Consider the following 115164-nt stretch of genomic DNA (forward strand, 5'->3'; position numbering starts at 1 on the left):
GGCACGCTCGGTCGACACCATCGTGCGTCATTTCACACTTGGTCAGGTCGCGCCCACCCACCAAGCTAAAAATTCTAGCCATGGGGAACAAATAGGGAAGTGTTGCTAATTGTATAGCCAGCACAATCCTCCTGTGCTGTAAGATTCTGTGATCTGGGCCATACATAATAAGGTGCTTGCCTTATTCAGTTCTTAAGTACCCCACCCGGTTTGCTACCGAGCCAGACAGAGTAGGTGGGACCCAGGTTTGCTGGTTTGTCTGTATTGAAGTATCTCAGTTGAGGAATGCTGTAATTCATCCCAGTGGTGTTGTGTGTTACACATCACCGGAGTTACCCTTTTATATGCATGTTGCAGCCTGGAGCTATGGATAGTGACGGTAGAGGCTCCAATGTTCTTTCCATCACAAGGCTGACCAAGAATCTCTCCCACTCTTAGCAGCTGCCGTTGGCGTGTGTTGGAAGGATTTGCAGGCTGACACTCAACCTGTTTGGCCGCGTTATGAAAACATCATCCCTGACCATCAAGTCCTGGAGTGGCCCTCGAACCCAGAGTTTCTGGCGCAGACACATGGGAACACCACCATCTGGAAGGTCCCCTCCAAGCCACTCAATACCCTGACTTGGGAATATATCAGCCGTTCCTTCACTGTCACTGGGCCAAAATCCTGGAACTCCCTCCCTAACAGCACTGTGGGTGTACCTACACCACAGAGACTGCAGCTGTTCAAGAAGGCAGCTCATCACCACCTTCTCAAGGGCAACTAGGGACAGGCAATAAATGCTGACCCAGCCAGCGAAGCCTACATCCCATGAACAAATTTTTTAAAAACTACCCACTGCACCATAAGACGTCCATATTGGTTTCAGTACCCCTCAACTTTTGGGGTGGGAGGGGTGTGGGTACTGGCTTGAGTTCTTTCCACCCAGTGAACTTTATCAGAAAGTCAAGGTGCCAAATAAATGTAAGTTCAGTCCCCCATGGTTGCATAGCTGACTGGCTTATTGACTAGACTTGTACATTAAGCATATTGTTGCTTGGTAGAAGAGAACTTGAGCTTTGCTGCAAAAATAGACATGTCTAAGCATCAGGACACTTGCAAGAATACCAATATAAAGGGAAAATAACAATTTATACTGTATGTGAAGAGAGTGCTGATTAGTTGGCAAGTGCCATTGCTGTGGAGAGTGCACCACTGATGGTGACTGACCATTAACTGCCAAGCATTGTTTGAAATTTAAACCAGGCAGCTTGACCCTGATTGGTCAAAGCATTGCCCTGGGGAATGAGTCAGCAAACGGCTGCCACTTATTTTGGTATTCTTGCAAGTGTCCTGGTGAGTGCAAGATGAAAAGCTTAGGCAGGTCTCTTTTTGCTGCAATACGTTAAGCATAATAAATTATGAATGGAACCATCATCCCAAGGAGAAAAGGGAAAGCCCCTAATGCCATTCAGGAGAGTTAGTTGTGGCTCAGGTGATAGTCATTACAGCACAGAAAGAGGCCATTCAGTCCATCAAGTCTATGCCACCTCTCAGTAGAACAATTCAATCAGTTGCCATTCCCCCATTCTAGCCTTGTAGCTGTGAAAGTTTATTTCCCTTAAGCGCCCATCCAATTTCATTTCAAAATCATTCATCATCTCCTCTTCCACCACCCTGGTGGACAGCGAGTTCCAGATCATTAACACTCACTGCATAAAAAAATTCTTCCTCGCATTCCCCCAACATCTCTTGCCCAAACTTTAAAATCTGTGTCCCAAAGTCCCTGCACCATCAGCTAATGGGGAGTGATTGTTCTCTATCTTTTTATATCTGTCATAATCTTATACACCTCCATCAAATTTCCTCTACACTTCTTTCATTCCAACAAGATCAACCATCGTAAATAGTATTCATGCTTCAGGAGGTTGTGGGTTCAGATTCTGTCCTGGGTACCTGAGTGCATACTCCAGACTGACACACCAGTGCAGTAACTGGAGGTGCCATTTTTCAGATGAGACGGTAAACCAACAGTTGGAATGCTGTCTTTCAAATGAAATGTCAAACCACTGACCTGTCAAGTGACAGCAAAAATCCCATGGTCACTATTTCAAAGAGCAGGGGAATTCTCCCTGGTGTCCTGGCCGATATTTGTCTATCAATTTACGTCACAGAGATTATTTGATCAGTATGACATTGCTGTTAGTGGGAGCTTGCTGTGCACTTGTAACAAGGACAAAACCCATGCTACATTCTATGCACCTTCCTGTCTGCATCAGAAACCTGGACAATCAATAAAGATTCGTGGTTGAAAATCGAGGCCTTTGAGATGTGGATGCTAAGATGTTTGCTAAAAATTCCATATCAGACCATAAGACAAATGAAGAGGTGCCTGAAATTGCAAGAGCAAAAAGAAAAACTCTTAAAAAGCGACATCCAGAAAGGAAAATGTTGGATCTTGTCCATTTAATCAGAGCTGAAAAGTTACGGAGATCTCTCCTGGAGGGAGAGTGGAGGGCAGCAGGAAGAGGGGTCGACCTAGGTGTAATCGAATGATGGACGGCACACAGCGGTTTCAGGCAAGTTATAGTGGATGCGTGAGGAAGGTGCGAGACAGACGAGTGTGGTGAACCATGACAACAGATCTCCTGGTAGGAGTAGCTACAAGCAGAAAGGGAGGGGGTGGGGGGGAGCTGTGTGCAAACTGGCTGCTGAGTTTCCTGACATTACAGTAGCGACTACTCTTCAAAAGAACTTCTTTGGTTGTGAAGTCGTGAAAAACGAGTCTTCTAATTGTTTTAGGATGTTGCATGATCTTTCCCTGTTCCTCCTGATCAGTGCCACTGCCGCCTGACAGGCTCTTTCGTACCCAGTTGAAGCCAGGCCCTTTCTTTTCCACAGGGGTGCGGTGCAATGTAGAATGGGAGTCATTTGGATCAGAAACTTTTAAAGGCTGAATCAAAAATCAATATCGACCTTGTGTCACTTGACTGCTTTGAACTGCGGAGTGACACATCAACACTTAGGAGAAGCGAAGGTGGGAAACAAACCCTTTAAGCTGCAGGGATGAAGGAATTGAGATCATACTCTGTCGCAAACTTTATAGGCACCAATTCTCATGGTTTAAGTCCAGACCTCTCCATTGTGTAAATACATGGGACTGTATTTGCTCCCTTTTTGTTTTTGGCTGTTGGAATAAAATATCACTAAAACTGTTTTGCATACAAATGTTTTTATGAAAGAACAGAAGCTCAGGTTACCTATACATATGACCAATCTGAAAAGTGAGGACAGTCAAAAACTTTATTATGATTGGTTTAGAAGGTGGCTCACTTACACCTGCTAGAAGCTCCATGTCTTTATACACAGGAACCTGCCCTCTGCAGGCAAAAGGAACATGTCCAGGCATTACGCCTTTTTTGAATTAAACAAAAGCGTGGGGGACAATAGCTTTCTAGTGTATTTTCCATGGCAGCGCCTCGACCAATCAGGGTCGACTTGCCAACCAATCAGCATCCTTTTCTCATGCAGTGTAAATTGTTGCTCCCTTTGAAACTTGGCATTCTTGCGTCTGTCCTGATGAGTACAAGACCAAAAGATTCAACAGCATGTCTCTTTTTCCAGCAGCGCTCAAGTGGTACAGATTTCTTTATTCATTTAATCGTGTCACAAAATTATGATGTTTTTCATAATGTTATTGTAGGCTTATGGGTGTGAGTGTGGATGGTTGTGTCAGTATGACTGATTTAATTGAATTAGAGTCAGATAGACTGCAAGGTAAGGTTAAAATTAACAAAAGCAGTTAGGTGTAAAAAAGCATTTGAAATGGTAATAAGTAAATGTTATTTTTCCCAGAAGGAAGGAGGTCACATTGACAACAAGAAAGGTTTTTATATTATGGGCAAAATTTTCCCCCCATTGGGGGTAAATGCGGGAGTGGGCGTGGGCGGGCGGCCCTCCAATCGGTGCTCCCCGTCGGGGGCGCGCCACCATTTTTTGTAGGCGGGCCAATTAAGGCCCGATCAAAGTGACATCCACCAGGGAGCGCTATGCACTCCCTGTGTGGGCTGGGCGGGGGGTGGGGGGGGGGCGGTGGGGGTTAGGTGGTGTGGAATGGAATGGCAAATGCAGAAGTGCATGCGGGTGGGAGCGCTCCGATCTCCCTGAGACTAAGTGCCGCTTCAGGAAGATCGGTTCCCAAAGTGAAAAAGTTATTCTTTCGAAAATTTCACTTCCATCCATGTCCCCTTAGACAACGTCACATGAGTTGGGGCACGGACATAACTTTGGGTAAAAGCGGATCTTAATTTTTTAATTCAGTCATGAAACCTCATCCCGCCCGTGGACGAGGGTTCATGCTTTTTCAGGTGGCCGCCAGTGCCCCCGACCTGCCCGCCAACCTTAAGGCTGGATGGGTAGGCCCACTAATTGCTTTAATTGCTTTTTGAATGGCCTCAGTAGGCCGTTGACAGGTTGGCGGGGGCACAGCTGACTCGACTGCGCCCCCGCCGACCTGAAAATGCAAATGACGCGGGGTGATGTCGGGAGTTCCGTCCAACGCTCAGCGAGAGGAAAATTCTTGCCTATGGGAAAAGTAAATTTCCAAAGACCTGTAGAACAATGGAATTTACAGATTAAAGAGAAAGAAACATATATAAAGAGGGGTGAAAGACTATCTAGGGAGTGTGTCCGTGTGAGATCGAAAGCTACACTGTGTGAAGCAATCCTTGGGGGAAAAGCCTCCAGCCACTTTAGCAGAAGTCTGTTGTGTCCTGTAACTAAAGTTGTGTTACAAGCCTTTGGAATTTCACTGTCGAGTGGGTGCTGTGGTAACATTGCTGGGCTGATTTTATCATTCCAAATCTATTTTTGGCTGTTGCCTTAAAGGGGGTGTATATTTGGGAGCCTTTTTAATTAAGTATTTTGGGAATTGTTAAGACTAAATAACCGTATAACTATAATCTTGTGTATGGTTATTTTTCCTTTTGTTAATAAATGTTTTAACTTAATTTTAAAATCTCTAAAGGTGTTAGTGGACTCAATTCTTCTGAATTCAGTGCATAAGCTTTCTTGTAATAAATACAAATTGCAAAACTATTGTGATACCATGGCCAAGTTTCCCTTGTGGACTTGGTCCACCTGGCACATATCACCTACCACATCTTAACAATGGGAATAGGAACTAGCTACCATGAGAAGTAGTTGAAGAAAATTAGATGCATTGGAACTAGATGAGTACATGAGAGAAAAGGGGATAGAAAAATATGTTGAACAGCTGATGAGGTAGATGGATTGACAGGAGACTTGTGTAGCATATAAACACCAGCACAGACTAGTTGGGCTGAGTGGCCTGTCTCTGCACTGTATAGTCTATATTTATGATACAAATTTCAAAGGCTCATGGAATACAGCAAAACAGTAGGAGGCCATTTGGCCCATTGAGTCTCCTGGCTCTTTCAAAGAGTTATCCAGTGCCACTATCCCAACCCTTCTTCCCCCACCCTGAGCAAATAATCCCCTCTCCCACTGGTGGGATTTAGTGAAGGCATTTCCTAATCATTTTAAATCTTATTTCCTGATGGCACAGATGCTAACTGGAATATTGTACAACTGGGTGCCCTCTGGCCTTGCCCAAGGTGCCATCCTCATGGCGCAAGTATCTGTTGTTCACACCTCCCAATTCACTTTATTATTATCTATATGAGAAATTTGTTTCGGGTACATTGCTTATTTGCAAAATAATAGATATAAATGAATGATAACAATAAAAGAAAAATAATTAGGAACAGAGTGGGCCATTCGGCCCATCGAGCCTGTACTACCATTCATTTGGATCATGGCTGATCATCTACCTCAACGCCACTTTCCCGTGTTATCCCCATATCCCTTGACGTCATTAGTTTCCAGAAATCTGTCGCTTTCTCTCTTGGACATGCTAAGTGACTGAGTCTCCACAGCCCTCCGGGGTAGAGGATTCCAAAGACTCACCACACTCTTAGAGAAGAAATTCCTCCTCGTCTCAGTCCTAAGTGGCCCGTCCCTTATTCTGAGACTGTAACCCCTGGTTCCGTACCTCCAGCCAGGGGAAACTCCCATCCACATCTACCCTGTCACACCCGGCAAGAATTTTGTAACTTTCAATGAGATCACCTCTTATTCTTTGAAACTCTAGAGAATAGAGGCCCAGTTTCCTCTATCCTATCCTTTCACAAAGATTTAACTGTAATTAAATATATATTAAAAACCATTCCAATGCATTAAAATAATCAGGCAGTGAGTCCTGCCCTGAGTACGTATTGACATCCGTTCTGAAGAAACTTTATCACACAGTGGGTAGTTCGGGTTTGGAATGCACTGCCTGGAAGTGTGGTGGAGGCAGGTTCGATTGAGGCATACCAGACGGCATCGGATGGTTATTTAAATTGAGACAATGTGCAGGGGTTACGGGGAAAAGGCAGGAGATTGGCACTAAATTATAATGCTCAATGAGCCGGTGCAGACACGAAGGGCCGAATGGCCTCCTTCTACACCATAACGATTCTGTGATCCGTGATTCTGTGATACATCACACTCCCTGTTAAAAGTTCTTATAGAGAAGGGCACAAACTAGTTTAGGAACCGATTTGTCCTGCATCTTATTGTATACTTTTCCCTGAACACATCCAGCGCTAATACTGAGACAGGGGGTGATTCTCATTGTTCACAACATCCTTTACTTGCCTCAAAATTCTTCGAGAGCAGATTTCATCCGGAGAGATCTGCTCATCAAAGGCCCTTCCTGCCAGGTTACAATAATCACTGTACCCTTAAAGAGTCTGCTTTCCTAAGACAACAGTACCAGGCGAGACATCCAAAAAGGATGAGCTATTCGACTGTGCCAGGATTCATATCAGCACCTGATCTTGTCCTAATCCAACAAACTGCACAAATTTCCTCCACATGTCCCTAAATGGTGATCAGAAGTGACGAGCCCTGACTGAACTGCAGTCCATGGGGGCTGCAGCGGTTCAAGAAGGCAGCTCGCCACCACCTTCTCAAGGGTAGTTAGGGATGGGCAATAAATGCTGGCCCAACCAGAGTCTCCCACATCCCATAAATGAATAAAAGACAAGAACTCTCCCCACATTTCATCGCCAGGTGCTCAGTTGCAACATTAATCTGTCTCTGCGCTCAGCGGCTTACTTGCTGTTATTTATTGCCAGCAGAGATTCCCCCCCCCCCCACTGATTTCAGTTCAGATTTTCAGCATGAAGTGGCTTGTTTTTGGTATGCATTCTAGAACCGGAGTTGTGCTCCAGCCTTGAGCTGTCAGGATCTGGGAGGTCAAATGCTGACTGGACCTTGCCCTCCTCTGCCTGACAACTGGGGTTTTGTCAAGACAAGAATGTGGAATGTGCCCAATTGATCTGCATGAATCTGCAACTCTTAACTCCCTCTACACGCTTCACTCTATCCCGCCCCTCCCTGCCCCCCTAGGCATTCAAGCTGCAGAACGCAATCTACCTCAATCTTCCTGCAACTAATAAACATATAAAACGCAAACCTGGTGTTGCCCAGCTCTGCACACAGGAGGCCCGATTGCTCTGGGCTCACTGTGTGCAGTGAGCCTTAAAGATTGGTTTAAAAGTAACGTCTGCTTACATAGCTTTGTTGACATGCAGCTCTTGCTCAAGAGTTACAGAGGGTTCAACTGTGGTGCAGCAGTCACCAGAGTGAGTCAGAAGGTCCCACTCAAGAGACTTGAGTATATAAATCAGTCTGATACTCCGTGCAGCACCGAGGGGTTGCTGCCTCGTTGGGTGAGTTGTTAAATTGAGAACCTGCTTGCCCTCTCAGGTGGATTTAAAAAAAAAAACCCCATGGCACTACCTGGCGCAGACCAAAAGAGTCCTCTTCGGTGTCCTGACCAATATTTATCCCTCAAACAATATCGCTAAAAAATGGCACTAGAGGAATTGCTCATTTGGAGAGCCAGTACAGAGCTCCCGATGGGCTGAATGGTTTCCTTCTATGCTGTAACAGTTCTGTGGTTCTGTGATTCAGGTCTGTAGCCCCGTGGCATATGGCATTTCAAGTGTGTATCCAAGTATTTTTTCAATGTAGTGAGGGTTGTTGTGAGGGGGAGGTGATGGTGTAGTGCTATTGTCGCTGGACTAGTAACCCACAGATGCTGTCAGACTGCTGGGTTTTTCCAGCATTTTCTGTTTTCATTAGCATCGCTTCCCTGCTTTTCCATAGCTTGTGAAGATGGGATTAATTTAGAAAATTGAAATCAGGTGATCTTACAACAGGGGGGAGACGGAGAGAGGTGGGGAACTCCAGAAGGGGTGGTGCAGCAGGTCTTAAAACTTCAGCCGGTTAAACCTGTTATCATCGTTGTGGGCCTGAGCTTTCTGTTGTCCTAGGATAGGATCGAGAGAGACTGTTGGAGGGGAGGATGTGGGTAAACTTTAATTTTTATTGAACATCCTTCTATGTACAGGATAAGGCTTAGCACAAGGCTTTTAAATTCATTTTGAGGGAGAAATTAGTGCGTCCAAGACTAGTATTTTAAACTTAAATAAGGGCAACTATGAGGGCATGAAAGCAGAGCTAGATAGAGTGGACTGGCAAATGAGGTTAAGGGATAGGTCAATAGAGGTTCAGTGGCAGACATTTAAAGGGATATTTCAGAATATAAAGAAGTGGTACAGTCCAATGAGAAAGAAAAATTCCAAGGGAAGGGCCTACCATCCATGTTAACTAAAAATGTTAAAGACAGTATCAAACTTAAATAAAAAGCATCTAATTACTCAAAGACTGGTGGCAGGTCAGAAGATTGGAAAGAATATGAAGAATAGCAAAGGATGACAAAAAGATTTATAAGGAGGGAAAAGTTAGAGTATGAGAGAAAATTAGCTATTAATATAAAAATAGATAGTAATTTGAATATTTAAATAAGAAAAGAGTAAACAAAGTGAGTGTTAGTTCCACAGAGAGTGCATCTGGGGAATTGATAATGGAAAGTAGGGAGATGGTGGATGAATTAAACAGGTATCTTGCTTTGGTCTTCACTATAGAGGACACAAGTAACATCCCAGAAATAGCTGTAAATCAGGAAATGGAAGGAAGGGAGGAACTTGGGAGAATTACAATCACCAGGAGAGTGGTATTGAGCAAATCGTTGGGGCTGTGGGACAAATCCCCAGGTCCGGATGGACTTCACCCTAAGGTCTTGAAAGGAGTGGTTAGTGAGATAGTTGATGCAGTGGTTTTAACTTTCCAAAATTCCCTAGATTTGGGGAAGGTTCCATTAGGTTGGAAAATAGCAAACGTTACTCCTTTGTTCAAAAAGGGAGGGAGACAGAAAGCAGGAAACTATAGTCCAGTTAGTCTAACACCTGTCTTAGGGAAAGTGTTAGAAGCTGTTATTAAAAAGCACTTAGAAAAATTCAAGACAATCAGGCAGGTGGTTTTGTAAAAGGGAAATCATGTTTAACCAATTTATTGGAGTTCTTTGAAGGAGTCACATGTGCTGTGGATAAAGGGGAACCAGAGGATGTACTGTACTTAGATTTCCAGAAGGCATTTGATAAGGTGCCACATCAAAGGTTATTGCAGAAAATAAAAACTCATGGTTTAGGGGGTAATATTTTGACATGGATAGAAGATTGGCGGGCTAACAGGAAGCAGAGAGTTGGCATAAATGGTTCTTTTTGTGTTTGGCAGGATGTGTCACAGAGATCAGTGCTGGGGCCTCAACTTTTTACAATTTATATAAATGACTTGGATGAAGGAACCAAAGGGTTGGTGGCTAAATTTGCTGATGACACAAAGATAGGTAGGAAAGTAAATTGTGAAGAGGATATAAGGAGGCTACAAGGTGACATAGATAGGTTAAATGAAAGCGGGCAATCATCTGGCAAATGGAGTATAATGTGGGCAGGTGTGAAATTGTTCATTTTGGCAGGAAGAATAAAAAAGCAGCTTATTATCTAAATGGCGAGAGATTGCAGAACTCTGAGATTCAGAGGGATCTGGTCCTAGTGCATGATTCACAAAAGGTTAGAACACAGATACAGCAAGTAATGAGGAAAGCTAATAGAATGTATTTGTGGGGGGAATTGATTACAAATGTAGGGAGGTTATGCTTCAGTTGTACAGGGCATGGGTGGGACCACATCTGGAGTATTGTGTACAGTACTGGTCTCCTTATTTAAAGAAAGATGTAAATGCATTAGAAACAGTTCAGAGAAGGTTTACTAGACTAATACCAGGAATGGGCAGGTTGTTTTATGAGGAAAGGCTTGGACAGGTTAGGCTTGTATCCACTGGAATTTAGAAGAGTGAGAGGCGACTTAATTGAAGCCTTTACGATCCTGAGGGGTCTTGACAGGGTGGACGTGAAGAGGATGTTTCCTCTTGTGGGAGAATCTAGAACTAGGGGTCACTGTTTAAAAATAAGGGGTTGCTCATTTAAGACAGAGATGAGAATTTTTTCTCTGAGGGCTGTGTGTCTTTGGAACTCACTTCCTCAAAAGGCGATGGAACAGAGTCTCTGAATATTTTTAAGGCAGAGCAAGATAGATTCTTGATTAACAAGCGGGTGAAAGGTTATCGGGGGTAGGCAGGAGGTTGAGGTTGAGGTAGGATTGAGGTTACATTCAGATCAGCCATGAATGGCAGAGCAGGCTCGAGGGGCCGAGTGGCCTACTCCTGCTCCTAATTCATATGTTCATATGTGTTGTGAGTGGTGACCGAGTTGGTACTATTGATAGAGTTGATCAACAGACACTCCTTAGATGGAAACTTAAAGTTTATTTACAAGGTACTCAGCAGCAACTACATGTATGCTTTCAACTCAAACTCTATCTCTACACAACTAACTACTAACTACTGGCTATTGAGGTAGCCCGCGCTACTCTCCTATTGGGTACTAAAGATCATGTGATCTTCCTTAACAAGCATTATTCTGAAAGGAATGTTACACACTAAATAAAACCATAATTATCAGAGAATGTATGTCTGTATGTTCACGTAAACCATATCTCAGCAGATTCAGTTGTCATGTGATCTTACATCACTGATGATGTAGATTGTTTATTTCCATTAACCCTTTACACTAGAGTAAAATGTGGGACGACTTTAGGAAGGTGCTTTTCAAGCTTGGGAGTACATGGCACCTCCACTTAGTGTCTCACCTGAAAGACAGCACTTCCGACAGTGCGGGTCTCCCTCAGTACTGCACTGGATACAGGCAACGCACAATACACAAGTGAAAAATAAAATCACATACACCTGAGATTAGGAGTGGCATTTGCGTACCCACTCTCCTGGTTACCCAACACCTACGGACCCTCAATCGGGGACTAATTGGCACTAAGAGTCACTGTGACAAACATCAAGAATGGACAATGTTGGCGCCGCATTCAATCCACCCAATTCCCAATCACAATTCCACAAAGCACTGTCCAGAATTCTACATGGGCCCACGCGCGCGCCAGTCCCAACACAGCACAAAATGGCGCGTGATGACGACGGGAAGGTGCCACCTCGTGATGGTTTGGTTGGCGGGCGAGTGTAAATATAGGAAGCACACCCACTGGCAATTAAAGGGCCAATTAAGGCCATTAAAATGTCCAATTGATTCGAATTCTGAGTGGCCCGTGCGCTTTTACCCTTGAAGCAAGGGGGGCAACCGGGCAGGTAGGATTCACGTCTTTTCAACTTTCTGGATCCAGGGCAGGATATACGGCGCGGAAAGAATAGAGAGGTGAGGAGGTAGGAGGCGCGTTCATTTCGCGGAGCAGTTTGTTCACCGGCAGTATGTTAGGCGGTTTAAATCTCTGCAGAGGCTTCCTGCAGACGCAACCCTTCATAATTTAGGTCAAATCTCTGCAAGCATAAGATTGAAGATGGGCATCGTGTACTCTGCTGGGGGAATGGATTGAGATGAGGAGGAGACGACAAGAAGGGAGAGGAGACCAGTTGGCCACAGGCAGGGTAATAGAGTCTGCCCTCAAGACCGAGAGGTACAACCTGAAGGGGTCGAAGGCCAGCAGGCATTGCAAAGGAGAAGGGGCAGGAGAAGGCACCAATACCTCGTGGAAGAGTCTACAAGCTGAGATCTAGCTCCCTTGACATGACAGAGGTCCAGTGCTGAAGAAGCCTCTGCCCAACCACCCCCCCCCCCCCCTCCCCCCCGCCCACCACCACCACCAACAGAGGAACAGTCACCTCTATCTGTGGAATGATCGGCCCCAAGGTAGCCTCAAACTGCTTAGGTGGCCGCCCCAATGCCAGTGGCCCTGAATTTTTACACCTCAGGTTCGTTCCAGGGGCCTGTGGGAGATCCCTGCGGGGTGTCACAATCCGCCCTGCCACAGCGGCATCAAGCTGGTGACAGATGCATCGCTCTGAAGGGTAAACAAATTTCTTCACTACAAGACAGGCAAGGACAGCCAGGCGGAGTGAGCCAGAGGTTTTGCAGCTAGAGCAGGGTTTCCCATCCACTCCCTGTCCCACTGATCACCTTCGTCTGGCGAGCTGGAAGTTCAGGCCAGTGAGTCAGACACTGACCACGTACGCACCAGCTACTCCAGCCAGCAGACTAACACCATTAAGTAAGGTAATGAAGAGCGACTGTGGGATAATGATGCAGCCAGTCTCCATCAAGCATTCAATATTGGGCAACACCATAATGGACCATGTTGACCGTATTGTTATAGATTAGAAAATAAAGACCTAAAGATTGTGGGAGGGAGGGGGAAACCATTCTGTATCAAACTCAGCCACAGCCAAATTCAGGCATAAACCACTTTTAGGAATGCACAGTTTTCCAGGAAGGCTGCTATCAGCATTTATGTAGCTGTCAAGGCCCAGGCTGATAGTAACCTTTTTGGAATGCCCTCAGTAATCCTATCCTGATAACTCTTATTTGAAAATGAGCATTCCAAACTGTGGGTAACATAAATTTAAAGGTGGAGTGCATTTCATTGCGGTGTTGCCCAATACTAAATGCTCGATAGAGACTAAGTGTATCGTTATCTGAAAGTTGCTCTTTATACCCTTGTTTAATGGTGTTTTTCTTCTGGCTGGAGTTAGCTGCCATGCAGGCAGTCAGTGTCTGACTCACTGTGTTGTCTCGAAGTGACTGGGGCCAGCACTGTCCGTAACGTTTGTCACAGTGACTCACTGGGGTGTCAGTTTGTCCTTGCTGAGAGTCCATGGATGTTGGATAGCTAGAAGCATGCAACTGTCACCCTAGTTTTAGGTGTTATAAGAAAATTTTTCCTTAGGTGTGATTTTTTTTTTCAGCCTGCGTAATGTGTGTTTTTTTGTATGCGGCACAAGCACTGAGGGTGTGCTGCACTGTCTTTCAGATGTGACATTAAACTCCGTCTCAGGTGGATGTAAAAGATCCCATGGCACTATTTCGAAGGAGAGCAGGGGAGTTCTCCCCAGTGTCCTGGCCAATACTTATCCCTCAATCAACAAAACTAAAACCAGATTATCTGATCATTGTCGCATTGCCAGCTGGCTGCGGCATTTCCTGCATTACAACAGTTGCTACACTCCGAGAAGTATTTTATTGGTTGCAAAGCACTTTGGGAAGGACATCTCGTGTTGCAGTGAGTGGTGTCCATACCTGTGAGCCGGAAGCCACAGGTTCGATTCACACTCCAGAACTTGATGGCCAAGGAAGATGAGTTCATAATGTGGCCAAACTTGACAGTTAACCTGCAAATCCTCCCAATGTGCCTATGGCAGGCAATAAGAGCGGGAGAGACAAAAGCAAAGAACTATGGATGCTGGAAATCCAAAACAAAAACAGAAACAGAAATACCTGGAAAAACTCTGCAGGTCTGGCAGCATTGGCTGAGAAGAGCACAGTTGACGTTTCGAGTCCTCATGACCCTTCAACAGAACTTCTGTTGAAGGGTCATGAGGACTCGAAACGTCAACTGTGTTCTTCTCCAACGATGCTGCCAGACCTGCAGAGTTTTTCCAAGAGCGGGAGAGCCATGTTTGACATGGAGTTGTGCCCCGTCAAGCTATAGCCTCTGTGTCAGACTAGCACCTGTTACAAGAACAATGCGGAAAACAGATGTAAGCATGTGCTTTGTCTACCTCATGTGTCTCTCCCACCACTGGTCATCCGACAAGTCTATCCTCACCTTCCCACTCCAATTGGAATGTGAACATTCTTTGTTACTTGATGGTCAATAAAACATAAAACAGTGCTTTTTCCCTCATCTTCGATACGAGTATTTAAGAATATGTAACCAAGGCAGGTAAATGGAGTTAAAGTAGAGATCAGTTATGATCTAACTGAATGGCGAAACAGATTCAAACAGCTGTGGTGCCTACTTCCAATTTTTTTAAACTACCAATAGAAAACTAGTGAAATACTGCATCATGTTCTGGTGACCCCCTTACAGAAAAGATGCGCTTGTACTTGAGAGGGTATATAGAGGAGATTTACCAGGACATTGGCAGGAATGGACAATTTGAGTGATGGGGGAACTTTGCAAAGGATGGGAATCGAAAGGCTGGATGCTGAAAATCCGAAGTAAAAACAGAACATTCTGGAAATACTCAGGTTGTTTTCTTGGGGACAAAGGGAGATGAAGGACCCCAGAGGGAGGTCAATAGCCAGGAGGCATAGATTCAAAGTGTTCAGCAGAAGGACTAGAAGGAAGCTGTAGATAAACAATTTAATCCAGAGGGTGGCGGGAATCTGGATTCTGGAAGTCACTGCCTGAAAGAAGGAAAGACCAGTACAACTTGGGAAATGACTGGCACTGGTCCGAACCGGTCTTATACACCTTAAAACGCAACTGCAGTTCAACCAGTCATTTCCAAGTTTTGAAGAGGAGTCATATGGGCTTGAAACGTTGACTCTGTTTCCTCTCACCACAGATGCTGCCAGACGTGTCGAGTTTTTTTGCAGCATTTTCTGTCTCTATTTCCAAGTTTTACTGGATTTACCTTCTGAGAGGGCAATAGAGGCAGAAACCCTCGTCCCGTTTAAAAAATAAACTGTTGGGTATGCTCTTGAAGTGTTGTAGTTTGCAGGGCTATGGACCTAGAATTGGGAAATTCGCTTCAGCGAGATGGCCTATTTGGCTGATGGCCAAGTGGCCTCCTTCAGTCCCAAAACTTTCTGTTTCTAGGTAAAAGCGTTCCAAGAGAGTGAAATTTTAAAGACACTTCTTGTTTTAAAGACCTCATGATTTTCCTCCCAGGTGATTTTTCAATCTTTAAATCCCTGGAAGGCTCCAGGGTAATCCTGGAGGGTTGGCAACTGCTTGATTCGCCCAGAAGCTGGGCCTTGGGCTGCATGCAGTCTGCCTCCTGGAGGAGGAGAGGTTGTGGGTAAAGACTACACCTCCCAGCGGGCGTGGCGGCGCCGCGCCTGCGCACGGCCGTGCCCTGGTGCGCCCACCTGGCAGCCGCACCTGGAGGCGAAGCCCAGATGTGCCTGCGCCCGGCGAAAAGTTTGGTGCGCGGAGGAAAAGTTTGCGCGGGCACCAGAAAAGTTTTCTCGCTGGGACAAGAAGGTCTGTAGCGTAACTTTTGTTTTTTTTTCACCCTCTTCCTCCCTTCTTAATCAGAACTTTTCTTTGTTTGAGCCTGAGGTGGAGCTGCAGCTAAAGGCGAGGGAGAATCTGTAAGTGGTCCTGAGGCTAAACCACCCCCTATGTCTATGCTGTTCTTCCCTGAAACTCTGTTATCCCCCTCCCCCTCCTCCTCACCGTATGGTTTATTTTCTCTATTTGTTTCTGTCATGCCCCCTTATCAGAGGGTATGGGCAGTGAGATTTCCAGCCCAGCCCAACTCTGCCTCAGCTCTTTGGCTGCTGAAACCCGCTCACCCGTGCCCTGCAGACTTGACGATGCCAAAGCCCTTGTGCCTGGCATCCTGTTTCCCACCTTCTGTAAACTTGGATTCATCCAAAACCTCTGGTGCTCCTGTCCGAGTGTGCGCTGGGTCCCGTTCACCCATCACCACTCCCCCCCCCCCCCGCCATTGCTCGCTGACCTGTGTTGGGTCCTGGTTAAGCAATGTCTTGATTCTAAAATTCTCATTGTTGTTTTCAAAGCCCTCCATGACCTTGCCCCCTTCCTATCTCTGTAACCTCCTCCAGCCCAACAACCCTCTCAGATATCTGTGCTGCGCTAGTTCCAGCTTCTTGAGCATCCCCAATTTTAATTGTACAGCTGCCTGCCTGGTCCCTGAGCTCTGGATGTTCTCCTTGAGCCTCCCTGCTTCTCTCTTTTTAAGTCGCTCTGTAAAACCTACCTCTTTGACTGAGCTTTTGGTCACTTGAGCCACTATCTCCTTTTATAGCATGGTGTCACATTCTGTTTTATGATGCTGTTGTGACGTTGTTTAATTATGTTAAAGGTGCTATTCAAATGCAAGTTGTTATTTGGCAGTAGAAAGCATCAGGTGTTATTTGACTTGGGCGGGGGGGGGGGATGGGCATCGTAGCTATAATGCCCTCCAAAGAAAGGTCACTTGTAGGGGAAGCCAGTGCATAGTGATCAGCTGCAGGTTACCCTGGCTGATTTGCCAAACCCCAGCCCTTGGGAATTGGAACCAATTGGAACCACTAAGCCCCTGAATCCCTTAAAAAAAAGTCCAAAGTACAATCGGTGAACTCTGTATTCTTGGGCTTTCGTACCATTCGATTTAGTTTAATTTCTTTAATTTGGAAGTTGCTTCTGATATCCTGTATCTGATGTACAGTGCGGTGAAATATTATTTGGTTTTGTGACTAAATATATGTCCTGCTTGATCCTCAGGATCACACCATTATTAATTGGTTTATTAATAATTAACATTAACAATTAATGAAACTGTTGCTTTACAAAGAAGAGCATAACTGCATAGTAGCAGTGCTAACGTTTCCAGTCTGTAAGAAGAGTCATATGGACTCGAAACGTTAACTCTGTATTTCTCTCCACAGATGTTGTCAGACCTACTGAGGATTTTTTTGTTTTGTTTCAGATTCCCTGCATCTTCAGTATTTTGCCTTTATCTTTGTATAGTAGCAGTACTAGGGTGTTAACATTCAGGTATCTCAATTAATGGCGATGACACATAATGATTTTATTGCAGCTTCCCCTTGTGCAACAGTGAGAGTTTTCTTGGGAAATCCTTCAGCATTTTAATGGTTTTCCAACCGTTGGGTACTGTGATGTAGGAATAGTTAGCTCTGGGGATTTATGATTGCGCTCTTGTCTGAAATCACAACTGTGTTAGATCAAATGTGGTGAGACTTGTTCTGGTTTCCTGCCTTGAGTCCAGAATTCCGCTTCAGAGTTTGAGCCGCGTTATTAAAGGAAGCAAAGCGACCATTTGGATTTAAATACGAGGGGGGGGTTCCTGCTTAAAAAAAAAATTTAGGAGCGGACCCCTGCTCTAGGCTTTTTACTGAGTCAATTAATCCTCTGCCCACCATAAACCCGCTTAATTGAGGTGACTGGGTTTTGGTTTTGTTTTGGACTGAGTTCCTCTCATCAATCCTATCCTTCCCACCCCGTGTTCACTCCACATCCCTCAGCACAAGAATTTTAAATTCCTCGCTTTGATCACTCGATGGTCTCCACCCCCTTCCTATCTCTGAAAGCTCGTCCCAGCTGCGCATCACGACTCCATACCCTTCAGTTCCTTGTCATTTTTCTGCCCTCCTCCCCTGACTCTCCGTAATCAGCGGACCAAGCCTGAAAAACTAAACAGGCCGGGTCTCTGTTTTTCTGTGCACGGTTTTGGTCTCCTCTTTTTTTAAGGGGGGGATATACTTGTATTGGAGGCAGTTCAAAGAAGTTTCACTTGGTTGATTCTTGGGATGAACGGGTTTTCTTATGAGGAAAGGTTAGGCCTATGCTCATTGGAGTTTAGAAGAATGAGAGGTGATCTTTATTGAAACATTCTGAGGGGGCTTGACAAGGTAGATGCTGAGAGGATGTTTCCCCTCGTAGGGGAATCAAGAGCCATGGGGTACAGCTTCAGAATAAGGGGCCTCACATTTAAAATGGAGATAAGGAGAAAATTTTTCTGGGCGTTGTGAATCTATGGAATTCTCTGCCCCAGAGAGAGCTATGGAGGCAGAGTCATATTCAAAGCTGAGTTAGACAGATTTTTGATTGACGAGGGAGTCGAGGGTTATGTGGAACGGGCAGGAAGGTGGAGTTCAGACCACGAGCAGATCAGCCATGAACCTATTGAATGGTGGAGCAGGCTCGAGGGGCTGAGTGGCCTACTCCTGCCATTTCTTAAGTTGGTCAAAGGGAGAGCCCAGTGGGGGTAACCTGAGGGTTTGACTGAGTAAATGTTCCTACTTGTGGGGGAAACCAGAAACTGGGGGCAATAAATATAGGATGATCACTCATAAATCCTGTTTTTAAAAAAAACAGAGAAAAAAGTGTAGTGAGAATGCAGAGTGATCAGGAACCAGAGGGGACAGGTTTAAAGGAAAAGAACCCAAGGTGATATGAGGGAAACCATTGAGCAGGAACTTCTGGGGTGGCCCAAATGTGCGCTGGGGAACCCTTCCCAGATGTTCCCAGGTAAGGTTTGCATGGCAATTGCCTAAGAAGTGCAAACTTCCAAATGGCAATTACCCTGCACTGGGAATCATCCAAAAATGCGAATTTCGGATGGATCCAACCAGGTTACACCAATAGTTACACCAGAAAAAGTTAGAAGAATTAAAACCACTACAACTTCTGGTGACTATTGCACAAAACCACACCGACTACCCCTCTGAACCTCCAGGCGGCTTCTCCACCCACCCCCCACACCCCTGACTACCATCCACCCCCCAAAGGGACTCCCACGCCCCCACACCTCTAGGGACTACACCCGCCACACACCCCCCACCCCACCCCTCTCCCTTGGTGGGAATTCCCCAACTCACAGATTCCCCTCACCCACATGGGGACTTTTTCTCGCAGCCACCCACTGCCAGACCTGGCTCTCATCCACCCCCCCCCCCCCACAATTACTCTCACTCCCACCAACCCCCCACCTAAGTGGGACCTGACCCACCCACCCCAACCTTAGCCAACAACAACCCCCACCCACCCCCCCCCCCCCCCCTGCTGACCAAGGGCCAACCTGATCCAAACTGACAACACCCCCCCCCCCCCCCCTCCCCCACCAAGGCCGGATCTGATGACCCGACCCCCACCCAAAGGTCTGACCCACCAACCCATCAGCCACCCCACCCCCCCAAAGGCCCAAGATTCAATCTTGGCTTTCAGAAGAGAATTGGATAATTATCCGAAGAGAGGGAATTTGCAAAGCTGTGAGGAAACGTTGGAAAAGTGGGGCTGGTTAAATTGCTCTTGCAGAAGGAGCCAGCACAGGCTCAATAGTCATCTCCTGTGCTGTCTCCATTCGGCAGTTCTGCAGAGTGATTGAGGTGAATAGCACAGATGCATTTAAGGGGAAGTTGGATAAATACATGAGGGAGAAAAGAATAGAAGGATACGCTGATAGGGTGAGATGATGAGAGTGTGTGAGGAGGCTCGTGTGGAGCATAAACACCAGCATAAACCTGTTGGGCTGAATGGCCTGCTTGTGGGCTGTAAATACGATGTAATACTCTTGTGATGTTCAATCCCGCACACTTCCAACTTTCTCCGCTTTTTAAAAACTTTCTCAAGGCCCAACTTTTCAACCAAGGTTTTGGTAAACTCTCCATTCCCATATCTAATTCGATCTGTAAAGCTACTTGGGGTAATTTTTTTTTAAACATCAAGGGTGCTAGAATGAACCAGCTTGTGTAAGATGTGCTCCGCTATTTAATAAAATTGTGGCTGATCTTTGACCTCCGTCTACTTTACTGTCCTAACCCCATATCCCACATTTCCTTGGTGTCCAAAAACCTTATCAATCTCAACTTTGAATAAACTCAATGACTGAGAAACCACAGCACCCTGGGGTAGAGACTTCCTAAGATTCACAACCCTCTGAGTGAAGAAATGTCTCTTCATCTCAGTCCAGAATGGCCGACCCCTTTTCCTGAGACTATTCCTGCGTTCTAGACTCTCCAGGTGGGGGAGGAGGAAACACCCTCTCAGCATCCACCATGTCGAGCCCTCTGAAGATTTTAAATGTTTCCATGAAATTATCTGTCATACTTCCAAGTTCCACAGTTTATCACAGACCGACTTGAATATGTTTATCCATAGCTTCCCTCTTGCAATGAAGTGTCCAGGTGGTCAGACAAAGTATGGGTTACTTCGGACACTTGTTGGAGGTTGGCAGGTACCTTACTGGAGGAGACCATTCAGCCCCTTGAGGGCTGTTCCACCATTTAGGTAGACCTTGGCTGATCTGTAGCTCAACCTGTTTACCAGCCTTCGATCCTTATGTCTTGACGGCCTTACCTCATTTGAAAAAAAAATCTGCCATTTTAGTCCTGAAAATTTAAATTGGCACTCTGGGCATCCAAAGCCTTTGTGTGGGAATGGGAGGAGGGGTGGGGTGGGATGCTGGGGTAGCATCACTGGAAGAACAAAGGGACAGAAATTTGCCTAATGTGTGAATCATCCCAATTATTGCAGTTCTGCAGAAAACTCTGATTGGTTGAGTCAGCCAGTTGCAGAGTGGTGAGTTGGGCTCACATGAACTGGATGTTGAGTTCAGCCAAATATTTTTGCATGCACATCATCCAATGACCAAAGAAAACAGAATTTTCAGATGCACAGGCCTGAAAGAATATTTATTTATTCATGTCCTGTTGTGCCCTCTGAGCACCACACACACCCCCCTACTCTCTTTCTCCATGTCTACACTGTCAGGCGTGGTACTGAAGAATACAGCATAAACAGGTCCTGGTTTCATCCCTCCTCCCTCCCCCATCCACCCCTCAACAAGGCAAAAGAGAGATACGGAAATCTTGTCGCAGAGAGGAACAAAACTTCTTCAAGGTAGGCATTTCTTGAAGAAGAGTGGCAGTCAATTAAACCAAGAGATAAAAACAAAAAACTGTGGATGCTGGAAATCCAAAACAAAAACAGAATTACCTGGAAAAACTCAGCAGGTCTGGCAGCATCGGCGGAGAAGAGAAGAGTTAACGTTTCGAGTCCTCATGACCCTTCAACAGAACTGAGTGAATCTAAGGAGAGGGGTGAAATATAAGCTGGTTTAAGGTGGGTGGGGGTGGGGGGAGAGAAGTTGGGGGGGTGGTGTGGTTGTAGGGACAAGCAAGCAGTGATAGGAACAGATAATCAAAAGATGTCACAGACAAAAGAACAAAAGAACACAGAGGCATTGAAGGTGGTGATATCTAAAGGAATGTGCTAATTAAGAATGGATGATAGGGCACTCAAGGTACAGCTCTAGTGGGGGTGGGGTGGAAAGGCTAGCAGGGCATAAAAAATTTAAAAATAATGGAAATAGGTGGGAAAAGAAAAATCTATATAAATTATTGGAAAAAACAAAAGGAAGGGGAAGAAACAGAAAGGGGGTGGGGCTGGAGGAGGGAGTTCAAGATCTAAAGTTGTTGAATTCAATATTCAGTCCGGAAGGCTGTAAAGTGCCTAGTCGGAAGATGAGGTGCTATTCCTCCAGTTTGCGTTGGGCTTCACTGGAACAATGCAGCAAGCCAAGGACAGAGATGTGGGCAAGAGAGCAGGGTGGAGTGTTAAAATGGCAAGCGACAGGGAGGTTTGGGTCATTCTTGCGGACAGACCACAGGTGTTCTGCAAAGCGGTCGCCCAGTTTACGTTTGGTCTCTCCAATGTAGAGGAGACCGCATTGGGAGCAATGAATGCAGTAGACTAAGTTTGGGGAAATGCAAGTGAAATGCTGCTTCACTTGAAAGGAGTGTTTGGGCCCTTGGACAGTGAGGAGAGAGGAAGTGAAGGGGCAGGTGTTGCATCTTTTGCGTGGGCATGGGGAGGTGCCATAGGTGGGGGTTGAGGAGTAGGAGGTGATGGAGGAGTGGACCAGGGTGTCCCGGAGGGAACGATCCCTATGGAATGCCGCCGGGGGGGTGAAGGGAAGATGTGTTTGGGGTGGCATCATGCTGAAGTTGGCGGAAATGGCGGAGGATGATCCTTTGAATGCGGAGGCTGGTGGGGTGATAGGTGAGGACAAGGGGGACCCTATCATGTTTCTGGGAGGGAGGAGAAGGCGTGAGGGCAGATGCGCGGGAGATGGGCCGGACATGGATGCGGGCCCTGTCAACGACCGTGGGTGGAAAACCTCGGTTAAGGAAGAAGGAGGACATGTCAGAGGAACTGTTTTTGAAGGTAGCATCATCAGAACAGATGCAACAGAGGCAAAGGAACTGAGAGGATGGGATGGAGTCCTTACAGGAAGCGGGGTGTGAGGAGCTGTAGTCGAGGTAGCTGTGGGAGTCGGTAGGCTTGTAATGGATATTGGTGGACAGTCTATCACCAGAGATTGAGACAGCGAGGTCAAGGAAGGGAAGGGAAGTGTCAGAGGTGGACCATGTGAAAATGATGGAGGGGTGGAGATTGGAAGCAAAATTAAAAAATTTTTCTAAGTCCCGACGAGAGCATGAAGCAGCACCGAAGTAATTATCGATGTACCGGAGAAAGAGTTGTGGAAGGGGGCCGGAGTAGGACTGGAACAAGGAATGTTCCACATACCCCATAAAGAGACAGGCATAGCTGGGGCCCACGTGGGTACCCATAGCCACACCTTTTATTTGGAGGAAGTGAGAGGAGTTGAAGGAGAAATTGTTCAGTGTGAGAACAAGTTCAGCCAGACAGAGGAGAGTAGTGGTGGATGGGGATTGTTTGGGCCTCTGTTTGAGGAAGAAGCTAAGGGCCCTCAGACCATCCTGGTGAGGGATGGAGCTGTAGAGGGATTGGACGTCCATGGTGAAGAGGAAGCGGTTGGGGCCAGGGAACTGGAAATTGTTGATGTGACGTAAGGTGTCAGAGGAATCACGGATTTAGTTGGGAAGGGACTGGACAAGGGGAGAGAGAAGGGAGTCAAGATAACGAGAAATGAGTTCCGTGGGGCAGGAGCAAGCTGACATGATCGGTCTACCGGGACAGTTCTGTTTGTGGATTTTGGGTAGGAGGTAGAAACGGGCCGTCCGAGGTTGGGCGACTATCAGGTTGGAAGCAGTGGAAGGAAGATCTCCAGAGGAGATGAGGTCAGTGACAGTCCTGGAAACAATGGCTTGATGTTCAGTGGTGGGGTCATGGTCCAGGGAGAGGTAGGAGGAAGTGTCTGTGAGTTGACGCTCAGCCTCCGCGAGGTAGAGGTCAGTGCGCCAGACAACAACAGCACCACCCTTGTCAGCGGGTTTGATGACAATGTTGGGGTTGGACCTGAGAGAATGGAGTGCAGTAAGTTCAGAGAGAGACACATTAGAATGGGTGAGAGGAGCAGAGAAATTGAAACGATTAATGTTGCGCCAACAGTTCTCAATGAAAAGATCAAGAGAAGGTAAGAATCCAGAGGGAGGGGTCCAGGTGGAGGGAGAATATAGGAGGTGGGTAAAAGGATCCGTTGAACGGGGAGAGGACTCCTGCCCAAAGATGTGAGCACGGAGACGAAGACGGCGGAAGAAGAGTTCAGCATCGTGCCGAGCCCGAAATTCATTGAGGTGAGGGTGTAAGGGTATGAAACTAAGTCCTTTGCTGAGCACTGAACGTTCAGCGTTGGAGAGGGGAAGGTCAGAGGGTATAGTGAGTACATGGCCGGGGCTGGGATTAGAAGATTGGGTGGGGACGGAGGGACAGGCAGGGGTGGAGGGTCCTAGATGGGTGTTGGTGTCGATGAGTTGTTGGAGCTTGCGTTCCTTAGCACTTGAGAGAAAGAGAAAAAGTTTCTTGTTGAGGCATCGGATGAGATGAAGAATAAAATGAAACTGGGGGCACACGCAGCTTTAAAAAAGGGTGCGGCGGTGCTGCTGGAGGGAGTGGTCCAGTGTGTTCATATGGCGGCGCATGGCACTGAGTGTGGATCTCAGAATGTGGACAGGAACAGCAGTCCGAGAAACGTTTTATGTCCCGGAGATACCTGTAATCCTGGGTGGGTTCGAAACAAGAGGGATGGAATTTCAGTTGAAATCCACATGGGGTAAGTCGGAGACGGGCACAGTCACTGAGAAATTGTTAATATAGCACAGTTCTTTATCTTTGCCATTGTCTTACTGTAAAGCTTAGTAGACAACAATGCTTCTCCAAAGCTTCCAGTCAGCCAAAGGTCAGAATACTTCCTGACCTAAACTTTTACAACAGCTTGACGTTTCTTTCCACCGTCACCCGTACTTCGGAATCTTACATTGACTAAATTATTAAAGGAGTGCCTCACTTCCCAGCATTTTCTGAATTCATACTTCTATGCTAAGCGACAGAGGGAGGTACAGCAAAGCCCCACTAGATTGGTCCCTGGGATGAGGGATGTTGCCCTATGATGAGAGGCTGAGTAAATTGGGTCTATATTCTCTGCAGTTTAGAAGAATGAGAGGTGATCTCAAAGAAACATACAAGATTTATGAAGGGGCTTGACAGGGTAGATACTGAGCAGTTGTTTCCCTGGCTGGGGAATCTAGAACATGGGGGCACAGTCTCCAGATAAGAGGCCTTTCATTTTGGACTGAGATGAGGAGGAATTTCTTCACTCAGAGGGTTGTGAATTTTTTAAATTCCCTACCCCCCCCAGGGTTGTGGACACTCCATCATTGAATATATTTAAGCCTGGGATCAATAGATTTTTGGCTTCTCAGGGAGTTGAGGGATATGGGGAGCAGGCAGGGAAGTGGAGTTGAGGCACAAGATCAGCCATGATTGCACTGAGTGGCGGAGCAGTCTTGAGGTCCATCCCTGCTCCTATTTCTGATGTCTGCCTTAGATGGTGCTGGCAATAAGAATCAGGGCCAGGACAGCACAGGAGCTCCCTTGTTCTTAGAACACTGCATAAACATAGAAAGATGGAAAATAGGAGCTGGAGTAGGTCATGTGGCCCTTTGAGTCTACTTCGCCATTCAATATGATCATGGCTGATCCTCTATCCCAGCGCCATACTCCCACTCTCTCCCCATACCTCTCGATGTCTTTAGAGTCTAGATATATATCTATTTCTTCCTTAAATATATTCAATGATTTGCCTTCCACAGCCTTCTGTAGTAAAGAATTCCACAGGTTCACCACCTTCTGAGTGAAGAAGTTTCTCCTCATCTCAGTCCTGAATGGTCTACCCTGTATCCTGAGACTGTGACCCATGTTCTAGACCACCCCACCCCCCGGCCACCTGCCAGAGGAAACATCATCCCTGCATCCAGTCTCTCCATCCCTGTCAGAATTTTATACGTTTCAATGAGATCCCCTCTCATTCTTCTAAACTCCAATTAATACAGATATAGTCAGCTCAATCTCTCCTCATAGGAGAATCCTGCCATCCCAGGGCTCAGCCTGGTGAATCTTCGCTGCAATCCCTCTATGGCTGGAGTACAAAGCAAGGAGGTTATGGTGAACCTTTACAAAACACTGGTTCAGTCTGAACTGGAGGATTGTGTCCAATTCTGGGCACCGCACCTTAGGAAGGATGTGAAGGTTTTAGAGAGGGTGCAGAAAAGATTCATGAGAATGGTTTCATGGATGGGGCACTTCAGTTACCTGGATAGATTGGAGAAGCTGGGATTATTCTCCTTAGAGAAGAGAAGGATGAGAGGGGAGTTGATAGATTTTCAAAATCGTGAGGTGTTTGGACATGGTAGATGGGGAGAAACCCTTCCCATTGTCGTCAGGGTTAAGCACCAACAAAGGATATTGATTTAAGGTGGCTGGCAAAAGAACCAAAGGTAACATGAGAAGTTTTTTTTAATGCAGCGAGTGGTTAGGATCTGGAATGCGCTGCCTGAGCGTGTGGTGGAGGCAGGTACAATCATGCTTTCCGAAAGGTATTTGGAAGGCTTCTGGCACCACAAGTAGCCTGTCTGTACAGGAGGGGAGGAAGAGCAATAGTAATAGGGGATTCTATAGTCAGGGGAACTGATAGGTGCTACTGTGGCTGTCAACATGGCTCCAGGATGGTGTGTTGTCTCCCTGGTACCAGGGTCCGGGATGTTACTGAATGGCTGCAGAGCATCCTGAAGGGGGAGGGCGCTAAGGCAGAGGTCATGGTACATGTTGGCACCAATGACATAGGAAGAAAGAGGGATGAGGTCTTTCATCAAGGATTCAGGGAGTTAGGCAATAGACCAAAAAGCAGGACCACTCGGGTTGTAAATCCTGGATTACTCCGAGTGCCACGTGCTAGCGAGCTCAGAAATAGGAGAATGGCACAGATGAATACGTGGCTTAAGAGTTGGTGCAGGAAGGTGGGTTTTAGATTCCTGGATCACTGGGACCGTTTCTGGGGCAGGTGGGATCTATACAAGCAGGACGGTCTACATCTGAACCAGAGCGGGACTAACATCCTTGCGGGCGGGTTTGCTAGTGCTGTTGGGAGGAGTTTAAACTAATTCGGTGGGGGAGGGGTCACAGAATGTTAGCAGAATAGGGACACATCATAATACAGTAAAACAATTAAGTCGGAGGGAATACAGCTGCATTAAGTTTCAGGGGAGTAAGGCAAGGCTGGTTGGCCTCTACTTTAATGCCAGGAGTATTACAGGTATAACGAATGAGTTAAAGGTGAGGATTGACACGTGGAATTGTGATATAGTAGCAATCACTGAGACGTGGTTGAGGGAAGGGCAGGATTGGCAGCTCAACATTCCGGGATATAGAATCTTCAGGGGAGGGAGGGGGTAAAAGAGGAGGAGGCATTGCATTATTAGTTAAGGAGTCAGTTACTGCAGTAAGGAGAGATGATATCTTGGAGGGGGCATTGAATGAAGCTTTGTGGGTAGAGCTTAGGAATAAAAAAGGGGCAGCCACATTGTTAGTTCTGTTGAAGGGTCATGAGGACTCGAAACGTCAACTCTTTTCTTCTCCGCCGATGCTGCCAGACCTGCTGAGTTTTTCCAGATAATTCTGTTTTTGTTTTGGATTTCCAGCATCCACAGTTTTTTGTTTTTATCACATTGTTAGATGTTTATTATAGACCCCCAGATAGTCAGCAGGAAATTGAGGAGCAAATATGTGCCCAATTTGGGGAGGTGTGTAAAAACAGTAACAATAGGGTAATTGTATTTGGTGATTTCAACTTTCCCAACATTAATTGGGATAAACATAGTGTTAAGGGCTTGGATGGAGTGGATTTCTTGAAATGTGTAGAGGAGAACGTTTTAGGTCAATATGTAGAGGGTCCAACAAGGGACGGCGCATTGCTGGACCTAATTCTGGGGAATGAAGCCGGACAGGTGGTGGTGGGCCAGCATTTTAGTGATAGCGACCACAACGTGGTACTGTTTAAGTTTGTTATGGACAAAGAAATCAACAAGTTACAAAAAAATGTTTTGGATTGGGGGAGAGTGGATTTTAGTAAAATAAGGCAGGATCTGGCCAAGGTAGACTGGGAACAGTTACTTGTGGGGAAATCTACAGAGGAACAGTAGGGGGTGTTCAAAAAGGAAATGGGGAGGATACAGGCTCAACATGTTCCCTCTAGGGTGATAGGAAGGAGTAACAAGCCCAGAGAACCAAGGATGACCAGAGATATTCAGGTTACAATGAGAAGGAAAAGAGAGGCTTTTAGCAGGTACAAGGGAAGCAAATCAGCAGAGGCATTAGTGGAGTACAGAAAGTGCACGTTGGAGCTTAAGAAAGCAATTGGGAGAGCAAAGAGGGGATATGAGAAAGCTCTGGCAGGTAAAAGTAGGGAAAATCCCAAGATATAAGTATATCAGTGGGAAGAGGATAACCAGGGAAAGAGTAGGGCCCATAAGGGACCAAGGGGGAAATCTATGGGTGGAGCCAGAGGACATTGCTAGAGTGTTGAATGAATACTTCACATCCATCTTCACCCAAGAGAATGAGGATGAAGATATTGAACTCTGGGAGAGAGGCTGTGAGGTTCTTAAGCAAATTGATATAGGGAGTGACAAGGTATTGGAGGTGTTGGCAGGCTTAAAAGTGGACAAATCTCCAGGTCCAGATGAATTGTGTTCCAGACTGCTGAGAGAGGCAAGGATCGCAGGGGCTCTGACCCAAATTTTGAATTCCTCTCTGGCTATGGGGGAGGTGCCAGAGGACTGGAGAACAGCTAATGTGGTTCCGCTATTTAAGAAGGGTTGTAGAGATAAGCCAGGGAACTACAGGCCAGTGAGTCTCACGTCAGTGGGAGGGAAACTATTGGAGAAAGTTCTGAAGGAGAGTATCTATCTCCACTTGGAGAGGCAAGGTTTGATCAGGGATAGTCAGCATGGTTTTGTCAGAGGGGGGTCATGCCTAACAAATTTGATTGAATTTTTTGAGGGGGTGACCGGGTGAGTAGATGAGGGTAGTGCAGTTGATGTAGTTTATATGGATTTCAGCAAAGCCTTTGACAAGGTCCCACATGGGACACTTATAAAGAAGGCAAATGCACATGGGATACAGGGTAATTTGATAAGGTGGATTCAAAATTGGCTTAGTTGTAGGAGACAGAGGGTAATGACAGAAGGATGCTTTAGTGACTGGAAGCCAGTATCCAGTGGCGTACCACAGGGATCTGTGCTCGGTCCCCTATTATTTGTCATTTATGTAAACGACATGGATGACTATGTGGGGGGTAGGATTAGTAAGTTTGCGGATGACACAAAGATTGGCCGAGTGGCTAACAGTGAGGTTGAGTGTCTTGGGCTACAGGAATATATAGACAGGATGGTCAAATGGGCAGATAAGTGGCAGATGGAATCTAATCCTGAAAAGTGTGAGGTGATACACTTTGGAAGGAGTAATTTGACAAGGAAGTATTCAATGAACGGCATGACACTAGGGAGTTCTGAGGAACAAAGGGACCTTGGCGTGTGTGTCCCCAGATCTCTGAAGGCGGAGGGGCACGTTAGTGGGGTGGCGAAAAAGGCATATGGGACACTTGCCTTTATCAATCGAGGCACAGATTACAAAAGAAGGGGGGGGGTCATGTTGGAGATATATAGAACCTTAGTGAGGCCACAGCTGGAGTACTGTGTGCAGTTCTGGTCACCACATTATAGGAAGGATGTGATTGCACTGGAGGGTGTGCAGAGGAGATTCACCAGGATGTTGCCTGGGATGAAACATTTAATTTATGAAGAGAGGTTGGATAGACTTGGGTTGTTTTCGTTGGAGCAGAGAAGATTGAGGGGTGACGTGATCGAGGTGTACAAGATTATGAGGGGCATGGACATGGTGGATAGGGAGCAGCTGTTCCCCTTAGTTGAAGGGTCAGTCACAAGGGGGCATAAATTCAAGGTGAGGGGCAGGAGGTTTAGTGGGGGGATGTGAGGAAAAACTTTTTTACCCAGAGGGTGGTGACAGTCTGGAATGCGCTGCCTGGGAGGGTGGTGGAGGCGGGTTGCCTCATATCCTTTAAAAAGTACCTGGATGAGCACTTGGCACGTCATAACATTCAAGGCTATGGGCCAAGTGCTGGTAAATGGGATTAGGTAGGTAGGTCAGGTGTTTCTCACGTGTCGGTCCAGACTCGATGGGCCGAAGGGCCTCTTCTGCACTGTGTGATTCTGTGATCGTTTTCTGAAGAGGGGGGTAAAAAAAACTTTCAGGGCCACAGGTAAAAGGCAGGGGAGTGGGACTAGCTGAGTTAGTCTTGGAGAGTGCTAGCCCAGACACGATGGGCCAAGTAGCTGCCTCCTGTCGCAACCCGTTCTGTGATTCTGTGAAACAGTGACCCGCTCTGACAGAGCAGCACTCCCACTACTGAGAACGTCAGCCTAATCTGTGGTGACGTTCGAGGCCCCTGGCTCCCTGTGTTTGCCCAGCTGATGGCACTCCTGTACCAGGAGCTCTGCATGCTTGAGCAGAATGAATAGGTTCAGTTTCCTCATCCCGGTGCTCATTATCGACAAGAACTTGCCTTTTAACAGAGGGAGAGAGGCTACACCAAAGAGATGGGTTTTGAGGAGCCTCTTTGGTGGCAGAGGCCAGTAGACGTGCGGAGAGTTAAGTGCAGGGTTGCAAAATCTAGGCTGTCATAGGCTGAAGGCCCTAACAATGATTTAGGGGGCGAAGAGGATGTGGAAGGCACAGGTCAAGAAGGCTGTTTTTTTTTTTTTTAAAAAAGCATATTGGATTCTTGGCATCCTGTAGAAAAACGAGGTCGCTGTGATAAACCTTTTATAAACCTCTGGTTATGTCTCAGCTGTGTTCAATTCTGGGCACCGCTCTTCACTGAAGATGTCAAGAGCATGCAGAGGAGATTTACTGGAATAATGCCAAGGGCGAGACACTTCAGTTATCTCGATAGACCAGCAAAGCTCGGATTGTTCTCCTTGGAGCAGAGAAAGTTAAGGGAAGGTTGAATAGTGGTGTTCAAAACAATGAATCATAAGATAGATAGGGGGAACTTGTTCCCATGAGCAGGGGGGGTCGGTAACCAGATCTCACCCCTTCAGGTGTAAACCTTGATGGGGGTGGGCCGGTTTTTTTGGGCAGCAGCACAGCCTGGATGTTGGGGCAGGACCTCACCCTGGGCTACGGCGACCCCTCCCAGCAGCTCGTTGAGCTCCTCTTCACTGAGGACGGCGAGCTGCGGGTAGTGGGGTGAGGGTCTTCTGATTATTCCGGGTCGCGTTGCCGACCAGCTTGAGGATCTCGGCATTCAAATACTCGAGGCCGGTGGCCAGGTAGACCGGTGGGGGGGGGGGGGGGGGGGGGTTTTGTGTGTGTGTGTGTGTGTGTGTGTGTGTGTGTGTGTGTGTGTGTGTGTGTGTGTGTGTGTGTGTGTGTGTCTGTGTGTGTCTGTGTGTGTGTGTCTGTGTGTCCCTGGCCCTAACACACTCGGCAGTGATCCTCGCGATGCAGCTGGTGGATACGGCTGACAGGGAACTGAAGACCGCACCTGGAGGAGCGAGACTTGGCCTTGGCATGCCCTTCCCCTCCAGGTTTATCATGACCAGAGATCTCTCCCTCGGCATAATCTTCTCCGACTGACAGCTGGAGAATCCAGGACACAGGTTTCAAAGAATAGACAAAACAAAAAGAGGAATGATGAAAATTAGATTTTTTTTTTACGCAGGAAGCAGTTTGTTATGAATGTGCTGCCTGAATGGGCGGTGGAAGCAGGTCCAATAGTAACTTTCAAAAAGGAATTGGATAAATACTTGGAAAGGAAAAACATGCAGGGCTGTGGGGAAAGAGCAGGGGGCGCTAGTGGGGCCAATTGGATAGCTCTGTCAGGGAGCTGGTACAGGCATGATGGGCTGATTGGCCTCCTTCATTTACTGTAATGTCCTATGAAGGCTCAGAACTGGAGAGGGAGGCCACAAAAAGATCTATAAAGGAGAGCGGAGGCTCTAGATTCGATGGTTTGGGGACAGGGTAGGTGAGCAAGGGAAGAGGTGGAGAAGGGTGGGGAGTGGGACTAATGTGGTTAGTGTGGACAGAAATATTTTGGACTAGTTGGAGTTTGGAAGGCTGGTAAGCAGGGCCAAATCTTGACCAGAAATGATGAGAGCTAGGTTAAGCCTTTAAGTGTAACTAAATGTGATGTACAGATGTGGTCCTGTATGCACTAGGGATACTTTCCCTTGGCTTTTTCTGTCAGCATAGATCTTCTTAACCTTAAACATGAAACACCATGGCATCATCTTGTGACAAATGCCAGTGAACGGCAAACAAGTATTTGCTGACCCAAACCCCTCCCCCCTCCCCACCCCCACCCCAAAACTCACCTTGTCTTGCGAACTTACTGGGCATTCCCAAGTGGCATGTGACTCCACCAGCTCTGATAGCCCGATTGAACAGTCCAAAGTGCGACGTGCGGTCCCCTGCCTCATCAGCCATTGGTCATCATGACCCTAACTGCGCTTCTTCAGAAGAAGTAATCTGCCAGCCGGAAAGTAAAGGGCAGCTGACGGTTGGAGACACCACCACCACCTGCAAGCTCCCCATCAACTCACTCACCCTGACTTGGAACTATCATTCGCCTTACCCCCTTCACTGTCGCTGGGCCAAAACCCCGGAATTCCCTCCTTACCAGCATTGTGGATGTACCTGCACCACAGGGACTGCAGTGGCTCAAGAAGGCCAAGCATATGATTTCATCCCAGCTAGGATTAGAGCAGAGGAACTGAAGGAGGCGATTCAGTCCCTCGAGCTTGTCCTGCCATCCAATTAAATCATGCCTGATTTGTATCTTAAACCTATTCATTCGCCTTGGTTACGTATCCATGGCCAACGAAAGTCTATCAATTGCAGTTTTGAAATTTTCAAGTGATGCCCCAACCTCAGCAGTATTTTGGGGAAAGAGCATTCCATATTTCTGCATCCCTGTGTGTCAACAAGTGCTTCCTGGCATCACCCCACATAGCCTGGCTCTAATTTTAAGATTATGCCCCCTTGTACTGGACTCCCCCTTTCCAGAGGAAATATTTCTCTCTCTTTACCCTTTTGAATCCTTTAATCATCGTACCCAGTGCATTTAAATCACGCAATCTTCTAAACTCAATGGAGTTGTCTACGTAACCCGTCTTCACAATTTAACCCTTTTAACACGGGTTGGTCCCTAAGTCTTGCTGATTTCCCAATAACACTTTTTATTTAAAAAAAAATGCACGCATTATCTCATTTCCTGTGCTACAGCTACTTGTGACTGATAGTTGGTGGCCCTGTTTTCACAGTATCATAGTATCTTTACAGTACAGAAGGAGGCCATTCGGCCCATTGAGTCTAGACTGGCTCTCTCATTCCTGCCTCCTTCCCCTTGCCTTGCCCAGAGGGTCTCAACATTAGAGAGTGTCAGTCACACAATCTGGGCTCCAGTTTGAGGAACTCTAGACTGAGTAACGGGGCGGGGATTAGAGAGCTGATTGGGAGAGTTTTGGAGAGATTTGACATTGGTTCAGATTTTCAGGCGTAACATCTGGTCTAGGGAAATTTCTTGAACATAAACTGGACCTGAGATATGAGTGTTCAGACTGTTGGTACAAGGGGCTTACTTGACCCTCTTTTAACTGTGTGCCCCCCTCTCTCTCGCTCTCTCTCATCCTTATAAACTGCTCAGTCTTCATTCATCCTGTCCACTCACCAACTGTTGCCAACCCTGGCAAGGGAAAACATTGTCAGAGAGCGGTGAGAATGTCAAGTTGCGAACATAAGTTGAAGCAAATGGCATAGGTACATTTACGGAGAAGAAGTATAATCACATGAGAGGGAGAAACATATATGATCGTGAGGGGACTTGATAGGGTGGATGTTATGAGGATGTTTCCCCTTGTGGGAGAGGCTAGAACTAGGGGACACAGTTTAAAAATAAGGGATCTCCCATTTAAGATGGAGATGTGGAGAAATGTTTTCTCTCAATGTTGTGAACCTTTGGAAGTCTCTTCCCCAGAGACCAGTGGAGGCAGGGTCATTGAGTACTTTTAAGGCAGAGGTAGATAGATTCTTGACTGGCAAGGGAGTGAAAGGATATTGGAGGGTAGGCGGGAATGTGGAGTTGAGGCTACGATCAGAGCAGCCATGCATATGGTGGAGCAGACTTGGAGGGGGGGGGGTCAAATGGCTTACTGCTCCAAATTTGTATGTAAAGAGAGAGAAGGTTATGCTGATGCATGAGATGAAATGAGGATGGTAGTGGAGGGGGTTTGGTAGTGGTGGTGGTTAAGGTTGGGGAGGGGCGTTGGCAGTGGTGGTTGAGTGGGGGGGGGGGTGGGCGGTGGTTGAAGGGGGGTGGCACGGGCGGTGGTTGGGGGGAATGCGGGCGGATGGTGGTTGGGGGGGGTGCAGGCAGTGGTTGAGGGGGGGGTGCGGGTGGATGGTGGTTGAGGGGGGGGTGCGGGCAGATGGTGGTTGAGGGGGGGTGCAGGTGGTCGTTGAGGTGGGGGTGCGGGCGGTGGTTGAGGGGGGGTGCGGGCGGATGGTGGTTGAGGTGGGGGTGCGGGCGGATGGTGGTTGAGGTGGGGGTGCGGGCAGATGGTGGTTGGGGGGGTGCGGGCAGATGGTGGTTGGGGGGGTGCGGGCGGATGGTGGTTGAGGGGGGGTGCGGGCGGATGGTGGTTGGAGGGGTGCGGGCGGATGGTGGTTGGGGGGGTGCGGGCGGATGGTGGTTGGGGGGGTGCGGGCGGATGGTGGTTGGGGGGGTGCGGGCGGATGGTGGTTGGGGGGGTGCGGGCGGATGGTGGTTGGGGGGGTGCGGGCGGATGGTGGTTGGGGGGGTGCGGGCGGATGGTGGTTGGGGGGGTGCGGGCGGATGGTGGTTGGGGGGGTGCGGGCGGTGGTTGGGGGGGGTCCGGGCGGATGGTGGTTGGTGGGGTGCGGGCGGATGGTGGTTGGTGGGGTGCGGGCGGATGGTGGTTGGTGGGGTGCGGGCGGATGGTGGTTGGTGGGGTGCGGGCGGATGGTGGTTGGGGGGGTGTGGGCGGTGGTTGAGGGGGGGTGCGGGCAGATGCTGGTTGGGGGGGTGCGGGCGGATGGTGGTTGGGGGGGTGCGGGCGGATGGTGGTTGGTGGGGTGCGGGCGGATGGTGGTTGGGGGGGTGCGGGCGGTGGTTGAGGGGGGGTGCGGGCAGATGCTGGTTGGGGGGGTGCGGGCGGATGGTGGTTGGGGGGGTGCGGGCGGATGGTGGTTGGGGGGGTGCGGGCGGTGGTTGAGGGGGGGTGCGGGCGGTGGTTGAGGGGGTTGCGGGCGGATGGTGGTTGGTGGGGTGCGGGCGGTGGTTGGGGGGGTGGTGCAGGCGGTGGTTGAGGGGGGGTGCGGGCGGATGGTGGTTGGTGGGGTGCGGGCGGATGGTGGTTGGGGGGGTGCGGGCGGTGGTTGAGGGGGGGTGCGGGCGGATGGTGGTTGAGGGGGGGTGCGGGCAGATGGTGGTTGAGGTGGGGTTGCGGGCAGATGGTGGTTGGGGGGGGTGCGGGCGGATGGTGGTTGGGGGGGGGTGCGGGCGGATGGTGGTTGGGGGGGGGTGCGGGCGGATGGTGGTTGGGGGGGTGCGGGCGGATGGTGGTTGGGGGGGGTGCGGGCGGATGGTGGTTGGGGGGGGTGCGGGCGGATGGTGGTTGAGGTGGGGGTGCGGGCGGTGGTTGAGGGGGGGTGTGGGCGGATGGTGGTTGAGGTGGGGGTGCGGGCGGTGGTTGAGGTGGGGGTGCGGGCGGTGGTTGGGGGGGGGTGCGGGCGGTGGTTGAGGGGGGTGCGGGCGGTGGTTGGGGGCGGTGCGGGCGGATGGTGGTTGGTGGGGTGCGGGCGGATGGTGGTTGAGGTGGGGGTGCGGGCGGATGGTGGTTGAGGGGGGGTGCGGGCGGATGGTGGTTGAGGGGGGGTGCGGGCGGATGGTGGTTGAGGTGGGGGTGCGGGCGGATGGTGGTTGGGGGGGGTGCGGGCGGATGGTGGTTGGTGGGGTGCGGGCGGATGGTGGTTGAGGTGGGGGTGCGGGCGGATGGTGGTTGAGGGGGGTGCGGGCGGATGGTGGTTGAGGGGGGTGCGGGCGGATGGTGGTTGAGGTGGGGGTGCGGGCGGATGGTGGTTGAGGTGGGGGTGCGGGCGGATGGTGGTTGGGGGGGTGTGGGCGGATGGTGGTTGGGGGGGTCGCGGGCGGATGGTGGTTGAGGGGGGTGCGGGCGGATGGTGGTTGGGGGGGTCACGGGCGGATGGTGGTTGGAGGGGGGTGCGGGCGGATGGTGGTTGGGGGGGTCGCGGGCGGATGGTGGTTGAGGGGGGTTCGGGCGGATGGTGGTTGGGGGGGTCGCGGGCGGATGGTGGTTGAGGGGGGTTCGGGCGGATGGTGGTTGAGGGGGGTGCGGGCGGATGGTGGTTGGGGGGGTCGCGGGCGGATGGTGGTTGGAGGGGGGTGCAGGCAGTGGTTGGGGGGGGGTGCGGGCGGATGGTGATTGGGGGGGTCGCGGGCGGATGGTGGTGGGGGGGCAAGTGGGAGTGTGTTGGAGGAAGTTCGTGTGGAGCATTTCGGCCAGTTGACCAGTTTCTCTGCTGTTGACCTGATATAATTTCTGCTCCTGCTGGTTTGAAACGTGACCAAGGCTGTAAAAGTTCATATTTCTGTGACAGTTCATACTCTGGTGGTGGAAGGGTCAACCTGCTCGAAGCTTTATAAGGGTGTGCTGAGTCAGCCTGTGCACTTATTAGCTAACTTCACATTCCTGAGAGTGATCAGCGCTATCATTCAGACCAAGTCCTCTTTCCGACAGCTGTGCGGTTTGCTTTGAACTTCAACTATTGTATCGCCTGCAATGTTGCCGTGAGCTTTATTTAAATCAGTAAGGAGGGTGTGTGAAATTTCCACTGTCAGCTGTGGCTATGTGGGTAACATTCTTGCTTCTTGAGTCAGAGGTCATAGATTCAACTCCAACACAAAAATCTAGGCCGGCGCTCCAGTGTGTGGGATTGAGGGCGTGCAGCACTGCAGGAGATGCTGTCTTTCGGATTGGATATTAAAATGAGGCCCCCTCGGCGTGGATGTGAAAGGTTTGGAAGGAGACCTGTGGAGCTTCTCCCCACCCCCCACCCTGGCCTAATGGAGTTGTCCCTCCACCGACGTTACAGAGCATGATTTTAAAAATGTATACAGTTTATTGGCTGTAGCTGTTTGTGGGATCTTGCTGTGCGCAAACGACCTTGGGTTTCCCACTTGACAAAAAGTATGACATCCGCTGCGAAAGGCTTTGGGGCATCCCGAGATTGTGAAAAGCGTTAAATTGGGAACGGTAGCAGAGTGACCGTTACTGGGCTAGTAATCCAAAGGCCTGGGCTGATGACCTGGAGACTTGAGTTCAAATCCCACCACTGCAGCTGAGAGAATTTCAATTCACTTTATTAAATCTGGAATAAAAGACTCGCCTCAGTAATGGCGGATCATGAAGCTACCGAGATTGTTGTAAAAACCCATAATTCCCCTTTAGGAAATCTATCGTCCTTACCTTTGTCTCGTCTACATGTGACTCTGGGCCAGCCATATAAATACTGTGACTACAAAGACAAGCGAGTCGCTGGTAATTCTGCGGCGAGGACCTCGTGGCCTCCCACCCACACCCCCAACCGCCCCCCACCAGGGATAGGCAATAAATGCTGGCCTTGCCAGTGACACCCACATCCCATGAGAGAAAAGAAAGTTCGTTCACCACCACTGATGCACAGTAGCAGCATCACGATTGTACCATCTACAAGATGCACTGCAGGAACTCACCAAGGCTTCCTCGACAGCACCTTCCAAACCTGCAACCTCTACCACCTAAAAGGACAAGGGCACCAGATACATGGGAACACCACCACCTAGAAGTTCCCCTCCAAGCCAAACACCATCCTGACTTGGAAATATATCGGCCGTTCCTTCACTGTCACTGGGTCAAAATCTGGGAACTCCCTCCCTAACAGCACTGTAGGTGTACCTACACCACATGGACTGCAGCGGCTCAAGAAGGCGGCTCACCACCACCTTCTCAAGGGCAATTAGGAATGGGCAATAAATACCAGCCTTGCCAGCGACACCTAAATGGGTGCCTTTCACGACCCCGGAATGCTCCAAAGTTCTTTAGTCAGTTGGGGAAGCAATTTGTTCAGACGGCAATGAAAATCTGGAAATCTCTCCTTTGCAAAAAGTTGTCAGGGCTGGAGATCAATTGGAAATATCCAAACTGCGATTGGTAGGCAAGCGCATTAAGTACTCTGGGATCAAGGTGGGTAAATGGGATTGATAAACAGATTAGCTGTGGTCCAGTCGAATGGAGGAACAGCCTCAAGGGGCTGAATGGCCTCCATCTGCTCTGATGTTGAAACCTAGGGCTCGTGAGAACGGAACTTGCCAGCGTTTGGTGCTCGATGTTTAGTTATTCAAATACCCCTAGTTGTGAGCATGAACGGTGCCTGAGCAGGTGAAAGTTGGGGACAGGAGTTCCCTGGGGTGAGGGAGGGGAGGTGAGGCGGGTGTCTCGGGCATTTTGATTACAGAGGCCTGACAATTTAAAAATACACTTTTTGTAGTCATGGATTGCTCAAGCTGAAGCTGTGAGCTGTGTCTGCAGAATTGACAAGGGAAAGGCTCTAGTTAACAGCTATTGCGTGAGCTAGTTGCGTGCCTGTGTTTCTGTGGAATGATTCAGCGCAGAATTTGAGTGTAGGTTCTGAGCTGACGTCACAGTGTAGTGTGGGTGGGTGGTCTTGCTGCGTTGTCAATTAGATCTGTTATTGCACCAATGCCACACCTCCCCACCCCCACATTGAATGAGGTGTTTGGCACAAGAGTAAACTAGCTACATGGAGATTTGAACAATAGTGAGGCCAACTTCTCTCGGGGTTGGAGGGATGTTGATAAATGTGAAGCGGTCAATGTGGCTCCTGGGGTAGCACTCTCACCTCTGAGTTAGAAGGTTGTGGGTTTGATCCCTCTGTGAGGTTTCAGCATAAAATCTTGGCTGATACTCTGATCTTCCACCTCTTTCACAGCCATAAACGTTTTTTGTCTTCCTTTTCTTTACTCGTTCTTGTGATGTGGGTGATGCTGCCAAGGCCAGCATTTATTGGCCATCCCTAGTTGCCCCTTGAGAAGGTGGTGGTGAGCTGCTTTCTTGAACCGCTGCAGTCCGTGTGGTGCAGGTACACCCACAGTGCTGTTGGGGAGGGAGTTCCAGGATTTTGACCCAGTGACAGCAAAGGAACGGCCGATATATTTCCAAGTCAGGATGGTGAGTGGCTTTGAGGGAACTTCCAGGTGGTGGTGTTCCCAAGTGTCTGCTGCCTTTGTCCTTGCTGGAGGTTGCAGCTTTGGAAGGTGCTATTGAAGGAGCCTTGGCGAGTTGCTGCAGTCCATCTTGTAGTTGGTACGCAGTGTGCATCTTGTAGATGGTACACACTACTGTCACTGTGTGTCAGTGGTGGAGGGAGTGAATGTTTAAAGTGGTGGATGGGGTGTCAATCCTGCATTTAGATGCTACAATGGTCAGTTCTCTTCTGAATATTCCTCCCTTACTCTATCTCAACTCTAATACTACTATTCTCATCTCTGTTGAAATTATGGCCAGGGCCCTCTGTCACACATTCCTACCCTTATGATGTAGTATTCCCTGCCCCTTTCAGTTCTCCTGCTTTCTGCAGTGTTTGAAGGTCTGGACTTGTCTTATCCCATCACCATCTTGTCATTTTGCTCATATTGTCTTCAATGTATTGGGTTTCTGGAAAGGTTAAAAGGAGACCTTCCCACTTTCCTGCTTTTAAGGGGCTGAAGTCACAACATACAAAGACTTTTTATGGAAGGATAATTGGCTCACCGCCTAAGTGGAGGTGTGGGGGGAAGAGAGCTGTGTCTACAACAGCACTGCACTCTGACATTGAGGTGGCTCCGGTAGAGAAGAGACCATCGAACACTCCCTTCTAAAAAGTGCCTTTGCAAAGAAGGTCAGGAAAGATGCAGTGGTTTTTGTTGAGGTTCTTCCCGAGCAGCTCCATGACAGAGGACTCTGTGCTCTACAGGCTCTTCCCATGGATGCAGTAATTGCTGGCGTACCATCAACTCAGTAAAAGATGCTCTTTGCTCTGCCCAAAACTTGTTGATCTTCCAGCCAAGAGCTGTAGATGTTCGAATGGTGCAGACTGGCACATTTCCAAGGACTTGGTGCTGAGGGGCGGACTAAAGCTTGGGGCAGCCGCCACAAAGGCTCATTGGGGATAGGCCACAGCCCATCCCGCTGCAGTACACCCAGGGGTTCAAACTACAGCAATAACTTTGTATTTATGTCGTGCCTTTAACAGAATAAAACGTCCCAAGGTGCTTCACAGGAGTATCATAAAACAAAATATGACACCAAGCCACATGAGATATTAGGACGTATGACCGAAAGTTTGGTCAAAGGGGTGGACTTTAAGGAGTGTCTTGTAGAAGGGGAGAGAAGTCGAGTGGTTTAGGGAGGGAATTCCACAAGTTGAGGTCCAGGCAGCTGAAGGAACAGTCACCAATGATGGAGTGATTAAAACTAGAAATGTTTGATATCAGAATTAGAGGAGCGCAGATATCTCAGAGGGTTGTGGGGCTGCAGAAGATTACACAGGGAGAGGGGCAAGGCCATGGAAGGATTTGAAAACAAGAATGAGAATTTTAAAATCAAGACCTTTCTTGAACGGGAACCAATCTAGGTCAGCGAGCACAGATGGTGATAGGGGAATGGGTCTTGCTGTGAGTTAAGACTGCTGTTTGTATTGGAAAAATAATATAACGTAAATCCAATGTTCAGGAGGCCTTGTGGTGCAGTGGGTAGTGTCCCTCCCTCTGAACCAGAAGCTTCAGGTTCAAGTCCCATTCCAGGATTTCATGGCTACGGCACAATCAATGTGGTCAAACAAGTTGAGTATCAACCTGCAGATCTTTCCAACACATGCCGTTAGCAGGTGGTAAAAGTGGGAGAGATTCCTGGTCAACCATGTGATGGAAAAAACATTGGAGCCTCCACCATCACTATCCAAAGCTTCAGACTATGACATGCATGTAAAAGTGTGCGTAACCACAGTGACACCTTGGCGCAGGGTGCAGGGAGGACTCATTGGCTCAGTTGGCTAGATGGCTGATGTGGAACAGATTGGCACCAACAGCATGGGGTTCAATCCCTGTTTCAGCTGGGGTGGATTTGAGACCTGGTTTCATGCCCTACTCATGGTTGAGATCATCATCGTTGTGGGGTGGACCTGCCTTTGAGCAGAGAACTCAAGAAGAAGAAATCCAATCTGTACTGTGAGTGGATTGAGGGACCCCAGAGTGCCATGTATTTAACTAATCTTTATTGCACTATGTGGACTGCAATATTTGGATTGCACTGTAACATGTATATATATTTTGAGTGAGGTATATTTTTGAAATGAAATGAAAAGAGCTATGCTGACACATTGCTTTGAGACAATTGTGGCTGTTGTGAGCTAGCTCCTTCAGCTTTGGGTATGTAATCTCTCTAACAATGTGTGATTATGGTTAGACCTTTCACTAACCCCAACACTGAGAGTATTGACGTAATTTTTTTTCCATTCGCATGCACTTTTCTTCAACGATTGAGCTTTTTAATTCCTTGTATCAAGAAGTAGAACGGTTATTTTAATGTTTAATGACCTGTCTCTCCTACACATGATGTTCCCATTTGGTGGATGATCCAGCAACAGTAAAAGAACAGCAATATATTTCCAAGTCAGGACGGTGAGTGACTTGGAGGGGAACTTGCAGGTGGTGGTGTTCCCATGTGTCTGCTGCCTTTGTCCTTCCAGATGGTAGAGGTCATGAGTTTGGAAGGTGCTGCCCAAAGAGGTGGTGAGTTCCTGTGGTGCATCTTATAGATGGTACACACTGTTGCCACTGTGCATTAGTGGTGGAGGGAGTGAATGTTTGTGGATAGGGTGCCGATCAAACGGGCTACTTTGACCTGGATGGTCTTGAGTTTCTTGAGTATTGCTGGAGCTGCACTCATCCAGGCAAGCGGAGAGTGTTAAATTGACAGTATAGTGGCTGAAATTAAATAATCTGTGCATGCACAGACTCGAGACTCTTGTCTGATAACCTGGTTTGTTGACATCTCTTTGTCAAATTATTATGAATGAGGGACCTCCATTACGTTTAGGATTTGGTTCCACTTTACAATGGGCCTCACCTGATTCCCAGGTAACGACGGGTAGGAATGAGGGAAAGACACTGAGGGACACAAATTAGCATTGAAAGGGAGGAGGTATTAGCGGTTTTAGTGGGCTTAAAAGTGAATAAATCCCCAGGCCCAGATGGGATGTATCCCAGTCTGTTATCTGAGGCAAAGTAGGAGGAGGTGGCAGGGGCTCTGACACTAATTTTCAAATCCCCTCTGGCCATAGGAGAGGTGCCAGAGGACTGGAGGACAGCGAATGTAGTACCATTATTCAAGAAGGGTAGCAGGGATAAACCAGGTAATTACAGGCCAGTGAGGCTAACATCAGTGGTAGGAAAACTATTGGAAAAAATTCTGAGGGACAGGATTAATCTCCTTTTGGAGAGGCAGGGGTTAATCCGGGATGGTCAGTATGGCTTTGTCAGTGGGAGATCATGTCTAACAAATTTGATTGAATTTTTCGAGGAGGTGACTAGTTGTGTAGATGAGGGTAGTGAAGTTGATGTAGTCCTACATGGACTTCAGTAAGGCTTTTGACAAGTTACCGCATGGGAGAATGGTCAAGAAGGTAAGAGCCCATGGGATCTAGGGCACTTTGGCAAATTGGATCCAAAATTGGCTTAGTGGCAGGAGGCAGAGGGTGATGGTCGAAGGTTGCTTTTGTGATTGGAAGCCTGTGACGGGTGGTGTACTGCAGGGATCGGTGCTGGGACCCTTGCTGTTTGTAGTGTACATTAATGATCTGGACGTGAATGTAGGAGGTATGATCAGTAGGTTCACAACTGATACGAAAATTGGTGGTGTTGTAAATGGTGAGGAGGAAAGCCTTAGATTACAGGACGATATAGATGGGCTGGTAAGATGGGCAGGGCAGTGGCAAACTAAATTTAATCCTGAGAAGTGTGAGGTGATGCATTTTGGGAGGACTAACATGGCAAGGGAATACACAATGAACGATAGGACCCTAGGAAGTACAGAGAATCAGAGGGACCTTGGTGTACATGCCCATAGATACCTGAAGGCAGCAGCACAAGTAGATAAAGTGGTTAAGAAGGCATATGGGATACTTGCCTTTATTAGCCGAGGTTTAGAATAGAAGAGCAGGGAGGTTATGTTGGAGCTGTATAAAATGCTAGTTAGGCCACAGCTGGAGTACTGTGTTCAGTTCTGGTCGCCACACTATAGGGAGGATGTGATTACAATGGAGAGGGTGCAGAGGAGATTCACCAGGATGTGGTCTGGACTGGAGAATTTCAGCTATGAAGAAGGACTGGATAGGCTTGGGTTGTTTTCCAGGAATTTGCTATGTGTTCATATGTCTCTGGAATGAATGCAGAAATGTGCCACTGGTCATGATGGAACTTGTTACAAATTCCGTGCAATGGAAGTGCAATAAACTAAATTAAATTATTAATTTAGATATTGTATATTATGATTTTTAATTCCATGAATCAATTTGAGTATGAAGGTTGTGATTGAATTACTGTCTGCTGTACCATAAGAAGTAGAGTTACATCTAGTATCATATTTATACAGTGCAAAAGGCTCTTTCAGCAGCACCTTCCAAACCACCTAGAGGGACAAGGACGGAGGATCCATGGGAGCACCTACCACCTGAATATTCCTATCCAATCCACACACCATCCTGACGTGGAACTATATTGTCTTTCCTTCACTGTCATTGGGTTAAAATCCTGGAACTCCCTCCTTGACAGCATTGTGGGTGTACCTACACCCCATGGACTGCAGTGATTCAAGAAGGTGGCTCACCACCACCCTCTTGAGAGCAGTTAGAGATGGACAATAAATGTTGGCCTAGCCAACGATGCTCACATTCCATGAAAGATTTTTTAAAATGTGTTTTTAGGAGTGTTTACTTTATTCATTCATGGTCTGTGGGCATTACTGGCTGGGCCAGCATTTATTGCCCTTCCCTAGTTGCCCTTGAGAAGGTGGTGGTGAGCTGCCTTCTTGAACCGCTGCAGTCCATGTGGTGTAGGTACACCCACAGTGCTGCTAGGGAAGGAGTTTCAGGATTTTGATCCAGCGACAGTGAAGGAACGGTACTATAATTCCAAGTCAGGATGGTGAATGGCTTGGAGGGGAACATGTAGGTGGTGGTGTTCCCAAGACTCTACTGTCCTTGTCCTTCTAGGTGGTAGAGGTTGTTGGTTTGGAAGGAGCCTTGGTGAGTTCCTGTGGTACATCTTGTCGATGATGCACACTGTTGCCACTGTGCCAGGGTGGAGGGAGTAAATGTTTAAGCTATTGGATGTGATGCTGATTTAGCAGACTGCTTTGTCCTTGATGGTGTTGAGCTTCTTGAGTGTTATTGGAGCTGCACTTATCCAGGCAAGAGGAGAGTATTCCATCACACCCCTGACCTGTGCCCTGTAGATGGTGGACAGCCTTTGGGAGTCAGGAGGTGAGTTACTCGTCACAGAATTCCCAGCCTCTGACCTGCTCTTGAAGCCACAGTATTTATATGGCTAGTCCAGTTCAGTTTCTGGTCACTGGCAAGCCCCAGGGTTTTGATGGTGGGAATTGAGCAATGGTAATGCTGTTGAATGTCAAGAGGAGGTGGTGAGATTCTCTGTCTTTGGAAATGGTCATTGCCTAGCACTTGTGTGACATAGATGTTACTTCCACTTGCCTGTCCAGATCTTGCTGCATGTGAGCATGAACTCAGTGTACAAAGATCTTGCAAATGGTTCGGATAATTGTGTGAAATGTCTCTGATCAGTCAGTGTGTGGAGAAAAGAGAGCATCTCAGCCCAAGTTGAGGAAAGACTGGAGAGTAGCAATCTAGTTGTAAGTCAAACAAAAATAATAGGTATCTGTTTAATTGTAGGGCTCATTTTTGTATAGAAAAAGTACTTGTGTTACAGTACTTGTGTTTAATATTTAAAACAGGATGGGCGCCTCAGAAGCAAAAAGATTGAGAACCCTTATCCTAGGGTAAAAATCTTTGAAATGTCTGCCTTAAGAGTGTGTTTACAGCGACTCTTGACATAAACATGTCTTGAGCATTGAACATGATAATCATGCTGAGAGTGCCTGTGGGGGCAGGCCGCACCTAACGTTGTTGTGGAAACTGTGTTTGCTGCACTGATGGTATCAATTCATTGATAAGTCCTTAAAGTTATGAACATTGAGAGCTGGGTCAGGGTGGAGAAGTTGAAAGGCAGGAATTTAACTCCCAATTTCTGCCTCTGGTACCTCTGTCAACCCATAAATCTCTTAATCACAAGTTTATTTAACCACTCCCTTACATCCCGTACATCTCTACCTCTGATGTACAAGCCAAGGTGTTTGCTCCACTGGGGGCCTATTCAATAGGAAGGGAATTTGGTCTATTGCGATTCGAAACAGTAGGAGCTGTAGATGTCTCGTGGCGCAGTGGGTAGCATCCCTGCCTCTGGGCCAGAAGCTCTGGGTTCAAGTCCCACCCCAAGACTTGATGGCCAAGGAAGGTGCATTCATAACGCAGCCAAACAGGTTGAGTATCACCCTGCAAATCCTTCCAACACATGCCAATGGCGGGTGGTAAGAGTGGGAGAGATTGCTGGTCAGCCGTGCGATGGAATGAATGTTGGGGCCTCTCCCATCACTATCCATTGCTCCAGACTTATAACAAGCACATAAAAAGCAAGTTGCCACAGCAACTCGGGCACCAAGCAAACTAACACCACCACCATAGTGGGAGCTTCTGGAAAGGGATTTGGACCTTTGGAATTCTATACAATGGGAAGGAGTTTTGCCCTATAATGGGAGCGAATGAGAAGTCATTTGATTCATTAGGATTCTCTATAATGGGGCAACGTTTGGTCCGTTGGGACCATGTACAGTGAAGTGATTGAGAATGGGTTTGAAGTTCTAAGACAGGGGTGCATATGACAGAGTTTGATCCATTGGATTCAGCACAATGGGAGCAAATCAGGAGGGCTTTGGCCTTTATGGATTCGATATGGAAACAGTAAATGGGAAGGAATTCGATTTGTTTTGCTTACGTTGTGCAAGGTGTCGATTAGAACATAAAAACTTACGAAATAAGAGCGGGGTAGACCATACGGCCCCTCAAGCCTGCTCCGCCATTCAATACGAACATGGCTGATTTTTGGCTTCAACTCCATTTTCCCACCTGCTCCCCGTTTTCCTTGATTCTCTGAGAGACCAAGAATCTGTCTATCCCAGCCTTAAATATATTGAACAATGGAGTATCCACAACCCTCTCGGGTACAGAATTCCAAAGATTCACAACCCTTTGAGTTAAGAAAATTCTCTTCATCCTAGTCATAATGATCGGCCCCTTATGCTGAGACTGTATGCCCGACCAGCAGAAACAGTCTCACAACGTCCACCCTATCGAGCCCCTTCAGAATTTTGTAAGGTCTAATGAGATCGCCTCTCATTCTTTTAAACTCCAGAGAATATAGACCCACTTTACTGAGCCTCTAATCATACGACAGCCTCATCATCCCAGGGACCAATCTAGTGAACCTTTGCTGTACCACCTCCAATGCAAGCATATCCTTCCTTAAATATGGAGACCAAAATTGCACACACTATTCCAGATGTGGTCTTACCAAACCCCTGTACAACTGTAGCAAGACTCAACAAATCTCATTGCATTTTGGAGACTTTCTAGACAAGGGGCATCTGATAATTCAGGAGATGTTATGTATCTCCTCTTCTACACTTCCCAGGAGCACCAGCGCCTAGTCTTGGAGCTTCTCCAAGTGGCCATTCTGACTGGGAAGGAAAACACAATAAGCGTGCTCCTGACCCTTGTCCTGTGTTAACACGTGCACTTCCCTATCATTAGGGTAGCTAAGTAATGATAAGGCCCTGGGATCCCTTCATTTTCCCAACCTATCCCTTCCACTTTCTCCCATAGTCTACCATCAATAAGGCCAACAGTGGTAACAGACTAGACTCAGCTGATTTCACTGGCTTGGCTCATTATGAAACAGCAGCGAAAATGGCTTCACCCTTTCTGTGCACAACAGCAACCAGAGGGAACAATGGGAGTGGTGTCCCCACCCAGAAATAGTAGCTGACTCAACTACTACTGTGGAACATTGGGTGGGTCCAGCCAGCAGGATATACAGGTCTTTGAATGAGCTGTTGTCTCTCCAGTGCAGTTCACGTTTCAACGTTGCAGCTACAGAGAGCCCTCTGTCTCCTGACATATATACTATCATCCAATTGAAGCTTTCATCGAGCGGGCTTAGTAACCAATTCCACACCACCTCCACTGTCAGTTAACAAGACTCTTCATGTTGTAAGTAGATGCAGATTCCTTGTGTGCTTTTAGCTGCCAGCACAGGGCTCAAGTTTCCAATTACTGATCCAAAGGCAGTTGCCAATGGGTATGGGGCCAGTTGTTTTATTTTCTCCTACGGGGTGCACTGCTCGTTGTCCCGATACCTTCCGAAGCCATAAATTGTAAGTTGTTGCTGCCTTGTTGATTATTTTCTGGCGTGATCTCTGCACCAGTTCTGGATTTAGACGACGAACAGTTGTATTGCTGCCGATGTTTGAAGGAAAGAATTCCTTTCGTGACCTCAGGACGTCCCAAAGCACTTTGTGCACTTGGGGTGTAGTCACTGTTGTATGCTAAGAAATGCAGCAGACACTTGGTGCACAGCAAGATGCCACCAACAGCTAATGACCAGGTAATTTGCTTTAGTGATGTTGACGGAAGGTGTAAATATTGGCCCAGGACACCAGGGAGAACAGCTCCTGCTCTTCCTGGAAATGCCGACATGGGATCTTTCTCCTTATGTGAGAGGGAAGATGGGGTTTAATATCTCGTCCAAAAAATGAAAGGCACCTCCAATAATGTAGCACTCTCTCAATACTGCCCTGGACTGTTAGCCTAGATTGTGTGATCAGGTGTCTGGGAGTAGGATTTGAACCTTCACACTGAGGTGAAAACATGATCCACCAAACCACGGTTGGCACCTTGGCTGCTGGGAACCTCTGTCCTGCTCGTAGCAGTTCTGTTAAATGGGGTTAAGTGGGTCTTGGCTCATGCAGTCATGTTGTGGTGGTAGTGGTGTGTGTTACAGTTCAATCAGAGTCCGACATGCTGTCGCAGCATTCACTTTTACATGCATGTTGTAGTCTGGAGCTATGGATAGTGATGGTAGAGGCTCCAACTTTTCTTTCCATCACACGGCTGATCAGGAATCTCTCCCACTCTTACTGCCTGCCATTGGCGTGTGTTGGAAGGATTTGCAAATTTGCCAAATCAACCTGTTTGGCCGCGTTATAAACGCACCTTCCTTGGCCGTCAAGTCCTGAAGTGGGACTTCAACCCGGAGCATCTAGTTCAGAGGCAGGGACGTTATTCACTGAGCCACAAGACCACCTAACCATGTTGTTGTAGCATTTGTGAATTCACATGTATCCTGCTTTCACCTTAGGGCCTCCGTGTTACTAGATCAGCTGTGCCCCAACAGCACACCGTACGCTCGCAGAAGAATGACGGACGAACAGCTTGGAGTCAGTCCATCATCCTTGGGCAATGTCTTTCCAGCTATGTTGGGTAAGTCTATCTCCATATCAATGTGGCCCTAGGGCAGATAAAGCAGAGAGGTGCCTCAGTCCAAGATGGTGATTAAAACTGTTTTTTCCCATGGCTACGTTGAAAGTTTTTAAGCGCCCGCTTCTTTGTGGAGTCCTTTATCTCCCTCATTCTCCTCCCCTGACTCTTGTTGGCGTGTTTGTCACAAGCAGCGGCCGCCCCTGCTCTGCTTTGCGAGCGTACCTGGGCAGTCGACTGTGGGAGCGTTGCAATGAACGCCCAGTCCTGTTTCCATCTCAACACGTATAACTGGCCAGGCAGCCTCTGGTTAGCGAGCGGTCGCTGTGGACCCCAAGGGCACTAACGTGTGTTATGGAGCTGTACGCAATCTGTTCCTTCAACAAATGCTTCGTAACATTGCGCAGATATCTTTTCCTTGAGGTCTTGTTGAGTGGACCGTCAGCTCCCCTAATACCTCTTTTCTGAGTTGCCTTTCACTGACGATAACCTCATCGAGTGTCGAAGTCAGTGACTCTACCAGGAGGTTGTGAAGATAGGCTGACATGCATTTACATAGCACCTGCCACAATCCCGGAAAGCGCTTTGCAACCAATGGAGTACTTTTCTGAAGTGTAGTTACTCTTGTAATGTAATACACAGCAGCCAAATTTGTGCACAGCAAGCTCCCACAAACGCCAAATGTGAAAATGAGCGGGTACTCTGTTTTTGTGGATGTTGATTGAGGGATAAATATTGGCTCCAGGACACCAGGGAGAACTGCCCTGCTCTTCTTCGAAAGCCAACTGTGCTATCGAGAGCTTTACGTTGTGAGACTTCACTCCCCTGCTCCCCACAGGTGTTGCCCTGTATTCAAACTCTCCGCAGCACGGCCGCTGCAAAGCTCATGTTAAACACAAACTCTTGTGTTGTGCTTGATGCAGCAAACCTGTGACCTTTTTAGCTGCTTTAAAGATTTGTTTTCTTTTTGCATCTCTGCCCCTGTGAAGCTCCGCTTGTGTACTTAAGCCCTTCTAATCCCCTTTAATTGGTGCACATGTACTAGATTTTATGGCTTAATTACATAAGAACACAAGAAATAGGAATAGACCATTTGGCCCCTCAAGCCTGCTCTGCCATTCAATAAGATCATGGCTGGTCATCTTGTGTTTTGAATTCCACATTCCCATCTACTCACCCCTCCCCATTACCTTTGATTCCCAATGCCTAACAAGAATCTAGATGCATTCTTCGACAGTGAGCTGTGGAATGTAACAGAGAACTCTTGACACTGCCCCGTTGTACAGGCCGTTGCATATAATGGGGGATTCTGTGCATATGAAAAGCCCACTGTCAATGGCGATATCATTTCCAGGGTTGCCTCTATCTGCCTCCTCATTCACACCCCAATTGGAGTGCTGTGTTCTTGGCACCACACCTCAGGGAGGATATATTGATCTTCAGCTGTGGCTCAATTGATGGCACGCTTGCCCCTGAGTCACCAGGTCCCAGGTTCAAGTCCTGCTCCAGGGCTTGAGCACAAAAATCAAGGCTGACACTCCAACACAATACTGAGGGAGTGTCATCTTTTGGATAAGGCCTTAAACCAAGACCCTGCCTGCCCCCTCGGGGTGGGTGTAAAAAATCCCGAGGTACCATTTCAAAGAAGACCAGGGGCGTTTTCCTCAGCGTCCTGGCCTCAATCAACATAGAAAAAAAGGTTATCTGGTCATTATCACATTGGCGTTTGAGTGAGCTTGCTGTGCACAAATTGGCTGATGTGTTTCCTACATTACAACAGTGACTACGCTTCCAAAAGGTATCCATCGGCCGCAAAACGCTTGGAGCCGTCCAGCAGCCGTGTTAAGTGCTATAAATGCAAGAAGACGTTTGGTAATACAGAAATTGAGTATTGCTGAGAAAAAAAGCATGTTGAAGCTTTTCGTCTCGCACTCATCAGGACACTTGCAAGAATACTAATACAAGGGGAAAATAACAATTTATACTGTGAGAGAAGAGAGTGCTGATGGTTGGCAAGTGGACTCTGGTAGAAGCGTTGCCATGGGGAGTGCACCAATTGATGGTAACTGACAGTTAACTGCCTAGCACTTCTTGCAAAATGTCCTGTTGAGGGCAAGACAGAAAAGATTTGACATGCCTCTATTTTTTCAGCAATAAATGCAAATCTCTTTTTGAAGGGGCACAGCACAGATTCACTCAAATGATAGTGGGTTTAAAAGGGTTAAATTATGAGAGTGGCTTGCATAGGCTCAGCTTGTATTCCCTTGAGTATAGAATATTAAGGGGTAATAGACAAGAAGCAGGAGTAGGCCATTCAGCCCCTCGAGCCTGCTCTGCCATTCAATACGATCATGGCTGATCTTGAACTTCAACTCCCACTTTTCTCATCCACGCCCCATATCCCTTGATTCCCCGAGAGGCCAAAGATCTGTCTATCCCAGCCTTAAATGTATCCAACGATGGAGCACCCACAACCCTCTGGTGTACAGAATTCCAAAGATTCACAGTCCTTTGAGTGAAGTAACTTCTCATCTCCTCAATCCTAAATGATCGACCCCTTACCCTCAGACTGTGGCCCTGTGTTTCAGGTTCCCCGACCAATGGAAACAATCCTTGTTGAGCCCCGCCAGAATTTTGTAGGCTTCAATGAGATCACCTCTCGTTCTTCTAAACTGCAGAGAATATAGACCCAGTTTACTCGACCTCTCCTCACAGGGACAACATCCCCCATTCCGGGGACCAATTTAGTCACTATACAATTCACTGTATAGCCTCCACTGCAAGTATATCCTTCCTTAAATATGGAGACCAAAACTGCGCACAGTGTTCCAGATGTGGTCTCACCAGAGCCCTGTACAATTGTTGCAAGACTTCCTTATTCCCATACTCCAATACCCCTTTAATGAGGTGTTTAAGATGATTAAAGGGTGTGATAGGGGAGATAGTTCTCTCAATCTTCTCGGTGGTTGGGGGGGTGGTTGGTGGAGTGGGAGGGGGGGGGTGGGGGGGGGGGGGGGGGGGGGGTGGTGGTGATGATGATGATGATGATGGTTCGTGGGTCATGGGTGGAGATGGGGAATTGTCACAACAAGGGGACATCACCCCTGAATTGCCTAGCTCTAATTTTAAGGTTATGACAGGAAGCGCTTGTTCAAAGAACAGTTGAACTCTGGAACACTTTCTCCAAAACAACATGTTGAGTCCGGGGGACATTTTTAAAATGTAAAATGGAACCAGGGCAGGTAAATGAAGTTACAACACAGGTCAGAATGGCAGAACAGGCTCGAGGGGCTGAATGGCTCCCTCCTGTTCTGATGTTCATTGTTGAGTGGGGCATTTCTGGCAGCACTAGACTCTTTAATCATGAAACTGCTCCCAGGCTCTCCATCTTCTCTCAGGTCTCCCTCCTTGACGTCTCTCCTTCTTGTTCCCTTTTTTCTTCCCCCCCCTCAATAAAGAATGCCAGGCAGACCTCTTGTTTCAATCTGAGCAGAAGAAACTCAGCGATGCAACGTTTAAACTGGACAAATTATCACAGGAGCTCGATTCAATGTGGTCCACACAGGGCAGCTGTGCGGCTACTGACAACACACAACAGGAAGCTAAGGTATGCATGGGGGTTACTTGGACATCCGGGGGGGAGGGAAATGTAACATTGTGAAACGAGAAAGCACAAAGATCCCACAAACAGCAATGTGATAATGACCAGATCATCTGGTTTTTTTTTGTGATGTTGATTGAGGGATAAACATTGGCCAGGACACGGGAGAGAACTCCCCTGCTCCTATTGGAAATGGTGCAGTGGGATCTTTTACACCCACCCGAGGGGTCAGGCGGAGCTTCAGTTTAACATCCCATCGAAAGACAGCACTCCCTCAGTACTGCACTGGAGTGTCAACCTTGATTTTTTTTTTTTATATGCTCGGCCCCCTGGGGGTGCTGGGACTTGATTCGAGAGCTCCTGACTCAAAAGTGAGTGCGCTACCAACTGAGGCACTGCTGACACAGGATGGGGTGGGGGAAGGAGAGGAAATTAAAATTCTGTATGTCACCTGTTGCTGGGCTGCACAGATCAGAAGGAAAATCCTTGCAGATTCTGGAAATCTGCAAAGCAATCAGAAAGCGCTGGCAAACGCTTGGCAGGTCAGGAGGCACCTGTGGGGGAAAGAGTTAATGTTTCAGGTCGATGATCACGTTTGAAGTTTTGCATTTTCTTTTTAAGTTTCAGACCTATCAAAAAGATTACCCAGTGACCACTGTGGCAGCATCCAACACATATGGTTCAAGCAAGTTGGAATCGCAGAGTAAATGCAGTGAGCTGTTGCCCATTGTTAGTATGACTCAAAGCCAGTCACCACATCCCTCACAAGCCTACCCACAATTGTTGACACCCCATTGGTCTCCCTCTTCCTACGATTCAGTCACTCCTCCAATGATTTACTCACAGCAGGAGTCACGCAGCCAGTTAGATCGAGCTCCCTCTCCTCGTCCAATGTTCCCTGGTTCTACAGGGCTTTACTCACAGCAGGAGCCACGCGCCCAGTTAGATCGAGCTCCCTCTCCTCGTCCAACGTTTCCTGGTTCCGAGCCACGCACTCAACCAGATCGCGCCCCCTCTCCTCATGATCGAGCCCCCTCTCCTCGTCCAATGTTTCCTGGTTCTCCAATGCTTTACTCACAGCAGGAGCCGCGCACCCAGTTAGATCGAGCCCCCTCTCCTCGTAAAACGTTCCCTGGTTCCCCAGTGCTTTACTCACAGGAGCCACACACTCAGCCAGATCGAGCCCCCTCTCCCCGACTAGGGTTTAGCCCCATGACTCCACTCGAGAAACCTGACCCCACCGTCTACTCCCTCATGTGTCCTGTCTACGAGTCCCAGTCTTCACCCAGTGGCACCTTGGAGCGCCTGTCCCCTCACCAGCCAGCCTTGTTCAGTCAGAGCCCGTTGGCATATCCCGGAACCTGCTACTCATTAGATCCGTTTACCAGAGTTGGCCCACGTGAGAATGTTCAGCCGCTGCTCTCGGCTACCTTGAGGGCTCCTGAGCCTCATATACTGCCTTCTGAAGCAGAGGATGGTTCGCTGGGAGGAAGAGTGAAGACTAGTTTTGCACTCGATCCTGGAGCATTCAGCGTCAATACAGGTGAAGATTTTTGATGTGTTCCCTTGACTGTAATGAGGAGCTCGAATTATATGAAATACGATATCAGTTTCTCTTTCTTCGCATTACCCTTCTACCAATGGCTCAAGAGTTACGTCAGCCAGAAATGTTACAAGTCCCGTCCACAGTAAGAGCTGAGTTGGTTGGTCTCAACTCAAGCAAAGTCACTAATTACTCAGACTGTGTGACTCTGCAATTGTGGAGGGTTACTGTGTAACTCTACAGAGTCCTGGATTATTCAGAGTAAGGGTCATTGTGTAACTGACTGTGCAGGCTGTAATACTGCATGGAATCACTAATTATTCAGGGTAACGGTTACTGCGTGATCTTGTACGGCTACTGTTACTGTGTGACTGTAGGGTTTACTGAGTAACTGTACAGAGTCCCAAATTATTCAGAGTAAGGGTTACTCACTATAGCTGTACAGAGCCACTGTTTGCTCAGCAAGGTGAGGATTATTCACTATGTAACTGTAGCTTTGGTCTAGTATCTGTTTAACCAGAGCCCCAATCACACTAGTTTGTACCAGGATATATTACAGGACCAGCTTCTAATTGCCCAAGTTATTTATTTGGGGTAAGGGGCACTCACTGTATAACTGTACACTCACTGTTTATTCCAGGTGAGGATTGCTTGCAGTATAGCAGGACTCTGTTCATTCCTGTTGATACCAGTGATACTTGGCAGTTGATGGCACTGAAGTTCAGGTAAATGATTGTGGAGTTGATAAACTTATTCATTTCTCACAGGTGACACGTTGAAGAAAAAGAAAATGCCTAGTGTTTGGGCCGAGGCAGATCTGGACATCGCATACGAGAAGAAACCTTCACAGACCCACAACTATGAGAACAGTAAGTCTCGACTCTGGGAAGCAATATGTTAATTATCCTCAGCATGGGTATGAAAGCTTTAAATCATAGAATGATACAGCACCGGAGGAGGTCATTCGGTCCATCATCCCTCTGCTGGCTCATTGGAAGAGGTATCCTATTAGTCCCACTCCCTGCTAATCTTTCCCCAGAACTCTGTAAATTTCCCCTTTTCAACTATTTAGTCAATTCCCTTTTGAAAGTTCCTATTGAATCTGCTTCCACCGCCCTTTCAGGCAGCACATTCCAGATCGCAACAGCTCGCTGTGTTTAAAAATAACAATAATTCTCCTCATCTCCTACCTGGCCTTATTGCCAATTACTTTAAATCTATGTCCTCTGGTTACTGACCCTCCTGCTAGTGGAAACAGTTTCTCCCTATATCCTATCCCTCATGATTTTGAATGCCTCTATAAATCATAAGAAATAGGAGCAGGTAAAGGCCATTCAGCCCATCAAGTCTGCTGCACCATTCAATAAGATCATGGCTGATCTGATTGTGACCTTAACTGCACTTTCCTGTCGGTTCCCCATAACCTTGACTCCCTTGTCAATCAAACGTCTGTCCAGCCCGGCCTTGAATATATTCAAAGACCCAGCCTCTGCTGTTCTCTCTGGAATAGAATTTCGAAGACTAGCGACTCTGATAGAAGAAATTTCCCTCTCTTCTCCACCTACATGGGAGAGCCATTATCTTTAAACTGTGTCCCCTGGTTCTAGATTCTTCCCACAAGGGGAAACATCTTCTCAGCATCTATCCTGTCAAGCCCCTCAGAATCTTGTCTCCCCTTATCTTCCTGTGTTCGAAGTCGGACAATCCCAGCTTCTCTAGTCATCCCTGGTACTTCAGTCAAGAAATAGACTTGTAAGCAAATTGCAGAGACATACCCTGTTGGGGAAAATACAGGTGTGGTACTGGGGTACTCAAACCAGGAAATTAGAGCCTGAGGTGCCATATTAAATTCATTTCCTGTTAACCCTGATTGGAAAATAAGACTGTGAATGTGTTTGTGTGTCCAAGGGTGGTGCGAGGAAGCACTTCTTCACACAAAACATGGAAATCTGGAAGCATCTATCTCTCTCTCTCTCTCTCTCTCTCTCTCTCTCTCCCCCCCCCCCCCCCCCCCCCCCCCCCCCCCCCCCCCCCCAAAATAAAAGCTGTTGAGGCTGGGGGTTAATTAAAATTGTCAAACTTGAGACTGATAACTTTTTGTTGGGCAGATGGATGGTGAAAGGATGTTTCTCCTCGTGAGAGAGACTAGAACTAGAGGACGCAGTTCAAAAATGAGGGATTTCCCATTTAAGACTGAGATGAGATATTTTTTTCTCCCTGAGGGTTGTGGATCTGTGGAATTCTTTTCCCCAGAGAGCGCTGGAAGCAAGGTCGTTGAACACGTTTAGGGCAGAGCTAGATAGGTTCTTGACTAATGAGGGAGTCAGTGGTTATCAGGAGTAGATGGGATCGGGAGTTGAGGCCACAGTCAGAACAGCTATGATCTTATTAGATGGTAGAGCAGGCTTGAGGGGCTGAATGGCCTACTTCATATGCTAGTATATATGAGTTGTGAGACCAAGATGGGTCAGATCTGCCAATTGAATGGCAGCACATTCTTCAGGGACTGAATGGCCTCTTCATTTTTCCATGTCCATTGTCTTTAACTACATCCTACCTGTCTAATGCACAGAAAAGGCATAGTGTTCACTGAGCAAAGTTCCTTAGCCAAGGGTTGGCAAGCAAACCGACAGACAAGGCCATGAGGGTCTCTGTCACACTCTTTCCACGCCCCCCCCCACCCCCCACACACACACACACACACACAACCCGAGCTGCTGATAACCGGGGCCCCTTGCCATTTTGGACCCCCGTAATGCCAAGGGAGCCTGAGGAGAGTTAAATCTAATTGTATTTGTGTCTGTGTCATTACAGAGCACGAACAGAACTGGAACGCAGCCAAGCAAGGAGGCTCCTGGAGACAAACGGATCTTGATTTAGCAGTTTTACCAAACAAGGTAAGCCATGATCAGAATCTAAAGTGGCCACAGAAAGACACTGGCTGCTGTAGTGTTGAGCAGTTGGGTTATTCAATCCCTCAAGTCTATCCCACAATTCAGTTATATCAAGGCTGATCTGTGTCTCAACTCTATTTACCCGTCTTTGTCCCATGTCCTTAACCCAAAGCAATTCTATCTATCTCAAGTCTGAAAATTTTAATTGATGATGTTAGAATGTTCCAGGTTTCCACCACCCTCTAGATATGGGAAAGTGCTTCCTGATTTTACTCATGGGGCCCAGGTTAAATTTGAAGGTTATTCCCCTGGCCTCCACTTCCCTGTTCTGGATTCCCCTGCCAGAGGAAACAGTTGCTCTGTATTTGCCCATCGAATCCTGTAATCATTTTAAATGCCTCGATTACATCACCCTTCAACTCGAAATACGTTCACCTTGATTAGATCACCCTTGCAAATCTTGAAATACAAGCCAAGTTTATAAAACCTTGTCTCTCAATTTTAAGCTAATTCCCATTATAGGATCCTGACGAATGTGCACTCTATCCTCTCTAAGGCTGATACATCCTCCCTGAGATGTGGTGCCCAGAACTGAACATGCTAATTCACTCAAGGGATGTGGGCATTGCTGGCTAGGCCAACATTTGTTGCCAATCCCTAATTGCCCTTGAGAAGGTGGTGGTGAGGTGCCCTGAACTGCTACAGTCCATGTGGTGCAGCAACTGTGAAGGAACGGTGATTTAGTTCCAAGTCAGGATGGTGCATGGTTTGGAGGGAAATTGCAGGTGGTGGTGTTCCCATGCGCCTGCTGCCCTTGTCCTACTAGGTGGTAGAGATCACGGGTTTGTAAGGTGCTGTCAAAGTAGCCTTGGCAAGTTGTTGCAGTGCATCTTGTATACGGTATGCATTGCTGACCATTGTATGCCGGTGGTGGAGGGAATGTATGGCTGAGGTGAATGGGATACCGATTTAGTGGGCTGCTCTGTCCTGGGTTCTGTCAAACTACTTGAGTGTTGTGGGAGCTGCACTCATCCAGGCAAGTGGGGAGTATTCCATCACACTCCTGACTTGTACCTTGTGGATGGTGGATAGGCTTTGGGCTGTCAGCAAATGAATTACTCCTTGCAGATTTCCCAGCCTCTGACCTGCTTTTGTAGCCACAGTATTTATATGGCTGGTCCCGTTAGGTTTCTGGTCAATGGGGACTCCTAGGATGTTGATGGTGGGGGATTCAGTAATGCTAATACTGTTGAGCGTCAAGCAAAGATGATTAGATTCTCTCTTGTTGGAGATGGTCATTGCCTGACCCTTGTGTGGCGCGAATGTTGCTTGCCACTAATTAGCCCAAGCCTGAATATAGTCCAGGTCTTGCTGCATGTGGGCACAGACTGCTTCAGTTTGTGAGATGTTATGAATGGAACTGCGCAGTGTGCAATCATTAGCTAACATCTCCAAATGGGAACTGACCCAAAGCTATGTACAGCTACGGTGGGATAAACTATCTCAGTGATTCCACCTTATACCAAAATGCTGACTTCTACAATTTAGATCCACACCTCTTCAGTAACGCCTTATCTCTGACACTTGGGTGTTGGGAATGCTGTGTTATTTGAATGCCAGATATTGTCTTCTGGGATTAAAGAACACCCTTGTCAAATTTTTACTGTAGCGCCATCAAGGAAATCAGAGATTTATGGGGTGAAGCACTGAATCGGTCTGGCAACTGTTGTCTAAATGAAGCCATCCAGTTCAGTAGGACTGGAGTACGCAAGGAATAGTAGAGTTGTACTTCAGTGCAGGAGGCCATTCAACCCATCCTGCCTACGCTGGGTCTTTGAAGGAGTTATCCAAATATTCCCACTTCTCCTCCTAGCCCTACAATTTCTTTTCCCCAGTTCCTTTTTGAATGCTACTATTTGGTTCCACTGCCCTTTTCAAGCAATGGATTTTAGATCATAAAAAGCACAGCATTTTCACCCTCCTCCTCTCCCCGCCCCACCCCGAGCTGACATTTTTTGCCAATGATCTTCACGCGGTATCGGGAAGCTCAGGCGTTCCCACTGTTAGGAAATAGCCACAGCCTCGATCGGCACAGGCAGTAGGATTTCAATTGACGTGCGTGTGATCCGTTCTTTACTGAGCCTTCGACAAGAAAACGAGAGATTTTTAATTTTAGGAAGGGACTTGCATTTATATAGCACCCTTCCTACCTCGGGTTGCGGGGTGTTGTGGGTGGGGGGTCCCAAAACGCTTTACAGACAATGACCGAAGTACTTTTGAAGTGTAGTCACTGTTGTAAGGTAGGAAATTCAGCAGCTAATTTGTGAACAGCAAGCTCCCACAAACAGCAATGTGATAATGACCAGGTAATTCCTCATTGAAAACACAATGTAATTCTGACGTAGCAGCAAAGTCATGTTGAAGGAAGGGGTAAGTTTGGAGAAGAGGCGGCCGTTAGAGTACACAGACGAGAGAGGCTGTGATGGGTGAGGGGAAAGTGAATTAATTTTGTTTGGTATCTCTCCTTCCAGGCCACAGGCATGCGAAGCAAAGCCAACAATTCAATTCAAATATACGGGACGCTCCCCAAGGGCACCAGCCCCTCGTACCGGAGATACGATGTTGCCCACCTCGGCTCCCCACATTCCCCCTGGCCCAGTCTGCCCTCTCCGATACTGGCCCGGACCAGCATTCCCCCAGACAGTCCACGGGCCTCTCCCATCAAGGAACGTAGAAACGTCCTGCCCCTCTCGGTGCTGATCAGACCCACCATTGTGAATAGGCGAGGAAGGCTCCCGGCCCCCACCAGGCTCCCTCCAGTGCACCCTGCAGCCACTGCCGTGAAGAGATACCCACAGCTCCAACACGCACAGGAAGGTGAGACTGTCTGTCTGTACGCCCGTCTGTCTGTACGCCCGTCTGTCTGTACGCCCGTCTGTCTGTACGCCCGTCTGTCTGTACGCCCGTCTGTCTGTACGCCCGTCTGTCTGTACGCCCGTCTGTCTGTACGCACGATTGTCTTGTCTATAAGTTGTGAAGCTCTGTTCTTTACTGAACTGCAGCAGATTTTTTGGGGCAAAAGGATATTTTCATTTCTCTAGCACCTTTCACCACCTCAGGATGTCCCAAAGTGCTTTTTACAGCCAATGAAGCACCTTTTTGAAGTGTAGCCACTGTTGTAATGTAGGATCTGTTGCAGTCAATTTGTGCACAGCAAGATCCCACAAACAGCAGCGTGACAATGAACAGATAATCTGTATTTTGTGATGTTGATTGAGGGATCAATATTGGCCAGGACATCGGGGAGAACTCCCCTGATCCTCTTCGAAATTGTGCCACGGGATCTTCAACGTCCACCCGAGAGGATAGACGGGGGTATCTGAAAGATGGCGCCTCTGACAGTGCAGCACTCCCTCAGTACTGCACTGAGCCTAGATTTTAAGCTCAAGTCTCTGAAGTTGGGCTTGAACCCACAACTCGGATGCGAGAGTGCTACCCACTGAACCACAATTGTATAGCGTGTTTCACCTCAGGGTGTCTCGATGTGCTTCCACACCACTGAAATGCTTTTGCAGTGTAGTCACTGTTCATGTGGAAAAACGCAGCCATTTTGTGTACAGAATGATCCCGCAAACATCCGTGAGCTGTGTCACCAGTTAATCCATTTTTGGTGGGGTTAGTTGAGGGTGGAATGTTGGCTAGGGTAGCAGGTGAATGCCCAGCTTGTTTGTGGGCGGTGACTCTCCTGAAAACATCCCTCTTTGACCAAACCTTTGGTCACCTGTCTGACTATCTCCTCATGTTGCCCGGTGTCAGATCCTATTTGACAACTCTCCTGTGAAGCACTTTGGGTGCTACGTAAACACAAATCCCTGTTAATGTCTCAACAAAAGATGGCAGCTCTGACAGCGCTGCACTCCTCCATTATTGCACTGGGAGTGTCAGCCTGGATTAGGTACTCAAGTCTGCGGAGTGGGGCCTCGACCCCATGATCTTCTGTCCGGGAGTTACGCTGACACCGAGAAGCTGGAGGATCCCAGTTCTCATTCTGCGCCGAACAATGGATTTTGGCTTCAGGGCATTGTGCTAGAATGCTATTGGGGATAAGTGGGGTGGGGTGGAATCACTCTGCTCCTACACATCCCTCTGTCTGGAAAGTCCAGTTGGAAAGTGTGCGCGCGGATGCATTCGATCAGTGACGCCCCCTGTGGCTGAATAGCCTGATTAGACTCTGTGTTTAGACTCTGACGTGAATGACTGGGTGAGCCAGCGGGATTAGGGAGCGTCGGTGTCCTTTGCTCTCGCTCCGAGGAAGGGTTAAATTACATCGCCTTTAGAGTAGAGAAGAGTCCTGAGGAGCTTCCCGGGAGTGTTCAAAAGCAAAGTCTGACACCAGGAGATATTGGGACAAGTGACCAAAAGCCTGGTCAAAGTGGTGGTAGACTTTAAGGAGCATCTTAAAGGAGGAGAGAGAGGGAGGGTGGGGGGGAGAGAATTTCAGAGCTTAGGGTCCAGGCAGCTGAAGGCACGGGTGTCAATGGTGCAGCGATTAAAATCGGATGCACAAGAGGCCAGAATTGAAGGCGCGAAGAGATCTCGGAGGTGATTGCAGAGATAGGGAGGGGGGAAGCCATGGGGGAGTTTGAAAATGAGGAAGAGAGCTTTAAAATTGAGGCATTGCTTGACTGGGAGCCAGTGTAGGTCAATGAGCCCAGGGGTGATGGTGGAATGAGTCATGGGTAAAAATCCTCCCTAACAGCACGGTGGGTGTACCTACACCATAGGGAGCGGCCGGATGTCCCTGGAGAGGGAGCACGCGGTGTCTGCTGGTACACTCGAGGCCTTCCGTGCTCGGTGGCCACCGCAGGGACTGGGGTGCTTTATTGACCCCTTTTATCACATTTTGGTTTAAAGTTTGTAAGGTTCCTTTAAACCTTGTTCTTGGTTTTACAGCTGACCTAAATTAGGGGCTGTGCCTGATTTATCCCAATTTGGTTAATTTGGTTTAATTGTTTTAACTCAATAAGAGTTACACCACAGGGACTGCAGCGGTTCAAGAAGGCGGCTCACCCACCACCTTCTCAAAGGGGCAATTAGGGACGGGCAATAAATGCTGGGCCCAGCCAGCGAAGCCCACACCCCGTGAGTGATTTTTTTTACAAAAATGATTGAGAGGAGTGATAAATTGGAGACTAGGATCGGTGTGTGTTGTGTCGAGTTGCTGGTTTCTGATTTAAACGTTTGCGCCATTTTCTCTCCCTCTTTTATTACAGTCAGCAGAAAGATCCTTGATTTCCCAGCTCTGCCTCCGGACAACAGGCATTCCCCCCTTCCCCTGGTGGAGGCGGGTGAGGTAGAGTCCGAAATCGCCAGCATCCTCCAGCCCAGCGACGCCGTGGACCCAGAGAGCATCCCCCGGCCCCTCAGCCCCACCCGGCTTCAGCCGGTTTCTCTGCCGGACACCGAGGCCATCCAGGACATGGAGGAGCTGCTGCGGATTCGAGCCGCCATCCCCCGGGCGCTGAAGAGGCGGACGACCATCGAGCAGCCGGTGGCGCAGCGCGGCCCCACGCAGAAGCGGACCAGCAAGTACCAGCAGCTGACCAAACTCTTCACCCGCAGCAGCCAGAAGAGGCAGCAGGAGCACGGCGAGGGCACCGCCTCCCCTGTGCCGGCGACACCTCTGATCTCACCCACCTCGCCTCAGACCTCGCCCACCTCGGACACTGACCTCCCTAAGTCTCTCCCGACCCCAGTGCTGGAGTCTCCAACCCCGCCACCCGCGGCGCCTGTAAGTTCGCTCGCGGTCGCACCCTCTGCCGATGCCAGGCGCCCTCGGTGCTCCTCTTCCGGAGAGTGAGGAGGTGACTGGGTGCAGTCTCCTCTCATCCTGCCGACTGCCACAGTATCCTGTGAAATGGGTTTTTAACCAGCGCAGCCCTGCTCCAATCTGCGCAACCTTGATTCGGCGCCAAGTTGACAAATTCTGGGAGGCTACGGGATTGGAAGTGGGGGAGCAGGTTCAAAATCAGCTGAACGGACTGTTTCTTATGATCTTAAATGACGCCCTGATGCAACTGGGTTGGAACTGAGGCACGTTGCCAGAACGGGCAGCTTTACTCTGTATCTAACCCCGTGCTGTACCTGTCCTGGGAGTGTTTGATGGGGACAGTGTAGAGGGAGCTTTACTCTGTATCTAACCCCGTGCTGTACCTGTCCTGGGAGTGTTTGATGGGGACAGTGTAGAGGGAGCTTTACTCTGTATCTAACCCCGTGCTGTACCTGTCCTGGGAATGTTTGATGGGGACAGTGTAGAGGGAGATTTACTCTGTGTCTAACCCCGTGCTGTACCTGTCCTGGGAGTGTTTGATGGGGACAGTGTAGAGGGAGCTTTACTCTGTATCTAACCCCGTGCTGTACCTGTCCTGGGAGTGTTTGATGGGGACAGTGTAGAGGGAGCTTTACTCTGTATCTAACCCCGTGCTGTACCTGTCCTGGGAGTGTTTGACAGGGACAGTGTAGAGGGAGCTTTACTCTGTATATAACCCCGTGCTGTACCTGTCCTGGGAGTGTTTGATGGGGACAGTGTAGAGGAAGCTTTAAGCTTTACTCTGTATCTAACCCCGTGCTGTACCTGCCCTGGGAGTGTTTGATGGGGACAGTGTAGAGGGAGCTTTACTCTGTATCTAACCCCGTGCTGTACCTGTCCTGGGAGTGTTTGATGGGAACAGTGTAGAGGGAGCTTTACTCTGTATCTAACCCTGTGCTGTACCTGTCCTGGGAGTGTTTGATGGGGACAGTGTAGAGGGAGCTTTACTCTGTATCTAACCCCGTGCTGTACCTGTCCTGGGAGTGTTTGATGGGGACAGTGTAGAGGGAGCTTTACTCTGTATCTAACCCCGTGCTGTACCTATCCTGGGAGTGTTTGATGGGACGGTGTAGAGGGAGCTTTACTCTCTATCTAACCCTGTGCTGTACCTGTCCTGGGAGTGTTTGATGGGGACAGTGTAGAGAGGGCTTTATTCTGTATCTAACCCCATGCTGTACTTGTTCTGGGAGTGTTTGATGGGACAGGATATGTGATATATAAAGTGATCTAGTCCCAAGTCTGGTCTTTGACAATCTGATTGTTTGAACCATGTCTCCCTCTGGGACCATTATTGGATGGACAAAGCAGGATAGTCAGACATGTTACTTAGATCACTTGTGCTCGTTTGATGTTTAGCCCTGTATGTGTCATCTATGTGCTGATGCTTCATGGGCAAAGAGAGGCTTTGCTGACGTGTTTTTCTCTCTGGACCTTTCCAGGTGACGCGTTCGATCCTGAAGCAAGCCAACTGGTCTGGGCTGAGCAGGAAAACAAGGGCACGATTGAACCCATTGGTGGTCCTACTGGACGCAGCATTGCTTGGGGAGATGGACGTGGTGAAGCGCGTGGTGTATGAGGTAAACTCACAATCATTTGACCTGCCACCTTAGATTTTGCCTTAACTCCCTCAACCCCACCTCCCTCCCTGGGCAGTATTTCTATTGATCATTTCTAGAAAATATTTAGACTCCAGGGCTCTTGAGTCCAGTAGCCCAACAGTGACCCCCCCCTGGCGCTTTGGATGACTGCAGCAATTGGAGGATGTTTTTCTCTCTCACTGCAGTTCTCTCGAGTGCCTGGCAGGGTCACTGTGGAGCTGCGAAGTTCCCAGTCAGCCAGAATCTTCGTCATAGACACTTCAATTCCTTCAACACAAATTTAACCGGAAACACAGAAAATTTACTGCATGGGAGGAGGCCATTCGGCCCATCATGTCTGTGCTGGTGGCAAGTAGCTATCCAGCCTGATCCCGCTTTCCAGCTGTAGGTTACAGCACTTCAAGTGCGCATCCAAGTGTCTCTTTTTTTTAAACGTGATGAGGGTTTCTGTCTCTCCCGCCCTTTCAGGTGGAGAGTTCCAGACCCCGACCATCCTCTGGGTGAAAAGGTTTCTCCTGAACTCCTGTCTAACCCTCCTGCCAATTATTTGAAATTTATTTTCCCCGTTATTGATCTCTGTGCTAAGGCAAACAGGTCCTTCCTACACACACACACTATCCAGCCGTGAAGGATTTTGCAAACCTCAATTAAACCCCACCCCAGCCTCTCCAATCTTTACTCATGGCTAAAATTCTCCATTGCTGGCAACGTCTTTGTAAATCTCCTCTGTTTACCCTCTCTAGTGCAATCGCAAACCAGCCCCTGCTTGGCACTGCAGAGACTGCCTCCCTGAGGCCCACCCATTCCACAACTCTCCCCCCCGCCCGACCAGTCCCGTGTGTGAAATAAACTGTGACCATCAGGCATTTGAAACAACAACAGTCAATGCTGGGAAAAACTCAGCAGGTCCTGGCAACGTCTGCGGGGGGGAGAGAAGCACAGTTAATATTTTGAGTCCCTAGAGGGGCTCGAAACATTAACTCTGTTTCTCTCTCTCTCTCTCTCTCTCTCTCCCTCCACAGATGCTGCCAGACCTGCTGAGGTTTTTCCAGCATTTTCTGTCTTTATTTCAGGTTTCCAGCATCTTGCAGTGTTTTGCTTCCAGCATCAGGTATTTATTGTCAGGAAGCACGGCTTCACAGAGAGTGGGGTGGAAATCTGGAACTCTCTCTCCTCCCTTGAAAAGCAGTTGAGGCTGGGAAGGGTCGAGGGGGGAGTGGGGCGGTGGACATTAAAACATTTTGACACTGAGATCGATTGATTGTTGTTAGGTTGGGGGGGGTATCAAGGGTTACAGAACCAAGGCAGGTGGATGGAATTCGAGTACAGATCAGTCATGATCTTATTGAATGGTGGATCGGACTGAATGGGCAACATAGCCCAACTGGCGTGCTATGTTCAATTCTGGGCACCACGCTTGAAGGATGCGAAGGCTTTAGAGAGGGCTGCAGGTAAGATTCGCGAGAACGGTTCCAGGTTTGAGGGACTTCAATCACGTGGTTCGAATGGAGAAAGAAGCTGGGGCTGTTCCCTTTGGAGTAGGGAACCTCGAGAGGAGATTTGACAGAGGTGTTCGGAATCGTGAGGGGGCTCTGGACGGAGTAGAGAGGAAGTGTCCTCATTTGGCAGAAGGGTTGAGAACCAGAGGACACCGATTTAAGGCAATTGACAAAAGAGGCAATGCCGACGAGCGAAAACATTTTTTCTTGTTAAAATGCAGCAAGTGGTTAGGATCTGGAGTGCATTGCCTGAGTGTGGTGGAGGCAGGTTCGATTGGGGAGAGAGTTAGTTAATTACCTGAAGCGAATTTTTTTTTTTTTTTTGCAGGGCTATGGGGAAAAGTGGGACCAGCTGAGTTACCCTTACAGAGAGGCAGCACAGACACGATGAGCTGAATGGCCTCCTGTGCTGTTACCATCCTGATTCTAAGCACGCAGATGTGTAATTAAATCCTGCTTCCACTCGAGGGCACCCTAAAGGAGCTATAACTACAGCCCCCTGTTGGCTGGTTTGGGGAGTGCAAGGCCAGACTCATTCTTGAGTCCATTGGGTGTCAGGAGAGGGGTGGGACCTCCGAGGGTGGAGATTGACTGATGCTCTTGTTTGGTGGGTGGATGAAATGGTGATAGATTGGGAAATGTTGATGTACAAAGAGACCTGGGCGTCCCTGTACACCAATCACTGAAAGCAAGCATGCAGGGGCAGCAGACAATTAGGAAGGTAAATGGTATGTTGGCCTTCTTTGCGAGAGGATTTGAGTACAGGAGCAAGGATGTCTTACTGCAGATATACAGGGCCTTGGTGAGACCTGGAGTATTGTGTGCAGTTTTGGTCTCTTTACCTAAGAAAGGATATACTTGCCATAGAGGGAGTGCAGCGAAGGTTCACCAGACTGATTCCTGGGATGGCAGGATTGTTGTGTGAGGAGAGATTGGGCCGACTAGGCCTGTATTCACTGGAGTTTAGAAGAATGAGAGGGGATCTCACTGAAACGTATAAAGTTCTGACAGGGATGAACAGGCTGGATGTAGGGATGATGCTTCCTCTGGCTGGGGGAGTCTTGAACAAGGGGGTCACAGTCTCAGGATACGGGATAGATCATGTAGGACTGAGAAGAGGTGAAACTCCTTCACTCAGAGGGTGATGAACCTATGGAATTTTCTACCATGGGGCTGTGGAGGCCAAGTCACTGAGTGTGTTTAAGAAGGAAATAGATTTCTGGACTCTAAAGGCATCGAGGGGTATGGAGAGAGAGAGTGGGAGTATAGCATCGAGATAGAGGATCAGCCATGATCATATTGAATGGCGGAGCAGGCTCGAAGGGCCGAATGACCCAACTCCTCCTCTTTCCTATGTACCTGTGCTCTTCTAGCCCCTCCCCCATGACCTGCTGACCTTATGCCCTCCCTCTGTCTCCTTCCAGATGAACGACCCGAGCCAACCGAACGACGAGGGCATCACGGGACTCCACAATGCCGTGTGTGGCGGCCACTACAACATTGTCGAGTTCCTCGTCAATTTCGGCGTCAACATCAATGCGCCCGACAGCTACGGATGGTTAGTTTACCAAGTAGCTTCTGCGCCCTGTCACAACAGCGCCCCTCGCATTAGGTAGGCAGGCGAATGGATTCTCTGGGGCAGGACTCAAGCAGACCAGGAACCGCAACCTTCATTTATATAGCACCTTTTAATGCAGTAAAACACCCCAAGGCTCTTCCTAAGGAGCGTTACCAAATAAAATTTAGCAGCAACCCACATAACGAGATATTAGGACTGGTGACCAAAACCTCGTCAAGAGGGTTAGGGTTTTAACAAGCATCTTAAAGGGGGAGAGAGAGAGAGAGGCTTAAGGGGGGGATTTCCAGAGCTTATAGCATCCAGGCAGCTGAAGGCACACCCACCAATGGTGGAGCGATGGAAATCAGGGACGTGCAAGCAGTTAGAATTGGAGGAGGACAGAAGGCTCCAGGTTTGATCTTGAGCCTGTGGTGAGTTATTTGTTCTCTGTAGGGACTGTGATTAGTCTTCAGTCTTCCTGTGATGGACGGGGCAGGGGAATCAGTCAGGGTTCCTGCCCCCCCGCCCCCTGCTCATTATCCACCAGTGCCTACCAGAAAGTGCCTGTGTGTGGATGTTACTTAGCTGTGATGCCTCCCGCAGTCCAATGGCCAGCCAGCGGTTGCTGGATCAGGCTCTCACACAAGATGAATGCCAGCAGGAATTGATGCCTTGAAGAAAGGAGGGGAGGGGAAGGGAGTGAGCAGCCTAAACCAATGCAGATCAGGAGCCACGTATGTGTTGGTTTTTGACTGAAAGATATTTCTCTATGTTCAGGACCCCGCTGCACTGTGCAGCTTCCTGTAACGATTTGGCAATCTGCACCTTCCTGGTGAAGAAAGGAGCGGCCATCTTCTCGACGACACTGAGTGACGGAGACACAGCCGCCGAGAAGTGTGACCGTTACTTGGATGGTTACGAGGAATGCGCTCGATTTCTGTTCAGTGAGTACAAACCACAGAGCGACACCTTCAGCTTCTTCAGACCTGTCTCTCCTTTCTCTTTCTCCCTTTCTGTTTGCTTCCGCCCACCCTTCTCTCTCCCCTCCATTTCCCCCCTCTCACTCCTCTCTCCCCCCCCTCTTTCTTTGCGCTCTCCCTCTGGGCTCCCTCTCTCCCCCTCTCTCTCTCCCTCTCTCTCTCGCTCGGCTCTCCCCGCGCCTCACCTTTTCCCTTTCTCCCCTCCAAGGTGCAGAGCAGCAGGCGGGGATGATGAACAGCGCTGTCGTATACGCGCTCTGGGATTACGAGGCGGAGAACAGTGACGAGCTCTCCTTCCGTGAAGGCGACACCATAACGATTCTGCGGCGAGGGGACAAGGAGGAGAATAACTGGTGGTGGGCTTCACTCTTTGGCAGAGAGGGCTACGTCCCCTACAACCTCCTCGGAGTAAGTGCTTACTTCCGCTGTCTTGCTGTCCATCCCTTCCCAACGCTGCTGACTATTGCTGGGATCCTGTATCGCTCCTCACGTGAGGTGAGACCGTGATGGTTGGCCGGCTACTCGCCTCTGTGAGCCATCACGGCTTGACCCTATTCACAAAATCCAGGAGGAAGGACCCTGGTACTTTGCAGTTCTGCGAGCCACCATAGGGGAGCAGCTAGTATTCCCACTGATATTTCCTTTTCTTAGGAGAGGGCTAGACCCACAGTACGGTAACATTTGAGGTCTGTTGCTAAATTAAGTTGGCGGCCATGGCTCAGCGGGTACCACTCTCGCCTCAGAATCTGAAGGTTGTGGATTCAAATCCCACTCCAGAGACTTGAGCACAAAAATCACTGTCGTCACTCCCAAGAACAGTACTGAGGGAGTACTGCACTGTCGAAGATGCAGTCTTTCAGATTATACAGGGGGGATCCCGCAGGTGGACGTTCAAGATCCCAAGGCCCCTACTTCTCAGGGGAGTTCCCCTCATTCTCCCGGTTAATCATTATCCCTTTTCTTTTAAAAAAAAAATACAAAAATAAAATACTGCAGATGCTGGAAATCTGAAAGAAAAACAGAGTGTGCTGGGAATACTCAGCAGGTCTGGCAGCATCTGTGGAGATAGAGAGAGAGAAACAGTTAACATTTCAGGTCGACGACCTTTCATCGAAACAGATTCTCAGTTTGCTGTTTGTAGGATCTTGCTGTGTGCACACTGCTGCCATATTTCCTACATGACAACAGCGATTTCATTTGCTGTCAGGTGCCTTGAGAGGTCCTGAGCACATCCTTTTCTAAGAGTTGTATTTTTTATACCTCGTTGTTTGCTTTGTTTTTTCCAGTTGTTTCCGAGAGTAAGGCCCGTGGTGTAAGGAGGGAGACTCGTGCTCTCTGTGTACTGGCAACGACTGACCCATCGGACAGCAGTGGGACGCCGGACTCCAGGCCCCTTGAGCCCCACAGCCTGACAACGCCAGGTCACCCCTGATGCCCACTGCTGTGGGGTTCGGACACTGGAACTCGAGCGGCAATCTCCAACCCCAAGCTATCCTTTCTCCAGACCGTCAGCTGCCGCTCTGCGCGTCATCGAGCACAGGAAGGAGGCCGTTCAGCCCGTCGAGCCTGTGCTGTTCAAGCCAGTGAACCACAATCGCACGCCAATGCTTCAGTGGCGCCCCCTGCAAGGTGGCAGCATCGACACTCTCCTTGTATCTTCATCATTAATCGCGCAAGAACCTTTCTGGGGGAACGTCTGGTTGAGACCCAGTTGACCGAGCGCTATTTTGTCCTGCGGTTCTCTCTCTCTCTCTCTCTCTCTCTGTCTGCTTCCCACTTGGAGGAAGAGGATTGCTCGCACTGCCTGTCAGCTCCTTCACGACTGGCAAGCAACCCTGTGGCACCAAAGGATGAACTTTTCAGGGACCTTTTTTGTTGTAAATAAGCTGGATGTAATCGAACTGGAGTCGTGATTCAATTTCCCTCGGGAAACAATCTTCATATTCGGACTTTCTCTGTTTCTGTTCCGTTAACTGAATGTACAGCTAGTGATCAGAGGGTAGTCATCTGAGCGCTTTTATATGTTTTGATGGTTTGTACGGTTATTAAAATAATATTTGTGGAGACACTGGGAGCTTGGTTTGCCTTCTGCATTTGGTCCAATCCAGTTTTAAGAAAGAGAGGAGGCAGAGAGGGTCTTTCACTGCAAGGCATGTCCTGTCACTCAGGGATTTTACAGGAGATGCCCCATCACTAAAGGGCCTGTGAGTGAAGGGTTCAGGGTTGGATTTCAGTGAGCTCCCCAATCGCCAATAACTCGATCTCCAGTGTGTAAGCCCCCTCAGAATTTTAAGTAAATGAATTGGGGCAATCCCTATTAAGTTTGTTGCTGACACCAAGCCACAGCACAAAGCTTGATTTAATGTGCATTCTGACTGCAATATCATAATGTGGCAGATGTAGGAATTTGGAACTCATGCAGGTGCAGTCTGTAGTACTGTCCAGAGGCTAGAGTATATTATTGAGACTTTACTCTGCATCTAACCCCGTGCTATACCTGTCCTGGGAGCGTTTGATGGGGACAGTGTAGAGGGAGCTTTACTCTGTATCTAACCCCGTGCTGTACCTGTCCTGGGAGTGTTTGATGGGGACAGTGTAGAGGGAGCTTTACTCTGTATCTAACCCCGTGCTGTACCTGTCCTGGGAGTGTTTGATGGGGACAGTGTAGAGGGAGCTTTACTCTGTATCTAACCCTGTGCTGTACCTGTCCTGGGAGCGTTTGATGGGGACAGTGTAGAGGGAGATTTACTCTGTATCTAACCCCATGCTGTAGCTGTCCTGGGAGTGTTTGATGGGGACAGTGTAGAGGGAGCTTTACTCTGTATCTAACCCCGTGCTGTACCTGTCCTGGGAGTGTTTGATGGGGACAGTGTAGAGGGAGCTTTACTCTGTATCTAATCCTGTGCTGTACCTGTCCTGGGAGTGTTTGATGGGGACAGTGTAGAGGGAGTTTTACTCTGTATCTAACCCTGTGCTGTACCTGTACTGGGAGTGTTTGATGGGGACAGTGTAGAGGGAGCTCTACTCTGCATCTAACCCTGTGCTGTACCTGTACTGGGAGTGTTTGATGGGGACAGTGTAGAGGGAGCTTTACTCTGTATCTAATCCTGTGCTGTACCTGTCCTGGGAGTGTTTGATGGGGACAGTGTAGAGGGAGTTTTACTCTGTATCTAACCCTGTGCTGTACCTGTACTGGGAGTGTTTGATGGGGACAGTGTAGAGGGAGCTCTACTCTGCATCTAACCCTGTGCTGTATCTGTCCTGGTAGTGTTTGATGGGGATAGTGTAGAGGGAGCTTTACTCTGTATCTAATCCTGTGCTGTACCTGTCCTCGGAGTGCTAGAGAATATGTGAGGGTCAACTGGGTAACATCGGGCTTGGTGACTGTGTTCTGAGATAGTGAGGGGAAGGAGAATGGGGAAACTCATGGGTTTATAGTCGCAGGGGGAACCAGTCTGTGGCAGAGAGGAGTGGGGCTCTGTGAGCAATATGACTTGTGGAAGAACCTCTTAACCACATTGTCACCTGAAGGACACCACAGCTAAGGAGGATTGGTGATCTGGCTGACCACACGAGAGCAGGGATGAGGAACTTCAGCGACCACTACCCCCCTCAGCGAAAGAAGGATTTGCAAAGTGTTCTAACAGCTGCCGTGTAACCTGGACAGTCCCTGGAGAGATGTCAAGGGGATGGAATTTTGAGGAGGAGGAAGGGGGTGGGGTGCTGTCAGGGATTGCCTCCCAGCTGGTAATGGTGTGGAATCCATCCAAGAACGCTCCTGGTGTTTGTGGGGAGGACAGGGGCGGGGGTGGAGATAGGGGGCTAGGAGGAGCCATCGCGACTGATGTGTTTTCCAGAATTTGCTGATCTGGCTGTCGCTGTGGGCCAGTGAGATCTTTATAAACTCTCAGCATTTCCTATGAACACCGGCTCCTGTCCATGAGAAGCGTGGGGGGGTGGTGGTGGTGGGCCAGTGAGGTGGGAGGGAGGGCAGGGGGGTGGGGGAGGCTGGCGCCAGTGGACAGATTGATGCTCTGACTGGCCCATCCCAGGTTCCCGCAGCGGAGGAGGTGTCGCTAACTCGGGAGACCTTCCAGCCTCCAGCCCGTTTCCTGTCCTATATTGTCTGTGGTGAATCCATCTCCCAGAATCATATAACCACAAGTTACAGCTGCTACATCCTCAGTGATTCCAAGAGCTGACTTTTACATGGTAACAGCCCCTCGATCCCAAACAGGACACAGTTTTAACTATTTCAGAGCTGTGTGGTATTGGGTGGGGGGCTGGCGGAATGGTTCTGATTTTTCTCCTCCACAGAAGGGCTTGTTTCTTACCGGGATGAGACTCTGTAGAGGCCCAAAGGCCTCTCCTGTGCAACATCTGGTTGGGGGCAACTGGGAGGCATTTGGACCAGGGAGATCCTATAAGTCTACACACTGGCTTAGGGAACACTTGGCTGCCAGTGGGTTACGCTCATGCCTCCGAGACACAAGGCTGTGGGTTCAAGTCCCACTCCAGACACTTGAGCACAAAATCTAGGCAGACTCTCTTCCAGTGCAGTACTGAGGGAGTGCTGCACTGTCAGAGGTGCCGTCTTTCGGAAGAGACGTTTAAGCGATGCCACTGTCTGCTCTCGTGGGTGCCTGTAAAAGATCCCACAGCCACTATTTGAACAGCCAAGTGACCTTCCTTATTTGGGTGGACTCTAGTTAGGATGCAGATGGAAGTTTGTAGAAGACTTTAGGCTGTATTTGGAATATTGGCCCAGGTCTCGGGGGGCGGGGGGAGGTGTGGGGGGAGGGTTGGTCAAAGGAAGGAGATGACACACTCCCTCTTTCTACAGCACTAGCTGCCATGTTCAGGTCAGTTTTTAAAGGTCCCAAGTCTTTTAATGAGTGAGAGTGGGTTCGTGAATGGATATGAGTGAGTGAGGAGATGATTGACTGGTTGGATGAGTGGGCAGGTGGGTCGCCTGAGTAGTTGGGCTTGGGGGGGGGCGGGGGGGCAGTTGGTTTGAGACAGAGTTGAGGGTGGGGTTGAGATAGGGTCGGGTTTGATTGGAGCGGTGGGGGTGGTGGGGGTTGGTTGTTGTCTGTGGTACTCCGTTCAGTTACACTGGCTAATCACTACATCAGACCTGGCATTAGCCAGCGCAGCATTTCCTGAGTAGTTATGTAGGTAAGTCCTGCGTATCTGCCCCAAGTCTCTGACGCTCAGCCCGGTGTCAGAGATACTTGTGGAGGATCCAGGGTAGCACCAATCAGCCCCTTGGAATTTTAAACTTCCCAGGCAACTTCACATCGGGACTTCCGCAAGGTCCTGATTCACAGCACAGACTTGAGTCTAGATCTTGCTTTTCTTGACAGCAGGAGATTTGGGCCTAGATGTAGTTTGGAGGAAGGGTGTCAAAGCAATGGAAATTTTACAGCATAGATTCTCAAGGATGTTAACTGGGGAATTTGGTTGCAATTAAGAAAAAAGCCTTTCCAAAGGGGATCAGATAATTAGTTATAAATGCGCAGCATTAAATGTTATGTGGAATGTACGGAAGAACCGTATCAGGTCAGTTGAAGAAGAAAACTCCACCTACAGCTGTGTACATATCCAGGGATGAGGGACTTCGATCACATGGAGAGACTGGAGAAACTGGGATTGTTCACCTAGGAGAAGAGAAGGTTAAGGGAAGATTTGATAGAGGTGTTCAAAATCACAAATGGTTTTGACAGAGTAAATAAGGAGAAACTGTTTCCAGTGGTAGAGATGTCAGTAGCCAGGTAGGTACAGATTTAAGGTGATTGGTAAAAGGACCAGGGAGGAGATGGGGAGAGTTTGTTTTTATGCAACGAGTTGCTGTGATCTGGAATATGCTGCCAAGAAAGGATGGTGGAAGCAGATTCAATAGCAACTTTAGAAAGGGCATTGGTTAAACACTTGAAGAGGAAAATTTTGAGGAGCTGTGGGGAAAGAGCAGGAGAGAGTGGAACTAATTGGTTAGCTGCTTCAAAGAGCTGGCACAGGCATGATGGGCTGAATGGCCTATAATTCTGCAGCTCTCTCTTTTGGCTTAATGTTATAAAACCATTCAGATCAAATTGGGTCAGGTAATAATCGTGCCCTTTGGGAGATTGCACAGGAAGAGAATGGTTTCCAGTGAGAAGTTTTCCTTAGACTCAGCTTTCGGTGGACCATAGTTCATCTCATATCAACCAGAACACTTCCAGGCAAAACATTGTTCCAGTCCCAGGACTGAGTGGCAATAATCTCCCCCGACCTTTATACTTACATCAAGATTTCCAGTCAAAAATTTTTTTTAACCAGATCTGCCCACTTTGGTCGATCATTTATAAATATAAAACCCAACTTGTTACTGCTCCACTTCTCTCTCTCTCTCTCTCTGCCTCTCTCTCTTTAATTTCTGTATGTGTTTCACTCTCTCTCCATTTCTCTCTCCATTTCTCTCTCCATTTCTCTCTGTCTCTCTCTCTCTCTCTGTCACTCTCTCTGCCTCTCTGTCTGTCTCTCTCTCTCTCTCTCTCTGTCTCTCTCTCTCTGTCTCTCTCTCTGTCTCTCTCTCTGTCTCTCTCTCTGTCTCTCTCTCTCTCTCTCTGTCTCTCTCTCTCTGTCTCTCTATCTCTCTGTCTCTCTCTCTCTCTGTCTCTCTCTCTCTCTGTCTCTCTCTCTGTCTCTCTCTGTCTGTCTGTCTCCCTCTGTCTGTCTCTGTCAGTCTGTCTCTCTCTCTTTTGCTATATTCCTGTCAGTCTTTCTCCATCTCCGAATCTCCTCTATCTTCCTCAGGCTCTAACTCTTTCTTTCTTTCTCTCTATCTCTCTCACCCTTTTATATCTCTCTCTCGCTTTCTCTTACCCCTTTCTTCGATCCCATAGTCTGACCGTAACCACAAACCACAACTGGCTGGAATCGCTCGGTCAGTGATGAGGGAAACTGGACTGTGGCCAAAGGCAAATGTGAAAAATTGGGTAATTTCTTTTTCTCCCTCACCTCTGCCTTCCTCCCTCCCCCCACAACCCCCATCCTTGACTGTGTCCGTGTTTACTGGTCAAGATGGGCCAGTCGCTGGCCCATGCTGCAAGCAGTGATGAAGCATCAGGGGCAGAGGAAACCTACCCCTGCCTTGTGACTGCAGAATAGTTGTTTTGGTCTGGAGATAAGGGGAACAGGATGGGAAGTGAGTGTTTCGGAGGAAGTTGCTGCATGCCTGTCTGTTTATTTACAGATAAAAAACTGCGTCCTGGTCAAACAGTGAAGGGGAGATAAAATTCTGTGGCCTACCCCCCCAGCGCCCACCCCCACATGCCTCGTGTCTCACACCAGACGCTGCTGCCCGGTAACCTTGCCAAACCCCTTGGACGCTATCAGAATTTCACTGTCACTGTCCAGACACTGTTCCCTTCCTGGAAAGTGATTCGAGGTCAACACTTAACTGGAAGGAACCGGAGACAAACTAGTCCAGTGTGTAAATAACAGGCGTCGAATCAGGCACCGGCTACGCTGTTGTGGGACGTGCTACTTACGTCAAACTTTATCCCCTTCCCGTCCGCCAGCAATTTTGCTTTTGTCATCGGAAAATGCCCCAAGATGCTTCACAGGAGCGTTACCAGATGAAATTTGACCCTGAGCCACATGAGGAGATATTAGGACAGGTGCCCAAAGCCTTGGCCAAAGAGATGGGTTTTAAGGTTTGTCTTAAAGGAGGAGAGAGGGGTGGAGAGGTTTAGGGGAGGGAATTCCAGAACTTAGGACAAAATTGGAGGAGTGCAGAGATCTCGGAGGTTTTGTAAGACTGGAGGAGTTAAGAGGGATATGGAGGTGACAATTCTCCTTGGGGAACAGATCCACCCCCAGTGACTGCTCCCTCGCACCCAAGTGGGCATCCTTTGTGTTTGAGCCATTCTCAGACCATGTGGACAGTGTCTCTTGTCACCCCTAGACTTAACTCTTCCAATCCTCCTGACTAGCCCTCACCCTTTCAACAACTTGAGCTCACCCGAAACTCCTCTGTCTGTGTCCTGACCTGCACCAAGTCACATTCACCCAATCAGCTTCCGGTCTGTCAACGCCTCAAGCTTAAAATTCACATCCTTGGTATTTAAATCCCTCCATGGACTCGACCCCACCCCCCTCACCTCCCTATCTCTGTAACCCCTGCCAGTTCTGCAACCCGCCGACTTACCTGCTTTCCTCTAACTCTGACTACTTGGACATCCATGATTTCCTCTTTGTAATACAGGGAGAGAAATCCACTCGTGGATCTGGAGCTTGGATTTACAAAAGGTTGCAATTGCACTCCAAATGACCTCAATAACCAGCAATGCCCTGGGAGATCTGATCCCTAAACATGTTTTACAAAACAGTCCTCATACTTGAGGCGTCACATGTGCCACACTTTCCAAACAAAAAGTACACGAGATAAGAAAGACAGTCTGATCTCTAATTGACCAAGAACAATTAGCCTCTAACTGACCCAGAAAGGCACAGCAAGTCCACCACTTTTTCTCAAAAGTGCACACTAAGTTACCCTCAGCTACGTGTTGGCTGCACTGATTATTATGCACTGAGTTACATGACACAACACTCCTGTCATTATAAAACAGCAGTGTTTTCAGACCCAAGGCTCAACGCTAAGCAGGCTTCAGGCTGCCCCCAAATTGGACCTTGGGTTTCTTCAACATTTTATGCTTGAGTCTCCTGGCTCCAGGTTTCTATGTTAATCTTATGCTTTTTTAAAAAAGCACCTCTCGTTGACAGTTCCAGAAGAATAATGAATTTGCCCCGCTCCTCACTGGCCAACTTCTGTTCAGGAACCTGAAGGAAAATGTTTTAGACAGAGGTCAGTCGCTGCCTGGAAAACATCCCAGTCCAGTTCTGATGCAAGGGCATTTCGATCTGAAATATTAACTCTGTTCCTCTCCACAGATGCTGCCTGAGCTGCTGAGTATTTCCAGCAATGTTTGTTTTTACTTCAGATTTCCAGCATCCACTGTATTCTGCTTATGTCCCAGTCCAGTTTTCAGGTTGAATATTTTTCAGGCCTCCTTGCGACAAGAGCTTTGGGTGCCCAAAATTGGCACCCATAGCTCCAGTTTTTGGGCCTGTAACATAGGTGAAATTTCTCTCCTACCATGTTCACCCAAATGCCATTTGCTGGCCTTGCTCCTTGCTGTTGTTGAATCCTTCTCATCCCCCCCCCGCTGGCATTCGACGCCTAATGTACGTATGCCCAGGTGAGTATGAATGTTTCTAACGGACACAGTGCTCCATTAAGCCCCTACCACACACTGTCGTGAATAAACTAGCCAGCCCCAGGGACCTCCTGCGTGAACTTGCTTTGAACTTGTCCGTACATGTACTGAGGAAAAAGGGGAAGAGGGTTGTGGGGCTGGGGGAGAGGGAGGGGGAGGTACTCTGCATTGAAAGTGCTCCCTCTGCAATTAAACTTCCTGTACAGTGGCAAATGGAATAGTCTGCGAATCTGTGTGTGTGCGTGTTTGCTGCTGGGACATAATATCAGTGAGGACGAATTTGGGAATCCCACTGCAGGTTAGTCCGACTCATTTAACTTGTCTTTGGGAGGTGAAGGGTTGGGTGGGCTGCAAGAGGAACTAGCACGTCCATTAAATTGAAGAGTGATGGAGCTCGGTGACCGGGCTGCACCGATTGTGGGTGGAGGGGGCCTGTGGATTTGTGTCTGCTCTCGCTGAACTCCAGTCACCCATTGCGGTCTGGTGGGGAGGTAGGGGGCTGCGTTCCTTGCACCACGAACATTCCCTCCTGCTTATCTATCTCGCTTAACCGCGACTCCATGCTACGGAGAGAAGCATAACAGATGAGTCACCCCTCTTGAATGTTTTTGATTTTTACTTTTTGGCTTCTGAAGGGGTGAGATAGTGCATAACACGATTGGAATGTGCGGAATAAAGGACGGAAGTGGTAATTAACCAGGACAGGAAAGGTAGCATTGTGTGTCCCCTGCTCCCAGTTTGACTGAAAACTCTTCCACAAACAATAGGCTTGCCAGAAAAAGAATTCGGAGTCGACCCATCGCGAGGTCCAAACACCCGCGGTGATATTATTGTGAACTTTCTTCCTGTGTTGGAATATTTTTGTTTTTGCTTTTACTCCCTCCACTCCACTCCATTCTTGGAGACGTTGCAATGCAACTTTCCATTACTCACCTCGCCCCCATCGATCGATCGTAAAGTGCCAACCGAGACATTGAGAGTGTTGGAAGGGATTTCCTTCATGGGAAGTGGGTGTTGCTGGCAAGGCCAGCATTTCTTACCCATCCCTAATTGCCCTTGAACTGATTGGCTTGCCATACTGTTTCAGAGGGCAGTTAAGAGTCAACCTCATTGCTGTGGGTCTGGAGTCACAAGTAGGCCAGACCAGGTAAGGACAGCAGACTTCCTTCCCTAAAGGGGCAACAGTGAACCAGGTGGGTTTTTACAACAATCGAGGGTAGTTGTCACAGTCACCATTACTGAGACTAGCTTTATATTCCACATTTTATTAATTGGATTTAAATTCCACCAGCTGCAGTAGTGGGATTTGAACTCACATCCCCAGAGCATTTGCCTGGGCCTCTGGAATACGACACCGATGACCTTACCCCTATGCCACCATCTCCCCATTAAATTGACTGTGAAGTGCATTGCAGTCTTATAGTGTCAGCTGTGGCTTGGTGGGTGGCACTTCTCACCTCTGAGTCAGACCTTTTGTGGGTTCAAGACCCACTCCAGAGGCTTGAGCACAAAAATCTAGGCTGACACTCCCAGTGCAGTACTGAGGGTGTGCTGCACTGTCGGAGGTGAGTCTTGCAGATGAGACGTTAAACTGAGAGCCTGTCGGCCCTTCCTGGATGGAAAAGATCCCATGGCACTATTTCGAAGAAGGGCAAGGGAGTTCTCCCCAGAGCCCTGGCCAATATTTATCCCTCAACCAACATCACTAAAACAGATGATATGGTCAGTATCACATTGCTGTTTGTGGGAGCTCGCTGTGCGTGAATTGGCCACCACATTTCAAAAGTACTTTGTTGGCTGTAAAGCGCTTTGGGACATCCTATGGTTGTGAAAGGTGCTATATAAATGGAATTCTTTCTTTTTACCTCTGCACACGCTCACTTTCCAATCCAGGTGAGGTAGGGGTGGGATGGTGGGGACAGGGTGTGGATGTCATGGGGTCACTGGAGAGTGATCATTGTTGCTAGTTCTTTTCTCTCTCACTCAGGGTGTTGAGGCTCATTGTTTTGCCCTGGCTGATGTCAGCCAATCCAGGATCAAATGCACAATATGTGTGATAATAACTCATTAAAACACATGGCCGCTGAGACACTGGGGTAGACAGTGCGAGGTCATCTGAGAACAACAGCAACAAGAACTTGCATTTATATAGCACCTTTCATGTGGTAAAACATCCCAAGTTGCCTCACAGCTGTGTAATCAGACAAAATTTGACACTGAGCCACATAAGCAGATATTACAACAGGTGACCAAAAGCTTGGTCATAGAGGTAGGTTTTAGGATTGTCTTAAAAGGAGGCAAGAAAGAGATGGAGAGGTTTGGGGGGGGGGGGAGGGAATTCCAAAGTTTGGGGCCCAGCCAGCTGAAGGCATGGCCACCAATGGTGAAGCGGTTAAAATTGCGAATGCTCGAAAGACCAGAACACACAGAGCACAGATATCTCGGAGTGTTGTGGGGCTGGAGGAGATTACGGAGATAGGGAGGGTTGAGGCCATGGAAGGATTTGAAAATGCGGAGAATTTTAAAATCGAGGTGTTGCCATACTGGGAGCCAGTGTAGGTCGGCAAGCCCAGGGGTAATGGGCCAACAGGATTTGGCGCAAGTTATGGGCAGCAGAACTTTAAACTCTTAGCTTGGCATCTCCTGAACTTGACTTCCCTGCTACTCTTTTCAACCTTGGCTGGTATCGTGCACTCTGCAATCTTCACACTGGCTTCTCTCGCTATATAAAAGAATACTCAGCTGTTTGAAGCTCGCTCCATGAAGGGAATGTGTGCAGGAGCTCGCCATTACATCAGTCCTTGCGGCTCAAATCTCGGGGCACACTGCATAACCTGAACTCCTCAGAGAGTTCAATCCCCTATGCGTCTGGAGCCAGAGGCTATGGGAATGGAGGGCCTGAACAAGGGGACACAATCTTAAAATTTGAACCAGTCCATTCAGGGGTGATGTCAGGAAGCACTCCTTCACACAATGGGTAGGGGAAATCGAGAACCCTTACCACCCACGCCCCCACCCCAAAAAAAAATTGGGGTCAACTGAAAATGTGAAAACTGAGATTGATGGATTTTTGTTGGATAAGAGTTATGGACCTTGACCAGTGGATTGAGTTAAGATATAAATCAGTCATTATCTAATTGAATGGCAGAGCAGGCTTGAGGAGTTGAGTGGTCTCCTCCTGTACCTAGGTAAGACCATTGAGAGACAGGAAGGAAAAGGAAAGGCTTGCATTTATATAGCGTCTTTCCCAACCAGTGGAGGTCTCAAAATCCTTTACAGCCTATGAAGTACTTTTGTGAAGTGTGGTCACTGGAGTAATGTAGGAATCAAATTGTTGTTGAGGTACAAGAGCAGTCATGGTCTAATTGAATGGCAAAACAAGCTCGAGGGGTTGAATGGCCTCCTGCAGTTCCCTTGGTAAATTGGTTCCCCCCTCTCTAACTCCAGCCCTGAGGCTATTATTCCGACAGTTTGGGGCACGGAAAGGAGGAGATTAAGATAAGCAGTTTCACCCTTGCCTTTTCAGGCTCCTCTTGTGTGCCGGGGATCGCCCATCCTGGTTTATCCAGTCTGAGGTGCGTCCCAGTCTGATTACATATCGATTTCTGATCCAGTCAATCAATCGGGTGTCAATTTCTCTCCAATGTTTGATACAGTTTGTGACTGAAATTGACCAGTGATTTGTGTCTGCATGGGGGGGCGTTGGGGGGGGGGGGGGGTGCGGCGGCGGTGGTTTGGGTGTGTTTTCGGTTTTTTTTTCTTGTTTTCCTAGGCATGTTTTTTTTGGATGATTGTGGAAATGTTGGCTGACCGCCACATGTGACATAAGCGTCTGCTCAAATTAAAGCAGGAAGGTGCGTGAATGGGTTTAAATGGACTGAGGACAGAGAGAGGGAGAAACAGAGTCACAGCCTTTCAGAGGCATGGAAAAGACAAACGATAACAGAAGGAAAAACGCGATAAAGGGAGAGTAATTTTTTTTTATTATTATTTAATCTTATTTGGCCTTAAAGAGAAGGAAAGTTGACGTGCCGGAAATAAATTGACACACAGTAGAAGATACAGCTAGCTCCTCGTCCTAGGGGAGTTTGAACCATGGAATCTCCACATCTGCGGAATTCAGTGAGTAAAACAACTTTTTTTTCTGTTAATTTTAAAATTGAATAGCTTTTTTTTTGTTGCTTCCCTTGTGCTGTTTGCAACGCTTGAGGCAAGGCTGTTCAAGTGTTCAGGGAAGAGGAAGGTGATGGGGTGACCTAGTTAGTAACTCTGCCTCCCAGACCTGTCCCTTGTCCAACCAGTGCCCCAGTCTCTCCACCCCCCCATCCCCCCCCCCCCACCCCCCCAACCCTCCTTGCAGCACTGGGTCCACTCTGTAACTGACAAGTATTCAGGCAAGGGCAGAGACGGGCGAATTTCAGTTATCGCCAGTTACTGCTTCAACTGAATTTACCAACAAAAATATGCCTTCTATCTTCTCCAGTTCCAACCTCACCCTCTGCTCCTCGAGGCAGTGACTCTCACCTGGGTGCAGATCCACAGGGCGCAAAGATCCCAGCCCAAATTGTATGCGAGTTTCAAGGAGATACTCGACTGTGGGGGCATCACTGTAGGAGTTGCGAGAAGTTAGGAGCTAATTCTGATGCTTCCTGTAGCGCCTGTAAGGCTGAGATTGGTTATCTCCTTACAGGCGGGATTAGATTTTTGGACCCTCGGCATCTTTCAGATTCACAGACCGTTTTAAGTGATGTGGAATTTTTAATTTCAGTCAAATGCCCCCAGTGAGGGAGTGCTGCTCTGTCAACATAAGGACATAAGAAATAGGAGCAGGAGTAGTCCAGTCGGCCCCTCAAGCCTACCCCGCTATTCAATAAGATCATGGCTGACCTGCCCCAGGCCTCAACTCCTCTTTCGTGCCAGCCCCTCAACTCCCCAAAAAGCTGCCATCTTTAGAATGAGGCATTAAACGGAGGCCCCATCTGCTCTCTCGGGTGGATGTAACAGATCCCACGGCCACTACTATTTCGAAGAAAAGCAGGGGAGCTCTCCCCAGTGTCCTGGCCAACGTTGATCACTCAGCCGAATATCACACAAAAAACAACACGGTCTGATCAATTTTCTCATCACTGTTTCTGGGAGCTTGCTGTGCGTAAATTGGCTGCCGGTTCCTACTTCAACTATGTTTCAGAATGTTCTGCTCTTCATGGATGTCCTGAGGTGAAAGGCGCTATCCGAATGCAAGTGTTTTGTTTTATAACCTAGGACCACGTTGAAACTGCTCTAACAAGCACACATGAGTTACAGGGCCTGTCTAACCAGTAACACTGGTTAAAAGGTTTTTGATGAAGTGGAAGTTTAAATTCGGGAGGCTGGCCATGCTGGCTCAGTCAGTGAATGTCCCAGCTAAAGGAGCACTAAGCCACAATAAGGAGCAAACTGTGAAGTGCTACGCAACCCTGTGCTGATCTAGAGCTTACGCTGCAATTACTGTCCCCAGCCCCATCCCCCAGGCCCAGGAAAGTAAGATTCATTAGGTTCTTTAGCCCTGCCTAGTTCCCTCTGCTTGATCAGCACCCCATCCACCACCTTCAACACTCACCCTCTCCACCACCAGTGGCTGCAGGTGTACCATCTACAAGATGCACTACCAAGCCTCTATCGACAGCACCTTCCAAACCCACGACCTCTACCACCTAGAAGGACAAGGGCAGCAGGGATGCACGGGAACACCATCACCTGCAAATTCCTCTCCAAGCCACACACCCTCCTGACTTAGAACTATATCGCTGCCGTTCCTTCACTATCGCTGAGTCAAAATCCTGGAACTCCTTCCCTAATGGCACTGCAGATGTCCCTACTCACCACCAACTTCTCAAGGACAATTAAAGATGGGCAACAAATGCTGGGCTAGCCAACGACACTCACATTCCATGGAAGAATGTATAAAGAGTGTATGGGGGTGTCCAGTGCTCCCAGTATCCACAAAGACTTTTGAGGCTCTGAATCTCACATGAAGGTTGCCCACTTGGGGGGGGGGGGGGGGGGGGGGGGGGGTGGGTGGTTTCCAAGATTTGTGGAATTGTGCCCCAGAAAGAGTCAGTGGTCTCGGGGGAGAAGAGGAGATGGCTAATAAATGTCAATGGTGCTTTTCAATGTTACTTGTGGCTCTTCATTATTCCACTAACATTAGCACTGATTGTTCATAGGATGCCAGTGTTCACACAGTTCCCAAGTCAGTACGTGATGTGTGCAAGCACTGGAGATATGACTTCAGATGCATTGGGGAGACTGCACCTGGACCACTGTGTACAGTTCTGGTCTACTTAAGAAAGGCTACATTTGCATTGGAACCAGTTCAGAGAAGGCTCACTAGGCTGATTCCTGAGACGAAGGAGCTTTCCTTCTGAGGAAAGGTTGAGTAGGTTGGGCCGATACTCATATTGGAGTTTAGAAGACTGAGAGGTGACCTTATTGAAGTGTATAAGATTCTGAGGGGGCTTAACAGGGTGGATGCTGAGAGGATATTTCCCCTCATGGGGGAATCTAGAACGAGGGGGCACAGTTTCAAGATTGGGGGTCTCCCATTTAAGATGGAGACGAGGAATTTCTTCTCTCTGAGGGTCATTTAATCTTTGGAATTCTCTTCCCCAGTGAGCAGTGGTGGGTCATTGAATATATTCAAGGCTGAGTTAGACAGATTTACGAGGGAGTCGAGGGTTATGGGGGACAGGCAGGAAAGTGGAGTTGAAGCCACGATCAAATCAGCCATGATCTTATTGAATGGTGGAGCAGGCTCGAGAGCCAAATGGCCTACTCCTGCTCCTATTTCTTACGCTCCTGTTGTCTGGTCCTACCCACAGTCGATTGGAAGGGGGGACGAAAGTGCTTCACATTCATGATCTGAACTCCGAAGAGAATTCCATCTTTAAAAAAGAGAATGTGGAAATGTTATAACACATAAGATGCCTCATCTCCGTATCTAGAAATTGTACCCTTCCTTCTGTTTCCTTGCACTATTGGGAAGGACGTCAGGGCCTCGGAGAGGGTGCAGAGGAGATTTGCCAGAATGGTGTCCCCATGGATGAGGGACTTCAGTTACATAGAGGGACTGGAGAAGCTGCGATTGTTCTCTCTAGGGCAGAGAAGGTTGGGGGGGGGGGGGGGGGGGGCACCTTTTCTGGCCTCTTGTGCATCCCTAATTTTAATTGTTCTGCAATTGTTGGCCATGTTTTCAGCTGGCCCGGGCCCCAGGCTCTGACATTCTCTCCCTAAACCTCAAATAATGAAGAGTTCTGATTGAGTAGATAGGGCGAAACAGTTTTCACTGGGAGGAGTGTTGGTAACCAGGGTCACGGACTTAAGATAATTGGCAAAAAAAACCCATGGGGAGGAAATGAACAGAAGTGTTTTTTTTACACAGTGAGTTAAGATCTGGAATGCACTGCCTGAGAGGTGGAAGAAGATTTAATAGTAACTTTCAAAAGGGGAATTGGAGAAATAGTTGAAGAAAAGGAGACATTTGTAGGACCAGGGGCAAGGAGCAGAGCAAGAGAAATTAATTGGATAGCTATTTCAAAGAGCTGGCATAGGCTCAATGGGCTGAATGGCCTCCTTATGTGCGGTATGGAACACAATCCTGAGCCCTTGGCTGTGTCTGGTCTGCAATCGACCCCTTTCATTTGAAATCTTTGATTACTATTACCCATGTTTATCTGTGGGAGAGATTCAGCCTATTATCAGTTGTACTTGGTCTCTTTCAGTGATCTACCAAAGGGACAATTTAGCCATGCCTGTCAGATAGATTATAATCATCATCCAGTTTAGTCCTGTCCACATGCTAACTGCAAATCACACGCATGCATGCACACTTTGCAGAGAGTCATACACAACATACGTGACAGACACTATTTTCTCATGCCTGCACCAGAAATGATTTCTTTATAAAGCAGTCACACGCACACGATGCACCTTCACCACCACCTTCTCAAGGGCAACTAGGGATGGGCAATAAATGCTGGGCCCAGCCAGCAATGGCTACATCCCATAAATGAATAAGTGTTGCCCTTGCAGCTTTATGAAAAGCAGCAGCCACCACCTGAAATGAACATGTTCAGTTGTCAGTGCAGGTATTCCATGTTCTCTGAGGTAAGATTTGTTTGCTCTGATGTCCTGTGGCAAAGAAAGACTTGCATTTATATAACGCCTACCATGACCTCAAAAGTGCCTTACAGTCAGTGAAGGACTTTTTGGAGTGCAGTCACTGATGTGATGTAAGAAATGTGACAGTCAATTTGTGCACAGCAAGATCCACCAATAGCAATGTGATAACAACCAGGTAATCTGTGCTAATTTTTGTGATGTTGACTGAGGGATAAATATTGGCCAGCACACTGAGGAGAACTCCCCTGCTCTTCTTTGAAACAATGACCATTGGATTTTTTGTGTCCACCAGAGGGGGCAGCTGGGTTCGCAGTCTCATCTGAAAGAGGGCACCTTTGACAGTGCAGCTCTCCCTTAGTTTGGCTCAGGACCACAAACCAGGTCAAGGCCAAATCGCCGTTCAGGAGCCCAACAAATACACAGTTAATACCTGTGTCCTCCACCACTAGTGTGCGCATGACAATCTGCATTTATATAGCGCCTTTAATGTAGTAAAACATCCCAAAGCGCTTTACAAAATTTGGCACCGAGCTACCTAAGGCGATATTAGGACAGGTGACTAAAGACTCAGTCAAAGAGGTTGGTGTTAAGGAGTGCCTTAAAGGAAGAGAGAGAGGTTTAGGGAGGGAATTCCAGGGTTAGGGGCCTAAGGCAGCTGAAGGCACAGCCGCCAATGGTGGAGCGATTAAAAGCAGGGATGCTCAAGAGGCTGGAATTAGAGGAGTGCAGAGATCAAGACAAGTTGTAGGGCTGGAAGAGTTTAGAGGTAGGGAGGAGGGATAGCATGGATGGATTTGAAAACAAGGATGCGATCTGTAAATCGAGGCGTTCGCCTATGTAGTTCAGTGAGTACAGGGGGTGAGACTTGGTGTGTCACTTAAGATACAGGGCTTTGGATGAGCACAGATTCTGAGGATAGTGGATGACAGCTGCTTATTTCTGCGAGAATGCTGCCCTATCCATGTAATCGTACGTGCTTCATGGTAGAGATATGATTTTTAAGAAAAACAAACGGATTTTTGCAGGAAATGGGAGAAGCTGACCTGAAATGATCTCGCTCACAAAATGAATGGAAGAGAAGCCAGCCAAATAACTGCACACAATCTGCTGTGCACTTTTTTTCAGATAGTGTAATTTTATTTTGCAACTCAAGGGACTGACCTTGAAGCTCTGTCTGCGGGAGAGGTAGAGGAGTGGGAGCGAGGAAGAGGGGGATGGTGCGAGGGGACGGGAGGGGAGAAGGTGGGGGTGGTGGGAAAAGGGATGGACGGAAAGGGGGAGATGGGGAAGGAGGAGAAGGGGAAGGAGGAGGAAAGGAAGGGGGAAGGCGGGGGGGGAGGAGGAGGAAGAGGGTTGCGAGATTGGGTAAGGTGGGGGAGGAGAGGAGGTGGGAAAAGTCCCTTGCCCCAAGCTATAAGAAACTAATTCCCCAAAGAACCTAAGGACAGGAGAAGACCATTCAGCCCCTCCAGCCTGTCTGCCATTCAATGGGATCATGGGTGATCTGCAACCCAACTACATATGGGCCACTGCCCCATATCCATTCATACATTTGGTTAACAAAAATCTATCAATCTCAGATTTAAAATTAAGAATTGATCCAGCATCGATTGCTGCTTGAGGAAGAGAGTTCCAAACTTCTCCCACTCTGTGTGCGTAAAGATGTTTCCTAATTTCACTCCCGAAAAGCCTGGCTCTAATTTTTAGACTCTGCCCCTTAGTTCCAGACTCCTCAGCCGGCAGAAATAGTTGATCTCTATCTACCCTATCTGTTCCCCTTAATTTCTTTGGAACTTCCTTCAAATCACCCCTTGACCTTCTAAATTCCAGGGAATACAACTCTAGATTGTGTCATCTTCTCCTCATCTGTAGGAAGTGGCAGCTTGGAGTGGAGTTACAGATACAGCCAGGGAGACGAAATGTGGCAGAGAGGTGATACCTTGGGGAAGGATGAGAATTCCTGAAGGAAGTGGCAGCGTTCTGCTAGGTCATGTCGGTGGCATTGTGTTATATGTTGATAAATGACCGAGGGCTGCTGACTGGTATGAAGAGATGACCAGCACCTAACCAGGGAAGAATCAGAGACCCCAGCCAGTAACATCGCGGAAGCAACTGAGCTGCTTTTAAACTACATAGAACAAATAGCTCAGAAACAGGCCATTCAGCCCAACTGCTCCTGCTTTCTTCACATGAGCCACCTCCTCCAGTCCTACAACCCTCTGAAAACTCTGCATTCTTCCAATTCTGGTCTCTTGAACATCCCCAATTTTAATCATTTCATCATTGGTCTTCAGCTGCCTGAGCCCTAAGCTCTGAAATTACCTCCCTAAACCTCTCCACCCTTCCTTCTCCCTCTCTTTCTCTCTCACTCCTCCTTTATATCTTAATATCGCCTACTGTGACTTGGTATCAAGTGTTGTTGGAAAACACTCCTTTGGACATTTTGCTACAGTATTAATGCAAGTTGTGGTTGTTGTAGATTCCAGTAGATATAACTCTCACCTAAACTTGGCTGTGATAGGGTATAGCCCATAAGACAGATTTAGTAGGACCTTTGACCACTGTAAGGTAAATTATGTTGGGAATCTGAACGTGGGCCTTGAGCTTCCACAAATGGATCTCCTCAGCCTCCCTCCTTCGGGCAAACGTCATCCTGCGGCTACTGGCACTGATCTCCTGAGGAAAGGTGGAAAAAGCTCCTGTCTGGACTTGGCAGGAAAACTCTTGTATCCCAACTCCCGTTGCTACAATCTCTCGCCACAACCACACAGAAGTAAATGTGCGATGGTATTAAGGAGAAAAGACACCATTCCACAAATAAAATACAGAACGAATAGACTATGAGGCAGCCCAATCCCCTACTTTACAAAACTCATAAATATGATGCAAATGATTGAGAATTTAATGAAACTCAGCCTGACCACATATGATCTATGGACTTTAATACAAAACGCAGAAAGCAGCAGACCTTTCATTTGTATTCGGTAAATTAAGGAGACCTCCATTTTGCAATGTAATTATTTGTATATTGAAATGTTTGTACTTGTGCAATTCTTTTCTTTTTGTTTTTTTAATTTTAATTGTCTATAATTATGTTATGAATTATGATTACTTGTTTTATTTGTATCATCATCACAATTCAGTACCTGCTGCCAGGGTGGATTTTTCAATAAACCAATTATCTATCGATTCCTCCAGTGCTGGAGATGCATTGGGACATTCATCTGTGGAATTTTGGTGCCCGGTGACTTTAAAAGGCCAAATTCAAAGCAGTTGAAAGAAAGATTTGTATAGTGCCTTTCATGACCACTGGACATCTCAATGTGCTTTACAGCTGATGAAGTACTTGCTGAAGCCTAGTCACTGTTGTAATGTAGGGAATGCAGCAACCACACTCCCACAAACATCAATGTGATAATGGCCTGGCAATCTTCCCGTGAGTTTTGTTGAGTAGGACTTGCTTAGCCAAAAGACAGCATCTGTGGCAGTGCAGCACTTCCTCAGTATCTACCTGGGATCAGCCTGGATTTTGGGAGTGGGGCTTGAACCCACACCTTCCGAGCTGCAGAGCTGGCAAATGGACCACCGCTAACCTGTCTGAGCATCAAGCAGTCGAGCTGTAACTTTAGTACATGAGAAAGTGATGAAAGATATATTTGAAGGATGTGCAGGCTTCTTGCCCAGATATCTCGACTGACCATGAATTCAATCCGAGATTGCCGGAGCAAGTGCTAATACTCAAGGCCAGCAGAGTTCGTGATGCAGGCCCCGGGCTGCCAACCGTGATTAAATGTATTTCTGGAGGCTTCATCATATGACTTGCCTCCAAGCCAATAGTCGGCCAACACAATCCATCCTTGTGACATACGGTCTCCCTACACCAGTTGGAAAGCAAAAAGACTCATTACCCAATTGGATGATGCTTGACTGTCAGCCAAACAGCCTTTTCTCCCCCCCATTTTCAATATTTCATATCCAGTAAAGTGAAATGTTCAATAAAATTTTTTAACACCCCGAGGAATTTTTTTCCAGCATTGTACACAGCAGTGTCCTGGACATTGATCTTCAATCCCTGGAGACTCCATGCCAATCCTGGAGGGTTTCCAACCCAATGCAGGCCCAAGATTGAGTGCGGCCTACCCTCCCTGGGCCCTGTGCCATGCCTCTGGCCGTATGATCTAGACTACCCTAAACTCTGAGCTCACCTTGATGATGAGAGACGGTTGGGAACGAATGCAAGGGAGGGTTTTAGAAGAAGTGAATTGTAACCGATGGATTGCTTAAGTGATGGGTAGGCCTTGATTAAGATACTAAGGCTGTGCATGCACCCTTCCCCCAACCCCCACCCCTTGTACAAGTGCCCCTTGCTCAGCTTGATAGCCGCAGCTCAGTGGGTAGCCTCTCAATCAGATGGTTGTGGGTTCAAGTCCCACTTCGGAGACTTGAGCACCATAAGGCTGATACCCCAGTGCAGTACTGAAGCAGTGCTGCAACCGGAGGTGCTGTCTTGCAGATGAGATGTCTGCCATCTCAGGTAGACATAAAAGATCCCCCATTTTGTAGAAGATCAGCTAGAGGACTTATTGTGATGTCCTGGCCAAAACTTATCCCTCAATCAACATCACAAAAAAACAGATTATCCAGTCATTGTGACATTATTGTTTGTGGGAGCTTGCTGTGCACATTTTTTTTTTTAATTTTCGTTCATGGGATGTGGGCGTCACTGGCTGGGCCAGTATTTATTGCCCATCCCTAATTGCCTTGGTTCAGAGGGAATTTAAGAGTCAACCACATTGCTGTGGGTCTGGAGTCACATGTAGGCCAGACCAGGTAAGGATGGCAGATTTCCTTCCCTAAAGAGACATCAGTGAACCAGATGGGTTTTTACAACAATTGGCAATGGATTCATGGACACCATCAGACTTTTAATTCCAGATTATTATTGGATTCAAATTTCACCATCTACTGTGGTGGGATTCGAACCCAGGTCCCCAGAAAACTACCATGGGTCTCTGGAACACCAGCCCAGTGATAATACCATTTATTGCAATGTTTCCTACAATACAACACTTTAAAAGTACCTCATTGGCTGTGAAGTGGTTTGGGGCATCCAGTGGCTATGAAAGGCGCTATATAAATGCAAGTCTTTCTCTAGATGAAAGGGTTGCTGTCATGGGGGCAGTTGTGGTCAAGCTTGTTCCCTTCTATCGCGTGCTAACCCAACCGTTGACTCTTGCCTCCCAGCTCCACCATGCTCCCTGCTAGTTTTCTACAGATGGTCGTGCTGTGTGCTCGGGTCCTGCTGGCTGGTGAAGCCAGCTTGTACTCTGAAGGAGGGAGGAGAGCGTCACCGAGTGCAAGTCGGAAGGAAGGTGCCTCCCGCTCGTCACCTGATCCGGAGCTGGTCCACACCCTCCGCCGGACTCTGCTGAGCAGGTTCGGCCTGAGCCGTCTCCCCAAGCCCAGCTCTGCCGCTATCATCCCTCAGTACATGCGTGACCTGTACCACTTTCACACCGGCGCTTACGATAACATCCAGGATTCCAGCTTCACCTTCTCGGAGAGACACACGCGGGACGCCAACACGGTCCGCAGCTTCCATCACCTGGGTGAGTGTGGCTCCTGGAGCTGGAGGTGAGAGGTACTGAAGAGTCCTAACTCTCAGCCAGCTTTTCCCTTTCGGAGGCTGGTGAACTGGTTTTTTTGGAGGGTCAGCCCATTGCTTGAGGGAAGCCATTTTTTTTTTAATCCCCCCAATATTTTTCCCCTTCTCTCCTGCTCGCCCAGACTCCATAACCTGCAAACTCTACCACCCACAAGAGCAGCAAGCGAACGAGAACACCGTCACCCATAAACTCCCTTTCGAGTCGCATGCCATTCCCCTTTACTCTTTTGCTGGATGTGGGCGTCGCTGGCAAGCCCAGCATTTGTTGCCCATCCCTAATTGCCCTCGAACTGAGTGGCTTGTTAGGTCATTTCAGAGGGCAGTTAAGAGTCAAAGCGGTGGTGAAAGGTGCTATAGAAATGCACGTCTCATAGGTTTGATCGATGCAGATCTGGCATAGTGTAGAGGAGGCTTCATTCTGTATCTAACCTTTGCCGCACAGGACTTGGTCAATGGCAAATTTCAAGACTGCGATTGAGAGATTTTTGTTAGGTTAAAGGTTATGGAACCAAGGACAGTAGGAAGAGCTAATTGAATGGCAGAACAGGGTCAAGGGGCTGAATGGCCTCCTCCTATTCCTATGTTCCTAAATCCTACAACCTTCCAAAATGTCTCAGCTTCCTTAATTCTGCCTCTTGCACATCCAATCTCCCCACTGTTGGTTGCTGTGCCTTTAGCTGTCAGGGCCCTAAGCTCTGGAATTCCCTCCCTAAACCTCTCCAATGCTCCTTTGACAGCACCTTCCAAAACCAAAACCTCTACCGCCTAGGAGGACAAGGACAGCAGACACATGGGAACACCACCACCTCCAATTTCCCCTCCAAGACACTCACCACCCTGACTTGGAAACATATCGGCCGTTCCTTCACTGTCGCTGGGTCAAAATCCTGGAACTCCCTCCCTAACAGCACTGTGGGTGTACCTACACCACAGGGACTGCAGCGGCTCAAGAAGGCGGCTCACCACCACCTTCTCAAGGGGCAACTAGGGATGGGTAATAAATGCTGGCCCAGCCAGCGACACCCATGAAAGAATTTTTTAAATGATGGAACTTAGGTTTTTGTTGCTCTGGATGTCTTATTGTTAACCCCTATCGGAATTTCTTTTTTTTGTGTGTGTTTTGACAGAATACTTCCAGGAGGTCCCCCATTCCAAGGGAGGAAATTTCCACCAGATTGTCTTCAACCTGACCAACATTCCAGACCACGAGCAAGTCACTTCGGCCGAGCTGCGTTTATTCAGGGAAGCCAACGGTGGAGCACGTGCTGGGCTGGAAGCGGTGGCCGTGTATGAGCTCTTGGGGCCCCTGGGCAGCAGGATGGGGCGGCGGCTGCTGGGGAGGCGGCTTTTGCCCACCAACCAGACCCAGTGGGAGAGCTTCGACGTGGGATCGGCTGTGGAAAACTCCAGGAGGGGGCGCGTGGGCCTGGTCGCGTTCCTGATCGAGCTGTGCCGAGGCGAGCCGCCGCCCGGTCAGCTGAGGGTCAGCAGGTCGCTGCCGGGGGAGGCGGGCGGCTGGCCGCGCCAGAGGCCGCTTCTGGTCACCTACGGCCGGGACGGCAGCGGGAGGGCCCTGGGCTCCAGGGGCAAGCGGCACGGCGGGAGGCAGAGGGCGCGGCAGAGGAGCCGGGGGCGAAACCGCTGCCGGAGGCGGCCGCTCTACGTGGACTTCGAGAGGGTGGGCTGGACAGAGTGGATCATTGCTCCCCGCGGCTACAATGCCTTCTACTGCCAGGGGGAGTGCCGCTTCCCCTTGGCAGACCACATGAACTCCTCCAGCCATGCCATCGTGCAGACACTGGTGAACTCCGTCAACGTGAACATTCCCAAGGCTTGCTGTGTGCCCACCGAGCTGAGCCCTGTCGCCATGCTCTACTTGGACGACAACGAGAGGGTGGTCCTTAAGAATTACCAGGAGATGGCTGTCGAAGGCTGTGGGTGCCGCTGAGAATCCCACCTCGAGGACAGGGGTCTTCATCTTTCTTTTTTAATTCCCTCGAGTAAAACGAGATGAACTCTGCCACCAGAACGCTGAGACTTTTGTGGCCTTCGGAGAGGTTTACGTAGGAGGACGTTCATCCAGAGCACTCCCTCTCAGTAACACCTCGCCTCACAGGAGTCTCCATGTTCTTGCCAGAATGGGGAATCACTCCTTGCCTCCAAGATGAGTCCGCAGCTTGGCTGCATCTTTCCCCATTGCAGGACGGACTTGCATTTATATAGCGCCTCTCATGACCTCGGGACATCCCGAAGCACTTTTCAGCCAATTAAGTATTTTTCAAAAGTGCAATCACGGGTGCGATCACGACAGCCAAAAAAATGTGCACGGCAAGATCCCACAAACGCCAGTGCGATTTTTGGCCAAGATAATCTTTCTTTGTCGATTGAGGGATAAATGTTGGCCCAGAACACCGGGATGAACACCACCCCACCCCCCCACCACCCCTCAACCAACCCCCAATCCAAGATCTTTTTTGGAATAGTGGCTATGGGGTCTTTTTACGTCCACCTGAGAGGGCAGACAGGGCCTCGGCTTAACGTTTCATCCGAAAGATGACACCTCCGACAGTGCTGCAATCCCTCAGTACTGCACTGAAAGTGTCAGCCTGAATTTTGTGCTCAAGTCAATGGACTAGGTGAATGCCAGAAATTAAAAATGCTTGTGTTGCTTTTAAAATAAATAAGGAATTGACTGCACATTCAGACATTGTGAAAGGTGATTTGAATTTTGCTGTGGTCTTTATTCAGTGCATGTTTACAGGTGCTGTCTGCCCTGGAAGCATTGGCTAATAGCCCATCCTTAGTTTGAGCAGTGCATGCAAGCCAAGATGGGGAATGACAGCAAACTATTTGACTGTAGGAGCATCACATCCAAGACTGATCTTGTCCTGGTGAAGCCCTTCAAACTTTCCTGTAGGGGTGGTCACTGGGTTGGGCGGGGCGAACCAGGCAAATTTCAACCCCCCCAACCCACACTCCGCTTCCTTGCCATAGGGATTCAGAATCCAATTATAGCAAACCACCACTCCGCCCCCCACCCTCACTGCTGTCCAGTCTGTAGATAACTGATTAGGTAGTCTTGGAACTGAACCAGTGGCCTTCTTGTATGCTAACAGACAGAGCTAATGCTTCCATTTTTGTCGATTTTATCTTTCATACTTGAGCTGCTTTTTACTCTTCAAAGGGATGTGAGTGTTGCTGGCTAGGCCAGCATTTGTTGCCCATCCCTAAAAACCCTGGAGAAGGTGGTGGTGAACCGCTGCCTTGAACCACTGCAGTCCACATGGTGTAGGTACACCCATAGTGCTGTTAGGGAGGGGGTTCCAGGATTTTGACCCAGCGATAGTGAAGGAACGGCCGAAATATTTCCAAGTCAGGATGGTGAGTGGCTCGGAGGGGAACTTGTAGGTGGTGGTGTTCCCATGTGTCTGCTGCCCTTGTCCTTCTAGGTGTTGGAGGTTGCAAGTTTGGAAGGTGCTGTCGAAGGAGCCTTGGCGAGCTGCTGCAGTGCATCTTGTAGATGATACACACACTGCTAATGCGCTGGTGGTGGAGGGAGTGAACTGGAGCTAATGAATGGGATGCTGATGATTTTATTGATTTTTCCAGGATGTCTGATGATGCACTCTGCTCACTTTAAATAGAAGTAAATCTGTGTACAAAATAGATTTTTCACATTGCGCCTTGAACCTGTGACTCAGTTTCTATTTTTGACAGCTTACTGACATGTGGCCGCTTTGTCAAAGGTGCGGATTCTAGGCATTGCCCATGGGTTTTCCCCAACTTGGTTAGCGCCTTTGGGCACGAGCCTCACCATGCAAACAGGCAGACACACATTCCACTCCACTCAAAATAAAGGGGCATCCTTGACCCTTCACTTTCTCAGTCTTGGCCTCTGTTTACCTGAAGTCCTGAATCCTGGCCTTTTGAAAGGTAATGTAGAGTGGGCTGCTTAAAGTCCCAGTCAGGTGCGGCACGTGTTTGTGTATGAAGTAGTTAATTTTATTTTATTAGTTCTATTTACCGCGCCTTAAGAACAGAAATTAATTTAGAGTTTTTAGTTTTGGGTTAGTGTTAATTTCAGCCGGCAGTTACGATGGGCCAAATGGACTCTTTCTCTGCTCTAAATTTCCTTGATTCTTTGCCTCTGAATAGAGCCTGTCATTTTCTTTAAGATTTGTTACCCGTTACCCTAGGGGGGGTTCAGAGTCCAACTATAGCAAACCCCCCTTTACTGCTGTCCAGTCTGTGGGCAGCTGAAACTGTCTTGGAAGTGAACCAGCAGCTTTCTTGTAGAATAACAGACCGAGCTAATGCTTCCAATTTTGTCCATTTATCTTTCATAATGGATAATCTTTAATGGGATGTGAGTGTCACTGGCTAGGCCAGCATTTGTTGCCCATCCTTAATTACCCTTGAGAAGGTGGTGGTGAGCAGCCTTCTTGAACTGCTGGAGTCCATGTGGTGTAGGTACACCCACAGTGCTGTTAGGGAGGGGGGTTCCAGGATTTTGACCCAGCGACTGTGAAGGAACAGCCGATATATTTCCAAGTCAGGAAGGTGTGTGGCTTAGAGGGGAGCTTGCAGGTGGTGGTGTTCCCATGTATCTGCTGCCCTTGTCCTTCTAGGTGGTAGAGGTTGAGTTTGGAAGGTGCTGTCGAAGGAGTCTTGGTGAGCTGTTGCAGTGCAATTTGTAGATGATACACTCTGTCCTCACACTCCCATACACAAACTAACAATCGTAGATCTCAAAACGCAACCAGAAAGAATCGCATATATAAAGCACCTCTCAACCAGTCTAGGACTAAGGGGAGTGGTCTACAAAATTAGGACCAGACCTTTCAGGAGTGAAATTAGGAAACATTTCTACACACACAGGGTGAGACAAGTTTGGAACTCTCTTCAGCAAATGGCAATTGATGCTCGAGTGATTGGTTTAAAATGAACAAAAGGTTAGGTCGCAGATCAGCCGTGATCTCATTGAATGGAAGCGGAACAGGCTTGAGGGGCCCAATGGCCTCCGCTCGTTCCTACAACCTCAGGACATCCTGAAATGCTTTATAAAATGCGGTCACTATTATGATGTAGATAGCAGCCGGTTTCACGGCTTCATGCACATTTACCCATACACACGCTCTAGTGAACAGACACACTCGTGTCAGCATGTAGTTGTGCAAAACACTCCACTCGCGAATGTATTTTTTAAAAATAACTAATTCCTGGGAATGTGGGCATTGCTGGCCAGGCCGGCATTTGTTGCCCACCCCGAGTTGCCCCTTGAGAAGCCGATGGCAAGCCACTTTGAGCCACAGTGTAGGGAGGGGTTTTTGTGTGATGATCACTAGGCCCCTTCAGAGGTGCAGTTGAGAGTCCTCTAGGTTGGTGTCGAATAGAAACAGAGAACACGGGAAACACTCAGCTGGTTATGGTAGCATCTCTGGGAAGAAACAGAGTTAATGTTTCAGGTCTGTGACTTTTGATCAGGTTGGTGTAGGGTCTGGAGTCACACATAGGCCAGACCAGGTAAGGGTGGCAGATTTCCTTCCTAAAGGACAACAGTGAATCAGACGGAGTTTTATGACAGTCCCTCAGCTCATGATCACTTTTACTGAGACACGTTCTCTGGATTAATCGTCCGAGTTGCTGATTACTAGTCCAGAGCAGAACGCTCTTGGGAATAAATGTGTGCATTCAGAGTTCTAGATGAGTTATTCACATGCAGGAAAACCCTTTCATTCTGAAAGACCCCTATGGAGGGGTACTGATCTCCAATAGCATAATAATAGGATACTGATGCATGTTATCCCCAACAGCACAATAGATCAAGGATGATTTGCACGATTTATTGATCAGTTTTCTATGACTGTAGATATGTTACCAACTGTATTAATATTTAATCCTTCTTTGGTAAATACCTTTTGGTGTGCATCATAGAATGAAACAACAGAGTCTTACATAGAATTTACAGCACAGAAACTGACCATCTGCTCCATGCTGGTATTTTATGGTCCTCATGAGCCTCCTCCAACCCATCTTCATCTCCCCCTATCAGCATATCCTAAGCTTCTGTCCCTTACTTCCTCATATGTTTATCTAATGTTTATCTAACTTTCCTTGAAACGCATCTTCGCTATTTGCCTCAACCACTCTGAGTTCCGCATTCTCGCCACTCTCTGGGTAAAGACGTTTCTCCTGAATTCTCTGTTGGATGTATAACTGGCTATCTTCTGATTATCGCCCCTAGTTCGGATCTGCCCCACAATCATGGCTGAAATGTGAAATATTATCGGTGCAGACTCCAAAGTGGTAGGGCACCATGTAGGACAATTGGTAAAGTATTATGTGACTCATTGTGCAATTGTGTCCCAATAAGTGGGAATATTAGGAAAGGTGGTTTGAGTGAAGTGGGGTTTTCCCATTCGTAAGATTGTTGTTGCTACTAATAGTACATTTATATAACGCCGTGTTGCGCAGAGAGGTCTCGGAACTTCCTACAGCGAGTCCCACCCCTTCTCCCACTCGGAATTAAATGAGGTGCTCCCTCGTTGCAGGTTGTCAGTCCCCTCTGGCGTCCAGGAGTTCATCGCACTGGTTAGAGGGGTTGGCACTGGGCTATATCAACTGGGGCAAATCATAGAATCAGAAAATGGTTACAGCACAGAGAGGGGCCATTCGGCCTGTCACACCTGTGCTGGCCCTCTGAAGGAGCCCGGTCCCGCTCCCCTGCCTTTTCCCTGCGGCCCGGCAATGTTTTCTTTCCCTTTTCAGATAATAATTCAATTCCCTTCGCAGGGTTTAATCCCTGCTCTGTTACTTCCTCTTATATGGCCCCCTCCACCACAGAGCCACTGCAGATGGGCCTGGTGAAAACACTAACCAGGAACTCTAGGTGGGGGGGGGGGGGGGGGGCAGGCATTCAACCTGTTGAGGCTGTTCTGTCATTCAATTATCTGTACCAAAATTCCTCTCTCTGCTTTTGTTCCATCCCCCCACCCCCCCGACATCCTAAACAAAATCTATCGATCGCAGTCTTGGAACTTTCAGTTGGCCCTCAACATCCATAGCGTTTTGGGGAATAGAGTTCTAGATTTCCTCTACGTGTTGTACTTCCTGACATCAATCCTGATTGGCCTGGTTCTAATATTAAGGACATGCCTTCTTGTTGTGGGATCCCTCCACCAGAGGGGATAGTTTTTCCATACTATTACTGAAAGAATGTCATCCTGTTGCATCTTTGCTGCACCCCCTTTGGAGCCAATATACCCTCCCTGAGGTGCGATGCCCGACAACTGAACTTGGGGTTCCAGATGGGGTTCGACTGAGGCTTTTCCTTTTTTTTTGGATTTTTTTTTTGGAAAGTGCACCCCGGTTGAGGGCGGGATTGGGCTTCGCTGTGATGCCTCTGCAGTCAAATAGCCAGCTGATGCACATTAACTGATCCAATGTGGCGAAAAATGGGAACAGATACCTGTACCCGCGGGGCCATCTTAAAATGTTGTTGAGGAAGGACATTGCCATCTGTCCTCCGCCTCTTTCAGGTGGACATCACTGCTGGAGGGGAGGGGAATCCAAGATCTTTGCTACTGGTATTCCCTGACAGGAAAACACCAGCGGCTTTCATCTCAGCCATAGTGCTTTTTTCACCAACCAATGTGGACACCACTTTCAAATCCTGTTTCTTTTCTCTATCTTGTGTTAAGGGCCGTTTCGGCTGGCTTCTGAGTTTTGGATTATTAAAGTCTACACTGACCTAAGCTGATCTTGAGTATGTGTCAGTTCATACCTCTCTGCTCAGGAAAAACACTACACTGGGAAACACAATTGTTCTTGGTGCTGCTCCTTGTGGGTATCCTTGGTTTCCTCCTGTTAATGTTTCTTTTGTTGGTTGTCTCTTTCCATCTTTCTATCTCTCTCTTTCTTTACCTGTCTCTCCCTTTCTCTGTCTCTTCCTTTTCCACTTTATTTTTTTCTCTCTCTCTTTTCTCCCTCTTTCTCTTTCTCTCTTTCTCCCCCTTTTTCCCTTTTTCTCTTTTGATGTTTCCCTGACCCCCTCTCTTCTGTCCCTTACCCTCTCTCCTTCTCTCCCTTTCCCTTTCTCTGATCTGTTCCATCTTCATTCTTTTCACCTTCCCTTTTTTTGCTATCTCCTCTGTTTTTCTCAGTCTGTGTTGTACCATATTGGGCCTGGGGTCCCACTCATTGTTCTTGTTCCCCCTACAGAAGGAGCTAGAGGTTCAGGAATCCCCCTTCCCCACCCCCAAACCCTAATGCTGCACTGTGAGTTCCTTTACCCCACCTCCAACTCATGCCAGTGTTCCCTTACCTCATTCATCAATCCTGTTTACTTTGGTGTCTTACTTTCCTTGCATCTCTCTCTTTTACTCCCTCTTGTTACTCTCTCATTGTGTCTGTTAGTCTGTGTTTCTGTCATTTTTCACTCTCCCTCTCTCCTGCTTGTCACTCTTTCCCTCTGCCTCTGTTACTCTCGTTACTCTCTGCACCTGTTACTCCCTCATTACACACTCTCTGTTTCAGTTACTCCCATTACTCTCTCTCTGCATTTCTGTCACTCCTTTGTTACTCTCAGCCTGTCTGTCACTCCTGCTTAATTCTTTCCCTGCATCTGTTATTCCCTCATTATTCTCTCCCTGTGTGTTTGTTACTCCACAGTTCTCTCCCTGTGTCTGTAGCTCCTTTGTTAATCTCGCCCTATGTCTCTGTTACCCTCTTGTTACTCTGTCTCTGCTTCTCGGTTACTCCCTTATTACTCTCTCCCTGTCTTGGTTACTCCCTTATTCCCCTGTCTCTGTGTTTCTGCCACTCCTTTGTTATTCTGTCTCCGTCACTCCCTTGCTATTCTCTCCATGTCTGTTTCTGCCTCATTACTCTCTCCCTGCATCTGTTACTCTTGTTCTCACCATGTGTCTTTGTTACTCCCTGGTTACTCTCTCCCTGCATCTGTTACTCCTTTGTTAATCTCTCCTTGCCTTTCTGTTACTCCCTCGTTACACTCTCCCTACATCTTTCAGGTGCTGACTGATTTGCGCTGGGAACCGAACACTTTCAGCAGAAAGTCCTTGGGAATCCATATTAAATAATGGATCAAGCTTAATCCATCTTGGAAACCTTCCTTGTGAATCTCTGTTGTAGGAAAAATGAGAAGTCCCCAGGAGGAGCGTGAGTCAGGGTCGCCTCTGCAAGAAGGGTTAAAAGGCCTGCTCTAACAGTGGTTCGGCATCATAAACTCTCTCTCGCTCGCTCTCCCAACTGCGGGAGCTGTAAGGGGCAGTGTGTTCCTCTGTGTTTCAGATGCAAACGTGTGGAAACCACTCCCAGCACCTGAGTGAAAGCTCGGTCCAACTGCAGGAGCCGATCCATGTGCTCGTTGATCAAGGCTTTCGCTGAGGCTCTGTCGGCCTGCCTGTAGCTGGTCTTACCAGGAGGTCTGCTGTCATGCTATGTCATGATCGTCTGTCATGCACCATCTCCACACATCCACTGCAGCTCGTCTGCAACCGGTCTGTCGCATCCATCATCTGACTACGCCTAGGTCGACCCCTCTCTTTGCTGCTCTCCACTTTGCCCTCCTTGAGAATCTCTGAGGGGCGATGGAATAACATGTAATTTCTCCTACACTCCACCACCCACCCAGCCACTGAATGCAAAACTAAATATCGTTCTCCCAGCTGCGTTGAAGGAAGTGATTTTGAGAAGTCATGATGGAATTTATGCAGAAAATTCTGAAACCTTAGAAATTAACCAGTGATTGCTGAATCAACAATTGGATTAACTAGCGATAACTAAATCAAAATATTCGATTAGCTAGCAAGCACTAAAGGATTAGATTTACCAGCAGTGGTTAAATCAATAAATATTCAATCAAAATATTAGATTAACTAGCAATCACTAAATCAGAGGATACAGAAGTATTATAACATGAAACGTGCACTGCATTATTCAGCCCTAAAGACAGAGTTTTCTTTAATGAGGCCAGTTCTTTAAGTCTACCAATTCCAATGGTTGTTGGTCTTTGGTAATGAATTACTGTTAATTCCATTGCTTAGGGATTTTTATTGGTTGGCGGCAAATGCTTGCAAATCCTTGACTCCAGGTTAGGGAAACCAGGGGGAGATTACCAGCCTCCCTTTATACTTTATCTTTTCAGTGGTAGTTTCCCTGTCTGCTCAGTTGCAATATGTTGCTGTTTTGTGAATGTAATATTTGAACCAATTAAGATGCACGAGTGACAACACGGTGACAAGGCTGAGGTATGGTGAACCTTCCCCGGACAGGATGGACCAAGTACAGGCAAGTGTGAATCAAACAAACCATGACACTGAGTGTGAGGTATGGAGACGCTAGGACAAGTGGCCAAACGCTTGGTCAGAGTTGGTTTTAAGACCGCCTATTTCCACCTCTGTAACATTGCCCGACTTTGCCTTGTCTCAGCTCATCTTCCGCCGAAACTCTCATTCACGCCTTCATTACCTCTAGACTCGGCTATTTCAATGCACTCCCGGCTGGTCTGCTACATTCCACCGTCCGTAAACCTGAGATCATCCAAAACTCTTCAGCCTGTGGCTTCACTCACATAAAATCCCATTCCCCTATCACCCCTGTGCTCGCTGACCTACATTGGCTCCCGATCAAGTAACATCTTGATTGTAAAGTTCTCATCCTTGCCTCCAAATCCTTCCATGGCCCTGTCCCTCTCCATATCTGTAATCTCTTCTAACCTTCCGAGATAGCTGCGCTCCTCTAATTTTGGCCTCTTGTGCATTCCCGATTTTAATCGCTCTGCCATTGGCGGCTGTGTCTTCAGCTGCCTGGGCTCTAAGGTCTTGAATTCCCTCCCTAAACCTCTCCAACTCCCTACCTAGCTTTCCTCCTTTAAGACACTCCTTTGACCAAGCTTTCTGTCGCCTGAGCTAATATCGTCTTATGTGGCTTGGTGTATTTTCTTTTACAATGCTCCTGTGAAGCGCCTTGGGACGTTTCATTACGTTAAAGGCGCTATACGCATATAAGCTGTTGTTGTAAAGAAGCTTCTTAAAGAAGCTGGGGAGGTTTAGGGAGGGGATTCCAGAGCTTAAGGCCTGCCCGGCTGAAGACATAGTCAATGGCAAAGCGATAAAAATCAGGGGGTTGCTCACGAGGCCAGAGTTGGAGCAATGCCGAGATCTCGGGGGTGGCTGCAGGGCTGGAGGAAGCTACAGATATAGGGAAGCTGGGGAGGCCATGGAGGGGTTTGTACACTGGGATGAGAATTTTTATAATTGCATTGGAGTGAGACAGAGGCAAGTAAAGGACTGCAGTATTGAGCTTCTGGGAAAGGAGATGATTTGTGATTTGAACTCCCAGAGGACATTAGTGAAAGGCGCTGATACATTTCTAAACTGTGGGCTAGAGACAGAACCCCAGTGGCCAGTCGGAAATTATGGGCTAAGTGCAGAGATTTCTTTTCCTCCCCTTCCTGATGGTTCATCCCCAGGACAGGAGCACTGTTTAAGCGATTGATGCTGATTTATGTTTTCGCAATCTTGTTATTGTACAGGATTAAAAACACATTTCAGTGGGAGGCAAAAACACGGTGGCTTTTGGAAGCCTCTTTGGGGCCTCTGAACAAGGCATGAGAGAAGAACCAGATGGAAATCCTGTCACACAATGGGGGAAAGACCTTTTATAAGAGTTGATTCTTGCATCTTGATGCTCTCATCATTCAGCACTTCATTACGTACAAACCTAATCGTTGTGACATTTGTCCACTATTTCTTCGTCAGTTGAATTTATTGTTCCATTCCTGACGCTGCTTCCTGTCGATGGGTAATCCCGAGCCTTTGGTTGACCGTTGTCGGGAGCGTGTTCCTGTTTTGAGCTCAGCTCTGTTTCCTTATCAATTCAGAAAGCTCTTTTAAGTCTGTGTAGACTGCCACTGCCGCTTCTCTGTAGCAAAGGGTGTGAAGTAGGGTTTTAGCTCACTGGTAGTGTTGCTGCCTCTAAGTTAGAAGGTGCAGGGTTCAAGTCTCACTCTAGACAGTCTTAGTAAAGGGCTTTGGAAATACAGGTCAATATCCAGCGCGATGCTCATGTCTGGTTTGTGTGTTTGGCTGACCCCTCATCATATAACATTGCTGAGTCCATGAAACCTGCCTGATTATAAGGTCAACCATCCTACAGGCTGGGATAAAGATAGTTAAAGACATGGAAGGACTGTACTTGTTGTGGTATGTCAGAATGCTAATCAGCCTACCAGTCTTAACACTGCTTTCAATAGTTTGCACTTATGTTGCACACTTGGCAGAAGAATAGGGGGAAACAGTGGCAAGGTGGTAATGTCAATAGACTCAATATCCAGAAACCCAGGTCAATTCACTGAAACATGGGTTCAAATCCCACCACTGCAGCTGGTGGAACTTAAATTCAATTTTTCAAAATGAAATCTGGAATGTAAATTAGTCTCAGTGATGGTGACCATGACAACTATCATCCAGTGTTCTAAAAACCCATCTGCCATCCTTACCCAGTCTGGCCTACATGTGACTCCAGAACCCACAGCAATGGGGTTGACTCTTAACTGCCCCTCTGAAATAGCCTAGCAAGCCACTCAGTTCAAGGGCAATTAGGGATGGGCAACAAACGCTGGCCTTGCCAGTGATGCCCACATCCCATGTAAAAATGTTAATAATAATAGCAGCGTTATAAAGTTAAATTTCAACATGAGGTGACCAAAAGTTCGGTCAATGATGGGGGTTTTCAGGAGCTGCTTAAAGAGAGAGAGTTGGTGAGGTTAAGGGAGGGGGTTCCAGAGCTTAGCGTCGAGGCAGCCGAAGGCACAGCCACCAATGATGGAGCAATTAAAATTGGGGATGCTCGAGTGGTCAGAATTAGAGGAGCACAGATATCTCGGCGGGTGTGGGGCTGGGGAGATCACAGATATAGGGAGGGGGGAGGCCATGGAGGAATTTGAAAACAAGAATGAGAATTTTAAAATGAAGGCATTGCTTAACTGGAAGCCAATGTAGGTCAGCGAGCAGCGGAAGTAAACAGGACTTGAGACTGGGGATACTATAGGGCTGGACTAGAAACAAAGCTCCCACTCTATCCCCTTTCCCCAATGCAGACATTTTACTGATGTTAGTAAAATTCTATCGTTCCCTTCCCCCTGGCCTGCAGCTATCGATGCAGGATGAATATTGCGATGTGGATGATATCCCTAACCACCAGCACTAAATGGTGTTAAGCAGGTCTTTTAATACTCTGCAAGTACCCCTGTCTCTGATTAAGCAAGTGAAAGTTTCAGCCCCAGTCCCAGCGAGTGATTACAGGTGCTGCCTCTTGCTGGGGTATGGTCCCACAGGCTTGGGCAATTGCCCACGTGTGATCTTGTGAGGGTCATTCAACAGCAGAAGGCATCACAGCAGGAATGCTACTCTATTCAACAACTAAAGAAAGAGCCTGCATTTTCATAGCACCTTTCATGACTTCAGGGCCTTTTGCAGCCAATTAAGTACTTTCTAGAGTGTAGTTACAATTGTAATGTAGGAAAAGCCAACTTGAGCGCAGCAAACTCCCACAAACAGCAAAGTGATAATGACCCAGTGTTCCTCAGGGCAGTGTCCTGGGCCCAACCTTTTTCAGCTGTTTCATCAATTACTTTCCTTCCATCATGAGGTCAGAAGTGGGGATGATCACATAACGTTTAGCAACATTCGCAACTCCTCAGATACGGAAGCAGTCTGTATTCAGGTGCATCAAGACCTGGACAATATTCAGGCTTAGGCTGAAAACTGGCAAGTACCATTCGCACCACACGAACGCTAGGCATTGACCATCTCCAACAAGAGAGAATCTAACCACCCCCCTTTGACATTCAATGGCATTGCCATTGCTGAATCCTCCACTATCAAAATCTTGAGGGTTACCATTGACCAGAAGCTGAACTGGACCAGCCATATAGATACTGTGGCTACAAGAGCAGGTCAGAGGCTGGGACTTCTGCAGAGGGTAACTCACCTCCTGACTCCCCAAAGCCTGTCCACCATCTACAAGGCACAAGTCAGGAGTGTGATGGAATACTCCCCATTTGCCTGGATGAGTGCAGCCCCAACAACACTCTAAAAGCTCGACACCATCCAGGGCAAAGCAGCCTGCTTAACCGGCACCCCATTCATCACTCCTTCCACCGCCCACGCACAGTAGCAGCAGTGTGTGTACCATCTACAAGATGCACTGTAGCAATTCACCAAGGCTCCTTCGACAGCAACTTGCAAACCTGTGACCTCTACTATCTAGAAGGACAAGGGCAGCAGATAGATGGGAACACCACCACCTGGAAGTTCCCCTCCAAGTCCCACACCATCCTGATTAGGAAATATATTGCCATTCCTTCACTATTGCTGGGTCAAAATCCTGGAACTCCATCCCTAACAGCACTGTGGGTGTACCTACACCACATGGACTGCAGTGGTTCAAGAAGGCAGCTCACCACCACCTTCTCAAGGGGCAACTAGGGATGGGCAATGAATGCTGGGCCCAGCCAGCGAGACCCACATCCAATGAACAAATATTTTTTTTAAAAACTTGTTTTTTTGTGATGTTGGTTGAGAGATAAATATTGGCCAGGACACCAGGGATAATTCTCCTGCTTTTTTTCGAAATAGTGGCCATGGGATCTTTTATGTCCACCTCAGAGAACAGAAAGGGCCTCAGTTTAATGCTTCATCCAAAAGTGTTAGTGCAGCTATATAGTGTAGCTGTGATAGTGCAGCACTAAAAATCAGGTGATTTCTATATTTCGCATTGTCTCACTCTTATCCTGAAGCTGCCCCAAGAACGCTAGGTGGGCTAATGTGACAGGATCTTTAACTTGTGTCTAATCCATGCTGTATCCACCCTGAGAGTGTTTGATGGGGACAGTATAGAGGGAGCTTTACTCTGTATCTAATCCCGTGCTGTACCTGTCCTGGGAGTGTTTGATGGGGACAGTGTAGAGGGAGCTTTACTCTGTATCTAACCCCGTGCTGTCCCTGCCCTGGGAGTATTTGATGGGGATGGTGTAGAGGGAGCTTTACTCTGTATCTAACCCCCTGCTGTACTTGTCCTGGGAGTGTTTGATGGGGCCAGCGTAGAGGGAGCTTTACTCTGTATCTAACCCCGTGCTGTCCCTGTCCTGGGAGTGTTTGATGGGAACAGTGTAGAGGGAACTTTACTCTGTATCTAACCCCGTGCTGTACCTGTCCTGGGAGTGTTTGATGGGGACAGTGTAGAGGGAGCTTTACTCTGTATCTAACCCCGTGCTGTACCTGTCCTGGGAGTGTTTGATGGGGACATTGTAGAGGGAGCTTTACTCTGTATCTAACCCCGTGCTGTACTTGTCCTGGGAGTGTTTGATGGGGACAGTGTAGAGGGAGCTTTATCCTGCCAATGATTATTAGTGGCACTGGATGACAAATGCCACAAATATTTTTGCTTCCCTTGCGCCCAGGTTTTAGAGTACCAACTGAATACAGGCATTGGGGTCGTGCATAGTAATGTTGTCTCTCCACCCACGTGTCTATGGAATCTGGTTAAGTATTTTATTGTACGTCGCTAATCCTGTAAATAAGTGATGACGCTGTGATGGATGCTCTCCTGTCTGTACAACACCCTGGAGTGGATCTGGAAGACCATGCTGACAAGGAGATGGATCTCTCACAGGATGTAAGGCATCAGGTAGACAGAACGGATTTCTCCACGGAGCAGGAACCTCAACAATGCAGAGGTCCTCACGCCTCCACCCCCACACGCTGTAAGACTGAATCGGTTTCCCTGAGAGATTCAGCAGCCTTGACAACCCAGAGCCGGAATTCACACATCACTGATAAATGGTAAGCAAGAAAGAAAATTGACCTAAGGAAATACCTCAGAAGGATTTTCTTTCTTAAAATGATGTAACTATTGTGACTGAGGGATTAACCTTGGGGAAATCCATGCTGTTCTTAAAGTGGTGGGGAAAGGAAAAGAAAGACTTGCATTTATCACAGAATTGTTGGGGTGCAGAACAAGGCCTTTCAGCCCATTGTGTCTGCACCGGCTCTCTGAATGAGCAACCCACCTAGTACCAATGCCCCCACCTCCTCCCCATAACCCTGCACATTCTTCCTTTTCAGATAACTATCTAATTCCCTTTTGAATGCTTCGATTGAACCTGCCTCCACCACACTCTCAGGCAGCGCATTCCAAACCCGAACCACTCAAAAAAAGCGTAGAAGTGGAAAAAAGTTTCTCCTTGTTTCACTTTTGTTTATTTTACTAATTACTTTAAATCTGTGGCCTCTTATTCTCATCCTTTCATGAGTGGGAACAGTTTCTTCCTATCTACGCTGTCCAGACCCCTCATGATTTTGAACACCTCTATCAAATCTCTTCTCGACCTTCTCTTCTATTGCACTTCTCACACTGTCAGGACATCCTAAAGCTCTTTACAGCCAATGAAGTACTTTTTTTTAAGTGTAGTCACTGTTGTAACATAGAAAACACCAATCTGTGCACACCAAGTTCCCACAAACAACAATGTGATAATGGCCAGATAATCTTGTTTTAACAATATTGGTTGAGGGGATATATATTGGAATGTCTGTCTGGATTATGTGCTCAAAAATCTCAGGAGTGGGACTTGAACCCACAACCTTTTGACAATATGATATGCACCTGGGATGGAGTTCAGTCAGTGTAGGATAAAGCATTTTTTTGACCTCAACAAAACAGAAAGACAGGATATTCCTGGTGGTGGGAATGTGACTGGGAGTTTGTCATGTAGTTTTGCCCTCTTGTGGTTATAAAAGGAATATCATACTCATCTGACCTATTTATCCACTGCAATGGTGAGACCAAAGGCAGATTGGAGGGAACCTCTTTGCTGTACACCTCCAATCAGTCCCCAAGCATGACCCTGAGCTTCCAGTGGCCTGTCATTTTAATTCTCCACATTGCTCTCACGCTGACATCTCTGTACTTGGCCTGCTACACTGTTCCAGTGAAGCTTAACGAGACCTTGAGGAGCAGCACCTCATCTTTCGATCAAGCGCTTTTACAGCCTTCTGGACTCAACGATGAGTTTGACGATGTCAGAACCGTAATCTCTGGCCCCCATTTTGTTTCCTTTTCTTCGTTTGTTTTGATTTTTCTCTTACTTTCACGTTCAGACAGCAGCACGTCTGCTCCGGGCATATCTTTTGTTTCTTCGTTTCTTTTCCGGCCCCATCAGCATTCCTTTCGGCCCTGGAGAACTAACTCTTATGCTATTCAGTCTCTCCAGTCTTCTGCCCTATCACAGGCCTTCCTTTTTGTCCTTGTCCTACCCACCCCTTGCTCAAAGCCTGTTACATTTCTAACTTGAAAGGCCATCACGCCCTGAAACGTTAGCCCTGTCTCTCGTGCCATGGATGCTCCTAGACCTTGTTAGAATCATATCTCTCAAGACTGACGTTTTCTTTTACAAAATGGAAGGACCTGGCATGATCTGGTCACCTGGATGCTAACCTGGGATTTTTTTTTTTTAAAAAAAGGTCACAAATTCACCTTGGAACTGTAAACAAGAAATCACCTGGCCTATATGGTACATGAGGAGTTGTTGTTTATTTGGGCTGAACTGCAAAGCACTTTACTTAATGAAAAGCTGGGAGACCAAAAGGCGATCACGTGGCAGAGGGAAAAAAGCTTAAGTTGCGAACCTGCTTGTTTTGAAGGCAGTCTTGTTGGAGAACAGGCTGAGGAAAGAAGGCTACCTTGACCAGCTCCTTCTCTCTCTATCTTGTCTAAAATTATGTGTGGCTATCAAGCTGTAGCCAGAGAACCCTCATCTGATTGTAACCAGTCTGCATTTGGACCTGCGTAGCTGAGAGTTGGTGAGAGCTTCCAGGCATCTATCAGGACCAGTGGCCCGTCTTCACACGAGGGAACTCCAGGTCGACAGCGTCGAGACCCTGCAGACTTTATCCTTTATTTTATAACGCCCATCTCTAAAGCCCATCTCTACAGAGAGACTCTGTTTGTCCTCTCTGCTTGTCTGTGTGCATGTCTGTTGTGTCCTGGGGGAATTCTTTAGGAAGAGATGGATAGTTATACTTCCCGATTACAACTGTGTGTTAACCAGTATTTGTAACTTGTTAAAAGTTTTGTTTTAAAATAAATTAATCATTCTGAGTTTTTTGAAAGAAGCCTGGTGAGAGCCTCTTTTCTTCTGGGTGCTAGAGATATAGGTACACAATCGGCCATTTTGGTGATTAAAATTAAACATTTAAATTAATGGTCTGGCTTGTGGAGGAGCGGGGCTTGATAATGCGCACATTCCTCCCATCCCAATCGTAACAACCTGCTGAGTATTTCCTGCAATTTTCTGTTTTTATTTCAGATTTCCAGCATCCGCGGTATTCTGCTTTTCAATTTATTGTCCTGTCCGCAAGACAGATGTCCAAAGTGTTGGCCAATTTAGCAATGTTAAATTAGCATGTGCTTCCCAAATGCACCACTGGGTGCACTATTGACTCATATAAACCAGCAGATTTGTCAATCAATCTCTGAATAATGTCACGTACAGAGAACTAGAATACAAGTAGTTCCAAGTCACGTTTCAGTCATGCAAAGGCCTGGTTAGAGCACACCTGGAGTACTGTGCTCAGTTCTGGGCATCACACCCAAGGGAGGATATTTTTGACTTTGAGTGCCAGAATGATCCCTGGGGACTCCAGGAGTTAAGCTACAAGGGGACATTACACGAATTATGGTTGTATTCCCTGGAATTTAGAAGGATAAGAGTTGATTTGATCAAATTTTTTGAGATATTAAAGGGAACTGATAAGGTAGATAGAGAGAAACTATTTCTAATGGTCGGGGAGTCTGGGACTGAGGTGGGGCGGAGTCTAAAAATTAGAGTCAGACCTTTCAGGAGTGAAATTAGGAAACACTCCTACACACACAGGGTGGGAGAAGTTTGGAACTCTCTTCCTCAAAAGGCAATTGATGCTCCATCACTTGATCATTTTAAATCTGAGAAGGATTGATAGATTTTTTGTCATCCAAGGATAATAATGAAAATGTCGGTATATAGAGTTAGATTGCAAATCGGCCATGGTCTCACTGAATTCCAGGACAGGTTCAAGGGGCCGAATGGACTCCTTTGGTTCTTCTACTTTCCCCAATATTTTATCTTGTGAGGTTAACCACAGCCACAACAGCATTATACAAAAGGGGCAGCCAACTCGTGCACAGCAAGGTGATAAATGATCGGCCCATTTGTTTTAAGTGTGGATTGAGGCATCAGTATCGGTCAGGACTCTGGGGAAAGCGCCTCTGCTCTTTTTTCAAGTAGGCATCTTTTATGCCCACTCGAGTTGGAATCTCGGATTTATATTATTGTGTTGTTGGCTTGGAGTTGTTTCAATAATTCCTCAAAGACTGCTGACTGCAAAAAACTAACTTTATTGTAACATATCTGCAGTCATGAGAACATCCGACACTAGTTTCTGACCAAGCTTACACCCTGTGAGTACTAGCTCACGGGGAGACGGTAATGTCACTGGGCTAGTAATGCTCTGCGGGCACGGGATCAAATCCCACCATGGCAGCGGCTGGAATTTGAATTCATCGAATTAAATCTGGAATTGAAAGTCTCAGTAACCTTGGTGATGAAACTATCACTAATTGTCAAAAAAAACCCATCTGTCTCACTAATGCCTCTTTAGGGAAGGAAATCTGCTGTCCTTACCCAGTCTGGCCTACATGTGACTCCAGACCCACGGCAATGTGGTTGACTCTTAACTTCCCCTCTGAAATGACCTAGCAAGACACTCAGATGAAGGGCAATTAGGGAAGGTCAACATCCCGGGAAAGAATAAAGAAACAAAATCACATGAGTGTATGTTACTTCTGTCCATGACATCACTTCCTTCCACAGCATCACAGACAATGATGTTACAGTTAATCCTTAGTCTAATAGACTTAGGGACTTAGTCTAATAGACTCCATTATACTACTGGTTTGAAAGGTGACACCTCCGACAGTGCAGCACTCCCTCATTTCTGTCACTGGGATTGTCAATCATAAGGAACAAATCAGCACTCTCTTCTCGTGCAGTATAAATTGTTGATGCCTTTAAGATTGGTATTCTTGCATGTCTGTCCTGAACAGCGCAAGATGAAAAACTTCAACAGCATGATCATATCTGATCAACTATCTCAACTCCACCTTCCCAATCTGTATCCATAATCCCTTAATACGCTTAATGTCCAAAAACCTATGGCTCTCTGTCTTGAATGTACTCAACAACTGAGCATCCATAACCCTCCAGGCAGAGAATTCTAAAGATTCGCAACCCTCGGAGTGAAGAAATTTCTCCTCATCTCAGTCCAAAGTGGCCAACCTCTTATTCTGAGACTGTGACCCGGTGTTCTAGAATCCCAAGCCAGGGGAAACATATTCGCAGCATCTACCTTGTCCAGCCCTTTAAAGCTTGTGCTCAAGGATGAATTTTCCCGGCCCAGCAGAGGCAGGTTAGGAGACAAGACCAGGAGCAAAATCGGCAAAGAACGGGAGGCGGGAGACACCCCCTCTCCCTCGTCCCAGCAAGGACTGACTGCAATATGATAGCCACAAGGCAGGTCACAGGCCACCCTCGAGAAGGTCTGCCTCTCCACACCGATGGCCTGACAGTAGTGGTCATGAGGGATCATTAGCTTTTACAATGTGACAGAGGACACCTTCATTTTGAGGTGCCCTCACGGTCTCCTGCCTGTCTCAGCAGCACCCACCTCTCCCAGTGGGGCTGCCAGCCTGACATCACTCTGATTGGGCCTCCCATTTCACCAATCCACCCGCCATATTTAACTGGAGGCAGCTTCTTAATTGGCCACCCAGAATTGAGGTCAACATTGGGACCATGGTTCAACCAGGAATATCCAACCCCTAATTTTTCAGTGGGACTTAAACCCTTTGTCTCAAGAGTGCTGCTCTCTGAGCCAACACTGACACAAATCGAGCAAGCAAATCCCTCAGAGCGAGGAGGATATTGGGACCTCATTTCTGGTCAATGTTTTACAGCAAATGAATGAAGCTTCAATGAAGTCATTATGATGTCACCACAAAAACATGACTGAGAGGGTGGGGTAATAATGGCAAACCTGACAACACAGCAGGAGGGCATTCAGGCAACTAAACGCACAGGGAGTATCAGACAGCACTTGACTTAGTGAGTAAAAAACTGTATTTTTTGCAAGGGGTTTCCAAAGATATAAACAAATCGGAGAGATTGGTGAAGCAGGTATCTGATTGCCTTTAGTATATGTTGATCATGTCTCTAAACATTACTCACACATTACATTCCCCTTAGCATATATGTTGCCCATGTCTCTATACCAGCTCGCCCGCTGCCTAAAGTTAGGGTAGGCTGGTTGTGAAACCCTCATCCATGCCTTGCCTTTGTTACCTCTAGACTCGACTATTCCAATGCACTCCTGCCCAGCCTCCCAACTTCCACTTTCCCTTAACTTCAGCTCATCCAAATCTCTGCCGCATGTATCTGAACTCGCACCAGTTTCCGTTCACCTTCACCTCGCTGATCTATATTGGCTCCTCGAGCAGCAACGCCTCAGTTTTAAAATTTTCACCCTTGTTTCCAAATCCCTTTGTGGCCTCACCCCCTGCCCTATCTCTGTAATCTCCTTCAGCCCCCCACAACCCCTCCGAGATCTCTGCGCTCCTCCAATTCTGGCCTCTTGTGCATCACTGATTTTAAACGCTCCGCCATTGGCGGCCGTGCCTTCAGCTGCCTGGGCCCTCAGCTCTGGAGATTCCCTCCCTAAACCTCTCCGCCTCCCTCTCCTCCTTTAAGACATTCCTTAAAACCAACCTCAACTTTTGGTCACATGTCCTAATATCGCCTTATATGGCTCAGTGTCAGATTTTGTTTTGAGAATCTGGGGCTACTGCTGAAAAATGAAGCATGTCAAAGCTTCTGGTTCTGCACTCATCTGGGCAGTTCACAAGAATACCAATATAAGGGGAGAACAACAATTTATACCGTATGTGAAGAGAGTGCTGGTTGGTTGGCAAGTGGACTCTGAATTGGTAGAGGCATTGCCATGGAGACTGCACCAGTGACAGTGACTGACAGTTAACTGCCAAGCCAGTTTTGACCAAGTTTTCTACATTCACGGTGAAGGACGTCTTCACATTTGCAAAGGCCCACCCAGGACCTGCGTAGCGATAGCAATACTGTGCCCATGTGCTCATTTGACATTGCTCGGCTAATCACCAATGTTCCACTTAAGGAAGCCATAGATATTTGTGCCGCAACCCAAATCATAGCGATCTAGACCCCGCCACTATTGCGTGAATCAGTATTCATTGAACTTACGAACTTGGCAACTCATGCAGTTGAGGTCAGTTTTAATGACGCCATGTATCCCCAAATAGACGGTGTTGCCATGGGATTCCCTCTAGGTCCAGCTCTCGCAAACATCTTTGTTGGGTTCCATGACAAATGTGTCTTCGATGGAATGACACCCAACCTCCTCCCCAGCATATTTCCAATATGTAGATGATACGTTTGCTATATTTAAATCCACAGCTGCATGTAATAATTTCCTTACATACCTTAATGGGCTCCATCCTGCACTCAAAGTCACCTTTGAAATGGAGCAGCCGAATGAACTCCCCTTCCATGACGTGCTAGTTGAGAAATCTACCAGGGGGTTCTCTGTCACGATCTACTGCAAGACTACTTTCGCTGGTCAATATACGCATTGAGATTCTTACAGTTCCATGCGCTATAAGATCGGTCTTATCGGCAACCTTGTAAATAGGACTCGAGTCATTTGCTTCACTGTGCAAGCTTGATGCTGAAATAGGTGCATCAAAGTCATCCTGCAGGATAGTGGCTACTCTAATCAGATCAATTTACACTGTATCTCACCCAAACTCATGAACGAGCCCAAGGCCGTCACTTTCGGCCCTGAAAAGTGCCCGGTCTACCTCAGATTACCCTGGGAGGGTAAGGTATCTCAACAATTTGAGCAACAGGTGAAGCTAGCTGTTTCATGCTGCTACTATGCAGTAGCAACACGAGTGGTATTCGCCACTAACAGGATTCTGCCATCAAGCCAAAAAGACGTTCTGCCTTTCTCACAAGTATGTAATGTGGTGTATGAATTTCAGTGCCAGTGTGATGCTAGGTATGTAGGCCGTACGTTCCAAAGACTGGCAGATCGTATCAAGCAGTATGTCCCAGCCACTGTTCACAACGGGCAGGGTACAGACTGTACTCAACCAGCCCGGGCTTGCAAACCTCAAAACAGTGTCCAACATTAGATGTGATTCTGCAATTTGCTAAACAATCCTGTGTGCTACAAATTACACTGATAACCAATTTACGATTGTCAGTCGGTATCACAGTGTGGCACGTTTGCGTGTACTGAAAGCTACATATATTAATACACAGGGCCATGTTCTTTACAGACAAGAAGAACATGTTTTCACATTGTACATAGCTTGTTTCAGCTAAACAAAATAAGTGATAGCCATTTGCTGACTCATTCCTCAGGGCAATGCCTTGACCAATCAGGATCAACCTGCCTGGTTTAAATTTCAAATAATGCTTGGCAGTTAATTGCCAGTCACCATCACTGGTGCATTCTCCATGGCAATGTCTCTACCAATCGGAGTCCACTTGCTAACCAATCAGCACTCTCTTCACATGCAGTATAAATTGTTGTTTTCCCTTTATATTGGTATTCTTGCGAAGTGTCCTGATGGGTGCAAGACGAAAAGCTTCAACATGTCTCTCTCTTCAGCAACCTGGGACTATTCCTGTTTGAGAAGAGAAGGTTATGGGGAGATTTGGTAGAGGTGTTCAAAATCATGAGCAGTCTGGACAGAGCAGGTAGGTGGAAACTTTTCCCATTGGTGAAAGGGTTGAGGACTAGGGGGGGCACTGATTTAAGGTGATTGGTAAAAAAAAACGGCGACATGAGGATAAACTTTTGTGCAAACCAAGTAGTTAGGATCTGGAATGCACTGCCTGAAAGTTTTTGGAGGCAGACTCAGTCGTGGCTTTCAAAAGGAATCGGTTAATATATTTATAAAATGTAATGGTTGTGTATCCTGTAAAATATATAAGGCATGCTCATTGCACAACAATTTGCATTTATACAGCACCTTTAACATAGTGAAACACCTTAACAATAAGGTGTTACAGCATAATTTCTATAATACAAATCGCCTTCTGATCTCTGAATAAAATACTAATTTCTCTACTAATTTCCCAGCATTTCAGGGAGAGGGACTCTCTTGTATATCTGGGCTTTTTGACAATATGATGCAGTACATGCACACTGTGACAGTCCCGCCACT

General features: G+C 47.8%; 2 protein-coding genes across 7 annotated transcripts; both read left to right on the forward strand.

Annotated features, from left to right (window-relative positions):
* The first annotated feature begins 15388 nt into the window (after window positions 1-15388).
* Window positions 15389-69759, forward strand: ppp1r13l (protein phosphatase 1, regulatory subunit 13 like). Of its 5 annotated transcripts, none has more exons than XM_041179101.1 (13): window positions 15389-15522; window positions 48035-48156; window positions 51612-51760; window positions 52376-53297; window positions 54065-54166; window positions 56112-56194; window positions 58723-59068; window positions 61465-61982; window positions 63500-63637; window positions 66582-66715; window positions 67493-67659; window positions 67904-68103; window positions 68982-69759. In XM_041179101.1, exons 2-13 carry the CDS (start codon window positions 48093-48095, stop codon window positions 69009-69011), a joined length of 2853 nt encoding a protein of 950 aa, XP_041035035.1. In that variant the 5' UTR covers window positions 15389-15522; window positions 48035-48092; the 3' UTR covers window positions 69012-69759. The 5 variants fall into 5 exon arrangements, with proteins under 5 accessions (XP_041035035.1, XP_041035036.1, XP_041035033.1 ...); XM_041179102.1 differs by lacking the exon at window positions 15389-15522 and adding an exon at window positions 15555-15632; XM_041179099.1 differs by lacking the exon at window positions 15389-15522 and adding an exon at window positions 46753-46887.
* A 7379-nt stretch (window positions 69760-77138) lies between these two features.
* Window positions 77139-93483, forward strand: LOC121272540 (bone morphogenetic protein 4-like). 2 transcript variants are annotated; one of them, XM_041179164.1, is made up of 4 exons: window positions 77139-77253; window positions 80969-81077; window positions 90360-90724; window positions 91908-93483. In XM_041179164.1, the coding sequence occupies exons 3-4, from the start codon at window positions 90367-90369 to the stop codon at window positions 92726-92728; spliced, it is 1179 nt and encodes a 392-aa protein (XP_041035098.1). In that variant the 5' UTR covers window positions 77139-77253; window positions 80969-81077; window positions 90360-90366; the 3' UTR covers window positions 92729-93483. The 2 variants fall into 2 exon arrangements, with proteins under 2 accessions (XP_041035098.1, XP_041035096.1); XM_041179162.1 differs by lacking the exon at window positions 77139-77253 and having other exon boundaries at window positions 80820-81077.
* Window positions 93484-115164: the final 21681 nt, after the last annotated feature.

Source organism: Carcharodon carcharias, chromosome 34 (genome assembly GCF_017639515.1).
Source record: "Carcharodon carcharias isolate sCarCar2 chromosome 34, sCarCar2.pri, whole genome shotgun sequence".
Lineage (NCBI taxonomy): Eukaryota > Metazoa > Chordata > Chondrichthyes > Lamniformes > Lamnidae > Carcharodon > Carcharodon carcharias.

Coding starts and splice junctions, on each gene's coding strand:
- ppp1r13l (XM_041179097.1), top strand. CDS start 46,972: ATGGGTATGGGGCCAGTTGTTTTATTTTCTCCTACGGGGTGCACTGCT. Junction 54,167..56,111: donor GACCCACAACTATGAGAACA/GTAAGTCTCGAC, acceptor GTGTCATTACAG/AGCACGAACAGAACTGGAAC. Junction 61,983..63,499: donor CCCCGCCACCCGCGGCGCCT/GTAAGTTCGCTC, acceptor GGACCTTTCCAG/GTGACGCGTTCGATCCTGAA.
- LOC121272540 (XM_041179164.1), top strand. CDS start 90,367: ATGCTCCCTGCTAGTTTTCTACAGATGGTCGTGCTGTGTGCTCGGGTC. Junction 90,725..91,907: donor CCGCAGCTTCCATCACCTGG/GTGAGTGTGGCT, acceptor GTGTTTTGACAG/AATACTTCCAGGAGGTCCCC.